Source organism: Silurus meridionalis, chromosome 24, assembly GCF_014805685.1.
Source record: "Silurus meridionalis isolate SWU-2019-XX chromosome 24, ASM1480568v1, whole genome shotgun sequence".
NCBI lineage: Eukaryota > Metazoa > Chordata > Actinopteri > Siluriformes > Siluridae > Silurus > Silurus meridionalis.
Genome location: NC_060907.1, coordinates 7,556,791 through 7,700,969, shown reverse-complemented (window position 1 = coordinate 7,700,969; position 144,179 = coordinate 7,556,791). Strand labels below are relative to the sequence as shown.

Sequence of the window (144,179 nt, the reverse complement as noted above, 5' to 3'; positions counted from 1 at the left end):
TCAGTTTAATATAACCTGCTAGCTCAGCAGTAGGAGTGTTTATACATCTCTGTCAATTAAATATGGATTTAGAGGGACGGTGTGAGGTACTTGCTGCTCTCTGTGGCACAGCATGTACTGCATTTCTTCATCCCTATACACTGTAATTGTTTGACATGGATGCAGGCTACCTACTGAGCCAAAGTTATTACCGGGCAATGAGAAAACGAATAGCCAAGGCTGCCATTCTAAACAAACCCCCTTCACCCACACACACACACCACTGACCTGTTAGCTGTCATGAAATCAGCTTTATATTTGCCCACTCAATGCCAGAGCATTTTACAAAAGAGCAGCATAGCCTTGTGCAGGAGGCCGAAGTCTAAAAGTGTTTCGCTGCCGAACAATCTCTCTTCTCTTTTGCCAAGTGTCTGCATCTCTCAGCATCTCTGCATCTGGCCCGCGGCGTCTCTGCCGAGCATCTGTTCAGCATTACATGACCTGTGGATAAATGAGGAATGGCCTGAGTGTAGCCCACTGAAGGTCGTGATGCCAGTCAGCAGGAAGTGGAAGAATGACGGTTTTCTTCAGTCTGAGAATTTTTTAATCAAGCTCCTTACAAGCTAGACTAGTGAGCCATTTTGTTCCTGGTTTTATGATGTATTTAAATACCATTTGCCTCCTTTGAATCATTTTTATAACTATACCACTAGACTGAATACTTCATTCTGATTAGTCTGTTTCAGTCAAGACTATATATGCTGATTAGGCATAACATTATGACCACCTGCCTAATATTGTGTTGGTCCCCTTTTGCTGCCAAAACAGTCCTGAACCTGTCGAGCATCAACAACATTAACTTCTTCAGCAATTTGAGCTACAGGAGCTCGTCTGTTGGATTGGACCACACGGACCAGCCTTTGCTTCCCATGTGTATCAAAGAGCCTTGGTCACCCAGGACCCTGTGACTGGTTCACCACTGTTCCTTCCTTGGACCACTTTTCAAAGATATTGACTACTGCCATTTTGAGAATTCTCTGACCCAGTCGTCTATCACAATTTGGCCCTTATACAATACTTACACTTGCCCATTTTTTTTTTGCCTCTAACATATTAACTGTTCACTTGCTGCATAATCTATCCCACCCACTAAAAGGTGCCATGATGAAGAAATAATCAGTGTTATTCACTTCACCTGTCATAATGTTATAATGTCATAATGTTATGCCTGATCGGTCTACCTTTAGCTGTAAATTAAATTACAGATTCACTGTAAATTGATGTGCTTATTCCAATATAATATCAATTTTATAATAACAATATACATGATATGCTCTTTTTAGGTAAACTATTTATAGCATGTACATAATTTAAAATCTTGCCTCAAGAGGTTTATTTACATTTATGGCATTTGAGCAGCTTTCCTTGGTTTAAGAGTAAAATTAAATATATTTAACTTTTAAAGGTGGTTTTGCATTTTCTTTTGAAACCTGACAAGAAAGGAAAATAACGAAGAGGCTGGCTGGTAAGAAAGCAATTATTTATTACTGTTATAATGTAAAGGACACAGTGGCAGGCCATGCATTTCCCACCCAGGCCTTCAGTAGTGTCTTACCTGAGTCAATACACCTTTTAATACCATTATTATGATGCCAAGGCTATAGACACCATCAATATTATAGAGAAATGCAATACAACAGAGCACTAAATCACAGACCAGTATCTCATGCAACAAGAATGAATATTATTTTTAAAGCAAGAAACCCAGTGAACACAATTCAACAACATTCCTTTCAATGTAGCCACAGCTGCAGCGCCCACATACATCATCTCTAAAAGGTGCAACGATATTAACCTCAGAGCTGCATTTTTGTACATTTCTTTTTACAGTTTTTCTGGGGATTTGAAAGTAATGGCAAATTGTGTTTTTTTTGTGCAAATTCTACAGGAAAGAAAAGTCAAAAAGTCAAAAATGCTTCATGAAAAAGCTGTTTTGGATTGTTTTGCCTGAAATTTCCGCATGATGTTCAAGTCATACATGAAAAGTATGTCTTGTAAATGTCCATGTATCTGCAATCGGATCAGTTTCTACTCCTCTGTCAGCCATTGTGGAATGAAAAAACAGCAATCAAATCCACCCATATATATTACAGCTCGTGCTATTTGCTACTAATGCAGATTGACTCTGATTAGTGCACACTCTGACCATCCAATCAAAGGGCATGAAAATGCTGCTATGTTTGGACGACTTGTAGAGTAACCAATTCACAATCTGATTGGCTTAAAGCAACAGGGATTGGATCAGTAGGATGCTAGCAGTGTTCACAGTGACAGCTAAAATCTGCATTCAGCATATTCGATAGACACTCTATGAAATAATGAGAATAGTCTATTGAGAAATTGAAAATATATTCATTGACAAAAAATTACTAAATAAATCAGTGATTCAGGTACAGTTTAGGGCAGCAGAGAAGGCCTTGCTGGCCCTGATGGCTCAGTGATAACAGGAACAATAAAATTTCATAGATATTTTACAATAGTAGATGTAGCTGTATCCTGAAACTAAATGATAATGTTTTTTTATTAAATAAAAAATTTTGTAATCATTGCTTTGGTATAAATGGAATAACACTGCTGCGATGTGCAGTGATTAGAAACAAACTTGAGGTGTTTATGGTCTCGCTCTCATCACTATGTCAGGTGTATTTTGTTCGTTCTTTTGTTAGTTTTTTGTTTTGTTTTTTACATTCCCTGGTATACAGTGTAATAACAAAATATTCATAGTCAAATGTTGTTCTTAGAAGTCAAACTTCTGTTAAGATGAAGCTTGTACAACCACCCTGAGTCTCATTTCTGAACAGGAATAATACACATAATCAATATTCTTTGCCTGAAGCAATAAATAAGATGATCTTATAAATAGAAGTACAAGGGGTGTACTTGGCAGATAATCTAAACACAAACTCTCACAAACGCTATGTCCTTAAATAAACAGGACATTGTCTTAATTTCTTGTCAGTTGGTTTTTCAAAACTGAGCTATTGCACATCTGTGCTTGTTTGTGTCTTAAAATGAGAACATTACTTTTTAATTAGCAGAGTTGTGGTCGCCAATCTGCTGCCACCAGAGTTTTGTTGTTTGTTAGAAGAGCACGATAAGGCAAAGCCCAGTGGTGTTTATTAAGGGCTTTGTCTGAGTATTGCTCTCACATCCAGTGAAGGAAACAGACCCTGTTGGATTATTAAGCCCCACTGCTGGAGGGCTGATGAAGCAGCCAATAGTCTTCTCCTGGTACGCTTGTTGCGAGCGAGGCGTTCTTTCAAAAATTAATAATCATCTCACAAGTACCAGTATTCAACCTAATAAGTGCTCTTTAAGGCAATGAGCCATGTCGGTAGAGTGGGCCTGCTCACACCATGCCATTTAACCTAACAATCATTTCAAATTAGTATGCTAGCTCTCACCCAGGAGCCTGGTTCAGCACCACGCAATTCCTCCTAACGCCGGAACTGACATGACAACTTGTTGAAGAGAAGCACCACACAGATGGCGAACCATGAAACTTATTTTTTACGTCAAACTTGCTCGAGCATTAGCACGTGTAGTTCAAAGCTAAAATAACTCACTTATCTTTGCAATATGCAAGCAAAGTGAATTATTCATTAGCACGCTGCTCAAAGTGTCACCAGGTTAGGGACGGCTATTAAACCCTGTCGTCCTCCATTGCCGTAGTCCTAATTATGGCTCTGAAGGCAGCACAGATGTCTCTATTACCCCTAGGCTAAAGGAAAAAAATCATGATGCTTCTTTGCCAGTGTCTTCCACTTCAGACCTGAGCCGAGAATGTAACTTATGATTCCAGCCATGCTGCACACATGACACCGCGGTCTCGCTTACAGCATGGGGTATTCAGGAATAGCTTCCAATTCTGAAATCAGGAAACTCTGATAGGTAGCTAATGCATGAGCAGAACTGGCAGAAGGACTATGTGACATTCTTTTTCAGCAATATTACACTGCCCGTCCAAAAAAAATTATCACACACTCTAATATTTTGTTGGACCACTTTTAGCTTTGATTACGGCATGCATTTGCCATGGCATCATTTCGATAAGCTTCTGCAATGTCAAAACATTTATTTCCATCCAGAGTAATTTTTCACCAGGATCTTTTCATCTATTGATTATTGGATAGTCAGACCGCTGCTCAAAGTCTTGTTCAGAACAGCCCAAAGATTCTCAATGGGGTCAAGGTCTGGCCAATCCATGTGTGAAAATGATGTCTCATGCTCCATGGACCACTCTTTTACAATTTAAGCCCGATAAATCATGGCATTGTCATCTTGGAATATGGGAAGAAAAAATACATTGATGGAATAACCTGGTCATTCAGTACATTCAGGTAGTCAGCTGACCTTTTTCTTTGGGCACATAACAATGCTTAACCGAGACCTGACCAACTGCAGCAACCCCAGATCATAGCACTGCCCCCACAGTCTTGTACGGTAGGCACTAGGCATGATGGGTGCATTAGTTTGTCCACCTCTCTTATTACTCTGATGTGCCTATCACTCTGGAACAGGGTAAATCTGGATTTATCAGACCACAATAATTTCCATTGCTCCAGAGTCCAATCTTTTTGGACAAATTGAAGTCTTTTTTCCCGATTAGCCTGATAAGTGGTTTACCGAAGGCTACACAGCTGTTTAGTCCCAAACCCTTGAATTCCCCTCGCATTTTGCATGTGTAAAAATGCTCTTGCTTTTAATATTAAACATAGGCATGAGTTCTACCGACCTTTTTTTTTTTTTACAATTTGATTTCACCAAAAGTTTAAGGGACCGCCGATCACCATCATTCAAGATTTTTTTCCAACCACATTTCTTTCTCGAAGATGATGGTTCCCCACTATCCTTCCAGTTTGTAATAATGCGCTTCACAGTTCTTAACCCAATTTTAGTAGTTTCATCAATCTCCTTAGATGTTTTCTTTGCTTGATGCATGCCAATATTTTGACCTTTCTGAAACAGAATACATCTTCTCCACGTCCACAGGATGTTTAAGAACTGACTTGGTAGCTACTCACTGCATCAATTAGGGTTAAATAACTTTTTGCCAGCTGAAACATAATCATCAATTAAGTAATTATCCAGTGGGAGGCTTTTACCTATTTGCTTAATTAAATCTAGGTGGTGATTTATTTTTTAGATGGGCAGTGTATTATAAACAGTACTATAAATTGCTGTTAGTATAGAAAGGCTAATGTATAAAAAGTTGGTAGCATAGTGCTTAAGGCACTGGACTTTGGATCTGAAGCTCGTGAGATCAAATCCCAGCCACACCAAGCTGCTGCTCCTGGGCCCTTGAGCAAAGCCCTTAATCCCATAGTTGCTCATTTGTATGAATGAGATATATTTAAGTCGCTTTGGATATGGGCATCTGCCAAATGTCGTGAATGTATTAGACAGTGGAGGGTCTTCAGGGCTTACGCTGTATTATATTTTTTATCCATGAATATGTATAAAATTATTTCCAATAGTTAATTATTTTCATTTCATAATGTTTCTCTCGGCTGCACCTAGTTTAGATTGGAGTTTCTGTCCATTCAGATTTCGGTCGTCACATCACGTTGCTTGGGTTGGCATTTTCATGTCCTTTAATGGATGCTCAGAAAGCACACTAGTCAGATGTCTCTAGTCACTTTCTGTAGCAAACATTAACACATTCATGTGGATTTAATAGCTTTTTATTTTTTCCATTTCATAATGAGTGTCAAAGGAGAAGAAATTTATTTAGTCGCCCTTACAAGGCCGTTTAGAAGAAGGACAACTGGACTACACTGTTGTTAAGTTTTTTCATGAATCGTTGACAAGTTTTTGACACAAAAACAAGGCATTTATGACATTCATTCTTGCTGTTTGAGAGCAATGTGTTATATTTCTATAGCCGTGGAGTCATAATAAAAACTTTCTTTTGGCTTCTCCCATCAGGGGTGGTCACAGGGAATCCTCCGCATGTTTGATTTGGCACGTTTTTACGCTGGATGCCCATCCTAACGCAACCCTCCCCATTTATCCGGGCTTGGGACCGGCACTAAGAGTGGCTGGGGTTGGTTCCCTGACCGGGGATCGAACCCGGGCCGCAGCGGTGAGAGCGCCGCATCCTAACCACTAGACCACCAGGGGAAAAATGATGGTATTAAAAGATCGATTGATTCAGGTAGAACACAAGTGAAGGCCTAGGTGTGAAATACACGGCCAGATTGCATTACTGACATACATTACAACCAGAAGTAGTGTCAGTAATATAATATAATATAATATAATATAATATAATATAATATAATATAATATAATATAATATAATATCACGTTTTGCCATATGCATTTAATTTTGGTCCTCTCTTCTCCTTCCATGCCACTGATCTCTTACCTATTGTGTTTACCTCTTGAATAGTACAGGCCCCTCAGTATTTTGTCTGCTTACACCTTGTTTTGTCTATTTCTGTTTGAGTCCTTTCAGTTGTATTGTGAATTTTTGAGCCTCTGGGCATCTTAGTTTTTCTGTCTCCTCCAGTTTTGACTTTTACTTGTGTTACTGTTCTATTTTTAAATAACTGTTGTCTCTGCATGTTGTCTCTCTGTCAGGCCATGATTTGACCCTTGCAGTAAACTCACACATGCCTGTATTTGCCTAATGTACGGTGTATTCAATTGTATATTTAATAACGTACACTTTACTATATTTCACATGATTTTATATTTGCTCTTTCCGAATTTATTTGAAGTCAAATGCTATAACATCCGGTTTAATATTGGTGCAATTGCCTCACTCACTGATTAGTTTTTTTTATGGTGGCGTTCGACATTTCCATTCACTTTAAATGTATTATTTAATATCTATATTTTAATGATCGTGCTTCTGTTTTGGAACCGCTACATGCTAATCTAGACATTCCATGGTTGAAACACTGAGGGGGGAAACAGGATAAAAAATAAGATTTAACCCAGAAAGATATTGAAAGGAATAATATTAGTAATAACTTGGTTTAGTTCTCTAATTCAATGTTGTGTGTTTGTATTACATTAGCATGTCTTATATGATGAAAATGCTAGAGAATGGTTGCTGTTAGCACTTTTGTAATTGGTTACGTTGGTTAATGTTCAAGAGCGCTGTTGGCTCAAAGCGTAAATCCGGCTTCAGGCAGTAATTTGAAAATGACAAGGCGGAACATGATCAACTGCAATCAAAAGGCAATTAAACTTTGCTGCTTTGCACTCTGTTTGGCTGAAGGGCATGGCAATAAAGTATAGCATTCGTTTTTGCTTGGATTTTTATTGAATGACTGAGGGAGGATATTTTACATAAGGATAAATGTGAAGATGGAATATGATGACAAGAAATCAAACCGGTCTTGCTATTTAAAATTGTAATTAAAATGTGAAAATAAAGTTAATTGTGCGTTAGCAGCTTTGCTTGGTGACTTCATTCTCCAGAACTTTTATCAGTGTGCTGTAGAATTTGCTAACAAATTAGTCACATATTGGTGCACAATTAAGTTCGAGCCAATAAAATTACCATTGTTTGCTCCAACCATTTAAATTAACTTAATTCCTGAGGTTGTGCATGCTCCTCATACTTCCTCATATTAGTAATTTAATCTCTGGGTCACCTGAGAAGTCTAACCACACTCACAGCCATAAACTCTCTATTATAAATTGTCCACCTCTACACCCCCTTTTTTTACCTTTTAATAAAGAGTACACTGTTGAATCAATTTTATGAAGTGCACTAGTAATTGCTTGCATCTAATTAGCCTTCAAGCTGTGTTTCTTCACTGGCGTACAGCTGTGGACTTGAAAATGGGCTCAACTATTATAGCTCAACTATGTAGCTCTCATACATATCTGCTTTTCAATCTATTCATTAGCATGTCATCAAAAGGACAATGAGAAAAGCAAATGAATTTAGAAAGTGGTAGTAACCTTGTTAAGCACTGGCTTTTTTTACAGTTAAAAAAAGAGTAGTCAGTGCAGACACTCACATCGCAAAGAGAGCTAATTATAGCACTTCAGTTAAAGAAAAGGCTGGCTTTTATATATAAATAAGCCACTTGGTCTTCTGATCACCATAACAACTCTTATCACTTTCATCATTTAGCCTGAAACGGGAACTTATATATGGCACATGAACAAATCAAACCAAATTACACTGTGAACCAGAGATGGGAAGTAATGAAGTGCAAATTCTTGTGCAAATGAAATAATGAAGTGCAAATATGGTGGTTGTTCAGCCTGGATACATTCATTAGGTAACAGCATTTCAAATTCGTTTGTTTTAATATGATGAGTTATAGTACCACTGTGACACTAAAACAGGTAGTAGTAATGGGATTTTTTTACTTAAATACATGTCAGAGCCCAAACTTCTTTACTTTGACTTGAGTAAAAAAGTGTAGTCACTACTTTAACTTTTACCAGAATATTTTACAACTTTTAAATCTTTCACTTTAGTGAAGGATGTGTGTACTTTTGCCACCTCTGCTGTGCACAAGTTGAACAAGCAAAGAGGGTGAATATTTTCTGCACAGGGGCTTGGTGGAAGAGAGCCCTAGATCAATGTTTTCAACAGGACAAAGTTTTATCTATATGGTTCCTGGTGTCAAAAAATGGGTTTCACACTTATTTAGCAAATTCTTGTAGTAAACGTTGGTCTAAAGTGTAAAAGAGTAGAGCAACAGCAGCTTTAAATGTAATTTCAGAGACCTGTGGCTATTTTGAGTTTAGGAAACCCTTTCTCTTTAGGGGGAAAACAGTTTGACAAATAAAGCATTGTATAAAAGGAGGCACTTTCTAATTTTAAGGGTGCTTAATAATCCTTATTTTTCTCTCTCTGTCACTCCTCTACTCTCCATCCCTCTCTCTCTATTAAGTTCTATTAAAGGCTTCTGATGTACCAGTGGGCAGAGATTCTGTCCCCTTCTTCACTTCAGATCTGCCTGATGCGGTTCTCTTCAATTGGAGACCACTCTAAGCAGCTGAGGATGGTTCCACATGAACAGCCTAAAGATCCATGAAGTTACTGAGCAACTCAAGAACTTTGAGGATAGATTTGGATTGTAATTAATATTGGCAGTCTGCTACAGTGACTAAGGACCACAGTTTGCATCGCTATAATGAATAAACTATAATGAATGGACATTTAGTGTCACCAAGATGAGCACTGGTTCCCTTTTGAGTCTGGTTCCTCTCAAGGTTTCTTCTGGCTCACTCATTAGTAATAAAATAATAAGAAACAAACTTATTGGCAGTAAACTTATACATTCAGCATCTGTAAAGCTGCTTTGGGACAGTGTCCATTGTTAAAAAATGCTCTACAAATATAACAAAATTGAAATGAATTGAACTTTCCAGCTAAAGTACGTTGCCTTTTTTTTGAGATTCAAAAACCTCAGACTGCCATCCAAAATTGTTTTACTTTGATTCTAGGCTTCGTTTAAAGTCTAAGAAAAACATGATATTACCCTGACAGGGTCCTGTAATTTATTAAGTAATAGCTTAAATGCCATTGTATTCAAAGACAGCTGATGACAATGTTGTGAAAGTGTCAACCAAGTATTGTAATGAACAGGGAAAAAAAATATCCTTGTTACTTTAAGCTCACACTGAGGTATGTTTCTATTTACAGTGTTGCACCAATATTAATCATGATACAGGATGGAATTACAGAACTCGCCATGTATTTGCTCACACTAATGCCTCCGGCAATCAAGGAATAATGCATAATCCAGCTTTTTTTTTTTTTATTTAATGCATGGAGCCAAATAAAGCAGTTCAACTGTGTATATATTATCCTCCTCAATCACCTTAGAGACATTTGAAAAACACTGTGCCTAGAAACCAGAAACTGTGAGGGAGAAAAGAGAAGTAGTAGAAGGGCAGCACTGTGTGAATTCTGGCTCTGACACTTGCTCAACCACAGCTACACAACTTGATGACACACCTAGCCATAGTTGGAGATGGTTCTGGGACTCCAACTAAAATCTAACTCGTATGCAACCTTGAATGAACTACAAGGAAAAACATGAAAATTAAGCACACTATCTGGGCCAATTTGATTTTTTTTATCCTGATGAGTTTGCGTCTATGCAGGTGGATGTCAAAGAGCCTGAGTGCAATAAAAACAAGCGGGGGAAGTAGGAACCCGGATGCTACCGTAGTTTCTGCCAACCAGCAGGTGGGTAACGAGTCCATAGGGGGTGGGAAAGAGAGGGGTGCTGGGAGTTTGCAGATGCAGCATTTGTGATAAAAGAAAAATGCTAGGATATATCACTAATATTGCCAACATACTGTACTGCTTAGAGTCTTAGGAAAGTTATGTCTCAGCACACAGATGTAGATTGTGTTAGTCTAACCTAAGCAAAATGGCACAGGTCTGCTACTGACCATCCTGCCCTGGCAGAAGCAATGATTACCGCCAATCAAAGGGTCTATATTCCTGGCATTCATTCAGATGTAATTAAATGGCACTGACATCGTGTCCCAATTTCCATGAGGCTGATAGCCAAGGCTTGTCCTTCCAATTGGCTCTGCAATTGACAGACAATCGTTCCCACCATGCAGCACTTGTCAACGAGTACAGGGAAGAACTTGTATTACTACTGAGTGGTTCCACGTCTGGGAGATAGAAAGAGGTTTAAATTGCAGTAAGAAGTAGTCATTATGAGATACAAGAATGCTTTGTTGCACTACAAAAAAAGGAGAGAGATAGAAAAAGCCTGCTTTACTGGCTACCGTTAAGCAATTTAGGAAGGCCTGATACTAAATTGATAGTAGAGTCTGGGGTAAGCTTTTGATTAAGATCCCTGCTTTTGTTTCTTTTCGCTATTTTTTTTCCACTTTCTTTCTTTCTTATCTTCCCTTTTCTTCCCTTACCTGATGAGTCATCTGGTCACTATATTGGTTGTGACATGAGCAAATGCAACATACAGATGGGCTGCAGGTGATGTATCGATCTAAACCTAAGAACTCATCAAGCCATTTCAAGAAAATGTTCCTTATACTCAGCAGCATGGGCATCACTCTGCAACAGACACACACACACACACACACACACACACACACACACACACATTACTTCAATTCATCCAACTGATGAATTTATTCCAGTTTATCATATGGAGGCCACAGACCTAATCGAACCTTGGTGAGAGACGCCATTACTGGTAATTTATTTTTACAAGAATTCTGGCTATTTAGAAAAAGTTGGAAAGATTGAGCGTGATAACTTTTGCTTCCAGGAAGTTTCAGCAGCAACATGGGATGTTTTGTTGTGATAGCTGAAGTTTTTATTTTGTTAAGTGATAAAAATAATTAAACTTTTATTTTTGAATAAATTCTTATATATATATATATATATATATATATATATATATATATATATATATATATTAGGTATAACATTTTAACATTATCACTGGTAAAGTAAATACACTGTTACTGGGTGGTATATATTAAGCAGCAAGTGAACATTTTGTCCTCAAAGTTGACCAAATTGTGATGTCTAGACAACTGGGTCAGAGCATCTCCAAAACTGCAGCTCTTGTGGGGTTTTCCGGTCTGCAGTGGTCAGTATCTATCAAAAGTGGTCCAGGAAGGAACAGTGGTGAACCGGCGACAGGGTCATGAGTGGCCGAGGCTCATTAATGCAGGTGTGGAGCGAAGGCTGGTCCGTGTGGTCTGATCCAACAGCTAAAGAAGTTAATGCTGGAGGGGTCAGAACTGTTTTGTCTGCAAAAGGGGAACAACACAATATTAGACAGGTGGTTAGAATGTTATGCCTCATCCAGGGAGGTAGGTAGGAATCATCCACATGTAGCACAGAAACAATGTTGAGACAGAGTGAGGACATAAAAGAAACATAGAAGCACCTGGTGAGACAAACATGTCACTTCTAGCACTACAGCACAGGCAGCGCTCAGTGTAAGGGGATAATCTCTGACACACGATACAAATTAATTCCTATAATCATTTTGGTCCCAACCAATTAACATTTTCTAAACAACAAAAAAGAAAAAAATCATGTAAAAATCTGCCTTGAATCTTATTTAATAAAATGTACACTTGAACTGTGCATTATTTGTACTTTATTCATATCCCAGTTGCCAATGTGCCTTAAATGAATATTTTCTCAGTGGATTCTGTTTCCTGCTTAAACAATTCAGTTTGTCAAAAAGATGAATCATTAATGAAGTCCAATGCCAATTTGGGTACATTATGTATGTAATTGTATAGCGGTGTCCTGATAAAGAGGAGAAGATGAAGTTAAAGCTACTGTATGAACACTTCTTTCAAGTTTATCATGACCCTCTGACAAATATTGCACATGGCATCATGCAGATATAATTGCAGTGTCTAAAAAAATTAGTATGTATAATAAGTATTTTATCGTATATTAAACAGACATAAGAAATAAGTAAAGTCCATATCTATGCCTATATTAACTGCATATTCGGCCATTGGTGATCTGTAGAAAATGTCTACTTTTCATTTGTAGTCACACACACACACACACACACACACACACACACACACACACACACACACACATTCAAGATAATTCTCTCGGTCTTCGAATCTCCTTATTCTTTCTTTCTTTATCTTGCTCTCACTCTCACACACAGAGACACATGGTCACACTGATTCTATTAAAACTAAATTAATTTTATATAATTCTTAGACCTCTAATGTAAAATTAAAAAAAAGTCTTCCCATGATGGTACAAATAAGTTATCTTGAGTGAAACTGGGAATTAATTCAGGACCTCATGCTTCTGTGCATCAAATAGCAGATAGTTATTTTATACCTGGCTAAAAATAGATTTCAAATATTTTCCCTGACCGGGAATCGAACCCGGCCCACAGCGGTGAGATGTTTAGACTAAATAAAGACAAGGTGTTTAACCATACTCCGGTTTCCAACTCTTGGTCTATCCGTGACATATTTAAAAAAGAATAGCAACAAAAAAAATAGATGAAGCTCACTGGTAAGTGGCACTATGGTGAGCTACTTTTAGAAAAGGCTCGCAGGCGACTCATGTGGTTCTTGCGGGTGACCCGTTGCCCGCGGGCATCATGTTGGTGACCCCCGCCCTATACCATAGAACATTGCAGGTCTCACCACAGTCCTATACACTTTCTCTTTTACTCTTGCAGATACCTTTCTATCACAAATCACTCCTGCTATCACTCTTCTCCACCCACTCCACCCTGCCTGCACACTTTTCCTTATTTCTCTAACACACTCTCCATTGCTTTGCACTGTTGACCCCAGGTACCTGAACTCTTTCACCTTCTCCACCTCTTCTCCCTGTAACCGCACCACTTCACTGCCCTCCCTCTCATTCATACACATGTACTCTGTCTTACTCCTACTGACTTTCATTCCCCTTTGCTCCACCACATACCTTCACCTCTCCAGGCTTTTCTCAACCTGCTCCCTTCTCTCAACACAAATCACAAAATCATTTGCAAACATCATAGTCCATGGAGAATCCTGTCTGAGCTCGTCTGTCAACCTGTCCATCACCACTGCAAACAGGAAAGGTCTCAGGGCCGATCCTTGAGGCAGTCCAATCTCCACCTTTAACCAGTCTGACGTTCCTACTGCACACTTCACTGCTGTCACACTGTCCTCATACATGTCCTGCACCACCCTTACATACTTCTCTGACACACCTGACTTCCTAATACAATACCACAACTCCTCTCTCGACACTCTGTCGTACGCTTTCTCTAAATCCACAAACATACAATGCAACTCCTTCTGATCTTCTCTATAGTTCTCCATCAACATTCTCAAAGCAAAACATTGCATCCATAGTAGGGTTGAAACAATTCCTTGAGTAATTCGAATACATAAAATCATCTAGGCCGTTTAGTCCATTTAACCATTATACTTTCGCACTAAACTCTGGAGCGCTCTGGACAGGTGAACACAGAAGATGCTGCATAATGAAAAAATAAAGGAACAAGAAGAAAACAGTCAGGGGTGAGGAGAACATTCACATTAAACCTTGTTAACCTTTTTATCGCAGTTCTGACATTTCTTTTACCAGTCGAGCAGCATAAATCTTTTGATGTAAGAACCTAGGCTCAACCCCAGAAGATTAACTTTTCAGCTTGTGGCCCTTCAGCAGCAATCTTAGGTTAATAAGCAACTAAAAACAAATTTGTATGTATGTATATATATATATATATATATATATATATATATATATATATATATATATATATATATATATATATATATATATACTGTACATACAAATTTGTATGGTCCTTTCAATCAAACAAAAACATAAACATAATGAATAGGACATGTTTTGCATAGTTAAGCAACATACATATGCAGTGCATTAGATATGCTTTTGATCACAAGAATACAGCCAAGGATGAATATGGACAAAAATATAAAAAAAAAAATGTGTTGAGTCATTTAATAAAAATTGCTGGCCAATGTGTTTATGGTTAGTTCATCTTTTCGTTTATACTTAATGAACTTTAACTATTATATTAGACTGATGTTCTTCTATTATGGAAGGAATAAAGGCAGTTTTTTTATTAATGAAGCACAAATAAACTCATATATGCTTATAGATTGTATATGCAGCAATATGGATAATGATTAAAAACTGACATTAATTCAAATGACAGACTTTAATTTAAGCTCTCAGAATGTTCTAGAGAACACAATTCAAGCTAATAGGATTTGAGCTCACAACATTCTGGTCACTAACCTGTTATAGAGTTATCCAATTGTTCAGTCTCAGCTTATACAATTTCATTCCATATTTATTTATATTCTCATTGATCTGGCTGCTTCTGTGAAATTACAGTTCATGGTCGAGTCTGAAAGCACTAATGAAAACATTTTAATTTTACATTCTTTTCTAATTAATTACAGTTTTTAGTACAAATTATATTAATGATGAACATGAAGGGAAAAAAAATTGCTAAAATATTTAAAATCATTTTATAGTTGACAGTCAGAAATGGCAAAAGTACACACATCCTTCATTTAAGTAGAAGTACAGATACTCATGTTTTAAAATACTCTGGTAAAAGTTGAAGTACTGACTATAAGTTTTTACTCAAGTCAAAAATACAATAGTAGCACCATACCTGATGATGCAAATCACCCCAGGGAAAATGACCAAGTGAGTCAGGTGGACAGTACAGCAAGAAGAGAAACTTGTTGAGTTATGGAGCAAAAGGAGTGTCTGTGTTAAGTATTTCTTATCAAGGCATGTCATGATAAATTAACGTTACAGATTGTTCATGTTTGCTGCTAGCTACCATTAGCGAGAGAACGCTAGTCTGAACATGTCACGGACTGATGACTTCGGACGAGACTTTTTGTTGTGTGTCAGTTGACATGATGATAACTGAGGTCTTACAATGTTAATTGATTGATAAGCAACATTAAAGGACAATTAAAAACCGCACAGTGTGTGCCTGGGTTTAGTCCAACCTTTTCCCAAGTTTTGTAACAGTTTTTTGTCAGTGATTATGAATTATCCCGGTTTACAGTAGTCTCTCAAGCTTTTGACCCATGCTATTTATGGATGTTGACTGTGGATTTACACATCCCCCTTTCACTTTAATAGTAGTCCGTACTCAGGTTTGTGCAAAACCTTATGATTCATTGTCGATCTTTTCTATAAAGTTTTAGCATTGGAATTGTTATCTGAACACTACAATGAAAACCTTGAGGTCTCGAAATAGTGCACAGTATTTGTTTAACTTTTGCTTACTTTTCTTTAATATTTCAAATTTATAAAACCTTTGGTTTATTTCCAATTACAAAAAAAAAAATTAATATTATACAAGATTTTTAAAGTGATCACTGAGTTTTTGAATAAACCTTTTTATATCGGTATTAAATCAATACAGAAGTCTAAAAGGGTTGTCCTTAATTTGCTTTTAGACAGTTACATATGACACTAAATACCTTATTGATGTCCTCATCCATCTTTCTTAATGCTGCTCTTTGCCTGCTCTTAGCAGGAAAAGCTATTTCATGAAGGCCTGCAAACACCCGGACTGTATCTGCTGCAAGAACAAGGCTTTCATACAGCTTCTCTATCACACTCTGCTTTAGACAGACCTGTAATTTGTGGATAAAATTTAAAAGTGTTCCCAAAAAAATGCCTTCCCCTTTAATGCCAGGTTAGAAACTGACCTGTTCTGCTTAATTAAAGCTGAGATTGCTTCTCGGAAGTTCAGCTCAATCTGCTGTGTACTGGAAAATATTAGGAGATAATGTTGTGTATTTACGGCATACTAAAGTATTTCTTTTTCATTTCCTAATGTGAAAGGAATCAAAGTAATGAAATACATCACAGTGTTAATTTTGATGTATTTCTGGGTTTTTGTCATTCAACACATAAAAATTCTAAATTAATGTTTAAATCAATAGTGTCAATCTAGTGCTGGCTATGTATTATAAATGCACTTTGTATACAAGCAGAGATGAGAGTTTCCTCATCAGGTTTGTACTACAGGTTACCTGTATCTCCAAACATGGTAACTTTCTTTCGGCTTCTCCCATTAGGGGTTTCCACAGCGGATCCTCTGGGCTTGGGACTGGCACTGAAAGTGGCTGGGGTGATCAGGGATCGAACCAGGGCCACACCGGTGAGAGCGCCGCATCCTAACCACTAGACCAACATCTCCAAACATGGTAACAATTCAGGGAAAAGCTTTGCTTCAGGTAAACCTCAATGACAATGTAGCCAAATATAATGCATTTCATTATTGAAAAACCTCATTGTTTTAATTTAGCATTTCGCTTACATCATTTTGATTTAGATTTACTTTGCATGCTTTAGTTTAACTTGCAATGCTAAAGCTCTGTCCCCTCTTTGTCCTGTTTTTAGTATGTCACCTGACTGTGTTCAACTTGTCTCAGTCTGACTTAGTTTGCTCTTAATATTGCTGTTTGTTTCTTTGTGTTTTTGTGATGTCTTACCATGCATTTTTTTGCAAGTCCAAACAATTTTCCAGCTTTGTGTAACTTTGTTTTCCCCACTTGTAATCTGTCAGTGCTACACGCATGCTGCATATGGTGTATTTGGGTTCATACACCCACAGTTGCATGCAATATGTAACTAGCATTAATGAACTCCAATATCTGAACATGTCTGATACAAAAGGTAAAAAATACATTGCTTTTGCATGATAATAGCTATGAACTTTGTGAGTTAAAAAAAAAATTCTAGTAATGGCTCAGAAAGCTTTTATAATGTTTTATAATTAAAATATTATTCGCTTTACTTGAAGCCATCAGTGATGACATTTTAAATGTATGCAAAGTTTTTTTTTTTCACTATTTTCTCCCCCATTTTGCATTCTTTTGCCAATTTCCATCCATTAGCCAGCTACCAACTGAGTACCATTTACTGCGCTTATATCCCAACTTCAAAACAAGCCAGGATATGCAAAGAAAATTATTTTACTATACTATCATTTACAGCATACATGACAAAATAAGGATTTCTCCATCCACTCCAAGTGTTAACTCGAGCTTTTGGGAAGTTTGGGAACCGCTGTTATAAGTTTTATATGAAATTATTTGTAGCTTATAATTAGTTCATTATTATAAACATGCTCCCAAGGAATGATTACCAGCTTACAAATAATTATAAGCCCACTTATGATTTCTTAATGAGTTCTCAGTAAAATTGTTTATTGAAGTGTAATAAAAAGGCAAAAAATCTGACTATAAAATGCAAGTAAAAAAAAGCGTAAATAAAAAAATAAAATAAAATACCCTGCTTTGGTAAAACGCAAAGCAGAGAGACTTGTGAGAGTTTTCACTTCATTTTATTTTTATTTTCACATCAAACTCCCCTGAGGAGTAGAAAAGTATTAGTAGAAATAAAAGAATGCTAATTGATTTTTGATTTTTGCAACCCACCCACATTTTAGCTATTTGTTGCTCTCAGGGGGAATGCACGTTTGCTTTTTTTGGAGCTGAGCGTATCCCGGTGACTTGTCGTTTCATTATTACATGTTTAACATGAAAAACAAAGGTGCAAAAATTTTGGAAAGGTTTCTTTCCAATCTTGGTTGTAACTCGTTACTGTCACAAATAAGGATTTGGGTAAAGCATTTCTTTAGTTTACCCCCTACTTACAATTTTTATTAGTCAGGATTTCCTCATCTTAGCATTTCTTTTATATGATTCTGACTTTTATAAACTCTGGTTTATGCCACATGCTTAGTTTACATAAAGTAGTCAGGTCTTCTCTCTGGCCTGTAATTGCTGTGCAATCTGATTGTGTTCAACAGTGCTGTATTTCAATACAAATTAGTTTGGTCTATTGAATTACTTGCTGTATCTTTGTCTTTTTTGTTTTGTGTTGTTTTAAAATCAACATTTTGCATATCATTTCTTTTTTAATCCTCATTAGTTTTTTCTTTCCTTTGAATACAGATCAATTTGTTTTATGTTTTGGGCCGTGCCATGGAAAACAACTTTTTTTCTCCCCTTTTCAAACCATTAATTTGTAAATTTCCATTCTGGTTGTGTTGCTGTATACAATCCAGGCATGCGCAGAAAGCGCAAAACAATTTGAACACAAAAGGATTGGAGAATTCATTTCTACTTTAGAAATTTGGAGAAAGCAAATTTGAGTAAAGACGATGTATAACTGTTATTAATTTGGGCAAAACAAAGTTGTTACAACTCTATTCAAGCGAAAAAAGAAAAAAACATGGAAAAAAATCTGAAGACTAAATAAATTTTAATACATTTGTATAGTCTTATGTGCTGGCTTCATGTGTGCCTCATGTCAAAATCTATAAACTAATATTTTAGAATATTTTATACAAAATAAAATAGAATAAATTTAATTAAATTAATGCAATACAAGTCTTATTATATTGATTAAATTAAGTAAGACACAAATTAATTACATTGAAATAAAATAAATAGAAAAACTAAATGAATAATGATAAATAGTTTACATTTGTTAGACCCCATTTGTGTGTGTGTGTGTGGGTGTGTGTGTGTGTGTGTGTGTGTGTGTGTGCGTGTGCGTGTGCGTTTGTGTGTTTTACAGTTAATATTTAATTTGATAAAAGATATGTTCTACTTAACTGTTCTATTTATTTAGTTCACCATAAACACATCATCCTGAGAACAATTTGACTATATACAGTACAGACCAAAAGTTTGGACACACCTTCTCATTCAAAGAGTTTTCTTTATTTTCATGACTATGAAAATTGTAGAGTCACACTGAAGGCATCAAAACTATGAATTACCACGAGGTACTGTACTGTATATAAAACCCTAGTCAAATTGTTCTCAGGATGATGTGTTCATGGTGGAATGGACATAATCCTCCAGCCAATCCCATCACCACTGTCATCTTTTTTGGCTTCCAGGTAAAAAAAAAAAATTGTCTAATATCTCTTATCCATGTCTCCTAGAAGCAGTTGCGCTGAGATATTGTCATGATGTAATACATTTAATGCAGTAGTTCCTGTGAAACATTGTTTGGTCGGGATGAATCCACCGCTGGGTCGTTCATATAAAAGCAGCAGAAACACTGTAGCGCTATAATACATCAGTGTTAGTTTCTACTTCTTAAAAAGGGTGGAAATTTATGGCAGATATCCCGTGCATGGCACATGGCACTTCGGCTTGATTTTTTGTTTAGGACAGAAGTGTTCCTCTGTGGATGTGCTACTTCTGCATGTCCTGTATGATCTGACTTTGGTTAAAAAAATGTTTATGGTAAAGTTTTTTTTTTCTCACATGCCACTGCAACTTTTTCTTCACATATCCCAGTGATGTTAGAAAGCTGGGGTCTGCCATGAATCATCACCACTGGAGTGTTAAGTGCATTGCTTAAGTACCCAAGAATTGCAGCTTGGCTATACCGGGGCTTGAACCCGCAACCTTCCAATCCGTAAACCAGAGCCTTAACCACTGAGCACGAGTTATTACTATTTATGCAGTTTTTTATTCACTGCATGAATGTCAACTGTGCTATGTATTGTCATATAACATAAATATTACATAATATTTCAACCCAGCCCTTTATAGACTCTCAATATGACAGAAGACATTATTGCTGCTGAGGCTGAGCATATGAGCTGTTTTACTACATAATGTGCCATGAATATCGAGGTAATATCTGTGTTTAATGTGTGTCGTTTGCTGGAGCAGATGTGCATTTGTGCATGAGACTGCCCGGGTGTGTAGATGTTTGCATGTCCACAAGTGCATGACACCATAATCATCATTTAGATGGCTGCATTTAACCTTGCAATGTTAAGATATGTTTGTTCTTTTGCTTTTGTGCGTGCTATGTGAGGGTAGCTGTGTGAGATTTTTGTTTTGCACCTTACAGGCACCTCAGCTCTTTGCAGTACATGTGAATAAAGCTGAGGGATGTTTACACTGACAGGAGCGATCCAGCACCATGGACCTGCTTCTCACCCACATGACCTTTAAAAAACGTTAAAGCCTTTCCAATGTCTGCCATCAACTTTAGCACGACAAGACTTCATTCTTCAACATGTTACATCGAGCTTCAGGTCAGGCTCATAGATAGAGTATGGCAGTTAATTCATTATCGTTCTCCGTCATCTTTTTTTAATGAACACACTCCTCGCGTTGTTTTTTCTTTCGCCGTTCCAGGACAAGTCGATACGTGACCCGTTTGGGGCATCAGATTTTGAATGCAGACTGCATTCGAATCCGACTGAGTCATTACTCCATCTGCCACGGAGAAATGATCTGACTTCAAACACCTTGTTTTTGGAGTAAAGTGGACTGCTGGGTTGAAATATTTGTGCTGGATGATAAGCGGCACAGGTGTCCGATAAGCAGAAAATGAGCTTATCAATAAAACCAATGGTTTCCGTGCAAAGAATGAATGGCGTTGTGTTGCATTTTTTATATGCAGCACAGGAAAGCTAATAATGAATGCAGTTCTCCATGAAATATTGCTGGTATTAAACATGATATGCATGTGCACAGTGAATAATGATAGTTATTCCGGACCCTGCGGTTCAAACAAGAAACCCAGACATTACACATGAATATTAAACATCTTTACACAAATACAAGAGGATTAATACTTCAGGATTATCATTACCAAATCTGAACGTATGGTCCTGTCCCAAATGGCTCTGTGATCCAGTTTCAAGTGTGCACTTTTGTTATATAGCTATATATACAATATAACTATAACACAGTAGATAATGAATCTTCAAGTCAAGTTTACGGCCATTTTGTCAGTTTCACATTCCTTATTCCTTTTTTTACCCTTCTATACTAATCATCAGTCAATTAATAATTCACTAAATAATTCAATAGTAAGCCAAATAATAATCTAAAGCATATATTTTATTTATCTGGAATGTCCTAATAAGAAGCTAGTTCCTCAATTTATGACTTATACAGTATAATAGCATCCACAAACAGCTAGAAACTCTCTTTTTTACTGTTAAAACTGCGAGAAACTAAAAATCTCTTCCGAGTGAAGACTTTCCTGGGGTGGAAAAAACTTTGCAAAGTTACAAAATGTCACAGGCAAATTGAATATTTGCCTGTGACATCATTGTCTTGGTGTTCTTAGAATCTTCCTGTGATTTGTCCTTGCTAAGGATTTAGAGTTGACGGGTTTTCAGATGTGTCGCACGGTAGAGGCGGTAGCTTTCCCTGGCCCTTCTTAGCTCATCTCCATCCACCTGCCAAGATCAGCCACTTATGCTTTAGCTGCATTGAAAAACCAGTGGGACAGCTCCTCTCTGTCTGTCTTCCAGAGAGTGGCAGGTGTCACAGATGATTTAGATCTTAACCAAGAGCCTCTTTAACAAGCTGAACTCAGGAACCACATATGTAGCACCGAATAGAGTCTGAGACATGGGGTGACTGTTTAGGTGAAGAGGGTCAGGCGAATGCTCTGATGGTCCAAAATGAAACCGAGCATCTCACTAAGAATGGCCCGCACTCTGGAATATGATGTCTGAATGCCTTCAGTCATGGCTGCTTCAGTTCAATTTTTATTCTCATACATCACAAAGAATGTGACCTTGGAATACAATCGATGATGTGCGATTTCTTGAGCAGAGCCTTAAATCATAAGGTACTCAAGCTACTGAGAGCCTTGTCAGTCTCAACATTAATCTTATGACATTAATATTTAATTGTATCTTGTCTTGCACACTGTACTCTGTCTTACTTCCTCATCCAAGAAGGAGTCATAATTCTTCTGTGACTATTAAAAAGGAAATACTATCGAGGTCCTTAAAGAAGATGAGCTGAGTGGGTATAATGCAGGTGTCCTCACCTGGCAAAGTATTTCCGTGAATCAAACCTAATGCTTTCTGTAGCAGAGCCATTCGTCGTTCATTATGGCTTCTACAGCAGTTTAGCTGTTATGGTTTATATAGTCGCATGCATTTATGCAAATAATTTAGCTGAAGGCAGCCCATCAGTTTAGAGTCTAGCTTTAGGGCTTGAAATATTAGCTCAGAAAGAAGAGCATTTTCACAAATTACATGGTTTTATACATTGTAAATTCCCTCTCTCTGAAAACATGGCTTGTTTAAGAAAATGCAATGAAAACTGTATGTTTTAAAAGAGTAGGAAATGTCACGTTGTGTGGCAATTCAAATAGTTTTAAGTTATCACGAATCTAAAAAACGAAAACCCAATCAGAATTGGTCTTAACTCGCCTAACTGACCTCCAATTGGACACGTTTTGGTCATTTTTGCTTTGAATACCACAGTCATTATAATCTCCACTTTCCAAATGCTAGTCTTTATTTGTCCCTGGAAACATTGGAAAAGAATAGTGAAAACACCAACAGTGTCAGATAGTTTGTGAATTTTGCTTTTAACAGTTCCTCAGCCTCAGCTACATCACTCACTGATCTTAAGTAAGGATGTGAATATATATGAATAATATTTTCTACATCCATTTTAAAAGGTTATTTCAGATGTCTGTCATTTTTCATTCATCTTTAGTTACTGCCTACTCAAATTGTAAGTACGGCTTTTTTATATTTTTGCGGAAATAGATCCAACTTTTAATTTGTTTAGAAAAGAATATATAAAGACAGGGACAAACAAAATAACTACTCAAATGGGATTTAGAGAATACTGTACACATATACACATCCTTAGTTTATATCAGTGAGTGATGTAGCTGAGGCTGAGGAACTGTCCGAACAAGAATTCACAAATTATGCTGACAATGCTGGTCTTCGTTTTTTTTTTTTATGAAAATCAATACTAAATAAATAAATAAATGAATAAATAAATAAATAAATAAATAAATAAATAAATAAATAAATAAATAAATAAAACTATTTTTAAAAGCTATTTCTAGCACTAAACAGATATAGACACAGATGTTGCCATTGTGTTACCCCTCTGTTAAGCCTTATGAACAGGTAATAAAGGTTTTGTAAACATTGTAAAATGTTTTATATCCAATTTTGCATTTTGACTCTACTCTTTTCATATTAACATTTCTTTTTTGTTTCCTGTTAACTTCTATTCTGTCCCTTGTTTGAGACTTTTTAAAGTGCTTGACCGATACTTTCCAAGCAACTGCCTCCTCTACAAATGTTAGATGAATCTAGACCAAAAGACTCAACTGATAAACAGACTTTAAAGATGTGGTTTAAAAGCACACCATTCATTTGTACTAAGACAATAGAAATACTGTGACATTTACATTTAGGTAGATGCTTTAAAACAAAAATAAAAATCCTCTGAGGATTGGAAACCTGGTTCGAGGACAGAAAACGTTTTAGCTGTCAGATGTCACCATCTAATAATATGACTGCTCACATCAGAGATGAGTTTACAACAGATATGAGATTAGTGTGAGGAAAATAATGGATCGTCGGATGAAAAGATGAAAAACATTCATACAGGGCCGTAAGGTTTCGACATTTTTGACATTCTGTCCTGTAAAGATGACATTCGTCCTGCATTCAAAAGCATTATTTTTCATTCCATTTTCTTTAAGTTGTGCTCATATTTCTTGCCTTTGTCTCTTACAAAAGAATAAAACATTCATTTTAAGCAGAGAAGTAAGTAGTTGAATTGGAAAGGACATTTATGCATGACTTTGACATTCATCCAATATAGATTCTGTTCTCCCTCTTATTGGATTTGAAAATGAGATTTACAAAGCACAGAGGATGATTAGAAGATGGGGAGAGAGGGGGCATTTTTCTACCAATAGCATGTAATTAAAACCATAAAGTTATGTTTGGCGGGATTAATATTCGGAAGAATTTGGTCATAATTTATTAGGGCACTGGAAAAGTTAATAAGAGATTATTTATTCATGCCCACATAAATATTTAATCTATGTATTAATATTCATTGGCACCAAGCTTCCAAATTTATCATGAAAAGTAGATTTATTGTGAGGTTTGGGGTAATTTTGGTCATTTCAGCATTCCCTCATTCAGAGTGTCTAAGACAAATCTGAGTACAATTGCTATATAACATTAAATGTGAAAGGATGTAAAATCTAAAATACTCTTAATGGCAGTGGGAAACTTTCCAATAACCCCTTCAGGTAATATGAATCCAGTAACACAGAAAGAAGAAATGTAGGTGTCGCTTTGAGAACCTTTTGAACAGAATCAATAGATTTACAAGAATTATGGATTTGCATGGACTCTGTTTTAGAGTCAAGGATCTCTGGAAAAATTTGTTAAGGGTTCCCTTGTGGTATGAAAGGTAAAACCCCAATTCCAAAAAAGTTGGGACACTGTTTAAAATTTTAATAAAAACAAAATGCAATAATTTGCAAATCTCATAAATCCATATTCTATTCATAAAACAAACAAACAAACAAAAAAAACTAAAAAAAAAGTTTAAACTGAGGAAATGTACAATTTAAAAAAAAGAAATAATTATTAAAACAGTCATTATTCTGTCATGAAAATCACAACATGGACTCATTAACACCTCCAGAAATCATTGTCTGTGAACACAGTTTGCCAAATCATCCACAAATGCTGGTTAAATTTCTATTACACAAAGAAGAAGGCATGCGTGAACATGAACCAGAAATGCTGCCATCCTCTCTGGGCCTCACTTTTTTGGAATTGGTTGAATCGGAGTTATAGATTTGAATTTTAACCAATCTAAATTAAATGAATGTCAAAATTGAAACACTGATGTACACTCTGTTGAATGAGAAAACTCTCTGTTTTCAACACAGACTCATTATACTTTCCCAGGAGGGACATAAAAATAGACTCGTCATGAAATTTAGAGTGCATATGTATTAAACTTCTGTCTCTTCAGCATACATATTAGCACCAACTTTTTGAAACAACCCCAGAACAGTATTTAAAATCCTTGCGTTTTGTTCATTTTGTATTATCCAAGAACCTAAAAGATGTACATTATATGATCAGTATGAGCAAATTGTCCTTAAAGCACCAAATTTTAACTGTTCTAATACAAGATACACAAATGTGTGTGGTCCTGTCAAGCAGACAAATACATCAACGTGATGAATAGGACATGTGGCTTTGCATGATTAAACGACGTACAGCTGTTATCACTTAGGTGTACTCACTTTTGTTGTCAGCTCTTTAGATTTTTGTAGAGCACAGTAAATCAGTACTTTACAAGCTGTACATTGGCTACACTAAAATATATCCAAGTTAAAGTTTTATAGTATTGTCCCTACTAAAATTGTTGCTGAAATGTGAGGGGTGTACTCACTTTTGTGAGATAATGTATGTTTCTTGGATGACAAATTGCAGGAATGTTTAACACTGTTTAAGAGGTTGCTGTAGGCTGGTAGTAGCTTAGTGGTTAAAGTATTGACCTAAGGCATGTGACTTTAGCTCCGAAGGTCAGGAGTTCAAATCCCAGCCACACCAATTTGTCACTATTGGGCTTCTGAGCAAGGCTCAATTGTATGAATGAGATAAATGTAAATTGCTCTGCATAAAAGTGTCTGCCAAATGCAATAAATGTTAATATAAGTGATGTGAAATCCTTGAGATTGAGATTCCCCTATATGCTTTTAGACCCTAGGGGTTAGACTCCTGAATGGTGCAACAGACTGTTCACCCCCTATGGCAATGGCATTATCAGGTATGGAACTTGCAATGTCCTGACAATGCTGAATAATCCATAGCTGGGAGCCAAGGTTGGAGATTTGGCTGTGAACTCTGGATGGAATGAATAATGTATTTATACCGTATACATCTCTCTGTATGTAGAACCGGGGCAGATATCACTTTTCTGCTACTACATTTCCTTTTGTGTCTGATTCCTCTCAAGGTTTCTTCTTTATGTTGTCCCACAAAGGTTTTTTTCTTTTTTTTTTTTACCTCCGGCTTGTTCACTGGGGATATGGTTTATAAATTTGGAATCTTGTGATCCTGTGATTCAGCATGAACAGCAGTTTAAAGAAATGCATTCAGCTGGCAATACAGTTTTAAGGAAACCTGGAAAGCTGGCTGTTTCATGATATTTGGTCATCCTTAAGCATGTTATTCAATATGAACTTGAAAGGTGTATTGTAATTGACTTTAAACTATTTTTTAACAATAGACACTATAACAGCTTTACAAATGTAGGTTTCGATCCCATATGAGCGAGCTGGAGTGACTGTGGTAAGAAAAAAATGACAGGAGGAATAAACCTTCAGGAGAACCGGAATCAAACTGGAACCCATCCTCTTGTAGGTAATGCCAGATAGTGGGATTATAAATCATTTCTCTTTTACAACTTCATACTATAAAGCCAGTCCTTTGTAAAAGGATGTGCAGTATGAGTGTACTGTGAATATGAGTCCTTGGAGGCACACACGTTTTTATTTATACAGCAGCAGATTTTAGGATCCATGGTATCCAGGGTAAAGCAAAAGGTGTGACATGGGCATAAGTTGTTTTGGAAAATCTTTGGTATCCAAAAGTAAGTATCTATTGCAGCAAAAAGTTTAATCTTTTCTGATTGAGAAAGCTGCTATTGGAAGGTTCTACATATAACTTGAAATAGTTACCCCAACTGAAACCCCCCAAAAAACCTTAAGTAGCTTCCTCTGTTAAGTGTTAAAGCCTTTATGCACTAGTGATGAACTGTCTATCTATCTTATTCCTGTCATCAAAAGCCAGTCACTTTGCCCGCCAGGCTTCATTGCCCCATCAGGGCCTTTTGAGAGTCTGTTCAGAATTTCAATCTTAAATTACCCTAGTAATGCATTTTATTTCACATTTAACAAAGAGAATTGATGAAAACATTACATGCTCTCTGGGGAAATTATGCTGTCCTTGATTTGTTTGTATGTGAATAGATTTCAGAAGGGTCAATATTTATCCAACCAGCTGATTTTTTTTGTCTCTGCTATCTCTGAAGATTTAGTTCTACTTAGATAATATTTCTCAGGTAATGCAGCATGCATTGGAAATTCACATTGAATTGTAATTGCGGTAAGGATATGTCTTACTCAGTGGCATGAAAGCTTTGCTTTTATCCAAGTCATTTAGACTTAGACAATACTCACAATACAGTCATGCAAAAATGTTCAACATCACAAATTCATTTCACCAACAGTCACAGCAAGGCAAGTTTCGTTACACTGCTCAGTATTTAAATAATAAGCACAAATCCCCTGTTAAACATTACTCCATCACAAAGGTATTCCTTTTACATTTCTATTTTAAAGGTACTCGCCTTTGAATGAACTTTTCAATGAAGCAGCAGCAACTATATTTTAATCATGTATGTTCCATTCTCCTGCACATTATAGCTTTTCAAGGAGACAGTCTTCTATACTGGTTTGCAAAATCATTGCAAAAGAAAAACAAAATGATTCATACATTATATAATGTTTGCTAGTTTTTTCTGCTTGTGTTGTCAGTGTTCATGGACCATCTGTGTCCTTAATAAAGTTGTATAATAACTAACCATCAGTAGTGTTACAGTTTCCCTTCACTGAAATTACGAGATCCAAACCTGTTCTAGCTTGGCAATGTCTCCAGGCACAAAGAGGGCTCCATTAAGACACAGTTTACCGTACGATTGCAGATATAATTGACCTTTACCCCACTGAACACATTTGTGGTGGATTGGAACACCGACTGAAGACTGACCTCCTCAACCAAAATCAATGCCTGATGTCAGAAATCCTAACAGCTGCACAAAATAAATCTGGTTAAAACCCTTCCCACAATAGTGTCACTTATTACACCAGGAAAAGAGGACTCAATCTATCATGAGATGTTCAAAAACCTATGAGGTGTTATCAAAAAGTTTCTAGACTTATAGTGCTAACTGGTGCTACTCCGACCCTGTGCGTTACCACGTCTGAGATTTCATCATGAACAACAAGTTAGAACAAAAAGCAAACATAAACTTCTTCATGAAACTGGGCAAATCTGCCACAAAGATGTTTGACATATGGTGATGTTGTAGGAAAACATCACCACATGTTACTGAAATACAACGCGAGATCAGAAAGACCTTCAACAAGCTCAACCTCTGAGAATGTCAAAACCATTCAGCAACTTGTGCATGATGATCGTCGGAGAACAATCCATATGATCTCATTTTCGCACCCACCCTACTCGCCAGATTTGACTCCTGTGGACTTTGCCCTCCTCCCAAAGATGAAGATCGGTTCAAAGTTTGTGCAGAGATCCAGCGTGAACAGCAGAAGGTGCTTGACACGCTTTGAAAAAAAGACTTCCAGGACACATTCCAGAAGTGGCAGGAACGCTGGGGGTGCTGAATTGGTGTGCAAGGAGACTATTTTGAAAGTGATAGTGTGTAAATGTAGATAGATAAAGTACTTTCTTGTAAATAGAACTTTTTGATACCACCTCGTATGTTGTAATGACAGTAAGGTTTCCACAAACTTTTGTCTGCATAGCATACAATCTTCAGTCTAAGAGAAGTGTGAAAACAAGGAAGCGATCCATAACGTCACTAGGTGCCAGATGAGACGATGTGACAGGCCAGGAACTGCAGGAAAAACTAAGATAAAAGGAGAGTAAGTAAAAGTGCAGGATCATTGACTTGCTGCAGGGTTTGATTTTAGATAATGCAATGATGCAGACATTACACTGTACAGTGTCTTTAACTTTTATATAACAATAAAGATTCTTAATAATCCCCCTCTCTCTGTTGAGATAAACATGCTCCTGAGGTACCAGTGACCAGTGTTCCTTTTCTCTATTTGTCTCAGTTACCCGAATCTGGATGGGGTTCTCTACGATTGGAGGCCACTTTGTGCAGCTGGTGATGGTTCCAAATCAACAGTCTGGAGATCCATGAGATTACTGAACAACACACAAGCTTTGAGGATGGATTTGGAATGTAGTTAATGTCAATGGTCTACTACAATGGCTCAGGACCACAGGTTGCCTTTAATCACTGATCATGCATACCTTAACGATGACTAATAAATGAACATTGGGTGCCACCCAGATGAGGATGGGCTCCCTTTTGCATCAGGTTTCTCTCAAGGTCCCTTCTTCCATCTCAGTGAATTTTTCCTTGACGTAATCACCACTGGCTTGCTCATTATGGACAAACTTACAATTGTACTTATGAATTGAGTTGAACTGAACTTCCTATAAGCAAAATTTCAACTAAATGCCCTAGAAATGATCAACAGAGTAGTAAAGAGTCCAGTAGAGAATATGCTGTAAATTAACATATGCTACTTAATGTGCTGGTATACAGAAAAATTAACATACAGTATAACATTATTTCATCCTCTATAAAGCAGTAAACGGCAAACTGTTTTGCACGATGGACCAGTTTCAAACATTTTTCCTCAGAACATTGGAGGGATTGTTACACATATAATTAAAAATAATAACGTGCATATAAAAAGTGTATTATTTATTAATTTAATTATATATATATATATATATATATATATATATATATATATATATATATATATATATATATATATATATATTAAAAATTTTACTCGACTCACCATGCAGAATAAGTGAGAGTTTAGTTTATAGATGCAGCAAATCTGCATGGCTGAAACAAGTGCAGGAAATATGGTCATCTTTCCAAAACAAACACCCTGCAGCCTGTGAAAGTCAATAAAGAATAGCAACAATAATTTTCTGTGGGTTGTTATCCAAAAAGCTCTAAATAAAAAGTGTTTTTTAAGCATTCTTCAGCTTGTGTTAATTGTATTATGTGGAACCATAATTCATGTTTTTCAAATCAGTCAAAGTTCCAGAAAGAAATATTTTATCTAAAGAGAAACCCTTCCGACATTCTACTTTTAAAAAGCCCTTTGGTTTGAAGACTGCGTTCTTTCATTTGTGCTTTTAAACTCATACAGATTTTATATAAAACAACATACAGTTCCATAGTGTTTTCCAGGCATTGGTTTTAATGAGGACCCCTTTTATGTTGGGGTTCCTTAATTATCAACAAGTCAAGCATAAGGATCTAGTATCTCAGTTCTTGAAAAATATAATCAATTACCCTAATTCTTTTGGATGTACCTCTAGGAAACCCTTGAAGGGTTCCAAGTAATCTGTTTTTCAAGTAATCTGTTTTCTGTCACTAAGAATCCCTAACTATTCAATAAACCTTTCAAGGACTGCTGAACGTGCTGACTGCACGTTTAACTAAAACTGTGTTTTCTGAATAGATCCTAAAGCAATTGAAAAATAATAGAAATTGGATGCAACACATGACCACTTTTTATGAAGCTTCACAAATCTATTGCCCAGGAGAAGTGCATGGAATTGAAATATTCCCTTATTTCTAATGTTTTTTTTTTTTTTTTGCTATTACTGCTGAATCATGAAATAGAAACATCATATTGAATTACAATTGATAAAAGTGTCCAACTGTTTTTTTTTTTTTTGTTTTTTTATAAAACCTTTTCTGAGTTTAAATTCATTATACTATGTAGTTTTTTTTTTTTTTTTCCACAGATGTGCCTACTTGTTGATCTCTTATTTGAACAGATGCTAAATTTACTCTTTCTCACACACAATTACTTACATCAAGAATGCTAAGAGATGAAATGACGCTTTTAGAATTACATGCTGAAAACAAGAAAAAGAGAATCGCATATACATTTTCAGAGGTGGGAAGTAATGGAGTGCCAATACTTTGTTACTGTTCTTAAGTAGATTTTTCTGGTATCAGTATTTTACTTCACTATTTATTTTTCAGTCAACTTTTTACTTTCACTCATTACATTTTTTTCACAAACATCTACTTTCTACTTCATTTTCAAACCAGACTCATTACTTTAGTTTTAATCTATTTGGTGAAATGTCAATATTTCTTCTCATTGCGCACCGTTTTCAGCCCATCAACATATTTCCTGTCATCATGCGGCTCTTTCAAACTACAACTGGTGTATCTTTTCCTGGCTCTCTCACACCGCAGATGTAGACTAGTTAACAAAGCGAACAACGAGCAAGGTAGAAGGCACCGTAAGCATGGGGTTAACATGGATGAGACTTCTTCCTCCTCTGATAAAAAATTACAAGTCTGATTTACTGAATGTTGTTGATTTTTTATTTTTTGCCAAATTCAGTTGTGTCTGATAATTTCAGTCCATTAAGGATACATGTCTGGGATTTTCTATGCAGATCACTTCCCGTTTTGAAAATGCTGTATTTATTTATAGAGTTTAGATATTAAACTCTTCGTGAGTCACAATATGAAAAATGGATGCATTAAAAAAGGCACTCAACCATACAAGGTGGTATACAAAAGTTTTGAGGCTAACTCTGTTTTCAAGAAATTACTTTATTTATCTACCTTTACACAATATCACATTCAAAATAATCCTCTTGCACAGCAATACAGCTCTCCCAGCGTTCCTGCCACTTCTGGAAAGTGTCCTGGAAGTCTTCTTTTTGAAGCGTGTCAAGCACCTTCCGTGATTTGTGCTGGATCTCCGCAATGGTGTCAAAATGGTGACATTTGAGCTGGATTTTTATCTTCAGGAAGAGGGTGAAATCCACAGAAGCCAAATTTGGCGAGTAGTGTGGGTGCAGAAGTGAGATCATGTGTTGCTGAATGGTTTCGACATTTTAAGGGTTTGAGCTCGTTAAAGGTCTCCCTGATCTTTCGTCGTTTTCCTGTGATGTTCTTCCGCTCTTGAAGCGAGCATGCCACTTAAAAAACCTTGAACGTCTTATTGTCAAATGTCTTTGAGGCGGATTTGCTCAGTTTCACACATAATTTCACGTTTGCTCTTTGTTCTTACTTGCTGTCCATGATGAAATCGCAGACGTCAAGTCAAGAAGAATTTATTGTCATTTCAACCATATATAGCTGACGCATTACACTGTTAAATGAAACAACGTTCCTCCTGAACCCTGGTGCTTTAGATGTGGTAACCAGTTTAGCACCAGTTAGCACGATTAGTCTCAAAACTTTTTGATATCACCTCGTATACTAGGTCTGGTTGGGAAAATCGTGACTACATTTTTACAGGGACCAAATAAATAAAACGAGTAAGAAAGGTGAGAGCTCTCACCTGCTATAATGGCAGCTAAGGATATAAAGCATAAGCACAATAGCATGTCTTTTATCAAAATGTTTATTTTTCTATAAATAATGACTAGTTCCTTTATAAAGAAAAGTACCTTTGTAATTTTACATGGCGATAAATGAATCCTGGATATAATTTTATCATTCATATTTAAACTACTAATTGTTTGCAGTTAAAAATGACCTGGATTTAAATCATTTACTGTTAGATATTTATGGAACTGACTACATGATGCAAAACTCAGGATTTATAGGAAATACAGCCAGCTAGAAACTTGCTCCTTTTGTGGTAATTTTGTTGCTGTCAAGAGTTTTAATGAGTATCTTGGAGATGCCACCTCAGATGTCCTCCTTATAAACTAATTCACTCTGAATATGGGTTTTTGACAGAAGTGTTAGGTCAATACAACTAAGTTTTCTTGTACTTGTGTTCATTTGTTTCTTAGTTTTTGTAGTTTCTCTTCACTTTAACTCCTGCTTGTGTACCGATTAGTGATATGGATGCTAAACTTAGTCTTATACGCTCTCCCCTACCCATTTACTATGCAATCAAATGATGATCTCTGTCAAATATAGCCGAGTTTATGCACTTTTGTCATGCCTCATCTCAGAATGTCATGCCTCATCGCACAAAGAATTTGGTTGCGGCTTTTGGTGACTCTCAAAAGTACAAACATGAATAACACTATACATTTAGCTTATAGACAAGACAATACAGAGTATACAAAACTATGATGTAAAAAGAATAAATAAGACTGCAGATTCAATCTAAATCTCACGTGTTGCAATACCAGAGGTCATGCGATTAATACCTGATCAGACGCAACTAGTGAAATGGAATTATCAATATAAGAAACATATGAACACCAAAGCACATGACACATGTGAAAATGAAGGAAATGAAACCTGCTGCACTACTGAAAATGCTTCTCTTATGCATTTTTCCAAATGTATTTCAACCCTTTTCATTTCAAACGATATCACTGGCAACAAATTGTGTGGAAAAATAGTCTCTTTGAAGTATATACATGAATTGCTGAGTTTCTGAGTATTTGCTATGTCCCTTTTTGCTCAAGCTGGCATGGCTTCACAGGTTTGTGTGCAACCTTATGATCCATTTGAGATCAAATCTGTCGGTGTGTCATCTGAACACATGCTTCAGTTGACGAAATGAGATATAAAGAAACTGTTGATCAACACGATCAACATGTGTGTACTTTAAAATTGAGAACTGGAAATAGTGCAAACTTCTGAATATAAAATATTAACAATACTACAGATATACAATAAACATTCAATAGTTTGGACACACATTCTCCTTTATTGGATGCATTTTATTTTTATTATTTAACACATAGTACACAGATATTGAAGACATCAAAACTATAAAAGAACACAGATTGAATTATATAATTACAAAAGTGTTAAATAAACCACAAATTTGTTTTATATTTTAGATGGTGACGTCACATCCAGAAAGCTAAAAAAGCACTTGTGGTGGAGACGATACTAGCTTCTGAAATGTAAGGAAGCGCTGCAGGGATGCAGGGAGTATGCCTTGGAGATGCAGTGTCTCATTCCCTCAGGGAACCAGGGTTACATACTTAACCTAGAGCTATTCTCTTTCAGGAACTGGAGCTGCGTCAACAACGCTTTGGGAACAAGAGTACAATACCGCAAGTCTGACCAGCCCCTGCCTATTGTGGATAGGCACAGCTAGGCCAAAGGACGGAGGAGTCAGGAGTGGCCCTAAGGTCAAAGCTATAGAACCTGATGAAAGTCTGTGGGGTGGATCAGCCCACAGCATTGCAAATGTGTTGGAGAGATGCTCCAGGGGACCAGGCTTTAGAGGCTGACACACGCTAAGTGGAGTAAGCTCTGACCCCTGAAAGAGACCCCTGAAAGAGAGGAGGATAGAATGCTTGCAGCACGAGAAGCAAGCAGAGCATGATAAGCTGCAATAGCTGAAACATGTAAACTTTCAGGGTGGAGTGAGACAACCCTGTGGCGAACCGTGCAGTTAACTGGGTCCAACTGGTGGTGCTCGCACCACACAGTCACCATTTTGCGACATACAACCTCCCCATGGAAGGAGCTCTGGATTGGAGAATGGTCTCCACTACTTCGGCAGAGAGACCAGAGGCCCCTCAGGGGCCACAGCCACAGGCTCTATAAATTCGGGCGGGGGTGAACAACCATGCCTCCTGCATGAGAGAGAAGATCCCTCCCAGATGGGATCATCTTTCTCCATGGTCTGCCTTCTCAAACCATCGTCTGCCTGGCCAGGAGGAGATGGACTCCATCTCGGTGAACCATGCCTGTACCATGGCATCCATCCCAAGAGGGGCTGGCTGAGTCTCTTGAGTCGCAAACAGGTCCACTTGTACGCTCTAAAACTTCCTCCATAACTTTTCCACCACATCTAAGTGAAGCAAAGATCACAGACCCCCCTGATGGTTGATGTAGGACACCACTGATGTGTTGTCTGTACGGATCACCACATGGCAGCCTTTCAGGTCTGAGAGAAAGTGCTTCAGAGCCAGAAGCACGGCTAGCATCTACAGGCAGTTGATGTGCCAGGTGAGATAGAGCCTGCTCCACAGACCCTGGGCAGAGCGGCCATTCATGACCGCCCCCATCCCGTGAGGGAGGCGTCCGTCGTTAGTGTTACAGGACAACAAGGAGCTCCCAATACAGGGACCTAGGTTTTCTCCAGTGTGGACTGGATTGCCCTTCCAGGAGAACCCTCTGCCCCTGAGCCACCACTTCAATGCCATGTAAGCCTTGCCCACCATGGCCAAGGAAATCTGAAGTCTCCAAGCCCTCTGCCAGATCCACTTGCGATCCCCACAAGGTGGAATGCCGCTTCACCTCAGCGAAAGCAGGGCCAGAACCGCGAGGAGTATCCCCCCCCCCCCCCCCCCAAATAATTAAGCAGGGGCAAGGAGAAACACACAGCCAGTACACATGTTTGCTCTCCATTTTTTTCTTTTTTTAAATATATTTATTTATTTATGTATTTATTTTTATATTTTACCACTTACCATTAACAAAGACAAATAGAGTGCTTCCTGAACAAAAAGAAGCTAGCATCGTCTTTACCGCATGTGCTTTAATAGCTTCCTGTTCGTGCCTTTCTGTTGGACAGATTACACACATGATTAAGATCATGAACACGCAAAAGCATTCCCAAATCGTTGTCGATGCAGCTCGAGTTCTTGAAAGGGAACTACATTTAGCTTTGATTACAGTTTGGCAATCTCATGGCATTTTCTCATCAGATTTATAAGGTAGTCACCTGAAATGGTTTTCAATTCACAGGTGTGCCTTGTCAAGAATTTATTTGTGACAATTGCCTTCTTACTGTGCTTTATACCATCAGTTGTCTTGTACAGCGGAAAGGGTGATTAGTGCGAATACTAGAACTACTGTAGAAATTCATATTATAGCAAGAAATCCCCAGTTATGTAAAGAGAAAAAACAGTCCATCATTACTTTAAGAAATGAAGGTCAGACAACTTTAAATGTATCCTCAAGTGCAGTCTCCAAAACCATCAAACGTTATGATGAAACATACACATTATTGGGGACCGTTCCAGGAAAAGAAAACCGAGAGCTACCTCTGCTGCAGATGATAATTTATTAAAATGACCAGCCTCAGACACCATGATTTGCATAAATGTTTTTCAGCATTCAAGTAACATGCATATTTTAACATAAACTCTTAAGAGGAGACTGCCTGAGTCATGTCTTAATGGTTCAATTGTGGCAATGAAACTTTAGAAGAACAAAATCGAACCACGGTTATAAATGTAACCAGGATTAAAAAACAGGGAGATCTGTTTAATTCTTTATAATTTCCTGACCAATGATTTGTTGTCACCTAGAGAGTGGGTTTCTTTTGCTTACTCTCAAAGTATCTTCGTCATACCATCTCAGGGTTTTTTCCTGACCACTGTCACCACTGGCATGCTCATTATGAATACCTTATAGGGACTAGTTTATTATGTTAAAATTTATATTTATAATCTATTCATTTCTGCTAGACATTGTAGACAATGCCCATTGTTGAAAGCTTGATAAATATAATTGGATAGATAGATAGATAGATAGATAGATAGATAGATAGATAGATAGATAGATAGATAGATAGATAGATAGATAGATAGATAGATAGATAGATAGATAAGACATTCTTTTGCACATAGGTGTTCAGGTAAATGCACTACACAAATTCACCCCAAAGTTCCACTCAGGAGCTATAATTGTGCTTTGGCACGTGACTGTTCTCAGAAACAGGTCACATCGAGATGGACTTAATCAAGCACGTGTTGCAGTGTTAAAGTGCAGAGCTGATGATTTTGTTTACGCACTACAGCTCTTATAATAAAGAAGGTGTGTGTGTGTGTGTGTGTGTGTGTGTGTGTGTGTGTGAGAGAGAGAGAGAAACAGCAGTGAAACATGGCATGATGGATACACACGTACATGGATACATTTCCTTTCTCTTTCATACACATTCTTTATCACACACAGGTGACCCTCAGCCCCATGCCGTATCCCCCGATCCATTTCCCCAAGCCGTCGGGGATGCTGCGCACGCTCTTTTGATCTTTATTCTACATTTCTTCTACTCTTCCGCGCTTTATGACGTCACTACTCGACCGCGTCGGCGCGAATACGTTACCCCCTGGAGCGCGTGCATAAAACGCGCGCTCATGGTGTATATCCCAGCGGCCGGTGATTAAACCTATAATAATAATAATAATAATAATAATAATAATAATAATAATAATCCTAAAAGCAGTGTGCAGTTCGGGGACATGATGCATGCAAAAGGGGTATTTTAATTAATTAATTGATTTAAATAAAGGATGACCCTTTAGGAGTCATGCATTTCCATCAAACTATATAAGACATTGGCACGCGCAACACGGGCGTCTCGGTGCCGCGCGCTCTGAGTGAAGTTTAAAAGGATTTCGCAGCTGGTTAACGCTGATGGAGTGAATGCGGCAATCTATTGGCTGTGGGCTTTGTAAATTTCACTCGGCGCAGTCCAATGGCAACTGAGAGAGAGATAGAGAGAGAGAAAGAGAGAGAGGGAGAGAGAGAGGGGTCCAGCTTTGGTGTCTCTCCCTTTAATCTCTCGGTCTTTCGTACAGGCAAAACCTGAATTTTAATGCTCGTGCGCATTGCTTTAAATCCATCCGGATCATCATCCAAGGTGTCGCTTCTTCTCCTCTTTTTCTATCGGACCCCCTGGATTGGATGTGTGTGTTCTAAACGGGGACTGGAGGATTTTGTTTGGTTTGGTGGCGAGGACTTTTGCGTTCTGGTCTCCTTCTTGTTTGTTGCATGTACATGTTTGGCCATATCCCATGAAGTCTGTGCGCAGATAGAGAGAGAGAAAGAGAGAGAGAGAAAGAGAGAGAGAGAGAGAGAGAGGGGTCCAGCTTTGGTGTCTCTCCCTTTAATCTCTCGGTCTTTCGTACAGGCAAAACCTGAATTTTAATGCTCGTGCGCATTGCTTTAAATCCATCCGGATCATCATCCAAGGTGTCGCTTCTTCTCCTCTTTTTCTATCGGACCCCCTGGATTGGATGTGTGTGTTCTAAACGGGGACTGGAGGATTTTGTTTGGTTTGGTGGCGAGGACTTTTGCGTTCTGGTCTCCTTCTTGTTTGTTGCATGTACATGTTTGGCCATATCCCATGAAGTCTGTGCGCAGATAGAGAGAGAGAAAGAGAGAGAGAGAAAGAGAGAGAGAGGGGTCCTGTCATGCTGATATTGCACAGGTAAGAAAAGACATGTTTGTGTTCGTCTATATTTGTGTAGACCCATGTTCAGTTTTGGTTTTGGCATGTCTTTTTTTTTTAGTGCTCGTGCACTCTCCTATAGAACTGCAAGGACGTTCTTTATTTTTTTTTTCTTGCAGGTTCCAATGCAATGCGTGGTGTAACGACACTCTTATGATGTGCATATGTTTTGCATATGATGATGTGCACTTGACTTTTTCATTTAATGATCGAGTGCATTGCAACTGTTTACCCTGCGCGCGCCGCCGACAATGTTGTGATGATGTTCACGTTTTTTTTTCTGGTGTAAGCAAAAGTGCTGGGGAAAATATATAATTAAAATAAATAATTAAATAGAAACTCCACAGGTTCAATTTATAAACGCGAATTACCTGTGTCAGGTTTGTATTATTATTATTATTATTATTATTATTATTATTATTATTACGAGTGTGACGTTTTAATCTGGAAAACTGGAGATGGGTAAATTATTGAATGGGATTGCATGCATGAAGGATGATGATGATGATGAGGGTAAATCGAGCAGGAGGTGATTGGGATCGCAGTGGAAAGTCAGAGGAAAACTCCGTCTGTTTATTTGTGGAAAATCCCGAAAACCCGCAGCATTCCGGCTCGAGACAGGATTGTGACGTGTGAATTGAGAAAAAACGCAATCAGAACGCATCTCTTCTCTCTTCTGAAGATTCAATCTGTCCGGTCTAACCCTCACCGAACACGAACACACACACACACACACGCACACACGCACACATACACGCACAGTCCCGCACTAAGCCGCAAGGTGGTACTGTGGACATCTGCATAAGCACCAAGTTGCGAACAGGGCACGCGTCCAGCCACGCGCATGCGCACTTAGCTCTCACGTCTTCCCAACGCTCCTTGCATACCATCTGACTCACGATTCTGAGTGACATTCCTTGCCATGTATCCTAGTGGTGTTGGGGTACCCACCGGAGGAGTGGGAAATGACCTCCGGCGTGACCTCCAACCTGACATTTTAGCAGTGTTCTGGCAAGTTTCCAGTTTACACCTAAGATAAAGTCTTATCTGCACATGGACCAGGGGCCACTCACATGTACGTGACACACACACTCATTACGTGCATGAGGAAATCTATTTGTACAAGCGGGCGATTGAGACGTATTGATTTCCAATCAGGTCGGCCTACAGCTGTGCGGTTTCTTTAAACAGCTGCACAAGGAACTGTCCTCTAGTTTGTGACTCTTAAATGTAGAGACAGCCACTTCTTTATCAACACAGCCTTCCTTCTATAAGGGTCGCTATTCCTTTTTGATACACAGCGCAGTTTTCTCTCTTTCTCGCTCGCTCTCTCTATCTGTCTCTATCGGCCTGGACCCCCAGCAACCCATCCCAACCCGGCCGTCACCTTTGAATAAGTCCTCCTCTCTATTCGCTCGCATCTCTCTGGGGTCCCTGTCCTCATTCTCTCAGTCACTTGAAAGATGTGTAGGAAGCTCTGCCCGGGAAGAAAAATATCGAGCCTCCCATGCTGAATAGGTGATAGGGGACGCGTTTGGGGCAGTAGAACTGTCACTTCTCTCCTTTAAAGTTCACTTAAAGGTCAACTGCGGCTTTTTTCTTCTTTGTTTTCTTCTTCCTCTTTGTCCTCACCGGACCAGCTGGAAAATGGCTTTGCCCGTAGCATGTGGCTGTCTCGCTCGGCACTCGGTTGGATCCCCTGCCCCTCGGTCTTCTACCAGATCTTTAAGAATAATTCAAATGCAAATAAAAATCTGGTACCTGCATTGAAATTTGTATGAATGATCACACACACACACACACAGTGAATGCTATCTGCTAGCTATTTTCACCCTCTCCCAGGCTTTTGGATGGGAGGTATAAATGAGGGTAAAGGGTGACACATCTGAGGCTTCTTTCCGATATCACAGACTCGTTTCATTCGAGGATAAATGAGGCACTAAAGCAAGCCTTCGAGGCTGCCAGTGACAGAGTCCAGACAGCCAGAGCCCAGAACACACACATACAATCTGAGCTCTTAGTAGATATCTACATATTTAAAATTGGCACATCACTAGGAACCTACGGTGAGGACAGTTACACAAATTTTTTTTTATTGTATTTGTGTATTTACCGCCAGAATTAATTTCAAATAAAGCAATCAAGATGAGATTCAATTTGGAGACCTTCAGCTTTAATTCAAGGTGTTAAACCAAAAAATACTACATTCATCATTGGGAAATACAATGAGGAAACTATTTTGGACAGATAAAACAAATTAGTGTGTAGCAGATTAAAGGGACAGGAGGAGTATAAAAAAAAAGGAAGAGCTCACGATCCAAAGCATGGCATGTGCTTCCAAGGATGAAAAATATGTTTTTATTAGTTTTGTAATTACTTTTGTGCCTTTGGATATTTAGTAACGATGTAAAAAATGGCTGTAAATTTCTAAAGAGTTCATGTAATTTTTTTATGGGACCTGTTGAAATAAAGCTGATTAAATTCTAAACTTTAATCATCTCGATTGATTAATTTTAAATCTATTATGGTGGTACATAGAGGCAAAATACCAAAACAGTGTCACTGTTCCCATATCTGAATATTTCATAATGTATATGGTCATTTTGCTAATTTCTTGAATGTATAAAGGAATAAACAAGTCAGATTTGTCAGTGCTGCATCTCCATATATCTGAACATCACTGGGCTGTAAATAATGGAATAGTAGCTTCGTTTGCATTTTCTTTCACTGACAATTCCTAAAATTTTTTTGAAAGAAAAGCCAGCATTTGGTGTCTATACTAGTTGATTGATGCATAATGCATAGAAATTCCTCATTGTTAACCATCTCAGTTTTTTTTTATCTTTTCTTCATCTTCTCTTCAGAGCAGTGGTTAAAATCTTCCTCCATTTATTTTTAATTCGTTGTGTCAGACAGGTGCACCTAAACCAGTTTTCTTTTACCCAGAATACACCTTCCAATGCTAGTTCAAAGCTTATTGATTCCTCTGTAGATGCCGATGCCCCTAGACCTGGTGGAAATATTTTTACACTGCTTTTTTTTCCCATTTATTTCTTTTCCTTATTACATTGGGAATGAAATCATGGGCTGAACGCTCTGGACAATCTGCCAGAATGGAGGCTGATCTAGAGAAAGATCCTTAAATTTTAACTAATGATAATATTCATGGTATTGATGAGGACAGAAAGACTACAAAGTTCCGAGAACGAATTGTAATATTGATATATAATAATGCAGAAATCACAATTTGTTTCTATTTTATTTAAACCAGTTTAAAAGTGGCTACGCTCCAGTGGTTCAGCTTCAATTGAAGATATAAAAGCAGCTGCTTCCTGTAGTTGCCTTGTTCCTACTCTGTTTTAATGCCAAACATCTGAGGTAGCAATGCTTATGCGTTCTCTAGTGACCACTGGTATGATGTACTATAGTAAAACATTGTGAAATGGTGTTTCCCATGACGGGTTTAATTTAATGTGAGGCTCTCAGTTAGTGTATAATAGGCGCCTTGCTTTGCTTGAGCGCTCAACTTCTCATGAGAACTGTTATCTTCCATCTGTTCAGATTGAGCTGCTAGATGCAGCACTGCCTTTTACTTCATTCCACACGTTCGATTTCTTGGAAAATCCGAATATGCTTTTGGACATGGTCAGAGGTGGTAAGTAACGAAGTCCAAATACTTCGTTACTGTATTTAAGTCGATATTTTTGGTATCAGAACTTCACTTTACTATTTATTTTTGGTCAACTTTCACTCACTTTCACTCGTTACATTAGTTTTAATCTAATTGGTGAAATGTCAGTATTGTTTTCTTCCCATTTTGCTGTTTTCAGCCTATCAACCTAGTTCTTTTTTCAATCTAACACTGGTGTATCATTTCCTGGCTTTCACCACTGATGTAGGCTAGTTTACGAATCTCACAATAAGCAAGGCAGAAGGCAACAAGAAGTATGGGGTTAACGTGGATGAGACAGAGGGAGTCAGTGACGTAAACGGAACAAAGACATTCCTGATTATCTGATCATCCTCGTCTTTTCTCTGCTTGTGTTCTATATGGTGGATGTTCAGCCTGGATACATTCATTTAAATCTGTAGTGTATATTTTATTGTAATATATCAATTAGAGCTGTCAAAATAATGCAAATGAATTTTAATAACACTAATTTTATTAATGCGTGCAAAGATTTCTGTTTTATTAAAGATATAAATAAATAAATATAAAAGAGGCGAAAGTAAAGCTTTCAATGCAACACACATTTATTCACAATGTCCTTTCTTTACTCAGATAAAAAAAAAGCTTCAAAAAACTCCACTAAATCATTAAACATGTGTTTTACTGATGCGCCAAGTCACAAATCAGCACCAAAATCCACAAGATATTTGGTGAAAAAGTTGCTTTCATGTTTTAGTTAAGAAAGATAATGTTTGCAAAAATGTGTAAAAATAATGTATGTACTTAAATTTATAAAAGGGGAATGTGTGCATGTAAACCCGGCCCAGAGAATTAGGGTTCACAATTATTGGATTGGATTGGTTTGGATTGGATTTAGAGGATGTATGGGCCTTTCTTCAGCAGCCTTAATGATTAAGTTCTACAATAAAAAAACAGACAGAAGCCATTTTCCTAATGAGAAAGATTGATTTATTATGAGTCAGGGGTGCCTTAAAAGCCAGGTTCCAATGCCTGAATGATGGCCCTGGTTAGCAAAGCACAAAGGTGAACACAGATTTAAACATTTAAAAAGATCTGTTGCACCACATCTTGAGGTGGAAAAAGTACACCCATCTTTCACATAAGTAAAAATACAAATACTCATGTTTTAAAAAATGTACTGTCTATACTGTCTAGTACTGACTATACTTTTTGTTCGCATGTCAAAGTAAAGAAGTTTGGGTTCTGATATGTACTTAAGTAAAAAAGTAGCCATTACTACTTCCCTCTTTAGTGTCACACTGGTAACTGGACCTCACCTTATAATAATATTAGAGCTGTATTCGATAAAATTTTTTAATCGCGATTAATCGCATGATTGTCATAAGATAACTCATGGACAAATATGAATGCTTTATTTAAATGTATGTTTATTATGAGTGAAACCAAACTCAACATAGAGCATGAGGACAAAATATTCTTGTAAATGTTTGAAAGTAATTATGGTGTTTTAAATTACGTAAATCATCAGGACACTAAACAAAACCTGTCTGTTGTATTTAATTTACAAAAGCACAGCCTTTTGTTATGAATGTATACTAATAAAAGGAGACCCTTTACCGATTCGACTGATGTATTGCTTTTATCTGTACGGAAGAAAAGGGTACTTTAAGTTCGTTTAGGCGTTATGGGGAATAAAATGGCACAAAACGCGCCAGCGCGTTTGTTGACCCCGGAGGGTTAATTGTGTTCATCGCGGCGGTTACTGGTAATATCAGAGAATTTAAAATAATGAATACCAACCTGTTACAATGAACAAAGTTAAAATTTCTCTATTACATGTTATATTATTTTATGTGCACCTCATGGCCAAAAGTCTATTGGAATTAATAAAGGCAAACCTATTCCATGAGAAATAACACTCCAGATGACTCTACGATTCAGTTAGAGAGTTTGGAAATATAGGAATGATTCTGATCATTGTCTTGTTGTGTGATGAAGTTGATTCCAATTAGCTGCAGTCCAAAGAGAATTGTATGGTGTTGGAGTAGGGAACGGTAGCCATGTCGGTTCAGGATTCCTTTCACCTTTGGAATAGGTCTCTAACTTTCCCGTTCCCTAAACTACCCCAAATCGTTAAGCTTTGACCTCCATGTTTGACTGTGGAAGTGAGGCAGTCTGCTCTCTCCTCTGTTCCATCTTAAGATGTTCTGTTAGAGCCAGAAATGTCAAATTTGGACTAATTTTTACTTGTCATTCACTGTCCAACAAACAAAAAAGCTATCTATCTATCTATCTATCTATCTATCTATCTATCTATCTATCTATCTATCTATCTATCTATCTATCTATCTATCTATCTATCTATCTATTTATCTATATATAAGTAAACTATTATTTATTTACAACTTAAAATCTCTTGATGATCTGTCAATCTAAAGCTCTAGTGTTCGAGCCGTGCCTAAGCAGTGTGGCAAACTAATTGCCTTTCATAATTAAACTAAGATAGAAGGATCCCTAGTTATAAATCTGTAATTAGCGATCTTCCAATTAAAGAGATGACTAATGAATATCAGTAGGAGGATGTTCACATTACTGCAGAATTAAAAAGAAAGAAAGAAAGAAAGAAAGAAAGAAAGAAAGAAAGAAAGAAAGAAAGAAAGAAAGAAAGAATACGAAATAAAAAAAATTTGAATTTCTCATCCAAATCTTCAACCATAGAAAATAAATTAGTTGTAGTTAGACTTATGAGGGTATATAAGTAACCTTTTTGATTACCCTGGTTGTAGCACCTATAAAACAGATCGATTGTGTTTTATGGTTACGTTGCATCTATTCTACATTTAACGTGGGTATTTGATCCTCAGTTTTCTAGACTGCTTACAAACTGTGGTTATATAAAATTTCAGAATGGTAAATCACAGTTTCAACTACGATCATGTGAGCTGACTTGAACCTGCTGTGTTGAGTGTGTATATATTTTACAGGCTTACTGTCTGGTTTAGACTTAATGGATTTGAACTATTCTGTCTTTGCCAGTGTCAGTAAGCATGAATATTAATGGATTGTACTGTTTGTCCTGCAGGCAGACCATCAAAGATGGAGTGAAGAGTGGAAAATAGTTACACTGGAAGACAGCCAAGAAGACGGAGCTACAGTAACTTTTTTGTTTCTATTAAAAGAGTAGCAGATTTAAAGCTACCACCCAAAGCAAGATCTGTTTCCTTGGGATGGGGGGTTCTAGCATTGGTGATGTGATTGGGGGGTGTCTTGCCTGTGAACTGCCCATCATAGCCTAAAACAGGAGTGTCACCTAATCTGTTCAGTTGGGATTTTTTTGGACCGTAGATACCCTCTTCTCTCCAACCTGATCTGGATCATGTCACCGCAAGGAGGAACCACATGGATACCTACAACTATGGTCCAGCCATTTGCCAATCTACAACGAATCTGTTGGATTGTAGCTGTGGTAGCATCTTGCATAACATTGGGACAGGGGCAACAGTATCCAGTTGTCACTACAAACTATGGCAAACTGAGAGGCTTAAAAACATCACTGCCCAATGAGATTTTGGGACCTGTTGAACAGTACTTAGGGATTCCCTACGCTCTGCCACCCACAGGCGAGAGAAGGTTTCAGCCTCCAGAGCCACCTATGTCTTGGCCAGGGATCCGAAATGCCACTCAGTTTGCCCCGGTGTGTCCCCAGTTTCTGGAAGATCGCTTTTTGCTCAATGATATGTTACCTGTATGGTTCACTGCTAACTTGGATACAGTGGTAACCTACGTGCAGGACCAAAGTGAAGACTGTCTATACCTGAACATCTACGTGCCCACTGAGGATGGTATGTCAATTTTGTTTTTTTCAACTGCCTTAAGAGAATTTTTGTTTGATTCAACTCTGTCAAAAATCACTCCTTTCAAACTACCATGGCAATGAATTCTGCAGGAGTTTCTGAATGCACTGAAATGTTGAAATAGATACCCGAATACTGAAGCGAAAAATAATAATTTAAACTCAGAACTCCCACAAAGCATTTGGCCCAATGGCAAGGGAGCTGATTGTGCAGACTGCTGATGCTCTCAGAAGAGATCTTAACAGTATTGATTTTTTTTTTTTTGGTTGAAAAGCTCATTCACAGTGAGATCTCATAAACACCCAATATAGTAACATTTTCTGAAAGGTAGATACTTGCTTGGTGCTACCTGCATTTGGCTTTTGTCCCATAAGATGTCTTTTTGTTGGTTCAAAGTAAAATAAACTGCAGTGTAAAGATTTTCTCATACACAATAAGGTGTTTTTAAATGCGTTATATTTAATCCTAAACCTTGACCTTTAACTGGGAAGCCACATCATAGATGTCAACTGAACTTGATAAATGATAATGGACAAAGGCCATGGGATACATATGGATAGCATACATTATTACAATGATTTAACTTCAATCAGATTCTTTAGCCATTTCCAACTTGATAATTTTGTATTGTTATGGTCACACAATGTAGGTGGACAACCTGATGTGCCATGGTGTGTCATGGAATCGATTCTCGAACCATGTAGAAGTTCTTCAGCAGGAATGCTTCAGCAGGCATGAAATAATCTTTGCATATCTTCCTGCTAGGGGGTCTGCTGCTTACTAACAAAGATGGTGCAGATAGCTAAGTGGTCAGGACTGCTGACTAGCAACTGGAGGGCTGCCACTTTGATTCTGGCCAGGCAAATAAGTATGCACCATATACCAATGCAGTGGGGCTGCAAGAAATAAAGCCATTGCCTTCACAGTGCAGGATATTATTATAGCCTATGCGGCCACTGAGGTTCAGCTTTAACTTTTGGAAATAATGGGCAAAGTTGAAATGAATGTGATCCATTAAAAAAAAGAAGGACGCAGTACTCAAGTACTGTAGAGTCTATTAGAACTAGAAAAATTCTATACACAATTAATTTACATTCAAGTACCTCAACAAACCCTGTAGCGTATTAAAAACTGACACTTGTATTATTAATGTAACTGAATACTACTATAATATTCAGAATAAACAGATAATTGGTTCTAAAGTGACACAAATACAGACGTAAATAGGAGGAGCACTTGATTTTAGGTTAGAATGTTTCACAGAAAGTCTTACCAGGTTGATACTAGAGCTGGAATTATTTTATTTTTATTTGTGCTACTGTAATTGTAAGGTATAAGCTACAGTACCATGTAATGTTCTTTAATGTTCACAACATCCTTAGTAACTGCCTAGTAAAGGTTGTGGTGGTTTAAGAAGCAAAACCAATTCAATATATCTAATTATCACAGCCAGGCATAGACAAAAATATGAAAAAATAAGTTAGCAAACTTTACTGAAGTAGCTGAGGTTTCGGTACTGTCAGAAATCAGTTTTTTTCCACCTGGCATTTTCAAAGGGTTGGCATATTAGTAGGGTTTAGTTGCACCCATGTTGAGTTTAAATGAATATTTGGAGCAAAAAAAAAAAAGCACAGATACAGATATTGCCATTCTGTTTCATCACTAATATATATTAAGTGTGTAAAATATGTTTATTAGTGAACTTTTGTCTTGTTAAAGTTGTAAATCTTTAAATCGTTAAACTCTGGTCCTCTTTCAGGAAACATGGCAGGCAGGTCTTTTAACGCTCAGAAGCAAAAAGCAGGCCGACACCTTGTCAGAATGCCGATCATGCTTCAGCTCTCGAAAGTGCCCTTTTGAAATTCCAAGCAATGTCAAAACATCTTGCTCCTTCTAGATGAAATTAACCTTAATGCAGATTCAGAATGGCCGGTTGTTGCATTAACCACTCTCGGAAAGAAGCCGGAGTACAGGGCTCGCATAGGAAATCGGTATCAGCCCCATTTCTCATGATTTACAACTTTGTATGTGCAGTGCGATCAATTGTCCCCATACTGTGTCTGATTAACAAAGAATATGTAGAAGAATTTGCATGAATTACAGCAAATACACACATGGAGGTGGCGAAAGCAATATGAAAATTAAGGTTTTCGCATGCAAGAAATGTTGCCATTAGTGATACGGTTCAAAATATATATACGATATTATTGAATTGTTATGAAAAAATAGTCAGCAAGTCACAGTCATAATTGTATACAAAAATTCTATGCAAAATACAAATTGCAGTGAAATGTAAAGCATGCATTGTTTTAATAAGGTGCCTAATAATAGCACCTGCCTTATATACACGCATACATAATCGGTCAGCAACATAGGAGCAATATTTTAATAAGCAACATTTTGTTTTTGATTTGAATCATTTGAGAGACTTTCCACCCAACAATTAAAGTTTTCTCATCTCAATACATCAATACATGCACGTCAGATTCATATTCTCAAATACAAATGCGTGAACATCATTATGGGGGTGAAAGAAAATCTATTTGTATTGATAAGGCCCTGGATTTTGCACCTTTATGTAGAAACACATCAAATTGCATCATGCAAATTAAGGCAAAGATGAAACACAGTCCTCCATAGGCCCTATTGGATTGGTACATCAGCTTGCATGCTACTAATTTCTTGTACACCTTTACTGAGTGATGGAGCTTTCTTGGCGAATTTGCAAATTGTTTGTTAAATTTGGTTGGTAAATCTTTCCTTATATACAGTACATTAATAATGGACCCAAAGAGAAGCGTAGTACTCGATTGTAATCCTTTCCTAGTGCAAACGTGGAAGCGGAAGGACATTTTATTTCATCGGGAATTAATCAGAATGAAAGCCAGAGCATGGGCGGGGCACGTTCTGGGTGAGAATACAATGCCGCAGCGGGCTTCTCTCCACTCTTTAATTGCGAGCATTCGCTGCGTCCGCTCTCCATCGGCCAGTCTTTCAAAACAAGCCATTCACGGAGGCAGAGAGGGAATTAGGAAAAGAGCAGTTCGGATAAATCACTGCTTGTTACCCCCAGCAAGCACTGCCACATTACCCCCCCACTCCCCCCAACCCATCCCACTCTCCAATAGCATAATAGCCGCTTTGTGTAAATGCTGAAACAGAGCTTGTATGAAGAATCTCCACAGGATGGAAATGCGAGATGTCACGGAACAGTATGTGGTTCCCATATGGAACAGACTCGCATAGTTATCTTGATTATGTGTAATTATTACAAACCCCCTTACAATCCTATCACTGCCATGATGCTGAAGTCACACTGATTTCTATTTATTTCTATTTTGTCTAGTATTGTGCTAGTGCTTGTAACCTAATTGTGATAGTAGTTCTAGCCATTTGATCAGTTGTTTCTTAGGCTTGAAAGGAAATGGAAACATTGCTTTCCATATTACATTCATTATGACTTTTATTGGACATGTCGTTAGCCTGCAGCAATGGCGATCCATACGAAGGCAGGGGTGCCAATACTTTAATTCTATCAATAGGCACAATCAATACTCCCTTTTAATGTGTTTTATACCTTGTTGAATTCTCAAGTTTGATTGGCCAGACAGCGTTATATTAACACACTTAGTATCATTTTTATAGAAGCAGCTTATACTGGGACTGCAGATGTATCTAACATTTTTGTGTGGTATAAAGGTTCTAAAGTATTACATAATGTGTTGTTAAAAGGATATTGCAAATTGTTTAATTACCCTGATACCTCTGCCATCGATTATTGAATTAAACTATTACATTTTAAATGTTTTCCAAAAAATATAATTAGCCCCCTATTTTTGGTGCTATTTCCTCTAAATTACTGGAGTTAATTGGGCAAATCATTGGAATAATTGGTCATTCTGCTATCACGCCTGTCTCTTACTCTACAGTATATGAAGCAAGGCTGAAGAATTTGTAGTATTCATCAGGGGGAAATTCGAATATTTTGCATATAAAAGTTTTTATTGTTTATAAAGTTATACATTTTATGGCCAGAAATATGTAGACACCTAACCATCACAACAATATTGCTTGTTTAATATCCCATTTCAAAACCAATATGGAGTTGGCTACCATTTAGCTGCAATAATTAAGATTTTTCAATCGATTTTGGAGAGTAGCTGACAGGATTTATGTCCATCCATATTAAAGTATTAATTTGGTCATTAAAAAAAGTCATCCTAAAGGTGTTCAGGTCAATGGGGTTTGAGGTAAGAGCTCTGATAAGCAAGGGTTTTCATTCCAATCGTACCACACTATGTGTTCATGGAGCACAGAGCTTTGAGGCATCGTCATACTGGAACAGGCATCCAAGTAAAAGGAAATTTAAATGCTACAGTTTACATTGTCATTCTAGGCAAATATGTGATTCCAGCTTTATTATGTGTCAACGGTTCAGAGATGACCCATATATGGGTGTGGTGGTGGTCCGATGTCCCTATACTTTTGTTCAAATAAGTTTTTTTTTTTTTTTTTGCACTACAAAGGCCTGTTTGTGAAAGCGCCATGCGTTAGAAGTCAGAAGGCACTTAAGTATCTTTATAATTTGCTGTCTGTGTGAACCAAAAAAATAAAAGGGAACTATCTGTACCATAATAATTCACATAGCATCATATTTTTTTCCATTGCATCGTATTGCATTGAATCATATTGTGTTGAATCGAATCGAAATCAAATCAGATGCTTCATATGCATCTTTAATGTATCGTTTGTATATGCATCGAAATGCAAATCGCATCGGCCTAATTTCTATGTAATGAAAGCAGAGAGACTTTGTTGTCTAGATGGATTAGAGACTGTTTGATTTTAATGAGTCCATCCAGTTAGTTGTTAAAGATGTCCAAGGGCTCTTGGATTGACTGGAAACACAGATGTATAGCCTGAAGCAGGGGAATGCGTTGGAACGATAAGATGATTGGGGCAGAAGTGAAAGAGGCCGTTGAATCTGGTCTCTAACAGAAAACTAGTGTCATGTGAGCTGTAGCAATGAAATGTCTATGGGCCAGACTAGGAAACAGGCGTAACCACGCAACCATGCGCAAACACACAAAGAGGCTCACACAATCTTTGTGTTTACCTAGCTGTTCCTCTAACTGCTGCATGTTTTGATGATTGCTGTTCATTCAGTGCGGGTACTGCTAGTAAATTTCTCTATTTGCAGTAATTCCTCTCTCCCGGACACCAGCGACGCATCATTATACACCATGACTGATGCTTCCCTGTAGCACGCCGTCATCCTACTTTAATTATCAGCATAAATAAGTAGTGACCTCCAATCGATTTGTCCTGAATCAATAGGTCCGTAGCACAAAGTAAGCTGCGCCGCTCTGACGCTTATCGACAGACCCGATAACGGTGGAGACGTGGTTACTGAGTCATCTTTCTCCCCATCTGATGATGTCATGGTCTGAAGCCACATTCTGGCATGCCATTCTAATTATGCTCATCTCACAGATGTCAATAGCACCAACTAGGTTTTAGCTCATACTCACAACCAGCCAAACTCCATCAGAAAAGTGTTTAAGAGCTTTCGGTAATTTTCTTCTCACTGACTCATATCCCTTAATACTCCTACCACATCCTAACAGGGAATGATGGGAAAGCAAAATGAAAATGGTGACCTCTTCCCATCTCATTCTGTTGCTCATACAGATTTTTGCTTAGTCACGACAAGAATGAATGATATTACAAAATTCAGTATTAATTTTGTGTTTTGATGCATGCTGTGCCAAATGAGTGGGGCCTAGTATAGGCAGCTTGGTGTGGCTGGGATTTGAACTTGTTACCTTAAGATCCAAAGTCCAATGCCTTAATCACTAAGCTACCAATTCCCCATGGCACCTAATCAGTAGGCATATGGGCCGACATACACCGATCAGGCATAACATTATGACCACCTGTTGTCCCACTTTTGCTGCCAAAACAGTTCTGACCCGTCGAGCATTAACAGCATTTAGTTCTTCAGCAATTTGAGCTACAGAAGCTCATCTGTTGGATTGAACCTGCATCAATGAGCCTTGGCTGCCCATGACCCTGTCATCAGTTCACCACTGTTCCTTCCTTGGACCACTTTTGATAGATACTGACCACTGCAGACCAGGAACAGCACACAAGAGCTGCAGTTTTGGAGATGCTCTGACCCAGTCGTCTAGACATCACAATTTGGCTCTTTGTCAAACTCAAATACTGACGGTTGCCCATTTTTTCCGCTTCTAACACATCAACTTTAAGGACAAAATGTTCACTTGCAGCCTAATATACCCCACCCACTAGCAGGTGCAATGATGAAGAGATAATGTGTTATTTACTCACCTGTCAAAATGTTATGTCTCATCAGTGTATGTAACATTTAATTACTGTCTATCTGTAGCTTGTTTTAATGATCATGTTTTGTAAAACTATGACTTCTAAATGTGAGGACAGGCATGTTGGACTTATAGCTTCTGAAGTTGTACACATTTAATGTTGATGCTTAAAGACTTGACTACTTGTTTATATTAATATCTATTTCAATTCAGTCGCATTTTCTTCTCAAGTCAAGTTCTTTCAATGCAGCTTTAGCAAAATCCAGATGTAGATTTGTATCCTTAATGTGCAATCCAGAGTGGCAAGGGAAAATTCCTGAGATTACATGCGGTAGGAACTTTGAGATTAAAAGAGAACTCATTCACTCCTGGGTGACATTAGAGAATCCGATTATGAATCATCACTTTTCTATAATTGTAAACTATAAAGGTTAACAAAAAATAAATGTTTTGAAATTGTGAAAAAGAGTCTGCAGCAGCAGGTCTTGGGTACAAATCGATGATATCCAGGTGAGATTATCCACTAAAGCTTAGGATATCCATGTTGGACAATCTACTTGCTCTCTTATCGGCTGCAACCAAATCGTTAAACAACTTTTAATTGCATTTTGGGCATTTTTTTTTTTTTGAAGCAAAACAAAAAAAAAGCCTGCTGTTCTTAAAAGTCTGTTCCCCATTTATCCCCTGTGTTATTTTTCTCCTGTCGTCGACAGTAGGAGCCAACACTTACAATCAACGTGCTGATTTCACCAATAATGAGGGTGGCGAAGACAAAGGTATTTTTTCTGTCTTTTTCCCCTTCTTTAATATAAAACAAACAAAAAAACTAAATACAAATTGACTCCATGAAGCCTGATACTCTTGCATGAGAACGAAATTTTTGTATTTTTTGATTTGGGTTTCCCTGATTTCCTTTACCAGAGATGCCTTTATGCATCTTTCGGCATTTCCTTGTTTATTTATTTATTTATTTATTTATTAATCCTCTTTTCTTTTTGCGCATACTTAGCACAGAGTCGGAGGACTGTGTAACAGTATGGAACGTCTAGATATATAAAACAGAAGGATCACCTGTCAGTACAAAAATCAGCAATGTAAATGTAATATACTTATATATAGCTCTAGCAGTCGAAAAAAAAAGACAGTCCCTTTCCCTGGTGCTGCAAAGTAACAAGTTGTTTGACTGAAAAGTCTGCATGCCTTTTCTCTTTACCTCCTCAGAGAAATTGTGTTGTATTGTCCCCCCCCCTTTCTTTCATTGCTCGGTGAAGCATGAACACTAACCCGTGTGTTTGAACGATGGGACTCTGTTCATTCGTAACTCCTGCAACATTGCGTGTCCTAAAAATGTGTGTTCTGGATGTAATATTAACAGCTCGCTCCTTTTGCATGGCTCAGTTCTTAGACAGATAGTATTCAGTAAGGTTATAAGTTCAAATCCAAGGATTACCACAGAAGAGACACCTTTGCGAAAGCTGGTTTGCAGGGATTAAAGCCTCTACCAAATGTAAACATTCAGTCTCATTTTTCTATTCCAACTAAATACAATGGAGGTTGTTTGCTAATTATAACAGGCCATGTGGTGAACAAAGATGTGACATACAGTCATTTTGTATAAATATTTACCTTTGCAAATGGAGGACATGCCTGCTAATGGAGGACATGAAGGTGTATATATTTTGTCTGACTTGTACCATAGGCATAAAAGTAGGTCATATGTGGTCATATACAACATTACACAAAACTTTTGTGTTAAAAATAATTATCTAAATTATACAAAACAACTTCTGAGTGTTTGGGGTAAGCTGTTTTGCATGAACAGCTGACTCTTGTAGAGACAAAAGAAGAGTGGTGATACATGAGTGTTTTACGTTGCATGTCAGTAAACAGGATGAAGCATTAACTGTTCTATATTTATAACAAATTGATGAAGTAAAGAAGGAATGAAAAATGACAGGGCATGCTGTAAAAGGAGCATATTCAACAACACATGCAGCTTGTCATATTACAGAGAAACCAAACAGCTCTTAGGTGAAGCTGAAATTACAGCTTTACCTCTAACTGTTAGAAAGTGCTGAGAATTGAGACTCTTCATGGTGCAGTGGTAGCTTAGTAATTAAGGTTCTGGGTTACTGATCAGAAGATCGGGGGGTTAAACACAAAAATAAACAAGAAGCTTCTTTTGGGGCCCCTGAGCCAGGCCCTTAACCCTTAGTTCTCCAGGGGTGCTGTATCACTGCTAAACCTGCGCTCCGATCCCAGCTTTTTAACATCGCTGTGACAGAAAAAGAAATAATTTCATTGTGCTGTAAAGTAAAGACAAGTATAAAGCACATTTTCTTTTCGATATCAGTGATTATTCAAATTGATTTATATATTGTAGAATGCCCATTTGTTTAGAGAGTCTCTGTAAAAATTGTATAACTATATAAGATGATGTTATTATAATCAGCATATTACTTTAGATGTGTGATCAGCCTCACAGCCTCACAACAATCAGAAATGCGGTTATTGAAAATTGATTAATTAGGCATTGGACTTTGAAACAGATGGTAGAGTTAAAATCCTAGCACCTTAAATCTACCACTGCTGGGCCCTTGAGCAAGAAACTTTACCCTTAATTGCTCAGTTGTAAGTTGGCTGTATAAGCGCATCTGACAAATGCTGGAAATGAAAAGAAAAATTTCCAATCACAGTTGGGGTTTTTTATTAAAACAAAATTATATAAAAAAAAATTATCCTGGCATATCCTGTTGATTAAAATGCCAGACAGGCATACACGATTTACTGAGCTGTAGAGTGGATTTGTTTCGTACCCAAAGCCACTGCAAGCCCCAACAAAAATCAGATTTTAAGATAACCCCTGTTTTTTGAAATACAAAACACCCCAGTGGTTTGCAGGAGGGCACAATTTGTGTGTCTACTCTGATTATTCGAGTTCCCTCAAGGTTCTAGCTTTGCCATATAGAGCTCTACTGCTGGAGGGCCTATTTCATTAATGCACTAGTTTCTATGTAGTTTTAGTTATAAAAAAGCAGCTAAAAGCTTTTTTGTCATTCTCATTGTTTCAGGTCATCTTTGTATTTCCTTTGAGAAAGTTATGCCGCAAAGAAAGACCTCGTTTGGAAATTAATGGACACGAGAGGGCTCGTTTGAGAATTAACGAACGAAAGGAGCCTGCCTGTAAGCAGTGGCTTAATTGGTTTACATGCAGATTGAACTGGAGGCCTGAAGTGTTCACTTAATGGCTTTATTACAGAGTGGCTCACATTCTAAAACAGAAACACAAAGGACGGGTTTGAGGATGTCGATAGTGATGCCAGCATTTGTCCATAGGCTATGCTTGACTTGTTTGATGAGGCAGCAAAATCCAACTGAAATCCAATCACTTATTTATGATGGCTGAAATTGTAGCAGCTAAAGACCTATGAAGAGAATTACAGTTTAGCAAATCTCATATTAGTGTTACAACTGGTGCAGTTCCTCAGTATTGCGGTTACTGTCAAACAGGTGGACCAGAAAGCTAGTTAATGCACAACTGGAACATCAGCAACCCCTGCATGGCCACTAACAGCCATTTCCCTCTGTCCTCTACTAACACTTTTTGAAATGCTAAAATGGATGGAAAATTCCGATGCCCCTACTCTGTCTCGCTCCCTCGCTCTGTCCCGCTCTGGCCATATAAAGATGAGTAATGTATGTGGCGCCATACAGCCCATGGGGGAATATATTATCCCCCTCAGGCTGTCCTGGCAATGATGAATGTCCACAGAGCAAGCACTGCAGAGTCAACCCCCCCTGTTCACTCCCTCATTATGACTCCTCTTTCTTGCCTTCTCTCTCACGTAATGCTCTCAGAGCGAAGGAAATGATGACACCGGGGCACAGCGGGATTCTTTGCCATGCTTTCACACCTTCAACCCTAAATGATGTCTGTTTGAATTTTGTGGAAATGACTGGTTAAAAAAAATAAATAAATAGCAGAGGAGACACCGTATCTGGCTAAATGTACAGTGTGTGGACACCTAACCATCACTCCAAAGTAGCTGTTGAATATACAATTTTAGATTTAAACCCCCATTGCTATCATCAAAAATTTTCCAATTTTCCACGTTTTTTTAAATGTTGATGTGGGTTTTTGACCAGTCAACCACAAGCGACCTCAGGTCCTGATTTAGTTTAAAGAGGTTTGGGGTGCAGTAAGTCTATCCAAAAAGTACTCAGAGTGTTTGAGGTCAAGGCCATGTGCAAAACAATTCAATTCGTTTTTATTTGTATAGCGTTTAAACAATGAACACTGTCTCAAGGTAGTGATAAAAATGAATAAGATGTTCTTTATAAGTGTAAGTTTGTCCCTGTTGAATGAGCCGGTGGCGACTGTGGCAAGGAAAAAATCTTGAGAGGAACCAGACTCAAGAGGGAACCTATCCTCATCTGGGTTGCACTGAATGTCCATTTATTACAGATAAACGATGTTGCGGGGTGCAGTGATGGTGATCAGAAGCAAACTGTAGTCCTGAGTCAGTTTAACAGACTGTTGACATTTACTACAGTCCAAATCCATCCTCAAAGCTCCTGTTCTTAATCCGTGAGTTAACAAAACACTTAATACTTTCACGCTAACCTGAGCAAAAAAGCACATGGGGATTTTTATAGTGAAATTCTTGGACTTGCTGCAGCATACAAAGACATTCTGTAGAATCTGTGGCAACAATTTGGTGAAGGCTCACATATGGGTGTTATGATCAAGCTTCCCTACACTTTTGGCCATATATTGTGTTCACTGCACCCTCACAAGCCATTGATGTTGTTGGCCAGCGTACTAATAAAAAGCCAAAACTGCATCCAGTGCAAGATCTGGGATGTTTATCCCAGACAACTTTATGGATGAACTCCATTCGGTTAATGAGTTTCAAAGGTTCAAAGCCTTGTGGCATGCTTAAATTCCCAGTAGATAATAAAGCTCTGACTGAATTATTACTTAAATACTAAAAGAGTCCAGACTTGTTGTAATCATTGTTGCTCCACATTTGCTCTTCTCATAACGAAGGTTAAGGGTTTGGGTAAAATGAACCGATACTCGATCAGCATAATAAAAAGCTTCCTTCTCCCTTCTCACGCCCTGAGGAACATCTTCACTATAGGAGACAGAACCATTATCTCAGGCTGAATAAGAGAGTGTGTTGCGACGCTGAAAGTTGTACACTAGCGCAGCGCTGCAAAATAGATGCACTCACATTAGCGTGTATGTCTGGCTCCTGTTCAGAACCTGACTAAGACTAATCACCTGTCAACATGGGTTGTTTTCGACTCCCTCTTTCTCTTTTACTCGTTATCTCAATTCATTTCTTCTTGCATTCATGACCTTTTTTTTCAAAACCTCTCTCACTCATACTTTCCGCCTGCTGTTTCACACCTCCGTTTTTGTGCCATCTTCTCATGTTTTGTGGATTGGATGAAGTTCTCCACTTGCCCAGAGGCATCAATGGACGATGCAATCTCTGCGCAGAATAAGGAAATAAAGTGTGTGTAGGTGTGTGTTAATCACACAGGCTTTGGAAATGTCATCTAGAACTGATTGCAGTGAATAAATTCTGATTATGCAGGGTTATAGATAAAGTGTTGGGCAAAACAAATCGTAAATGTATATTAGATGCAATAAATATATAAGATAATAGGTGTGGCAGGTGAAGAAAGTTTGCTTTAGAATTCTGGTCAGGAGAACAATTTTCTTCCATAAACCCATAAACATATAAAACTAAAATTAAATAAATGTTTTATTCACTTTTTAACAATACTTAGATTATTTCCCTGCAAAGACCATGTAGGATAAGGTGTCAAGGTAAAAATAAACCAATAAATTAAATTGTTTGTGATCTTTTCATGCCACAGTATGAATTTAAACCTTTAATTTAGTTGCCTTTAAAATGTAATGAACATAGCTTTTAACAATAACACCTCATATATCTCGCTATGTCCTACAAAAAACAACAGAATTTTTTGGTTGTCCGTTTGGCATTAAATCAATATCAAAATATTTTCCTGGCAGAGATACATGATATGGTAATGCCTTTAAACTAACAAAACAAACACTATTAGCTACACAGTTAGCTAATTAAATTGATAAACTAGGTTTAAGTTTTGTGTTGTTAGCAAGACATAAAAAGGCACCACTGCTGGAAGGCATGTTTGATTTATCTAATTAGCTCAATTGAGAATGTTTCACCTGGGTAATAATTTATGCTAGCATGTTTTACCTACATGGTTAGCTAGCTAGTGAGATGCTGGGGTAGTACAATAGTTGTAAGTGCATTCACCTACAATCTGTTGCCGTGTTTATGTTGCAGACTCGGAAAATACTATTTTTTTCTGGCTAATACAATAGCCTATAGGTAAAATGATAGCAGTATTGCAATAATATAGTAGCCAAAAAGTCACTTTTTTGTTATTTTCTATCAGACTGAATACATTTCACACAGATTTCATAAGGAATATGTACATATTTTAAACCACACTTTGAAATATATCATCAAATGATCCCCTTTGCATGGAGTAGTGTAAAATCACCTGCTAGACAACAGCTGCTGGTTACTTTATATACCGAAATAATGTTACAATCACAAAAAAGTGCATGCTGGGGGCAGGAGATATAACACACACACAGACACACACACACACACACACACACACACACACACACACACACACAAACACATACCCAAAAGCTACACTTCGCTATAAGCTAGCCATAGTCATAACCCTCTCCTGATGGCATTTGCTCTCATTCGATCTGACATTTAGCACAGGCCTAAGGAGGCCTTATACTTGGCACGTACATAAGCCTCCATAATCGGGAAAAGGCTCCACAGGCACATAGCCTGTTCATCATCTGACAAACACATTTCATCATCCAGTTTTATCCCGACATACACTTCTCATGGATTTCCTTTTCTTTTTGGAGTTTTTAGTTTCCCATAATGCTCAGCTGTAGGCATTTGCTTGGGAATTAAAGTTGGTAATAAACTGTGAAGCCTTCTGGTTATTTGTGGAACGATACCTGTGTCTAGTTCCTCACCAACCCATACATTAACAATCAGCTGCTTCTTTAAATTTGCTAATCAGCCACTATAATCGGGGTCAGAGAGAGTCGCAAATAGTCGACTCATCTGAACAAACGATGACCTTCGGCGAGCTTCAATGCACATCTTACCGCTTTTGCTGATTGGATTTAAGCACTAATGAGATGTTGCTATTCGAGGTAAAGTTCTCTTGTTTCATCAGTCCATACAGTAAGTTTCAAAGTAGAGAAAAATCTGTTTTTTTTATTAATCTACACTCTGTACACCATAGGGACAAAGTAAAAACAGAATTTTAGAAATGTTGCAAATGTAGGAAAAAATAAAAAAATATCACATTATATAGATATTACATTTACCGTAGAAGTACAAGTATTCAGACCCTTTGCAACAACACATGAGAATTACCTCAGTTGCCTCACATTTTTTTGTTCGTTGCTGAGCTGTTTCTATACCTTGATTGGAGGACACCTGTGGTAAATTAAATTGATTGGACATGATTTGGAAAGAAACCTCACCTGACAATGCATATTAAATAAAAAAATAAGCCATGAGGTCAAAAGAACTGCCTGCAGAGCTTAGTGACAGGATTGTTGCAAAGCACAGATCTGGGGAAGGCTACAAAACAATTTGCTGTACTGAAGAGCACAGTGGCATTCATAATTCTCAATTGGAAGAAGTTTGGCACAACCAGGACTCTTATAAGAGTAGTCAAACTGAGCAATCGGGGTAGAAGATCCTTAGTAAGAGAGGTGACCAAGAACCCAATGGTCACTCTGACTGAGCTCCAGAAATCCTGTGTAAAGATGGAACAAGCCATCATTGCAGCCCTACACTAATCTGGGCTTTAAGGTAAAGTGGCTGGACAGATAGTGCAAAACAAAACAAAAATATATATCTGGAGGATAACAGGCACTGCTCATGACATACCTACCAATACCATCCTGGCAGTGTAGCATTGTGGTGGCAGCATCATGCTGTAGGGTTGTTATGAGGGGTATAAAACCTGTTCCACAGCATTAAGGTCCTCAGACTGGGCCAAAGGTTCACCTTCCAACATTACAATGACTTTTTGCACACAGCCCCCAGAGTGACTTAGGGTCAACTCCTTAGTGAATGTTTTAAAAAGCCCCAGCCAGAGCCCTGACTTAAACCCTATTAAACATCTATGGAAAACCTAAAAGTGCCTTTTCACTGATACTTCCGATCCAACCTGACCTAGCTTGAGAGGATTTGCAATGAAAAATGGCACAAATCTTGCTGTGCAAAGGTTGTTGCATCATACCCAAAAAGACTTATGGCTGAAATTGCTGCTAAAGGTACAGTAAGTACTGCATAAAGGGTCTGAATATTTATGTACAGTTGATGCTTTAGTCTTCTTTTTAATACATTTACAGACATTTCAAGAATTCTGTTTTCACTTTGTCAATATGGGGTACTGAGTGTAAATTAATAAGAAAAAAAAATTGAATGGTTGTCGTATCAGAATGCAACATAACAAGACGGGAAAAAAGTTGAAGAGGGTCTGAATACCTTCGGAATGCCATCAATTTGTAAATGTAGTCCCCACATTTGTGTGCATTAGCCTACACTCTCCCGGGATGATGTTCCACTAGATTTTGGCATGTGTTTTTGGAGTTCATTCATCACATAGTATTTTTATTGCTGTAGGTCACGATAATATTTAACCTAAAAATGTACAAATCACATTGACCCCTATAAAACAATCAGTATTTCCAAGTTGATCCAAAGAAGAGAAAATTCCCTTGTTCCATTATTTATATGTAATGATATTCTAACATTAACTGACAAGATCACTTAGACAATAAAAAAATGGCTTAGATATGACATGGATTAGCATGGATTCTAGCTAACCACTTTTTTATATTTGCTAAATATAAACAGTGTAAACAAGTGAGATTGGGGCCAATCATAATTTTTTTTTTTTATTTAAATGGCTAAATGTATTTTTTTCTTAGATTCAGATGTAAAACAAATTTTGTTTATTTAAGACCTACATAGCCCTGCAATCAATTAATCATCCAATAATGTTCTCAGCCAAACAAGCATACACCCAGTGAATAGTAATGTGCTAAAGATGAATGAGAGAAATAGGCAGACAGTCATCCCTCCCTGTGATTAAGCCACAGTGTATTAAACAATTTAACCATTTCAGTGTTAAGTATTTTTAAGAAAGAACAATTAGATTCTATTGGCTTAATATGCTGTTAATTGATGTTTGGAAAGTTTAATACAATTTCATTTAAACATCTTTTAACTTTAATATTCTTTACTCAGAACATTGAACATTTTGAAGACCTTGAATTTTTCAGACTTTCGAGTGTTGTGACATTGCCAGATACAGCCATTTAGTTGATTGTAAAGATTGTTCTGCTTTTGTGATTTTCTTTTAAACAAACTACTAGAAATATATATATTTCTGTACTATATCAACACAGAAGGACAATAAGTGCTGGCTTACTGCAAGCCTCTGTTCTCTCTGAACTTCCAGGTTGTTCAACTGCTCTAAAGTGGGAGAAAGAAAGATCTAAGTTGGAGAAAACCGAGCTAATTGTCTTGAACTCAGTGCTAGCGCTGCTCTTCGCTGATTGGCTAACGCTCATGGATTATTAACCACCACTCATAACCACGACTGACCCCAACATGGCCCAGAAAGACTTCCCTTTAATATCCCATTCATGTTCATACTTAATTATTATTATCTTTTTACTTTTCTAGACATTCATGATGAGAACGGTCTGAGGCCCGTCATGGTATACATTCATGGCGGATCTTACATGGAAGGAACAGGGAACATGATCGATGGCAGCATCCTGGCCAGCTACGGAAACGTCATCGTAGTTACACTTAACTACAGATTGGGAGTGTTGGGTAAGTCCAGCTGTTTGATTTTTATTGCTTTCGGATTTAGGCTGGTTTAATGGGAGGTCAGTTTTGTAAGAACTGCTGTTGCTAGCATTTCCAGCAGAAAGTTAAGATACACCATACCCTTGGCAAACTAGCCTTATATTGAGGACAATGAACTGAGCACAACATGGCAAAAGCCATTTAGCAGCTGTGGAGGATTACTCACCACCACTTGGATGCCTGTCCACTTTTAAGAATGTATTTTTGGGGTTAATGTTGTACATGGTGACCAGTGGTAACACGGAGCCAATGGGTCATCACAAAAAGCAATTTAAATTGACAATTACAAGACTAGCATGTATGCTGGTCTCCATAACACTAAAGAACAGGTACAAAAATCACACCAGTTTTAATTTCAGATTCACTTGAAGTCTGTAGTGTCTTTAGTTTAGTGCACCGAATGTGACTTCTTTTACTCTAGCAAGTCTACTGCATTGTAAATAAACCGCTCATTAAAATCATGAGATCGTAATTATATAGTTTTAGATAAATTGCTGCTAAACTGTTAACATTGCAAAACTTTCATGGCTCACTTGTGTTCCATTTTGGCTAAAATTGGAAGAAAAAAAAAAGGGAAAATATGCATGTTCCATGAACAATTCTCACATTGACTAGATAGAGGGAAATATTAAAATAGCAGCACATTTTTTCCTTCCTTTCTGTCATGCTTCGAAGAAGTTGCTCTGCTTACCATTTGTTATCGGCTTGAGCTGTCGGCACAGCTCCCTATATTTAGTCGCGCTGGAGCCAAGGGGAAAGGTGTTCTGGAAAAAGTGTGCACAGCAGAGAAAAGGAGGAGGAAGAGAGAGCCGAAGCCCTCCTTAACAGCGTACATCCACTGATTTCCTGACAAGGCCGAGCGCCGAAGATGATCAAGGCCGTGTCTAAAAAATCCAGGCAGTCCAGAGTCTTTTCCAAGCCGTATCCAGGCTTTTAGAAAATGTTACCAACGTGACAATGTGTACAAGTTTAGTCATTTTAGTCAGGAGAAACTGCACATTTCTAAAAACAAACTGAATGATGTGTATTTTGAATTTCTTTCAGTATAATACTGTTCAGCTCACTGAAGAGTAATTACAGCACCACACAGGGAATTTTTATGCCTGTTTGTGCTGATACTTAAGATACATTTACTGTTTCGATTGTTTTGTTTCACCCTGTACATGAACAATGAAATCTGAAATTACAAAAGAAAATGCTAAGGGGCTCATACTTATAAATTCCTTTCTTTTATTGGTAAGAAATATTGTGATGGTGAAATATAACTGATTACAAACGATTTAATAATAAAAAATTACCATTTAAAAATAATTAATAACCAGTTAGATTTTTATATATATATATATATATATATATATATATATATATATATATATATATATATATATATATATATTATAATTTACTTAATCATTTGAAACTAGATTAAACCTTTTTGACATGTAGTTTTTTTCTGTTTGTAGCCAACACAATGCAAAGTAAATGTTACAACTCAGCTGATATTTCTCCTTTTTCTTAATACTTGTCAAATGTGCTTTATACCACAGTAAAATTGTTTTTTGCATATCCCAGCAATGTTGGGTGTCTGGAGTCAAAGCGTAGGATCAGCTATGATTCAGCACCCCTGGAGTACATAAGGTTAAGGGCCCAAAGGGTGGCAGCTTGGCAAAACCCGGGGTTGATCCCCTTACCTTCTGATCAGTAAGCCAGGCCCTTACCCACTGAGCTTCCACCATAAATTAAGTCAGTTTATGGTAATGGTGTTAGAGTTTTGATCCATGGATATTGGTTAATCTGTAAAAAAAAGAGCCATTTTTTCTTTCATTACTCCTGTTCTGGCATTGAAAACCCTTTTTACACTTTGCATGTGTATCATTGGCACTGCTATTTGCCATTTTGTAGACAGGATCAGTTGGATGAGACCCTGCAAACATAACAAAATGTCTCCTGTCTACCTTTGTCACCTGTTCCCAGTTGTTTGAAATTAAACATTTCGGTCTAGGATGTATATCAGGAAGTAGGCAATGATACATTTGCTTCCTGCTTCCAATGGGATTATTAAATTGTGTTATTTGAGGACATTGTGATGTCAATCAGATCAGTGCTAACTGGTGGCTTCAAAAGTAACAGGGCATTGTGTTTGCATTGTGTGTGTGTTTGCATGTATGTGCATGTGTAAGAGTGTGTTCCTATTACTTTATATAAGACAACACCATCTGCAACAGAGTGTTTAGGATGAGCTCAACTGAAATGTGTCAACAGCACATGTCTACCCGGTCTCTCTCTCTCTCTCTCTCTCTCTCTCTCTCTCTCTCTCTCTCGCTTTCTCTCCCTCTCAATCTCCCTCTCCCCCTCTTGTTCTACACAAATGTGAACACCCTATGGATGACGCTATCACAGAGGGGCATGTGTTTTGCTATCTGAACTTGTGATTGTAAGTTGTGTAAGATTGTAACTTGTGAAAATGGCCTTCAGTATAGTACAGTACAAGAAAGCTGCTATTTACAAATTGCTTTTTTAAAATAATGATAATTTATTATTATTATTATTATTATTATTATTATTTTTTTTTTTTACGCTAAGCACATGATTTACCTGTGATTCAGTAATTTGGCTTCTTAAATAATTTAATGAAAACTACTTACTTTGTTCCTGTCTTTGAACTTACAATTCTATATAGAAAATGATGTCTATGGCCCTGTTTAGGCAATATTTATCATAAAATAAAATTACTTTAAAAAACAAAAGATGTCAGAGTTGTAAAGTGTACCTGAAAATCAGACTTAAGTAAAAATACAGAAACTATACTGCATTACAAGCTAAGTCCCCAAATCCAATATGACTTGAGTAAAAGTCATTGAGTATTTGATTTGATATTGAACTTAGGTTCAAAGATGCACTCGTCCTTAACACCAAGACACGTTAGTGAAAAGCCAAAAACAGTAGATTTGTGAGGTATTTTTTTCAAATGCTTTGGGAACGCTTAAGTGTTGTCCATGCTCTAAATCACGTTTGTAATCGCTCGAATGGAAAGCGTGGCCTCACTGGCGGGGTGACGTCATGACCAGGAAGCCATGAAAGCACATGAAGTCCAATCAAACCAGACTGACTAATCCCTGCCTAGTGTGGCCAGAGGGAAAAGTGCAATGTCTCCTGAGTTGCAAACAGGTCTACCTGTGCTGTGTAAAATTTACAGCTCCCTAATTTAAGTGGCCTGGGATATATCTGCCCTCAAGGAGAGCAGCTTCCCTTGGGAAGTGCCAGCTTGTACAGAAGGTGAGATTGCAGACAACGCTGTTGGTTGATATAGGAAGTGTTGTTTGTACAGACCAGCACATAATGGCCCCTGAGGTCTGTTAGGAAATGCCTCAGAGCCCAAGCACGGCCAGCATCTCTAGGCAATTGATGTGCCACATACGATGGGGCCTATCCTGGATACCTTAAGCAGAGTGCCCACTTATAACCTCCCCTCACCCCGTGAGGGACGGATCTGTCATAAGCATTATGCGACGACCAGGAACTCCCAGCACAGGGCCCTTATTTATGATCCCGGGATTTCTCCACGCATATAAGGCACATAGGGCTCGCTGTGTGACTTTGATCATACAGAGTGGACTGCCCCTCTGAGAGAACCCTCTGGCCCTGAGCCAGCACTGAAGTGATTTCATGTGCAGGAGGCTAAGGAACCACATTGGACACTGCTGCCATTAGACCCAGCAGTCTTTGAAACTGCTTCAAAGTGAGTGACTGGCCTTTCATCACTCTCTTGTAGGCCGCAATGATGGATTTGACACAAGAAGGGGACAACTGTGCCCGCATAAGGGTCCAATCCCATACTACGCCTAAAAAGGGTGGTTCTCTGTAATGAAGAAAGCACACTCTTTTTGGCTTTAAGACTTAACTCCAGTTCCTACATGTGGGCAAGAACGACATCTCAATGCCTGACCGCCAGCTGCTCTGATTGAGCCAATATCAACCAATCTTCGATATAATTTAGAATGTGGATGAAGCCAGTGCACACACTTTGTGAAGGTGCAGCGTGAGAGGGCAAGACCAAACGGAAGGACCCATTATTGGTAAGCTTCGCCCCTGAAAGTAAACCACAGGAACTCTGAGTCTTAAGAATAAACAGTTTAGCTGATGCAGATCTAGTATAGGACGCAACCTTCAGACTTTTTTGGGAACTATGAAGTACTGGCTGTAGAACCCAGACTCTCTCTCTGATGGAGGGACCACCTCGATGGCCACCTTTCTCAAGAGAGTATCCACTTCCTTGTTTCATGACCAGAGCCTGCTTGAGACCTGAACTGAATCTTATAGCCTCTGTCTACAGTGCCCAGGACCCATCAAGACATGTCTGGCAGAGTCTGTCAGGCTGCTAGATAGTCTCTTAAGGGAATTGGTCTCTCGAGACTGACCTCTAGTAAGCCTAGAGTTAAAGCGAAACTCTGGTGTAGCTCTAGCGGCCTCCCTCAGGAGGGCTTGGTGGGCGCATCCCCAACCACAACCCAGCACCTGGGTGCAAAGGTAGAGGCCTCGGATCTGAGGACTGTCATCTTCAAATAAAATGACCTGACACAGGACCACCTGGGGACCCTGCTGGAAAGGGGCATTGTGCGCATCAGTATACAGTGCCACCCCCCGGCACCCACAGGGAGCCGGGGGGTGGCACTGTATACTGATGCGCACAACGCCGGGGGTGCTGGGTTGTGGTTGGGGATGCGCCCACCAAGCAGCCCCACAGGAGCGACATGGGAGATATCGCTGTAATGCCTCCGACTGCTTTTTGGCCTCCTGGAACCTGTTGATGACCGCATTAACAGTGGGTGAGCCAAATGTGTCTCTCCATGGAGATGAGGGCAGTCATGGACCGGCCAATTTCCTTAGCGGTCTCGTTAGTAGCCCTGAGGGCTAGGTCTGTAGCACAACTGAGCTCACTGAATTGCTGCCCGAGATGTCTCCCACATCTAGATATCGACGAGCCCGTCTCCAGACCCTCTGCCTGGTCCACTTGTGAGCCCCAGGTCTGGAAACGCCGCTTTATCTCAGCAAAAGTGGGGCCAGAACCACAAGGAGTGGAAGCACCCTCCACAAAGAGTGCTCTCTGGAAGCAAAGCGTTTGTTTTGACATGTGAGTGCAATCTGCGCAGTTGGCTCCGTTGAAAACCGAACGCTTTTACCTTGTCTTCAGACAAATACACACAGAGCGCCTCCTGAACAAACAGAAGCTAGCACCGGTTTCACTCCATGTGCTTTTCTGGCTTCCTGGTCGTGACATCACCCTGCCGGTGATGTGGCGCTTTCCATTGGACTGATTACACACGTGATTCAGAGTTTGGACAAAGCGTGAAACGTTTTAAAAAAAACTATTTTTATTATATACATCTTTTTAAAAATTGTATTTATTAACTACATTTTTCAAATAATCTGAAAGAATTGTTTTTGCCAAAACAAACCTTATTTCATTCTAATTAAGGTAAAAATGTTTTTGTGTCTTTAGCAATTAATGTGCATTAAATGAATTAATTGGATGTATCTATTGCTTGTACAGTGTGTTGCTAGTATGAAATGTAAGAGCCACTCTTTTTACTCCTTCCTCACTGCTCAGTTTAAAAGTGTGCCATTGGGTCTGTTGGGCTTCTGATTCCCCTGAGAGGCGAAGAGAAGGACAGAAAGAGCTCAGGGGATTTTTGTCTTGTCGGATGGAGATAGACAGAGAGAAACAGAGGTGAAAACGAGATGGGATTTTAGCATCATTCAGTGTGCGGCCAAGTGATTGGCACCTGGCACCTTTCTTCTCCTCTTGTCATCCTTTTTAACTTGGTGTCAAACCATGTGTGCAGGTGGTGTGGGTGTGATGAGCTGGAAGGCAGAGTGGTGGTTTCATGGTTGCTTTAATGACCCAGCTGTCTCTCAAAAATGAGAGTGAGGGCTGATGTGAGACGAACTGAGGAAACAGAGCACTAGAAGTAGTAGGACCAAAGTGGTGAGAGGGTGATGGAAAAAAAAAAGAAAAAAAGATGTGACAACCAGAAGGAGCAGAGAGATGAGAAAGTGGTAGATAAGAACAACTGAATGGGTTTTATATTGAAGGAAAAATGTTGAAAGCAAGTGATAAGTGTTGATATGTTTGGAGATGGTTGGGTGGAGGTCAGAAAGAGGAAAGAAACTGAAAGAAGATAAGGAATTGTAAAATATTTTGACCATGAGTCTTGTGCTTTATGGGTATAGATCATTATTTCTCAAAATAAAATAGCTCTGATTATAGCTCTGATAATTCTATTTTTTTCTTTTATCTGCAGATTCATTTTCCTAATGTCCACATTATATATTCTGAAAACCTTTTTTTTTATTTTTAAGAGTGTGTTATAACAAAAAAGATCTGTAATAATAGATGCGCTACTTTTATAGATTTTATAGGCCACTTTTTTCTGTGGGCAAGATTTCAGAGTTCACCTCTCTTTCTCTCCTGGGTGGTGGTAGGTTAGTGGTTAAGATTTTGGACCTCTGATCAGAAAGTTGTAAAATCAAATCCACCAAGCTTCTACTGCTCGGCCCTTGAACAAGGGCCCTTAACCCTCAACTACTCAGTGTAAATGAGATAATTGTAAGTCGCACTGTATAAGGGTGTCTGCCAAATGCCAAAAATGTAAACGTAAATAAGTTCCTTCAGTTTGTAGTACAACTGTTGTTCAATAATGCAGTAGTGTCCTAAAAGAAAACGCAAAATGCATTTCACCTCAGACTACAGAAAAATAGTGTCTTGATAGCTTGATAAATTTTGCTTGATTAACTTACTTCTGTTCCTTGAAAAAAAAGAAGAAAAAAAATGTGATGGAAAACTTTGTATGATTATGGGCTGTTAATATATTAAAATTACAATATTAATTTATTTTATTTAAGGATTTGCTTTTGTAGTAGAATAACCAACAATAGGGTGGTAAAATTAACCCATATATGAACTGGAGTTACTCTTTTTGTGTGAAAATTTTGATATATAAATGCTAGCTTTCAGACTGACCTGCTAGTTATTTGCTTATATATTTATATATAAAGCCACATGCTTAGCTAATAATTGTGATGAACACAAGCTTTTTTATTTATTATAATAATAATAATAATAATAATAATAATAATTATTATTATTATTATTATTATTATTGTGACAGAATTGACTACTTTCTGAGGTGATTAGCTGGCTAGGTAAAGTAGCTAATATTAGGCAGAAAGACAAATGCAGAAAGACAAATATTCATAGGCTTTGGCTTTTTAATAAGTGGAAAAATGTGAAAATATTGGGCCAGTTATTATATTTTGGTCAATAAAAATTTAAAATGACATTTAAGATGACATGTACAACTTATGTATGTTAAACCTAATTTGTAGTTTTAAAATGCTCTATTATTTACAGAACCAGCTAGAAGAATATTTTGTATAAAATATGTCTTACATTGTTTGCTGAACAACTACAGTCTTAAAGAGGTCAAACTATCTGTTTTCATGTCCAAATAATAAGTATTATATGACATTTTAAGTGAAAGCTGTAAGCAGATTATTTTGTCTGTATAAGCAGACATTGTGATAGTTGGTTGTATGGTTATAATGGCACATATATATATATATATATATATATATATATATAATTTTTTTTTTTTTTTCGACTTCCACACCTAATTTAGTGACACCCTCTAAGGAATGTTCATGGTTCTTGGTAAGCAGGTCAGCATATTTTGGATTTAAACCCCACATGGCAAACGGGCAATATGCACTTCCTCTAGCCTCCTACAGGCTCATCTGTGGTGCAGGAAAAACTGAAGTTACAATACAGCTCCAAAAAAATTGAATAAGGTGAAAAAAGCCTTCATTATAATGTCAAATTGGGCATCGTCTTCTCTTCCAGTGCTTTTGACAACACGTGCCTCTCTTGTGCTTTCAGTAATAAAGCAGATCAACAAAACTCCAGCCTCTAAAAACTGTGCCGCAGCACAGGGGGTCTGGCAACACTGCCAACCTGAATGATCATCAATCAAATTCTGATTCTGTAAATGCATTCCGGTTGTTGGCGTTTTGTTTATTTTGCAGTTAATGCTTAGTATTAGCCAGAGCTTGGTGTTTATAATATAATAAATGCTAAGTGTCATGCAGGCAAACGCTCGAGCGAATAGCACAGTTTGTCTTTCGCTCAGTTTGTTTACATGTTTGTGAAGACAGTCTATTGTGCTGTGAAGAATTAGACATGACATGAAAAAAAAAGATGGTGTAGACACAACAAAGATGAGGCACATGTTCTAATTAAAGATGATCAGAGATGCTAGCAAGAGACCGAGGGATCTGAATGTATTCATGATTAGGCTAATTTTAAATGTAAGCTCGTCTGCCGTACAGTTTGCTATCAGAATATTTATAAGAAAATATTTTTGGGACTCAGTAATATAGATAAAAAAGCTTTTAAAAAATAGTTGGCTTGGAAAAGGTCACACTTTGGGGTTTAAAAAAACTATTTATTGGAAGAACAAGAGATAGGTGATCACAGTAAGGAAACAAAACAACATACAGTGTATATAACTAAATAATGTCAAGATTGAAGAAATGTTTTTTTTAATTTATTCTTAAAGGGTATTTTTAGGAATTAAAGTTCTTATAGCTTTGATAATTCTATTTTTTTTTTTTTATCTGCAGATTCATTTTCCTAATGTCCACATTATATAATCTGAAAACACTTTTTTTTATTTTTAAGAGTGTGTTATAACAAAAAAGATCTGTAATAATAGATGCGCTACTTTTATAGATTTTATAGGCCACTTTTTTCTGTAAGAAAGATTTCAGAGTTTACCTCTCTTTCTCTCCTGGGTGGTGGTAGGTTAGTAGTTAATATTTTGGACCTCTGATCAGAAAGTTGTAAAATCAAATCCACCAAGCTTCTACTGCTCGGCCCTTGAACAAGGGCCCTTAACCCTCAACTACTCAGTGTAAATTAGATAATTGTAACTCGCACTGTATAAGGGTGTCTGCCAAATGCCATAAATGTAAACGTAAATAAGTTCCTTCAGTTTGTAGTACAACTGTTGTTCAATAATGCAGTAGTGTCCTAAAAGAAAACGCAAAATGCATTCCACCTCAGACTACAGAAAAATAGTGTCAGGTTTGCACACTTGGCTGTTGTAACAACCACTTTCCGACTCCCTGTTTTGGGTTAAAGAATTGTAAAAGACATGATTTTACACATAAAACCACGGTTTAAGACACTGTTTTTGTTAAAGCAAATTTAAAGCAAACACTAATTGCTACAACTTTAATTTAGCTACAACTTGACTGACATTATTAGAGAAAAGCCTAACATTGACATGGTATGCTACATTAAACAAATGTTCAGTACAGCAGTCGCATACACACATACACACTCTTTCTTGTGGATTGACTTTTTTTTCCCGAAGGAATAAGATATAGTTTCTATAACTCTGTGTCAATACTATTGGCATTTGGCTGTTGCTGTTGGTCGATGCAGCTCCAGAGCTTTATTTGCCACAAGCCTGGCAGCTTTGCACAGACAGAAATTGATCATTGAAATAACCTTCCAGTTGAAGCAGATGTACTGAAGAGATTTCCCCTTATTACTCCAGATGGTGTGATCCTGGCAAGAGGATGTTGAAACCTTAGTGTCTCCACACACACACAGATCCTGTGAAAAGTATCAGCAACACTTCTGCATGACAGCTTTCAGAGTTCCATGCGGTTTGCCTGAACACATTTCAGCCAGAGGTCGAGCTCAGCATCCTGTCTTGTTTCTGCTACATGTCCACTGCGTGATGTGTATGACGCTGCTGTTACAGTACTTTGTGCTTTAAACATTCAGGCCACGGTACAGAATGGTGGACGTAATTGCGCCACACATTGAAGAGCACTATTACAAGTTGGTTTATCGCTCTACATTGAAAGACAGTGGAATAAACAAGAAAAATGGGGCAGAACAGAACATGGCACTGTTAGCATGCTAGTAAGATTACTGGCTATTCAGCTATTCAGCGATGGGGCTAAAATAAGCGCTGACTGTGTTGCGGCCTTAATAACTGGACATAGCTGTGGGTTTTGTGAAGACTATTTAACTATTTCCGGTGATTTGTTTGTCGACATTTTGTAAAAAAAGAAAAAGGTTTGTTGGACTTTATTCTCCGGTGATTTGTTTTTTTCTAAATACGTCATTCATGTTATTTTGTACTTTGAATATTAGGTTTACCGCCTACATTTGGCAGCAGAAACATGCTTTCAGTTCATGTGTGTGTAATGCAAAGGGGTGTATAGAAAACCAATGCAAAATCAACCAAGTTTACAATATGACTGCCCCGATTTACAAGCTTAAATCCAGTTTAATCTAAATATATTTTTTTTGTCAAAAGTTTATGCACCAAACAATTCATGTGCACTGCCTGGTTCATGTGTGGATGCCTGTGGTTTGTAGTTATGCGTATTTTGTATGTAATCCAAGCATGAATCTTAATAGTCTAGGTCTGGATTCAGACTTACTTTATTCCATCAAACCTCAGTGCATTTCATTCATCTTGCATCATTACAAATCAGGAATTTGGTATGACTCGATATCTGTCATTATTGGCACATCGACCCATGCAGGTGTAAGGATTATAAACCATGGACTACATTTCTCTGCAGCCACTGCAAGTCCATATCTAGATCACATGACACTAATCATTCACACCTGTTTTTTTGTCATCTTGCGTAGCACTTATAAGCAGCTTTACCCTACACAGCATTTACTGTCCAATGTTTGTCCCCTTGTGTTTGTTACGTTCCACAATTCACAGCTTTTTAATCAGGGGTTCAAATATCTCTAACTACATCCGAAATCAAATAACACATCCCAAATCATCTTATAGTGGTTTTGTGTGAATTAGGTTATTTGAGATTATTGCATGTTAATGCATTGCAGAAAAAGGCTATATTTATTGATAGTTGACCATGATCTGCAAAAAGCCATTCGGCTCTGATACATCAGGAAAATAGTATATATTTTTTATCACCAGATCCATAGTCCATGATCCAAATTATATTCCAAATTCCTTTTTCTTTGAAAGAATGAACAGATGGGCTGAGAGTGATAAAACATAGTGAGAAACTGACAGAGGGTGTATCCTGAATGGTCTCTCTCTTTTTTTTTTTTTTTGCTAAACAGACCTTTCAGTTGACCTCTCTCTTTGTCACTTTTTCTATCCTAAGTTCCTTCAGTTTCGTTTACAACTGTAGTTCAATAATGCTGTAGTGTCATAAAAAAAACCTACACAGAAATAGTGACAGTTTTGACAGTTTTGCTCAATCTATTGTTTGTAACAACCACTTTTTGACTGCCTGTTGTGAAATAAATTACTGTAAAAGCCATAATGAGGTTTGGGCTTGAGTGACAGCCCTGAAAGTGGGATGTCTTATGTCATTTGGTATCAATGAAATGTTCATGTAATAGTATGTTCAATAATAAAAATTTGTCTTTTAACACATAAACACTATTGGAGCTATTTGTTATAGAATATTTGGCTATATATATATATATTCTTCTTCCGGCTGCTCCCATTAGGGGTTCCTGGTGGCTCCATCCTCAGCATTCTCCTACCAATATAACTCATGTCCCTCCTCTGCACATGTCCAAACCACCTCAATCTCGCCTCCCTCACCTTCTCACTAAAACGTCCTACATGGGCTGTCCCTCTAATAAACTCATTTCTAATCTTGTCCATCCTCGTCACTCCCAATGAAAATCTTAACATCTTCAGCTCTGCTACCTCCAGCTCCACCTCCTGTCTTTTACTCAATGCCACTGTCTCTAATACATACAACATCGCAGGTCTCACCACAGACCTATAAACTTTCCTTTTCATTCTTGCAGATACCCTACTATCACAAATCACTCCTGTCACTCTTCTCCACCCACTCCACCCTGCCTGCACTCTTTTCTTTACTTCCCTAACACACTCTCCATTACTTATATGTATAATAATAAATATATATATAAATGATCTTGCTGTGCTAAAGGACCCATCTATGCCACATTACGTGTTAAATTCTAAAAGCTCTCCATATTCTTGCTCCTTCTGCATCATGCTGCTCTTTAAAAAATGGAGAGGACATGGCTGCGGCAGACTTTCCGCATCACCAGCGCTTGTAAAGCCACCATCCAATCCTGTTTACATTAAACAAGCCTGAGCAGGTTAGAGATTACGAATCTGTTGCTATGACAGCAACTCCAGGATGAGCTTCAAAGGACCAAACGATCCTGGATCATGTCAATCAATCAACAATAAAATCCTGCTAATTGAGTCATTCACGTATAAAGAAAGGACCCCGTTTATACATTTCTTAGTTTTCGTTTTGATGTCTCTTGGAGGTACTTTGGTACCTTTTTAATGAATATTATTTGCACTTGCATCCACCTCTACACCTATTGAGAGACAGAAGGTCACACTGATTCCTGAACAACATGGGAATCAGTGCAACCAAACTCTGACTAACGCCTACAGTGAGTCACTGGTTCAGTAACAAATGCACTTCTACATGCAAAATGGCCATAAAGGACACCCCATGATAAAAGGTATAAATGTTCACTCTTCAATCCTGCAAAATGCAGCTTGTCATGAGACCAGAAAACCAGAAAACAAAAAGCCCTCTGTCCTGATGATGTGGAAACCTTGAACTGCCAAGTATCATGGGTTATAAAAATACAAAAAAGTATAAAAACTTAAAATCTAAATAAAATATTAAATAAAGATGAAGACAACTAAAAGATAACTGTACAGGATGTTTACGGGATGTAAAGTGAGGCAGTGCAATAATAATCTTTCCTGAATAAGTCTAAGGTTCAGGGTTAAAATTTAGTTAGTTGTGTTATTGTAGAACATATGAAATGAACAGTGTGGGGATTACGTTACACTAATGTTAGATTTAGATATTTAGATTAGAATAGATATTAGATGAAGGTGGTGTTATTAATGAGGTCGTTTGCAGATGGAAAAAAGCTGTTTTAAAAGCTGTTTCTGTGGCGTGAGGTTTTGATCCTGACTGACTGCAGTTTCCTCTCAGAGGTGACTGATTCCTTGTGTTAAAGACAAAAAAAAATATGCAACTTGGCAACTAACCAAAAGACACAAAGTCCTATGTCCTTGATGTGGAAAAAGTGAATTTGACTGAACTGGCTGTAACTGTTGAAAGGACCAAGTAGAATCAGATTGGTAGCAAATTGGCATTTAAAATATTGATGTATATCTAAAGTATAAATGCACATTTACATTCTAATATCATATGCTATGTATGAAAACATGTACCTAATCATGGAAGGTGAGTCACACCCCTATATTATAAATAAATAAGCCTGCACAGAGCAGACATGTGTAGCACCCAAATGCCAGACTGCCAACTGGTTGTGTAGCAAGCAGCAGGCTTTGTTATATGTAACACGTCTGACAATAGTGTCATACGCTATGCGCACCGTGTACACTACGCCACGATGGCAGCTACCGTTCTGCTTTATATTTCTTTTCAGTAACGTGTGTCAACAATGGAAAAAAAGGCCGTTGAGCAACAGAACACAAAGAGAGATGTCTGGGATCGTATTAAAAAGAAGTTGAAAATGTTACCGCCGTGACGTTGCCTTTTTTCGTCCCTTTTTTTTTCTCTCTCCTAAGGTGAAAGAAGAGCTTAAGCCGAAGAAAGAGACAAAGACTTAGACTTGACCTTATCATACGAGGTTGGCATTTTGTATTGTTCTCAACACCGTGGACTCTTTTCTGTTCTATTCATGCACTTAGTCACTGTCGACCTCCAGCAATGGAACAGCAAAGCCACTTTTTCTCAATAAGCACAAAAGATATTTTATCCACTTTCAAGATCTGCACAATTTAATCTATATTATGCTCATGATTAGTTTTCTTTTTTTTTTTAATGACTAGCATATTTGCATATGCCTTTTATTTTTGACTTTTTACATTTTTTTATTTGTTTATGTAGTTGCAGACTGAGATGCATAATTGGAATTATAATTATAATACAACTGATGTTAATTATAAAATGACTAAAACGACCAGACTTGTACTAGCATAGTAGTGTTAGTGTACAATATGAAATGAAAGGGTAGATGTGGTACAAATATAAAATGTGGAAATAAACGTGGAGAAAAATTTGTACTATTAAAGTAAATTGTGCCTTTGTATTATCAAGTACCACTCACTTGCCATTATCAAGTAAAATCTACTTACCCCTTAACTTAACGCATATGAAATTAAGTAAATATCAACAGGGCAAATACGCTATATTATGAAGTAAAATTTACTTAACATTTGTAGTGAAAATTATACAACATTTCAAGATGATACCAAATTTCAAACCTAGCCGTTATATTTCATTACAAAAGTTCTACAGTCTAGCTGTAAGCACTCATTCCAGTTGAAATGATTTGTAGGTCTGTCCTTCACTACACTTTCTTAAAAACTTTATAGACCAAAATGCTTTGAATTAATCTCAGGAACAAGTTTCAATATGGGAGTTATTTCCTGCATAAGGATGCAAAATGAATAATGAGTATTATCTAAAATTTGCGAGAGATCAAACAGTACAATTTTCCTCTTACCATGTTAACATTACGTCTACGCTCACCCAAGATCAGTATATTCTAAGCAGAATAAGTAATCATAAAATTTATTAGGCTTTACAATTTACACACGGTATTTTAAAATGTATCAAAAGCTTCAGGAAATACAGTCCAATAGGTTTAAGTTAATAGCGGAATATTGACATTCCTAAGTTTCATGCTTCGAATCCTTTGATTGGATTCCAGCTATGTTCTTAGTGTAACTCCTTGACTTTGACCTTGAAATTGCCACTTGTAGAGTGTCCTTTAATGACAGTGTAAAGTCTTTGTCATCTGTTCAACTAATTAGTCTCCCTTTTGCAGCCAAAACAGTCCTGAGCCTTCGAGCATTAACAGCATTAATGTCTTTAGCAATTTAATTTACAGGAGCTTGTCTGTTGGATCGGGACCACAAGAGCTGCAGTTTTGGAGATGATCTGACCCAGTCCTCTAGCCATCACAATTTGGCCCTCGTCAAACTCACTGAAATTCTTTCACTTGCTACTTCTAACAAATAACTTTGAGTAGAAAATGTTCACTTGTCCATTATATATTGTATAATGGATCCCACTCATCTTAAATGTTTATTTTGAAAGCATTGGTTATTTTAGCAGGTAAATTATGATTATGGTGGAATTATTTTACATCAGTAAGCAAAAAAAATATTATTTAGACAAAAGAAAGTTATAGCCCTGCATTGAAATGTGCAGATTTCCTCCAAACAGCCAATATCAGACTGTACAAAACAGCTGCTTTTTTTACTCATTAGGGAAAAAATCACCTGCACTACATGGTGTCATTATTTAACACTAACCTAGCAGTCTTAAGCAAAGATTCAGATTTAGCACATTAAGCTTAACCTTGAAATCCAAAAATTCGACACTACTCCATATCTGGTTTCATGACTTTTTTTCACAAATACCTCTCTTCATTTGCTTTTGAATGAACACCAGAGTATAGAAAGTAGCTAAGCTCTCAGCAGGATAGCTAGCAAAGCTTTGAATATAGTTCCCCGCATCAAAGGGATCGTCTTTATCCGGCCCACACTCTTTGGCTTTTGACAGCGGATATTAAACACTATCGTTGAGTTTTCACACTCAGGAAAAGGTGAGGGACACGGATTCACAGCGGTCCCACTTTCGTCATGTACTGAGTGTTGATGAGGGCAGAGTGACGTTTTCTTTTCAATAAATTGGTCTCCAGTTGTCCTTTTGTCCAGACCAGTTTGTCCCCTGTAAGTCCCACATTATTTATTAATCACACTCAGTTCAATCATTTATTATTCATGTCAATCCTACAATTATTAATAACTACAATAAAATGAATAGAAAATGGTATGTCGTTATAAGATTAAAAAGATGACTGGTCATGCCTTTTGGAAAAGATAGAATTATTAACCTCCCAAGGAACCTTTGAGACATTTTTTTTTTCTAAAGGTATGAAGATAAACTGGATTTATGTATAAGCCTGAATCCTGATCAATTTATTACATTACATTACAATACATTATCATTATTGTATTATAATAATAATAATAATAATAATAATAATAATAATAATTATTATTATTATTATTATTTGTTTGTATGATAAAGAATTATATTTAATTGAAATATAACTAATTTAAAGAATATCTGAAAGACACAGTTTCTCTTTCATAAAGATCTTGATACAAATAGAAGTAGCTATCACTAGATTTAGATACTAGAGATCTGAATCTGTGAATGAATGTATCTGATTATTGCATCTAAAAGGTGTGAAAATCATTTACAATTCAAACAACCTTGTCACACACATCTTTAATTAACTGACGAAACGTAGCTAGCAAATGTTCACAAGAAATTATTTACTGTCTTGAGTGTGTGCTGGTTTAATGGTGGTGTGTACGTGGTTAGCAGTTCGCAGTTAAATCACTTTGAAATACCTGTTGTGTTAGCGCTGACTTACTACACAATTAATCTGAACTAAACTGAAAGAACACAAAACTCAGTAGGTACAGGTGTGTGTGTGTGTGTGTGTGTGTGTATGTGTGTGAGTGTGTCCGCAAGTGAGTGCTAACATGACAGAGGTCCAAGTTCATTCAGGGTTTCTAGCAAAGTCAGAATACAATGTTCAGTTCATTTTAAGTCAGAATGCACTGCTAATTGTTATGCTAGTCACTCTCTATTTCATGAAATGGGCTCTTGTAGTTTTTCCTGGGAAAAGAAAAAAAAAACAATCATGGAAAAGAAAGAAACAATAAGCTGGCTTGTCATATTCAGACCCTTTAATTAAATGAGAAGGATAATAAGCATAAAATGTGAATGCTCTGCTAGCTTTAGCATGCAAATACTAGCTAGCTGGTTAACAGTGTTTGTTCTTCCATTTGCTGCAAATGTAGCTGATTTGAAGAAACACTAACTGTGACTGTGTGAGGGCAGAAGTGACAACACACACAGTGACAACAAAGGGGTTAAAATGTAAGCAATTTCAATAGGAAGGTGGGAAAAAAAAACGAGTGATGCCTTCTTCTCCAGACAAGATACCCCAATAAGAGAACAATTATATTTTGACCATGGGTGATGAACATTTTGCTCCTGCGACCTTCATTTCAAATGACGATGTTTTGATACGGTGCACTGATTCAAATTAATAAAAAAATTGGCTTTAAATATGCTGTTAACATACATATGAAAGGAAGTTAATGGCTTGACACTAATTACAGGATGATCCCTGCCGAGGACGGTTTTAATTATATGGGCTCGAATTGGATTAGAGCTGTCTCCACGACTTACGGTTTAGGAAGTTAAGATACACAATATATACAAGACAGGCATGATGGTTGAAAGCTACACTGACTTTGTGACACTTTTATCTAGAAAAATGTAGGTGGGGAAAAAAAGGGTTTGTGTACAAATAATTAATGCTGAAATGCTGACCTAGAAAACGTAAACATATCTGGAAGTTGGACATGTCCTTTCTTTAGATTTTGCTAGATATGGTTTCCATATGTCATTTTGTGTATCTGTGGATACGTGTTTTCCAGGCTATTGAACATTCCATTCTCTTCTGAAGAAGCAGTATACAGTGTTTTGTGGTTTATTTTTTTCACATAATGTAGTGTTCTAATCTGAATATAAAATTTTAATAATTTGGAGTATTATTACCGTAATTTCTGGACTATTAAGCGCACCCATATATAAGCTGAATATGACAAAGATTTTTATTTTGAACATAAATAAACCGCACCTGTCTATAAGCCGCAGGTGTCTACACTGAAACTAATGAACTTTACACAGGCTTTAATGAAAGACAGTGTCTGTTACACGGTGTAACGTGTGAAATATGTTGTGGCTCCTTTAAGAGCAGAGCGGTATTTTGGGAATAGCCTGCTGTCGCATTTTTCGGGTATTACTGCATGTGTGCAAGACCAAGGATTATGTCCTTATTATTTTCTGATGCTCATTTCTAAGTTTCTTTGACTAACCCGTAACGCTGTTGCAAAGAAAAATAAAAAAGCACGAGTTTTGGAAACCTGTCTGTGCTTATATGATTTCTGTTGCAACTGGAGTTAGTGAGTGAGCAGCAGGTCAAACGTCAGAGGACCCTCATCCATATTAAATGATTTAATATAAAGAGTTTCATTGGTTCACCTGAACCAGTTCCGCAATTTCATTCGTCTAATGTTATGGGTTTTAGTTTTTTGGCTTTGAAGTTTGTGAAACCAGGAAAAACCCAGGAAAAAATTAGCCGCTTCGTTGTTTAAAACGTGGGGTTCAAGGCGTGGGAAAAAAGTAGCGGCTTATAGTCCGGAAAATGCGGTAGATTAGATTTAAATGTATTGCCATTGTGCAAGGTAAATGTACAGAGCCAATATAATGCAGTTTTTTTAATTAGTTACAGAAGTTATCTGTAAAAATGGACAAAATAATTATCCTTAAAAAAAATTATTTACAAATCAAACATGTATATACAATTATTTACATATTATTTATTATTATTATTTATTGAGTTAAAAACTGCATAATGCACTAGGGGCCAAATCTGTAATGGGATGTTCAGCAAGCACATATGAGTGTGATGTCCACATACATTTGCATACTGTATATAGCTTATATTTTTAAATATATTTACATATAATTAATTCAAATGTAATTAAAATTAACGCCAGCCTGTGTTAATATGTACTTCCTTTGCTATAACAATCCCAAGAAGGCTTCCTCTGTTGTGACTAATTGCTCTCAAAAGTCACATAATTAGTCATTAAGCGTGACCGAGTTTTGCCAAGAAAAATGCACAAAAAAAAAGCCATGATATTTGAAGCTTCTGTATGGACTCAGTATATGGACTTTTCATGTGTAAATTTGGAAAAGTAAACCCATTAAGTTTGGCATTTCAGAATATGTGTAGATGGGTAAAGTTCGGAGTCTATTTTAATTCCAGGTTTTATCACCCATTAAAAAAAAGCGAATGGAGTGAATACGCAGTACTGTATACTGTGCATATATGATCAAGATCAGTTCCCCAATAGCATACGCTGCTCACTCTGGCATAGTAATCTCCAATCGCATTAAGCGGGTCGGATTTGTAGCGCATGAGCATTCGGAGGGTGCACATTTGGGATAAAAAAAAATAAAATAGGTCTCTGCCTGAGGACATGGAAGAGAAGTCAGTCATTGAAAAACTTGCAAATGGAAAGCAAACAGATGAACCGCCTTGTTGCTTATGCAAACAGAGGAATGGGAAGTTTAGAGGCAACTGAAAGTGAATAATAAAAAAAAGTTCTACAGTATATAATCAGGATTGTTCAATGTGGCTAGATTATGTGAAGGGTTGAGGATCTGAATGGGTTTAATGAAGCATAAAAGAAGGACTTCCTGTAATGCATATTGTTGGGGGAAGTTCCAACAGATCACCCAAAGCAAATCACTGTACACATTGCATTGTGTCTCGAAATCTTGGACATTTGGATTGTACATTGAATTAATATGTACTGTGGTTGTCAGTTTTTTCTTTTTATTTTGCGCAGGGGAAGCTTAGTGGTTAAGATTTTGGACTTTGATCAGAAGGTTGTGAGTTCCAATCCCACCACTAAACTGCCTCTAATGGGCCCTTGAGCAAAGCCCTTAACTCTCAACTGCTCAGTTACATTAATAAGATAACTGTAAGTTGCTCTGGAGTAAGGTGTCTGCCAAAGTGCTGTAACATATTTCATCTTACATGGCTTCATACAATTTTAGAACCCTTAGGTGTGTGGTGTTATCACATCTCAGATATCACATATCAAAGTTTTCTTCCATTCTTAAAATCAATATATCTATAATCAATATTCCTGCATTAAAAAACCTTGTGGTTACAGCTTTGTCTCTGGCTGATACAAAGGCCTGTCACTGGGGACTACTTCCAACAAATGCTTATTAGATTTCTCTTCATAAAAAGTAGACTGCACACAATACAGGTCTCTGTGTAATAAAATATTTGTTACTAGAGGTTGACCTATTTTATGGGTTTTGGTGATTAACCGGCATCAACAGTCAAATGCTAGAACTAACGGCTATCGTCAAAAAATCTATACTGATAGTTTTTCCGGGTTGCGCTATACAGAACGAGAGTGGCCTCTAGAAGTGAATCACTGACAGCATGTACTGTTTAAAGTGTCTTTTTTATTCATTTCGGGTGAACCTGTTTTTATTTATTTGAAGACTTACTTTTTTCAGTTTAAATGACTTATTTTCCTCAATATTTATTCATATAATTCATATATTAATTTATATCTAATTTTAGCACATTTTCAAGATTCTTTTTTTTTTGTTTTTTTGTTAAAGTTCAGTACTATTTTTGCTTGGTTATGTTTGTTAATTTTTATCCACTATCCATTTTAAAAACTATTGGTTGATTAATCAGTAATCAGCAAGAACGTTCCGATCTGTAACATTAACATTATGCGTTCAAATAAGTGCATTACTGGGATAGAATTATAGAGAAAAATGGATCAACATCTTCTGAAAAATCATAATCAAACACTGCTGTGGTATTAATGATAGGCTACTTATCATTAAGGATAGGATACTTCATGAGCTGAAGCAAAGGTAAATCAATTCTGCTTTCGTATTCCATTTCCGATGAAAAATCACAGTCAAGCCCACCCCCCGACCAGTTCTCATTAACCAGCATTTCTATTTCTGACCCAGGGTATTGATTCTGAACTGACTGGCTAATACCATACCTCAAATGCCAGACCTCAGGCCCAGCCTGTGATTTTGTTCAATAAACCCACATTTAAATCTTGTTCTGTGCGAAAATTACAATATAATTTGATTTAACCCTATTCTGCCTGTGCCTCTTTTCTCTGACCCAGATTCTAAGTTTTGTGGTAGATTTATCAAAGAATATCAAGCTCTGAATTCTGTATATATATATACACATACATACATACATACATACATTTTTCTTCTTTTATTTCTGAGACACTTGATAGGAATGGAGCAACAGACGAACAGGGAATAAGGTGTTTAATAATGCATTCTCAATTTCCTTTATAGAGTACTGGGAAACAAATAAAGTGTACAGAGTTAATAAAGAGCTGAATAAAGAGGAAATACATCAAATAGAATAGAAAATTGCACATCCCTGTTTTTCTCATTGTAGCTTCGTCATTATGACCTCTGCATTTTTCAATGATAAGGCAGCAGTTGATTTGCTTGAATCCTTCTAGTTGCTCTTTTCCCAGAGTGCAAAGCTGATTAAACAAGACACTACGACGATTCTGCATGAGGGCGGGTGAAACGGCAGCAAAAAGTTTTGAACATCAGGAGAGAGAGAGAGAGAGAGAGAGAGAGAGAGAGAGAGAGAGAGAGACCACATAGCGGCAGAAAAAAATGTAAATGAACGTGCACACGGTAGCATAGCCTTCAGAGCAGAGCTGTTCGTCAAAGTGAATAGCTTTGCTCTATGGTGCTGGATAGCTCTAGACTTCAGGGCTTGTAATAAAGGTTTAATGATGTGCATCTATTTGAGGAGCACTTCGCTCTTTATGAACCATCCATAGTGGTGATCTAAAAAAATGTAATCAAAAGAATTTCTTAATCGAAACACGAGAACTGAAATAACACCAAGGTCGGCACATTCTACAGATAAAACTATTGGGACACCACACTTTTTTAGCCATAAGAGGTTCTTCCCCAAACTGTTACCACAAAGTTGGAGGCACACAATTTTTTTAGACATCTTTGTACTCTGGAATTGGGTAGCATTAAGTTTCATCTTCACTTGAACCAAGAGACCCAAATCTGTTCCAACATATTGATGCCCTTGTACACAAAGCAAACTCCATGTAGATCTTAAGTGGCCAGCTATTGAGCTCAGATTACAACTCTGCAATGCTGACTGCACCCCAGGCCTCCTCACCTCACCTACAACAGTACCTGACTATACACCTTTGTGGCTAAATGAGCACAAATCTTTACAAGCACACTCTATGATCGGGTGGAACATCTTCCCACAAGAGTGGAGGTTACTATAAGAGCAAATTGGAACTAATTAAGATGTTAGAAAATAAAAATAAAAATATTAGAAATAGGATGTACAAAAACACACGAATCCCATGGTTTGGTGTCCACAAACTTTTGTATATATAGTGCACTTATTTATGTATTCATTTATTTATTTATAACCACAGCTTTGCCAGTGTTTGCAGAGATCGCATGAGATAAAAGCAAATAACGTGACAGCTTTTAAATAATGATAAAAGTGAAGAAGTGAAAAAGTTGTAACGTTAAAAAATCAACCCAATGAAATTGTCAATTCAGCCAATTCAGTGAATTATTCAGCGATTGTTCTAAGCCAAGAGTGACAATGAGGCTTCTGTTCATTAAACCTCAGGAGAAAAAGACAGCGGCACTCAATCCTGATGTACCTGATTACTCCTTTTCAATCTTGATTCGTCACATTTATCCTTTCTATTGCATTGGATTAAATGCGAATGACATCAAATGACATAGCAGTGTTATATAAAAACTTTGTAGGGTTCCTGTATATTTATTTATTTATTTTTTCCAGTTGCAATTATGTCTTCTGTAGGTGTCTGTGGCATTGATTGTTGCACAAAAACAGGACAATCAACCATGGCAGCGATGTCTGCTGTGTATAATTGTGGCGGTATTTAATTAGCACATTCTTGCACCGAGAGCCGTGTAATCTGCGATCGTATTTTCATAGGGTTAAAGCTACAAAACAAAGACATGAACAATATGGGTTTGATTAACTGGTCGCGGTTTTTATTTTTAGCCGCTACTCTGCCGTGATCTGTGACTCTTCAGAATCCATGCCGCAGATACTCTGGTTTGTTCGTATGGCGTGCCCACTAGCCTTGTTTGTTTCATTTGAGAAGTGCTGAAGGTCTAGGCATCTCTAAACAACTACACTTGCTGTTGACAAAGAGGATTAGCTTGTGTTTTGACATGGTTATTATTTGCTTAGTATTGATCCACCCTTAATGTGTTGCACTCCGCTCTCCTGCATGGACTGAATAAATAGCCTCAAAGGCATGGCAAGGAGCCACAGGAACCCCCAAACCCACCCCCCGCCCATCCAACCAGCATGTGCCACCATACCACCCTACCACCCTGAAAGCAGCAGGCAGTTTAATAAGTGAACTCAATCAAAGTCCAGCCTACGTTTAAACCGAGTCATTATTAACATTCGGCTTGCAAAATTGACAGATTCGAAAGTGTTGTCGAACACAAATGAATGCTCTATTTAAAATTCAGCCTCAGGAAGCATTACGCCCTGTTTACTTCTGTAAGGACAAAGCAGAATGCAGGATTTCATTATGTCCAACAAGTATAAATAATGATGCTTTTGTTAAAAGTTATACTCCTTGTTCTTCAATTGTAAATGCAATGCCAATTTACTGCAGCTGTAGTGCATAAATATATATATATATATAATCTTCCAACTAAAGCTGTATACATAAACTTTGATGTTTAGTTATTATTGTTATACAACCACAACATAATACTGAAAAAGAAGTCTTTACATTGACTGCACATGTAACCACAAACCTTTGTCCACAAAGTGTATCTTTGCAGAAAAATACTTTTCACATACAGGTTTATTGCTATAAGTCAACAAGTGCTCTGAGACATTTATCATTCAGTTTTAAGTAAACAGCGGTCAGGTATTTTCTCAGTACAGGTAAAAATGTCACCTCTGGGTCAAGCACATGTTACAAATGCTGGAATCTCAACGGAACAATATTATCTTCCATTAAAAAAGCCTAAAGGTCACATTTTTATTACTGTTGACTACCTGCTTCGCCATGCCACTGTAGGAATCATCACATTAATGCATTTAAAGATTTTTTTCTCCTGGCATTTAACCTTAACATCTCCAGTTCCCTATATGAATCATTGCCACTTAAATATCATGTAGACTTTCAATGCAGTCTGCATCCCAAAGGATTTTCTCCCACATCGGATGACTAATGTATTGTGTTTTTTAAAATAGGAGGTAGGCTGGATTGTCTATGCCCCCGAGCTTTCTCTGCAGCTTAAGGTGGAGATACGCAGGACTGAAATGAGGATATCAGATGCGGAATTCCATCAGTCACTTAGACAGGCGTCCTTTCCACATTGCGCTTCACCTTGGCTTACCGAGTGAGGGATGGCAGCCTCCGAGCACTTGTGATTGTGGTTTTTCTGAGGGTTACTTACCAGCAGATCTCTGACTGATGGGTATTCTCACTCCAGCAGACATATGATCACGCCATGACCTTAACCTAGAATGAGCTTTGAGCAGAACTGAAAGTTTGAATCTAATTTTTGTTTGTGGGTTTTTTTTTAGTTCAAACCGAAAATGCAAAGGTGGGTTTGGCCTTGAAATGAGCGAACAGGCAAAAAAAAATACTTTTCTTTTTCTTTTAACCAAAATTGCATTTTTGTCATAAAACGTGTAAACAGGTTTCTATATACTTGCCTAAGATTATCTTCCCACAAAGATTAAGTTCTGTAAGGCTCCTATTTAAAAAAGAAAAGTCAGTCTGCCTAAAGACTTTCACAAACAGTGAATGGCATAAATTTGAATCAGTTCATTTACAGCAATCCGATACCAGATTTCCGCACTTTTCCCTCACACTCAAGCAATCAGTGAAATCATTGAAAAACAATTTTCTCCTTTTTTTAAAGTTGAAAGTATATTATTTGTGCTTAAAATACAAATTTCCTTTCAGGGAAAAAAATAAAAAAATAAATATATATATATATATAAGTTTCTAAATTTCACTATGTGAAATATATATTTTTTTCCCCAGGCCAGCATTAATATTTGATCAATATTAAACCACTTATCAAGGTTTCATACTTTCACTTTGTCTAGAACTATCAGTAATTTAATATGCATATTTAGCATATTACCATAGAGATTCACTCTAATTTTATTTACACATATCAGCCAGTCATGACATTGATACCATTGTGAGGTGAAGTGAATAACCACTAATTATATATATACAAATGTGTTTGTACAAAATTTGTTGGGATTCATTGACGAAAGAAGAAGAACCCACATTTGTTCTCTAAAGCAACCTAAAACGGATAAAAATCATTGGTGGTTCATCATTGTTCTATATTTAATCAAAACCTGGTTTTATTTTAGTTTTTTTTTTTTATGCAATATAATAGGAATTAAATAACAAATAAAAACACCATGGATCCCTAACCTAATAGTTTATTGCACAACTTTAAGAGGGAATCACTGCAAACCCTTGTCTTCTGTAGCTATCAATAAGACTTCTGCACCTGTCCACAGGTAGTTTGGCTAACTGTTCATGATTACACTGCTCCAGCTGTCTAAGGTTTGAAAAATGCTTTCTCCAGACTGCATGTTTGGACTTGGTCCATTGATGTTCATAAGGATTGACACCAGGGCTCATGGAATGTCATTTCAGAATACATTCTGAAATGTTTTGTTCTTTGCCACCTTTGGGTGCCTTTAGCTGTATGTGTTTGGGTTATTATTGTTTTGTACGTATAAGCTTTTATCATGTTCAGATAACTTTTTATTATTTTCTTAGGAAGAATTAACATCTCATACATAAATTTGAATGAATGTTTGTTCTCAGCGAAGATGATCTATGCTAATACGAATTCAATAAACCATAGAAGAACCAACTGTTGCCACAATGGCTTCATTTATGCTAATTTTTAGCTGTTTGTTCATTAAAATCTTTTTATCTACAGATTGCCAGAACCTAAAACAAATATATTTGCCAGGCAGCACCTGTGTATTGCTAACTAACTAGCTACTGTTAGCTAATGCTCCCACTCTTTGAAACATTATCTAAAAAGTCCTGTTATATTTTTTTTACTTCGACATGCAAAACCTGACTACTTTTTTCCTTCTCTTAACAGCTACTTATATAAACACAGATATGATTCTATGAAGGCATGTGAATCCATGATATGTTCTGTATGCCTTCTTTCTTTTATTCAGTTCGACTCCCAGCCATATGAAGCTACAGAATGGAATTGAATTTATTTTTATTTGTAGAGTGCTTTTAACAATCGAGATTGTCTGAAAGCAGGTTTACAGAGATAAAGACGTTATAACAGTATAAGTTGGAGTATATATACCTATACCTTCATTCCTAATGAGCGAGGCAGTGGCAACTTTGGCAAGGTAAAAATCCCTGAGATGGTATAAGGAAGAAACCTTGAAAGGAACCAGACTCAAAAGGGAACCTGTGCTCAACTGGGTGACACAGAATGTCCATTTATTATAGTTCTATCATTGTTGAGGTGATTGGTGCTGAACTGTTCATGCAAACTGCAGTCCTGTGGCATTGTAGCAGACTGTTGGTATAAATTACAGTCCAAATCCATCCTTATAGTTTTGAGTTCTTGAGTATTGTTAGAATTTATAGATGATATTTCCCACTGGAACGGTGACTCTTGTATACTATTTATGAGTGGTTTTATTCTATAAGAAGCGATCGGTTGAATAGCACTTCTGAAATGGCAGCCCCTGCTAGCAAAATGGCCATCAGATACAACCGACAGTATAACACGGCCTGTGTCAGGCTCCTTTGTGCAGAAAGGGGTTGGGCCACAAAGGACAGTGATGCAACATGTCCGTCAGATGGTGCAGGCACGTGGCTTGGCTGCCCCGTGGATCTCGACCTGTGAGTCCCTGATGGATCTGATTGCTGTGCTTGGGGAGGACAGATGGTGTGTGTTGAGGTCCATGGGAATATGTGTGCATATGAATGCCAAACAAGGAAATTTTTTTGTGACCTGGCTGTGCTTAACCATGGCTTTATCTTTTTCATTTATTTTGTAGCCTACCTCGACTGATTATTTTATGGTAAATCAAGGATGCACTTGAATCGAACAGAATGAATTGAGATGTCAGTATATAATATACAGTATGAAATATTATGAAGACTACAAAATCTAAGTTTTTCTATAAGGGGAAAATATGTTCCCCTTTTTTCTCATTTTTAGGAGTTTTCAGGACATTGTTTAGTACCATGACAAGATGTATTTTTATTATTACATTCAAGATAAAGATAAAAGAACAGGCTGATAAAAGAAAAGCTCTTGTAGCATGAGTCATAACAGGAACTAACTTGTTTTACGGACGTTCCACAACATTAAGCGTAACAATAAATGGGAAAAAAAATCACAATGTTCTGTCCAATAATAAATTCATGAACTGTAATCCTTAACAAATTCATGTGCCAGCAGTCTACAGCCTTTTCTCGTGAATTATTTTCCTGTAAGACCATGCCTTGTCGTGTTTTATTCCTTACTTAGAAGACTGATCCTGGATCGCAGATAGGCGCAATGCTTGTAAAAACGTGTTTTTCAGTCAAGCAAAAACCATTACTGGGTCTGCCAGCGGCTCTCAGTCTCCATCACTGTCTCGCCTCCCTGTACCTGACCTGAACGAGCTGTCATGAAACACACACACAAACACACACACACACAGATATTCTTATCCCAGACCTAACACGAACACACTTCTATCACATACCTGAATGAACTGTCATTGCAGCCAGCCAGCCTGGGGCCCGTCGAGCGATCACAGCAGACTATCACCCACCCTCGCAATCGTGTCCTGTCTACCTGAACGACCTGCCAGCGCACTTACACACTTCAGCTGTACGTTATAGGCCTCCAGCGGAGCAGAGAAGTGGTGCTGGTGCATTTACACTCTGTCACCCAGAGGCCGTTCATCAGTCACATGCTCACTATTGATCCTCATCCTGAAGCTGATTAAAGAGGACACTTGTAAAAAGGAAGAGAGAGAAGTTAAAAGTAGTGATGGAGGGGTATATTTAAATTTAAATGCTTAGAAATGATCATGCATTTAATTATTGACATATGCAGTTTTTTTTATTGAAAAAATTCAAAACACCACATATTTATACCTACATAATAGTCTGAGGCTGTCAAAGGTATGTTAAGCAGACCAGGAATTCTTTTTATCAGATTTATATGTTATTTGTTACTGTTGTTGACATTTAGCGCTATTTTACATTTCTTACATTACTAAACATCTACTATGAATGAGCCCCTGAATGTCTGCCTGTCCACTATTTTTACTTAACACACACAGTAAGGTGTAACATAAAAGCATTATATCACCTAACGTATAGGAACGGATTCACTGATTCACATCAGTGCATCGGCATAAAAGTTATCGAAATAATGCATCGATTTAAAAAGTGTACATCGGATACAATTAGTCATTTCTATCATGATGGATCACTTTTTAAATTTTTGCATTGGCAAAAAACAATATATTGATATATAATAATTAGTAGATGTGCTATAGGTTCATAACTTAGAAAGTGACCAATAATATATGACTAATATTTTATATGTAGATTAATTTCTCCACGCTAAACTGTTTTTCAATCACGCTCCCTCAGCGTCACTGCTCCTACGTGAATGTGATGTATCACAACACTACGGAGACCGAGGCGTGTCCTGAAAGTCCTATAGAATAGAGATTAACATGGCAGAGGTAGAGCTGCATCTTCCTGGAGACAAAACATGAAAATAACTAGTTTTATTATTATAACAGAGGCCTGTTTGTGAAAGGGCCATGCGTTAGAAGTCAGGAGGCACTTAAGAAAAAGATTCATTTTCTAATCTCTTTGGTGTTAGCACCATGATAATAACTGATGGTACAGACTAGCCACATATTAAAAGCTAGCTGTCACCAACAGACATCTCAAATTTGTAACCTCGGAAATGTTAGATATCATATACTAACTAGTTTGAATAAACAATGTTATTAACTAACTGTCATCATGCTAACTAGCAACAGCTGTATTGATTGTCTCACATATGTAAACTAACATGATAATAGATGGATACCAGCTAGCTGAATGCTAATAGCTAGCTGCCATCATGCTTACAAACAGAATCTTTTCATTTCTAAAATGGTAGATAACATAACTTAAATAAGGCAAATATTAAAAATTGCAGTGCCTGTCAAAGGCTTGGAAACATTTAGTCTTTTTATGGTTTTTGAGACCCTCATGCATTTTACTTTCAGTAAAACTCAAAGGCAAAAACACAAGAATTGGACAGTGAATGTCTGGAAGAAAGTTCAGTGGACAGATGAGTCCAAATTAAAAAAACGTTTGTCTCTAACAGAAGACTTATGATGTAATCAGACTGCCTCACCCCACAGTCAAACATGGAGCTGGAAGCTTAATGGTTTGGGTTGTTTTGGAACAGAGAGGGAATCCTAAACCAACATAGCGACCATTCCATACTTCAACACCATGCATCCGTCTAAACTGTGGCTAATTGGAACCAACTTTACCATACAATAAGACAATGTGCTGAAGTGTACGCCCGAGCTCTGTAAGCGTTATTAAGTGATATCTGTCATGGAATGATCTGCCCAGTCACTGAAACTAAATTCTATTGAACTGCTCTGGGATGAACTGGATTGCTAGAAAGGAATCTCCATGTAGTGAAGAACACCTTTAGCAAGTTTTACAAGATGCCTGGCAGCTGAAAGTTTGGAGAAACAACCTGTCTGGATACCAGGAGTGTGTAAAGCAGTTATTTATGCTAAGGGAGGATTTATCTATGAAAATTAAGTTAAACTTTTGCCCATTTATATATTTGTTTGGTCAAAGTAAACGTTCATACTGTCAAATTACCATAAGAACATGCATGTGTCTCTTAAAACAGTAAAATTCTAGATGTTTCCAAAACTTTTGACAGTCACAGTAACACTCAATGCTAAATAACAGCAGCTATTTTTAGTGTCTCTCAAAGGTAAATTATCCTGATAAAAAATCTTATAGAAACTAGATGAATACTGAAAGCTAGCCGTCACCTTGCTACAACACAATATAGCTAACAACCTTGCTAACAACACATAGCTCATTTAACTACTAAATCCTGAAACATGGACCTTTCCATATTTTAACACTTTATTTTTTGTCTCTCAAAGTAAACTAGCATGAAAATAACCGAGTATACAAACTAGCTGAATAATGTCACCTAAAACAGATTTATTCCATGACTCTCATGTTAGCATTGCATATACTGCTTGTATTTATTTCTGATCTTTTAACTGTTAGTGAAAAGTCAAAAGTCTGAGGAGAATAAGCTGAATGAGAATACCTCGCTGTAACCATACAAACTGCAATAAACACTGGAACATTTACTGTCATCATTTTTTTGCCCTTGAATACATAAATATCATGAAACTTTTCTTGTGAAAGAACTAATGGAAATACATTAAGCCTAGTTCATTTGGTGACGGATGAAAACAAAAATACTAAATACAAAAATACTTGGAAAATGCATCATGAAGGCTTCAGAAATAAAAAAATAAAAAAATCGAGATAATGGTGGCATTGTGGCACGATGAATTGAGAGAGCATCAGATTGTGAGCTTGTGAGAGCGAGGTGCGGGAGAGGGAGAAGCCATAAGATTGTAAGATTGAAAAGCCATCTTTTTAGAAATCTCATTAAAAACACTTCATTTTTTAAGAAGGCTGCATTACTTGACTAATCCAAATGAAACTGCATAAACTGCATACATTCATCACCGAGGGAGTAAACCTGCTCTGTGTCGTAATTTAGCACCACTAGAATCTCATCAGTTCCTGGAGAGGATGGGTTTGTGTGCTTTGCGTTTTTTTCACATTTGCTGTTTGCAGTACTTTAATAAAGCACTTCAGAGTTTTCAGGCTGCAAATGGGGCTTCAGAAAGGGGTCTGTATTTGCACAGAGACACACGCTATGTGTGTGTAAACATGTAACAGGCAGCCGCTGTCGAGTCCATGCCTGGCACTTTTTTGTTGTTTTTTCCCCCCTCTTCAGTGCTGAGCTTTTCGGCACGTCGTGATCCCTCACTTCCCCAGAGAGACAGATAGAGAGAGAGACAGAGAGAGGGAGAGTGTGTCGCATGTGAGCATTAGCTTCAGAGTGAGTTAACGATGGGCCAGTGTCAGAGAAACATGCCTGCCTGAGGCCTCTCTCTCTCTCTCTCTCTCTTTCTCTCTCTCTCTCTCTCTCTCTCTCACACACACAGACAAAAAAGAGTTCTTACAAGCTGTTAGCTTGTTGCCTGTTTCTGCTGTCATGCACTATATATATATATATATATATATATATATAGAGAGAGAGAGAGAGAGAGAGAGAGAGAGAGAGAGAGAATATGATAGACTGTATAACACATTATATAAAGTACAATTGTGACCTCAAAATTCTTGTTTGTCATTTATTTTTTAGGTCACATGTCATCTTAATGAGTATATGATATTACATGTTCCATTCTGTACTCGAGTATTACAGAAGATGTCATGTTTGACCGTTGATTCAGCAAAAATAATGACAAGGAGGATGTGTATGTGATTGTAGGCAATTATAGCGTACTGTGTTCTGGTTGCCTTGCATGTCATATATCTGTGATATATAATATTGTATATTGTATTTATTAATTTGCATGCACTAATATAACAGGATATCTGCTGGAAATGTATGAATATAAACATAAAACAATACCATAAATGACCTAAATTCATTCAGAAGTCTTTTCTTGCTTATAATGTAAATAGGACTAAGGTTTAAATGCAAATGAAGTCTGATGGATGTCTGTAAATGGCAATCATGGGCACGTACTGTTTGGTATTGTTGCAGGTATTATCATCCAAAAAGTCCAGTTATACTATTGTTTAAATGGTAATCCCAGACAGTAGACCTTTGGTCAGGGCAGGTTCATTGATGTCCCATTGCTGCACCTATACTAAAACTGATTAAAGGTTATTCATCTGTTTGTTTGTTTTTTTATACAGATTACATAACTACCTCTATAATATTTAAACCATTTCGAGGAATGAGCTCATTCTGACATGTATTTTGTAGTGGAGTGGTCTAGGTTGAGGCAGTCTGGAATTTCTTACAGCCATAAAATTTATATTTTGGAAAAAAGAGTAAATGAGTAAAAGAGTAAAAGTGTGTGAAGGTTTTGTATAACAACCAAATATAAACAGAATTGTATAAAAAAAAATGATTTGGCAACATGGCAGAGGTAGAGCTGCATCTTCCTGGAGACAAAACATGAAAATAACTAGTTTTATTATTTTTTATTATTTATTTATAGTGTTATTTATTTATATAGGTTTATGTGGTACTCCCACCATACTAGAAAATGTAAGTATAATGCATTAGAACATTTATTTTTAGACCCAAAGGAAAGGCTTTCTCTCAATTCCTTAAAAAAAACGCTGACACTTTTTTCAATAATAATAAAAAAAATTCATTTGTAAACTGCCCCTATGCATGACTGAATACGATTTGCTAGCATAACAGTACAGTTACAGAACAAGCATGAAAAAAAGTCTAAATGAAAGGGGTGTCCCCGACTAAGGGTTTACATAGTTTGTGGGGTTGGTGGTTGTGACACCAGGTAGTCAACAAGTTATTTTCTTTCACACACAGCACATAAAGTGAACAAAATGTCCAATGTGAATACACATTCATAAAGCGATAACGCATACCATTCACGATGTTTAAAACATCGCACAACCATGTAGAAGAAAGTATAATTAACCCTTTTGAACCTGTGCCTGTGCGAGCTGAAAGTACAGCGCGACATCGATGCACCGAAAAACAATCAAAAATTAATTTACAGAATTAAATTAGAACAGAATATACCTTTACAGAATCTCACAGACACTGTTCAATATTTAAATCCCTGCTGCCAAGATGCTTCTGTGTCCTGTGATCATGAAAATGGAAACGTCAATCTGTCACGGGAAGGGGATTTATACATGCACATTAAATCTGTTTGTCAAAAGCTTCTTTCTTTTTACATTTTTCTCAGTAGTTTAATGTGAAATTAGACAATGAGCACCACCATGTTACCGAAAATGGCTTGATTCTCTTTTATAACACCTCTGCGAAGATTCACCTGTGAGATTGCTAGTCGAATCAGGCTCCTCCTATGAAAGCATTGAATATTCAGGATCACCTCAACTAAACTATTGTTTGAAGTGCTATTGCCAGAATTCCTGACCAATCAGATTGTAGAATCAAACAGAAATTTGCATTGAACGAAAATGATTCGCTTTGTGAACGTTTACTAAATGGATGCAACCACTACACATGCTCTGTATAATGCATGTTAACTGGGGCGTGACATGGTGAAAGTGGTGTTTCCAAAAAAAAAAAAAACCTAAAAAAAGAAAGGAGCCTCATCTGGTTTGAAAGAAACAGGTGCAACAGGAAGCGCGTCACACACTCACAGTACTACACGCACTGCCTCGGAGAAGGCTTGCCGCAAATAGATGTAGTGCAGAGAGAGAAAAAAAAAACAGGAGTGAGAGACTGAACGAGGGAGAGAGAATAAAAAGAGAGAGAGAGAGAGAGAGAGAGAAACAAAAACTATATCAAAACGCAGTGTGGTCCAGAAAAAGACATCATCGATCAAAATATGTCTCTGTGACAGAAGCTGGAAGTGGAACAGAGAAAAGGGGTCCATTTATTACAGGGACTGCATTTTGCTGATAGATGGGAATATTTTCGCCTTTTTACAGTATCATACTCCTGCAGCTCCCTCGTTTATGCACGGCTGGCTGGAGCGCGTCTCTTCTACCCGAGCAGATTTACTCATTTAGCGACCTTTAAACGCAGAACCTCGAAGTCATGTCTTTTTGCGAATTAATTCATAAATTCGTGAGAGTTATTACTTTTTTCTTTCTTCCCCCTTGTGGCTTACTTATTGTGACCGTGGCCAGAAAAGGAAATGTATGCACTGCCCTGCACTTGTTCATCACCTCGCATACTCAGAGTTATGTACTCGAGTCCTGCAGTGGAATGCGGTACGGTGCGGAGTACTTACTCAAATTTTATGTATTTTATTTTCTAAGCTCTCTAATACATGGCTAGGGAACCAGAGCTCGAGATTGTAGCACGAGATTTTTATTACCTCGGGCGGAATTTAGTGAACATACGTTATTAGATCATACGGGTCATATATCACATCTGAGCATGTGTAGCCAGTTGCACTTTTTGCGCCTCAGCTGTGAGCTGGTGAATTCCCCGAGCTGAGAAGACACAGATTCTATCGCTACCCTGTGTGTTTTTCCTCCGTTTACACTCGATGCGAGTGAGAGCTGATCGTGCATAGGGATCACAGTCATGCTGAAATGACAGAAAGCAAATACGAAGCGGCTTATTGGATAAAAAAGAAAAGAAAAGAACGATTTTAAAATGGTGCCTTGTGTAAGAAGGGACTCAGACAAATCAACCAGTCGCACTGTTAATCCTAATTTAAAGATTGATGTACAGTATAGTGTCTTTCAAATTCTTACATACAACAATCAGGCAGAACATTATGGCCACCTGCTTAATATTTTGTTGGTCCCCTTAATGCTGCCAAAACAGTTCTGACCTGTCGAGCACCAACAGGAGTAACTTCTTCAGCAGTTTGAGCTACAGGAGCTCGTCTGTTGGATCGGACCACACGGACCAGCCTTTGCTCCCCACGTGCATCAATGAGCCGAGGCCCCCATGAACCTGTCGCCGGTTCACCAGTGTTCCTTCTATGGACCACTTTTGATAGATACTAACCACTGCAGACCAGGAACATCCCACAAGAGCTGCAGTTTTGAGATGCTCTGACCCAGTCGTCTAGACGTCACAATTTGGCCCTCGTCAAATTTACTGAAATCCAACCTGCTTGTTGAGGAGGGCATGGGAGATTTCTCCTCTGAACAAATTCATCAATGCTTGGTTGTTTCTTTTTGTTAAAAAAACAAAATAAGAAATAGCATTTGAGTATGCGAGCTAAAGCAATTTGTGTAAATCAACATTTGTATTGTATTTTGCAGATGGCAAGTTGCCAACCATGCTTAAAAAAATCTATCTAAAATGTAATATTGTCTTTACAATTTCTGTTTAAAAAATACACAGACATTTTGTTTATTTATGGACCTAGATCTAGAATATATAATGAATTAAATTTTGTAAAACCAGGAAATAATATACGCATCAATTAAATAGACAAAATTTATAAACAAGCATTTAAACGTATCAGCGCTTACCGTGCTGATGTTTCACCTTGTGTGTTTTCTTTTCACATGCTCGTGTATCACTATGGTAATTCCATACCACACAAGCTCATCTTTGCTTAACTTAAACGTACAGTTTTCTTTGTTGTGTTTAATACAAATTGCTCCCATGCCTTGGATGACTTTGGACTTACACTTTTTTTTTCTGATGCTAGTTGACCCTGTATTGTCCGCCATTTTCGCATGCAGCTGTGTTATCTTGCCGTCGCGTTAAACCATAATTTGAGCAGCCCAACCAATCGAGAACGGCATTCGCTGACATATATTTTTATATGGTAACTCAGTGAATAAGATTCTGGGTCCCTAAATGGAAGGTCAAGGGTTCAAGCCCCAGTATCGCCAAGCTGCCACTCTTGAGCTCCAGGGGTGCTGTATCATGGCTGCCCCTGCCTTCTGACGCCAACTTCCTAACATTGCTGAGATATGCAAAGAAAGATTGGGTCATCAGGGTTTCTGCCTTATGCTAAAGCATGCTGGTAGTTGGCTGTGGTATGTTTACCTTAGATGTTGTTCTTATTATTAGCATTATTGCTGTTGTTAAACTAGTACAGTCGAGTTTATGTCCAATCTAGTTGAAGTTTATGTCTTGTAGTATTTGTTTAGGTGTATTTGTGACTCACTTAGCTCCTTAAAAATGTCTATGGATTATTTGTGGTCAATTGGTGAACGTCTGGCAGCACTTCTATCGCAGTCAGCTTCGTCAAAAGCTCCATCCTTGGATGTGTGCAGCTTTGAATAAAAGCATCTGCCAAATGAATAAATGCAAAGTAATTGGAAAATGCATTTTTTTTTCCCAATGACAGTTTTCACTGTGCAAACAGCAGATGGCAAACCACTAAATATACATTAAACAGAAACTTAAGTGACAGCTAAGAATGTGTACATTCACCAGAAGACGAAAAGATATCAGAGAACAGGACGTTGGCATTTGCTTGCTAGTCTTAAGCAACTCTGACTTGAAAATCTCTCATCACAAAGAGTAAATAGGGAACGCTATATTAGCTAAGAATTTGTAGGGAATGCAGTAAGTGTGTCCTTTTTTCACATTTCTAATAATGACACCTTCAAGACAGGTGACCAGTTTTAAATCCAAGGGCTTAATGGATTTTTTTTTTCCACCAGTGATTGCAGATGCACATTGACAGCTAGTCTTGCTTGGTGTCTCGTTTAGCTGCCAATCAGACGATATTATGTAATGTAACCTCAAGCCTTCTGACATGTATCAGCCATGAAAATGTGTGCTTGTCTTGTGGTTTGTAGGTTAATGGTTCTGCCCGTATGCCGGCAGACATTAAATAATTGAAACGTACCTGTCAGATTTCGAGTGAGCTGTAGATGTGAGGGGAAAAACGTAGCTTTTACTCTCTTGCAGTTCTTTAAGCATGTTTTAATGGTTAATGCGTGTAGCTTGATACCAGGAAGGGTTCTGATTGGATCAGTTTTTGAAAGGGACAATCTATACTTACTATATTAAGGGTTTTGGCAGGGTGGAAAAGAAAGAAAAAAACGAAAGAAAGAAAGAACGAATGAGTTCTCAATTAAAAGAAAATGGTTTTAATAGCTTTTTCCAGATGGTCTTTAATCTCTTCAGTCTCAGTCTTTCCAAAAAGTTATATGGTATGGGTAATCTGAAAACCCATTAACATGATGAAAATCTTGTTTTATTGTTTGTTTTTATTTATCTGATTAATCTTTTTGGAAATATCTGTGCATTATACAACAGAAGTGTCTAACAGGGAACTATATAATATAATTTATATATGTAGTCACCATATTTGTCCATAAGTGTTGTGTCATAGTGCATTGTAACAATGGAGGCAAAGCTTAAAGTTTACATTTTCAAATACAGAAAAACATTCAGGTTTATTATATAGCGGCCTGTTGGTGACTGTGATTATTTTCATAGTACAAAACAGCTTTAATTGTTTTATTTTCGATACATTTATATGTTTTAACATTGGTGGATTTTATTCACTCACAAGTTTGTGGGCATAAATGCATTAAATATATGCCATAATAATAATCATTTAACATCCATCTACATATCCTTTACACACACAATTGTATAGGATGCCTGTTTTCTCTTTACTTATACTAGGAAAACCAAACCCGTGCACAAAGCCAGCTCCATGAAGTTATGTGTTACATGGGTTGGAGTGGAAGATCTCCTGTTATAGAGCTCTGACCTCAACCCTATTGAAAACCTTTAGGATAAACTGGAACACTGACTGCACAAATATTAACTGATATTTATAAATCTGAATATCATGCATATGCACAATAGAGAACGCTATGGTATGGTCGTGAGCAAACATACAGACTCTTCACGTATCTGTTTTACCACAAGACCAAATCGCTCAGAGTTTTATCGCGAGAGTTGGTGTCGAGGTACTGTATATGTATGTAATGTACAGTGTACATGTGAAAATGCATCTTTTTTCATCTGAAGAAAATTGCTCAGAATAAACAAACTCGTGCCAAACTTTCTGTTCCAAATCATCCGGTCGTAATTACGGATGTAAAAAATAAACGCTATCGGCACGCACATCTTTTTGCCCGTCACGGCCCTTCGATGGTGAATTCACAGTGCAATAGTCTGCATGGAAATCCAAATATTGGCAGCACACAGCATGCGTCTAGCTAAGGTTGGTTTGTTTAGACTTGGCAAATGAAATAAATGAGCTTTGACTGCGTTGTTGTGCTAACCCTTCTTGGCTGTCGTCTCATCATCCACTTAGACTGAGGATTTTGCTGCAGCCTAAGTGTGGATTGTTACAGCTGTTTGATGGTGTACACGTTGAAAAAACGGGATCTGCAATGCGTCAGGCTTTGTCTTTTTTTCCCCCCTTTCTTAAAAAAAGACAAAGCGTGGATCCGATCAGTATTCAGCAGTGCTGTGCACTATGCCAGGTAAATATAAAATTTAGAATAGGCGATGCATCGGAGGAATAATAAACGTATGGTATACTGGAATGGTGAACAGAGAAGCTGAAGAAGTTTAAAGGTCACAACCCATAATCCTTAGCAGCTGGGCTGATTTGAGAAAAGGCTTCCTGTCTGTGCTACACTTTGTATGTGCATTTGTGTGTGTGTGTGTGTGTGTGTGTGTGTGTGTGTGTGTGTGTGTGTGACCTGACCCTGCTCAGCTAATCCGCAATGTTCCCCTCACATCACTCCCTTTGATAATTAACATTTCATCTGGGAAGCAAAAGGATTATCTTGCTGACAGCGAGCACAATTAGGAGCTATTAACATCACTCTGTCAGGACGCTGGCGTTCTTTTTTTCATATCTCCTCCCCATAAATCTTTTCACTTTTTTGGATATTTTAACAACAAAATTTTCAGCCACAGAATAAATAGAGTCTTTAATTCATTCGTTCATCTTAAGTAAGTGCTATGGCAGGGTTATGGCTGGAATACACCCTGGATTGGGATGCAAGTTCATTCACAAACATTCCTTTATACCAAATTACTATTTAGAGTTGCTATATTTTGAGGAGGTTAGTGAGTTAATGCTGTTCCGAGTCAACATTTGTTGAGTTGTATTTAAGTTATCATAAATATATATTCAAAATACTGTACTCATTTTCTTCATGTATTTACAATTTTCATATTTTATGTTTTAAGACTAACTTTCAACTTTTATACTACCATTTCTATTAGTAAATATATACAATAGAACACTAAAAGACTACTACTGGTAATAATAATATTTATCAGCAACATAGAAAAAACGAAAATTATACATATATATATATATATATATATATATATATATATATATATATATATATATATATATATATATATATAAAACTAATATTATAACATTATTATATAATATATGAATATATATATAATATATTATGAATACTAATAATATTAATAGAACAATATAATTAATACTGAAGACAATAATAATGATGATTATTATACTTATCATTGTTATTATTAATAATAGTAAAAGTCTGAGACACGTGTATATATACAGTATAATAATTTACAGTAATATATACAGACACGTCTATACAATATATACTGTATATATACACACGTGTGTCTCCTACACTACAACTACTACTACTATTAATAATTAGTAAAAATAATAATTACATTTCATGTTTTATTCATTGTTTGATCAAGGTTTTTAGTGCATGACATTAAATGAACAAATTCTAAATTAGAATATTGTCATTTTTAACATCAAATGTTTTAAAACAGCATTAGAATAGATAGTTTATCTATTTTATGTATTTACCTATGCACGTAGTGATTTATGTGCAAAAAACGAATGAAGTACATTTCGTTTTTTTTCTTGGACCCAAATTTATTCATTAACTAACAAACGGAAGCCATCAAATAAATGATATATCAGCCCATACACCTTTTAGCTAAATAAAAATATATAATAGCAATGAATATTAATTATGAATTTCAACATGAATCTCAGGGCGAGAAAAGAAAAAAGATGTGCCAGAGTGTTGAAATGTAATGTTGTGAGACGCTGTGATCCCGAGAAGAGAACACGCTGTGTACAAGGCAATAAACCAAAACCAAATAGACTACTGATCTGTCAGATGTACCTGAACAACTCTGATACAGGGGATCTAAAAAAGTTTACACATTACTGTTAGAATTACAGGGGTTACAAAGATTTTCAAAGTCATTTCTAAGATTTTTTTATAGGATTTATATCTGCTCAATGAAAAATGTAATTAGTTACAAAACAAAGGAAGCCAAATAAACAAGAAAGAAACCAAAAACATACTAAAAAAAATAAAAAATTGTCACCTGATCATGGTGTAACAACAAAGACCAAAATCAAACCTTAGGAACATAACAAACAGAAGACGAATGGTTCAGGTATTGGATGCAACTTAAGTGCTCAGGTGTAAAAACAAACATGTGACTTTGTGCAGTGGCAAAGTCTTTTTCTGAAGACATTCCTTTTATTGACATGGAATTTTGCTTGGATTCTTATTGTGCTGGGGCTGGAAATTTTCTTCTGCTGTCTACCAGGGACCCACAGGTTTCGTATCATTGCCTGATACTTCCACCACCATGCTTCACTATGAATGTCATGTACTTTGGGTGATTATATCTTTTTTTTTTTTTTTTTTTTATAAAATATGTTATAGAACTATGATTAATACATCTTATTTTGCACTTATCAGACCATAACACATTTTCAGATGGGTTTGGCATATTTGCATGTATGTTTTAAAAAAAATAGGCAGGCTTAGATGCTTTGTTTCCTTGTGATACAGTGGATCTTACCTCATTTTGCATGACGTGAACCGTAGTTTCCAGATATTTATTCTTGTAGTTTCTTCAATGTTGCTGTTGATATCTTTGCAGTCTTGATGGTAAAATGTTCTTCTTGTCTTTTCATAAATCTCGGGAAGGACGTCATGCTCTTGGTAATGTAACTGTAGCTCCCCAAGGTGAGCATTTTGGGTACAGTCATATAACCCATTGTATATGGCTGTGTACAACTTGTACAACCAGGGTTTTCTAACCATTAGATGTTTTGATGGATGATTATCACTTGCTAGATCTTATTGAAGTAAAAAAAAAACAACAATCCCATATGACCTTCAGTTCATTCATTCATTAAAAAAAGTAAACTCATTTTGACAGGGGTGTGTAGACTTTTTATACCCTTTACATTATCTTACTATTGCCTTCAGAAATATGCTATTGGGTCAAAATAAAAAAGATACAATTTTGAAATCTGGTGAAAAGGTAAAATCTGAGCATTAATTTAGTTGACATGGCATATTGTTTGAAATGAAATAACACAGAAATCTTAATGTCTAATGCCAATAAATGCGTAACTGTAAAGCAATGTTCAAGTGAAAGGAAGATCCATGGAGTATGTAATGCATCTCTCTCTCTCTCTCTCTCTCTCTCTCTCTCTCTCTCTCTCTTTTCTCTCTCGCTCCAGCTCACATCCAGCTGTGCTTAATGATCATTTTTGTGCATAAATAATGTTGCTGAACATGCTGCGTGATTAATATTGTTTTTAACCGGGAGCCGGCCAAAACTTTTAATACACAGCTTCCAACATTATTACTCATCTCAGCACATTTTTTTTAAAGATCGATACTTTTCTAGGCAGCGGTGATAATGGAGAGATGGAGAGAAAAAGATGCTTTAGGAAAATCTCCACCTCAAACACACACTTTCCTACACCTACATTTTTATGCCAAGGCCATTTATTGTGCATTGTTAATTTGCTCTTTCGTTTTTTTTTTTTTTGCACCAAATGTAAATCCTCCATCCAGCTCTTTTTTGCATAATTATACCGTTCACACATTGTTGATAATAGCAGTGTGCTCCTGCTTGCTACTCGATCCACTCTCAGACTGCAATCACATCAAGTATTAGAAGGGAAGAGTCTGAAGGACAGCTGTATGTCCAGTGTCACTCGAATTGTTGATCTGTCCCTGGTGTTTGGACAGAGCTGCTTATAATGCTGACGGAAGCTTCTGCCAGCTTCATTTTTTTAATACAGTCAGAGATTAACAAGGACCGGTGAGATAGGGGCAGAGAGCCGATGAAGGCCGAGCCTTAATCCCTACACCGGAGACCGCATTAATGCTCAGTAATATCTCTAACCTGGAAGTGTAGAATGTTCCGGAATACCTGAGTGAGCCATAAACAGCTTTGTGTGAAAAAAAAGGACTAGTCAACCCTCACAAGGAAATAAAAAGGTTCACGTGCCAAAATTAATTTTACAAATATTCAGCTGAAATGAGACCACCTAGGCACCAATAATTTTGTCACATGCTACATTTTTCAACACACACACACACACATATATATATATATATATATATATATATATATATATATATATATATATATATATATATATATATATATATATACACACACACACACTCACCGGCCACTTTATTAGGTACACCTGTCCAACTGCTCGCAAATTTCTACTCAGCCAATCACATGGCAGCAACTCAATGCATTTAGGCATGTAGACATGGTCAAGACGATCTGCTGCAGTTCAAACCGAGCATCACAATGAGGAAGAAAGGTGATTTAAGTGACTTTGAACGTAGCTGGTCTGAGTATTTCAGAAACTGCTGATCTACTGGGATTTTCACGCACAACCATCTCTAGGGTTTACAGAGAATGGTCCGAAAACGAGAAAATATCCAGTGAGTGGCAGTTCTGTGGGCACAAATGCCTTGTTGATGCCAGAGGTCAGAGGAGAATGGCCAGACTGGTTCGAGCTGATAGAAAGGCAACAGTAATCCAAATAACCACTCATTACAACCGAGGTAAGCAGAAGAGCATCTCTGAACGCACAACACATCGAACCTTGAGGGGGATGGGCTACAGCAGAAGACCACACCGGGTGCCACTCCTGACAGCTAAGAACAGGAAACTGAGGCTACAATTCGCACAGGCTCACAAAAATTTTACAATAGAAGATTGGAAAAACGTTGCCTGGTCTGATGGGTCTCGATTTCTGCTGTGACATTCTGATGGTAGGGTCAGAATTTGGCGTCAACAGCATGAAAACATAAATCCATCCTGCCTTGTATCAACGGTTCAGGCTGGTGGTAGTGGTGTAATGGTGTGGTGGATATTTTCTTGGAACACTTATTAGTACCATTCGAGCATCGTGTCAATGCCACAGCCTACCTAAATATTGTTGCTGACCATGTCCATCCCTTTATGACCACATATTATGAAGCGCAAATCATCTCAGACTGGTTTCTTAAATATGACAATGAGTTCACTGTACTCAAATGACCTCTACAGTCACCAGATCTCAATCCAATAGAGCACCTTTGGGATGTGGCGGAACGGGAGATTCGCATCATGGATGTGCAGCTGACAAATCTGCAGCAACTGCGTGATGCTATCATGTCAATATGGACCAAAATCTCTGAGGAATGTTTCCAGTACCTTGTTGAATCTATGCCACGAAGGATTATGGCAGTTCTGAAGGCAAAAGGGGGTCCAATCCGGTACTAGTAAGGTGTACCTAATAAAGTGGCCAGTGAGTGTGTGTGTGTGTGTGTGTGTGTGTGTATATATATATATATATATATATATATATATATATATATATATATATATATATATATATATATATATTAAAATTCCTCTCAAACAGTAGAAACACCAGACTGATCACACATAAATCAAAAAATGTCTTATTTGGAATGCTGGACCACAGGATGCATTCACACCTTCACAACTATGAACTGTAATGAATGGACATTCAGTGCCACCCAGATGAGAACTTTATAAATCTGCTTCCCCTCAAGGTTTCTTCCACATGCCAATTTAAGGAGTTTTCCTTACCACAGTCACCAATGGCTCACTTATTAGGGTCAAACTTATACATTCTTTTATTACCTCTTTATAAAAAAGACAATATGAGACAATGTGCATTGTTAAAAGCACTATACATATAAAACTGAATTGAATTAAATTAAATTGTGGTTTGGACCAAGAAACTACTGTAAGAATTCTACCAAACTATTAAATATTCCAAGAAGAGGCTCTGTGCTGTTAGGGTACTTGGCTCAGTCATTACCAGCCAATACCCCAGTGTTTCACACTAAATATTGTACTGCAGAAAATGTCCCTGTCTAACGTGAGTATACATTTTAATCAGTAAGAGTTATTATTGACTATTGTGGCACTGTCTATGTTTTGAAGTCTTCATTAGGAAGTAAACATGTCTTGGCAGTCGTATTTACACCAAGGCCCTGGGCTGTCTGTTCAAGGGGTTCTAGAGTTGCCAGTGTTGTAATCCCTCTAGAATCATGTCAGCATGACCAAGTAAATCTGTCCTCTGCCTGCACGTACTCCTTATCCTATTTGCCCTGAACTGTTCTGGTCTATAACAGCACCCTCCAGAGGGGAATGAGGCCAAGTCTAGCCGAGAGAATGGCGCAGACACCCTGGAGGCTGACGCGAAGGCATCGCTAATGGGTTTAAGCCACTTGGCTAATGTGTCAACACGTCATTGTTCTGTTTTTTGTGGGGTTGGTACTGTAAACAAGTTTAAAGCTGTTTGGTGCAATAGGGCATATTTGTTTTTTACAGGTTTAATGGAATGGTATTTTCCACAGCTATTTGGAGAAATTAGAGGTAGCCATGCAGAGTGAACTTTCCCCACTCACCCAAGAGCTTCCTTGGTGGAAAAATGTCCTTGTATTTCAATTCATTTAATAGATTTATTTCATCTAACCACACCCAGAACATGTAGGCTTGATCTGAGTACCACTTTTGATGTAAAACGTTGCCAAGATCATATTACAAGGCAATTCCTCAAGACGTCACTGGATACTAGGAGACTATTAAGTGGAATGGATGATTTAGTGCTCCATAGACACTGCAAAAGCAATGACATAGGTTCCTGATAGTGGACCAAAAAAGTATCTGCCATGCTGAGAGTGCATTATAATTATAATTATACTCATATAATTGAGCAATTTCATTTTTTTTCCACATCACAGCAAGGATCTCACAAAGGTCACTGCCAAGCTGTCACTTTCCCCCCATATCATTTGAATGACTTATTTTAAACACAGCAATAATTGGGAAACATTTCCAATCCCATTCCAAAAGAGCAGACAACGATCACGGTAATATAAAATAAAATAAAATAAAAGGAATGTAAGCTCAACCATTTCTAAATAGATGGCTAAATAACCCACTAAAAGTGCACCTTGGATGACTCTCTGTTCATCCAAGGTGCACATCTGCATGTCGTTTTGATCCCAACGTGAAAGATGATGGGAAAAAAATTGGGATTATTAGGGCAGCCATTAGTGCCCTCTACACAGAACAACTCTTCTTTAGGAGCATATTTTAGGGTTATGTTTCAAACATGCACTTCTTTGATGGGCAAAAAGGTGAGGAGGCTTTTGTAATAGATTTAGTACGGTGAAAAAAACACAAATGGTACCCAGAAATTCTCATCTCAGGCCATACATCATTATAAAAGCCGAGAGGAGCCATTTAGAAAATCCCTACTAAGAGCAGAAAGCTTCAGTGGAAATAATACATTAGAATGAATTTTCACGAGTTCATGAGCAAAAACATTTGAATAATTAAAGACACTCAAATGTATACATATGTCGTAATATAATTATTATAAAGGGTCCATGACTGCACATATAAATCCAGTGCCACAAATTGACAAAGGTAATAAATACGTGTGACAGAGAGAAGAGTGGTCGAATGCTGGCTGTGAATTGTAGGAATTACAAGAACGAGCGAGTAAATGGCTATTTATAGTCTGTGTGTTTTAGTGAGTGTCTTTTAACTCATAAAATGAAAAGCTGTTGCCATGAGAGCAACAGTTAAAAATCCTTAAAAATATGACTGCATTCTTGTCCTCCAACCATTCTGGCTTTTCATTTCCCAGTGATGCAGAAACCCTGTTTTAAGGAAGATACAGTACTGCGCTGTGGATGTCCATCTGATGCACAAATTCTACTTCCTATAATACGTTTATTGTATATACATATGCATATTTAAATATATTAGATTTACATACATTGCTCTTTGCACTTCTGGTTATATGCTAAACTGCATTTCATTGGCCCTGTGCCTGTACTCTGCACACTGACAATAAAGTTAAATCTAATCTGATCTAATCTATTTTAATGATCTTAAAGAAGATCTTAAAGAAGAAACTACACTGCCCAGGTTTAATCATTCACACCTTACACCTCCTCTTTCTCCCACAACAAAATAGATGCTAAATCCTTTGTGATATTTTACGTGTAGGATTCTTCTTCATTATAGTTATGCTGTTCTAATCTCTGTCAACAGGATTTCTAAGCACAGGAGATCAGGCCGCCAAAGGGAATTATGGACTGTTGGACCAGATTCAAGCCTTGCGGTGGATCAAAGACAACATCCAGGCCTTCAAAGGAGATCCAAAAAGGGTGACGATATTTGGATCAGGAGCTGGAGCATCATGTGTTAGTTTGCTGACCCTGTCCCATTATTCAGAGGGTATGTAGCACTAGATTACTACCTATTTTTACAAGCATGATTGTATTTATTGTAAATGTGTTGGATCAAATGTGTGTGTTTGTTAAATATGTATGTCAGTGGATTTCAAGTGAGATCCAGGGGTTCAAGCATGGCCAGGGGTCTTTAAGAATTTATTGCCTTTTAGCATTAAGTTCTTATAGTAAGCCTGTTTAACTTTTTAACTGAATTTAATTGGGGTATCCAAACCTTGAAAATGAATGTTCCCAAAAAAATAATGATGCTAATGGGTCTTGTCAGTGGCGTTCTAGTGCTGCAGTCAATAACCAGAAAATGACTGTGGAAATTAAAATCATAAGCCTAATACTTAAACACTTGAATTTAAATACTTCTGTTCTCTTTCAGTTCATATATTTAATTTGTCTTGATGCAAACTAATACTAATAATAATATTAATAATATTAATGAATACAAACTGCACATTTTAGGGTCTGAAAATCTGTCCTAATTCAAGTTTTCTGTAAAATCCCCCACCAGTGATTTTTTGATCTGGGATAAAAAAAAAAGTGGTCTATATATTTCTGCTTACATTTACAGCATCTAATAGACTCCTAAGACTAAGACTTACAGAAGTGCTTTGTAATCACCATCAGAAAAATGATCCTCATACAATTCATTAAGTCAGAGTGTGAGAATGTGATCAAGCTAAAACCTTATTAGGGAGGCTAGTACAGCCAGGAAAAGGAAAGCGCATGAGTTAAAGGATTTATCTATTACAGGACCCTAAATGCTGAGCTCCCAAAATATCTCCAAAGTATGAAATTAATGAGTGACCACTGCCCAAACCTTCAGCCTGCTACATGAACTATTACTAATCTAATATGCACACTTGTTTTAGCAATTATACCGGATGAATAATACAACACCACAATACTGAAGATTCTATCTGCAGAATAATAATGCTATTTTGGAGTGCCTTTGGAATACCCTTGGCTTGTTTTCAATGCTAAAAATGTCGTTCTAAAGCTGTTTAACCACTTAAGCACTTTTCAGACATTGAATACTATCCACTCTTGAAAGCACTCTGGAAATTTTTTTTTTATCCCATTAGAGTCTATTTGAATGCAGTAGCTAAAAACCAGCCCACTGATGCTCAACATCAGCCTACAAAGCTTACCTTCCGGTGGTAAAAAAAACAGCCCAGATCGAAGTGAAATCTCATAATGGATCAAATGACCTCTGGCAACAGCTTTTCTTTCCCCCAGAAACTGCAATTCAATCTGGACTGAGGATGTGACACACTTGATTAAAATAATGCCGGACGAAAAACCCACAGTACTCCGCTGCGTTTCTTGCCTAGAAAGGCTAGCTCTGATTTATGAACATGTTCTAAATTCTATAAAGCATACTGTGAATAGCACTTAATAGCATAGTATTTCCATTTCTAACCAACTAGGTTTTTCAGACACAACATGGTTATGCTGTTACCTGTCATTGAAAGATGTCAGTGAACAAAAACACATTTATTTGGATAATATCAAAAGATACAAATAAAAAAAAAAAATTGGCTACAAAGACTTTCCATTATTCATCCTTAGTAACTGCCTGATCAGTGTTGCAGTGGTTTAAATAAGGCTATACTATATGACAATACAAAGAAATAAAACGTGGCTATATTTTAGAGTCAATGTGCAACTTGTAGCAGTGCAGATTTACTGTCCTCTAAATATAACTCAGCATACAGCCATTATTGTCAGAATAACTGGCAACAAAAGTGAGTACACCATCAGTGATAACAGCTGTATGTCGTGTAGATATGCAAAGCCCTATACATCATTTTCATGTTATTAAGAACAGTTAGAATTTGGTGCTTTAAGTACAATTCTCTTATACTCACCACTGGATGTTCCACATGGCACCTCATGGCAAAGAACACTGAGGATTTGAGAACTGGAATTAGAAGCGCCATGTGTTTAACATCCAGCAGCTCTGTAATGTCATTATGGAGGCGTGGAAGTGGATCCAAGCAACAACTTGTGCAGCTCTTTTGAATTCCATGTCCAGGAGGATTAAGGCAGTGCTGGATAACAATGGTCCTCACACAAAATATTAACACTTTGGACACAGTTTTGATATGTTCACTTATGGTGTACTCACTTTTGTTGCTGTTATTTTGGCAATAATGGCTGTATGTTAAGTTATTATTAGAGGACAGTAAATCTGTACTGCTGTACAAGCTGCACATTGACTTCTCTAAAATATATCCAAGTTTTTTTTTCTATAGTATTGTCCCTTGAGAAGATACACCTAAACGGTTGCTAAAATGTAAGGGGTGTACTCACTTTTGTGAGATACTGTATATATACTAGTTTGTTTAGGTTTTAGATTAGAAAACAAACTAAATGTTTCAGAAATGATCTCCGGCGATGAACAATTACAGTTGCACATAGTTCTATGCCATGTAGACAGTTATAGTAGGTTTGTTTTAGTGTCTTTTAAAACTATTAATATGGTTAAAAATCTGTTAAAATTTAAGCCACACCCATACAGTAAAAATAAAGAAATTAAATGCACTGAAAAAATATAGATATGTGTACAGTGTTATACCTCTATTGAAAACACAGCTTTCATCTACATTTCTGAGAACATGGAGTGGATTGAGGGCTCGTTTTCCTTCTGTGTCACTGAATCATCAGCTCCAAGCCTCTAGTTATCTTTTTTCTGGGACAAAATCTGCAACATGAATCTACTTCTACGCATGGCTGATCTGACAGAGGTCCAATGCAAAGGTTCAGGTTTTTTTTTTTTTTTTTTTTTGGCCTTCGCATCAGACGCTCGCTACCCACAAGACTAAAAAAAGTGATTGAAAATGAAATCCGCTATGAAGATGATAACTCTGTGCTCAGTCGCTCCTCATATTGCCCTGATTGAATCACTAGACTAAGATGATATAAATAGAAAGTATGGGCAAAACATCATGCACACACACCCACAGAGAAACAGTTCCTGGTGTGCTGTGGCCTATTTACAAAGTGGCAATACACGAAAAGTCATTCTTACCCCCAAAAATATGCATGAGAGCAACATGAAACATTCTCATGCATTTCAGTTTGGTTCTACCGCATGCTTGTTTTCAGGACGCATAATGAAGTAAACCCTATGAGATTTTTTTTTTTTAAGTTACATATCTGGGGACAGAAGGAAATCATTCAACAAAAATAATAATATGAAGAGCTCACAGGAAATCCCAAAGAGGTCCAGATCAAGAGAAAATGAAGCCCAGGTTATTGGACAATGACAAATATTAATAAAATAGGGATGTTTGGCTCTGCGTTGCGACACACTGGATTTAAAATGAAACAGCGGTTGCAAAGTGCAAAAGTATTAAAATGGCGTGTATCAACTTTAATTAGAGATTTGGAGAGCCTTATGGGAATCATATCTCATCTGATCGGTGGATGTTGTGTTTAGCCAGGTACAAATAAATGTAGAAAAAGTTTGTACTGTTCTTTGTATCAAATCCAACTTGGCTTTAATACAAACATGAAATGACAAAAAAAAAAAAAGGTTGGCGGTTGGTATCCGCCAATGCCTTTTTGCCCTTTGTCCCGGTTTATTCTTCGCACATTACCATTGAGTTTCAGCATTGATCGGAAAGGTTACACTGGTGCTTCAGCTTTTAGCAAAGTGGTCTGAGTGCACTAATGGCTGCTTATTTCTTCCCGTTTGTAGATCTGTTTCAGAAAGCCATCATCCAAAGTGGCACGGCTCTATCCAGCTGGGCCGTCAATTACCAGCCGGCCAAGTACACACGTTTGCTTGCAGAAAAAGTAGGCTGCAACATGCTGGATACCATAGAACTGGTGGAGTGCTTGCAAAACAAAAACTACAAGGAGCTGATTGAGCAATATATCACCCAGGCCAAATACCACATTGCATTTGGGCCTGTTATTGATGGCGACGTGATCCCAGATGACCCCCAGATCCTCATGGAGCAGGGTGAGTTTCTGAACTATGACATAATGTTGGGCGTCAACCAGGGAGAAGGTTTCAAGTTTGTTGATGGGATTGTAGACAGCGAGGACGGAGTGTCGGCCAATGACTTTGACTTTGCGGTGTCGGATTTTGTCGACCACCTGTACGGTTATCCGGAGGGGAAGGATACGCTCCGAGAGACTATCAAGTTCATGTACACTGATTGGGCCGATAAGGAGAATCCTGAGACCAGGCGCAAGACTTTGGTGGCATTATTTACCGATCACCAGTGGGTGGCACCTGCTGTAGCTACGGCCGATCTTCACGCACAGTACGGATCGCCAACGTACTTCTACGCTTTCTACCATCATTGCCAGAGCGAGATGAAGCCAAGCTGGGCGGACTCTGCACACGGAGACGAGGTGCCTTACGTGTTTGGGATCCCTATGATTGGCCCGACTGATTTATTCAACTGCAACTTTTCAAAGAACGACGTCATGCTCAGCGCAGTGGTTATGACCTACTGGACGAATTTTGCTAAGACTGGGTAAGTGAAGTATCTTTTTAAGTTGATGCTGCTTTTTCCGCATCTTCTATCAATATCAGATTATAACATAAAAGAAAGTGGAAATCCTGCACTTACAGTTACATTTCATCAGGCGAATGTCATTGATACACTCGGGAAGTTATAGTGTAGGACAATGATGCAAGAGTGCTCAAAGTTTGAGACACAGTAACTGTATTTCAGCAATGAGGGTTTGATTCAATAGAAAGACAGACGGAAGGATACTTAAGTGTCTTATAGTAACACCATTTGCTGCTTGAATCACAAGGATAATTCAATCCAGTTCATCTAAAAAGTGTAAATCAAGTTGTCAGAAAGTTATATTTAGAATTCATTTTGTAGAGTATCACTAGATCCTTTCCAAGAAGTTACATACGCGCATGCTAGAGTAGCATATTGCTACAGCAGTGGAACATCACCTGGTCCTCAGAATTTTACTTACAGTACAGCAGATAGATTTCTTTGTTGTTGCTATTATTGTTGTTCCTCATTTCATTTCAGAACACACTACTATGTCACATGGGCCATCCGTTAAAAGATAAATGTCTTGTCTTTCACACTATTTCCCACTTCTGTGTTTCGATCTGGCAAACTTTCTTTTTTCTAGTGAAAAACTTTGGGGAACTGATCTTAGCTATCCGGAAGCATGCGAGCCTCATGTTTCAGAGCACGCTTTTGAGAAAAGAAGGATCCATTTTTCACTATAAAAGGTTTTTCGACTTGTTAATCTATCTTGTTCAAAACGATTTAGAGTGCTAATCTTAAACGTCATAGAATCTTTCACTTTCTCACATAGTTTAGTCACACTTACTCATATTTCACTTATTTAGCTGACACCACTGATGGCTTGTTTAAATGTAAATCATTTTAGTGTACATATTCGAAAATATCTATATTTGCATGGAAAGGTCCTAATCGTTGAAGCCTTACTGTTAGATACAAAGCCAGCTATTTTATTAAGGTACTGATATTTAGCTACTTCTAGCTGCTTGGTGTTAGGTTTAGAAATGAAGTTGTGTAAAAAAATTCCTTTTTTTATTTTTTTTATTTAACTGTTGTTTAAATTGTTCTTTCTTGTAAACATTCCCCTGAAAAGCCACAGCAGAGATTTTTACCGCATGTTAAATGTTGTGCCTTGAGGCTTTTCAGTGCTATATTTTGCTAATTAACATCTAGCCATATCACCCAAATAGCTGTGTGAATACTTTTGAAGCCTTGATGCTGAAATTCGACTATTATGTTCAAGCAAAAATAGTCCCTCACCAGGTCTAATTGCTCAGAGACTGTTCTTATATAGACAAAGAAAAAAATACTCAGAGTAAATTACGCGTGGATTATATTTTGATGTAACAATAAAAACAGCTACAAAATGTTTCCCTGTGAAACGAGCACAGATGAAATTTTTACACTGAAAAACCAAATTCAAGATCTTTTCAACGTTTGAGCTGTTATTAATGATAATACTGTTGAAATATATTCTACAAGACTACAGCTTTCTCTACTCCTGTTGAGTGTTATTGTTCCACATTATAGAACCCATAACTGTATAATTTTAAAGCGCTAAGAACAGGTGCGCAGACAAAGTACATATACATATATATATATACAAAGACTGAATACAATCCTTTTTACGTGCCGAGCATATTTACAATCTGAGTTCCCTCAGGAATGTATTAACTGGCAACTTTGTTTAGTCTCACACTTTGAGTGGATTTTTTTTTTATTTATCAAACTTGTAAACATACACAACAATGCCAGGAGTATAAAAATAAACTAGAGTTAGTGCAGTATCACTGTGCCAGAAATAAGATTTGTTTTGCGCATGCATGAAAACGCTGAAGAATCCATAACGCTTGCGATATGGATCATTTAGCATTTTATGTTCATCATTAAGAATTTTTCTTAAAAGGAGAAAATCCTAAAAATTCAATATATCGAGCAAGTGAATAAATAAAGGATGGAGGAATTAAGTTAAAGTATGCTTAAAGAAGTAGAGCATATCTTTGGATTATTAAATATTAAATGTAAAACACACACACACACACACACACACACACACTTTTACTATACACACAAATCTATATTACCCAAATGGGGTCTAACAAATGTAAACTATTTAAAATGTATTCCATGTATTGAATTTTATCTCAACAAATTTAATTTGTACCAATATGGTTTTAATTGATTAATATATTGAGTAAAGTGTATTGCATAAAATTAAAATGTATTCTATTCATTTTTTATAAAATATTATAGACTTTTTAAAATGTGTATATTATATTAAGATTGTTTTAAAAATGTAAACTGTTCAAATGTTGATTATCACAAATGTCATCATAATAAACCATAAACATAATAAAATGACAAGCAGTTTTGCATTTGTTCCCCTTAACCGTACCGAAATTTAACCAAGCCGTGACTTAAACCAATACAAAACAATGTGAATTTTATGTACCGTTACACCTACATAAGTATGATATCTATCTATCTATCTATCTATATATATATATATATATATATATATATATATATATATATATATATATATATTTATCATACTTATTCTCTATATACACCATTTGAATTAAAAATTAAATTGAACTTTTCCAGCTATGCGTGGTTCTACTTGTACCACAAAGCTGGATGTACACAATTGTACAGATTGAATGTACAAATTGTCTATAAATGTGCTAGCATTGAATTATCCCCTCACTTCAAATAAAGGACCCAAACCTGGCCTGGCATGAAAATGCTTGTGTGCACTAGAGAAGGTCCATGAAGACAGAGTGGCTGGAGTAGAACATCTTGAGTGGCCTGATATAGAGCTCTGACCTCAACCCTGAACACATTTGGGATAAATTGGAAAGCTGACTGCACCCCAGGCCTCCTCACCTCACCTACATCAGTACCTTTGTGACTGAATAAGCATAGATCTTCACAACCAAAATCCAAAATCTAGTCGAATATCTTCTTAAAAGTAAGGAGGTTATTGCAACAGCAAATGTTAAATGTAGAGTGGGATGTTCAATAAGCATAAACAAATCTTATGGTCAGGTGTTCACAAACATTATTATAATTCACGTTTCGGTACATACCTCGGTTTTTAAGCCACGGTTTAGTTACATTTTGGTACAGATTGGGGGAAGAAATGCGAAACTATTGTTTGTCACCTTTTGTTAACACAGTTTATTATTAACATTTGGGATCATCAACATTTGAACAGTTTACATTTTTAAAACAATTTCAAATAAAATGTCTGCTTGGTTTGATAATATATAATATCTTTTTATATTTAATACAAATAAAATAGTATAAATCAAATAAATGCAATACACTTTTTATTATATTGATTACATTAAGTTATAAATTAAATTAGCTTAGGGTTGAAGCTGGATATAAAATGCTAAAGAATCCATAGCGCTAGTGTTAGCCACTAGCCACTGCCTGTTAGCAGCAAATGCTAGCGCTATTGATTCTTAACCTTTTCATGCATGTGCAAAACAAATTTAATTTCACTGCACTAACTCTATTTTCTTTTTATACCCCTGGCACTGGTCTTTATGCTTTTTAATTTAATAATAATAAATAAATGTGCTCAAAGTGGGAGACTAAACAAAATTGCGGTCCGCCACTTAATATGTTCTTGAGGGAACTCAGATTTCAATTTTGTTCCGCATGAAAAAAGCCCCGTAACGAAACATATCAGTAAGAAAAAATTTACACACCAATTATATTAATAATACCGTCACCAACATTGGTCCACATAGTATATAATAGAAAATATACCAATACTGTGCATATAAAACTATGAAGTGTTAAACCATATGTTTGCTATTACTTATGATTTGACACTGTTATTGTGTAAAACTATATACTGTACGTGATATTAGTTTAAAGGAATTATTAAAAGAGGATAAAGGCCCTTAGAGGGTTTAGTGCCTCATTCACATTTACTCGACCCACCCTAAGCTGTATTAACCTACATTATATAAAGCTGGTACTAAAGCATATTACTGAAACCAAAGTATATTTCAGTGGAGTGAAAATGAAATGTTATATTCTTGAAAGATGTTTACACAAAGCTGTAAATAATGAAAGGAAAAAAAGCCTTTCACAGTAATTCATGTATGCTAAATTGTAACATCAGGATTTCTGTCATTAAGGATATACAATTCTTTTTATTTTTTTCATGTAGAATGAACCGTGACTGTTCTGGATGTTGCCTTAAGGCATCTTAAATGCAAAAGAAGTTGTTTTTTTTGTCTTCATATATAAAAGCGAGTCATCGCCCTGAATGCTGAATGGTCTAGGCCTCGGGCGAAAAGAGAGAGAAAGAAGACAGGGCCAAGTCGCTTTTTATATCGAGGTTATTTATAACCGTGAGCTTTCTATTTTTGTTTCGAGCGTGCTTAGGCAGTTGAAGATGTTTGGACATAAAAGCAACTCCTATTCCAATGGTGTACAGTATGTGACTTAAATATTTTATATATTAGTCACCAGGGGTGTAGCGGTACACAAAATTCACGTTTCTGTACGTACCTCGGTTTTTAAGCCACGGTTTAGTTACATTTTGGTACAGATTGGGGGAAAAGAAATGCAAAACTATTGTTTGTCGCCTTTTGTTAACACAGTTTATTATTAACATTTGGGATCATCAACATTTGAACAGTTTACATTTTTAAAACAATTTCAATCGCATATTAAGTCGCATATTAAGACTAAATTTGCATTTGTTTATTTGGATCAATTCAAAAGGTAGAATGAAAATATATATTTTATACACACACTGTATATACAAATGTATTCCAAAGCATTGGTTCAGAAACAACATAAGCAAAAGACTCATGACATACAGAACTAATACAGCTTGTAAGCATGGACCTTTTTAAAGAAACAAAAGACAAATAGAAAAAGTGCTGTACAAAATACAGGGATTTTCTGTTTACTTAAATATACTGTTTTTGTGTAGTCACTATTAGCAGTGCCATCTCAATTTTACACAATGTTCAAGTTCATCAACTATAAAGAATCCATTGCCTGATTTAATCCTATTAAGAAAAAAAAAAGAAATGTTTCCCTCCATTATTATTATCATTTCCACTATATATTGAATAAAACATGACAGAGCATGCTGTTGCAGAACAATAATCACTGTCAGAATGGTGCCATGTGGCCCAACATCAAGCAGCGTTAATGTTATCACCCTGAAATTGTATTATTTCACAAATACATCCTGAAGTGTTTTATTTCCTCTTTTACCAATGAGTCGGATTTATGATTCAATGACAAATAGTTCGTCTGGTTTTGTATTCCATTTGTGTTTGTGTTTTACATTGACTGTTGTAGATATTAATTATATATAGGTTGAGGTTGATTAAATGGCAGGGTTGGAAAAGCTACAGATTTATCTTTCTGACACTGGAGACGCCTTTTATATGTTGTGCCAAATACTTTTCACCATATCAGCAAATACATGGGATCAAAAAAATCTGTAGAACATAGAGCCTCCACTCTTCAAGTCTTCATGAAGTAGGAATATACAGGCACATGATACATATTACAGGAACAGCAGAGACTGACATTCTTACCGATCAAAATCAAACATTTGCTGTTCGATAGCACTTTAATAGTCCTGCATTTTGTCTAAGTCAATTAGGATAAATCCAAACCATGCAGCTTATATTGTATTATAACACTGTTCATATTGTAATATGCAGTAAAAACACATATTTCTTTAACAGCAACACATTCCATGATGGTTCTCTACTGCTTCTACAGCAGAAAGATTTCTCAGCCCTTTTTTCTCTAAGAAAATCTCAGATTGGAGTTGAATCAGTGCTCACTGCTCATTATGTGTGAGCGATTTAGAACCGCCCTGACCCACGATGCCCTGACATTTATCAAGCATGTTAGAAATGATCCGAACAAAATGATGTATTGTGTGTGACGTGCAAGTACAGGGATGGGGTTGGTGGTTAGCAAAAGCCATCAAATGAAGCAGAAAAGTTTTATTATCTATCTATCTATCTATCTATCTATCTATCTATCTGTCTGTCTGTCTGTCTGTCTGTCTGTCTGTCTGTCTGTCTGTCTGTCTGTCTGTCTGTCTGTCTGTCCACACTGTATAGACAGAAAATATTATTATTTTATTTTCACATTGTGGCAAAAACCTTCCTCCAGTCAGTAGTACACGTGCCTGTGTTTGACATGATACGGACAAATAATGGATATTTGAAGATATACTATGGACAAACGCTTGTGTGCATCTGACCATAAGGTTCATAGCTGCTTTTATACTGTACCACCCTATTTCACATTTACTGCAATCAGCAGACACCCATCCAGAGCAACTTACAATTATCTTATGGTATCAAATGAGCAGTTTAGGGTTAAGAGGTTTGATCAAAGGCCCAGCAGTGGCAGCTTGGTGAAGCTGAGATTCAAACGCATAACCTTCTGATCAGAAGTCCTGCAGCTCAATCAATAAGCTACCACTCATAGTGTATATGGGGACATCTATTCCTCATATGCTGTTATAATAACCTCCTTGTGCTTGTGAAGATTTGTGCTCATTCACCTACAAGGGTGTTAGTAAAGTCAGGTATTGATGTAGTTGAAGAGGCCTGGGTTGCAGTCAACGTTCCAATTTATCCTAGAGGTGTTCAATAAGGTTGTGCTCAGAGCTCTATAGCAGACCACTCAAGATCTGCCACAAGATTTGTAAACTATATCTTAATGGAGTTGACCTCGTGCACAAGGGTATGGGTTTAGGTTTGGGTTTCCCAGTTCGAGTGAATACAAAACAATTGTGTGCCTCTAACTTTGTAGTAACAGTTTGGAAAGAACCATATACAGCTAGGAAAGTCAGGTGTTCTAATATACAGCAGATGGATGGATAAAAGGATGGAGGGATGGATGGATGGATGGATGGATTGATGGATGGATGGATGGATGGATGGATGGATGGAAGGATGGATATATAAATAAATACTCACATGGGATGTCTGAACCAAAAAAAAAGAAAAAGAAATAATTTTAATAAACTATTATAAAGATTTTTTCAGTGTTAACTGTCCACACATACAAAGTTCGATAAATTATGTATAGAAAGAATAATGATAAAAAAAGCTTTTAATAAGAGTTTTTTTTTTTTTTTTTTACATAACAGGATCACTGCTGTTAATATTACCTGTATGAAAAAATACATTAGCAGTGGCATGAAAAAAGGAAGAAGGTCTAGAAAGGAACTACATTATGTCAACAAGGAATCATTTGTAACAGGTTGTTGACAGTAATAACACCCCAAAGATAATAAATCCCAGAGAAGCAAACTTTCCTGTCCAAAAAGTATCCACAGCAGTGATTTAAACCATATTCCTTAGATCATAGCATAGAATACTAAACACAAAAATCATGCTCAGATTGCTGAACTTTTCCCGAACCCAACAGACAGCTGGGTTTGAGGATTAGACACCTCTTTGTCTGTTTCTTTTCTTGTCCAGATTAAAGAGCTTGTAATTTTTTTGGCTAGTCGCTCACTTTTTATTTTTAATATGCATACCTGTGAAATAACAAGAGAGAACCATTGTCATTCTCCATTTTCTGTTTTTTTTTTTGTTTTGATTTTGTAGCTTCTACCTCAGAGATACTGGAGAAGGATTAGGGATCGGGAACAAATGTGTTTAATGAATGAGATGTTTCTTGCTCACTTTAGAGTGAATAACCGATCAGCGATTGCACAGTAACTGAGCAATAAATAAAACATTATTGCATGTGTATATCACTTGCTTTTCGTTTTTTCTTTTTTGAATACTTTTTTGATCCGACAGGAAAATTGCTATTTCAAGTCAAGTCAAGTCAAGTCAAGTATTTCTTCATATATCCCAGTGATGTTAGGAAATTGGGGTCAGAGTGCAGGATCAGCCATGATATCGCACCCCTGAAGCACAGAGAGGTATGGGCCTTGCTCAAGGGCCCAAGAGGCAGCTTGGCGAAATTGGGGTGTGAACTCCGGCCTTCCAGTCGGTAACCTAGAGCCTTTTTGACCATTCTCTTTTGGTATTTGATAACACATTCAGGGCTACCAATCTGACAATGTGTTTGTTGAACATCCCATTCCAGATGTATTCCCCCTTCACTATTATAGTAGCTCCCATTCTTCTAAAAAGGCTTTTCACCAAATTTTTGAGTATGGTTGTTGTGATGTAAGCATTGGCCAGGTACTGATTTTGGATGAGGAGGTTTTTGGTGTTTAGGGTTTTTCAGTTTATCCCAAAGGTTAAGCTTTTAGCCCATTTCAATAAAATGTAAACCCTACAGACAAATAAGAGCTGATATATATATATATATATATATATATATATACAAAACAAAAACACAGGTTGAGTGTTTTATCTTTCTGTTTGGATATCAGTCACACACACAGGTATTGAATCCTTGATGTTCAGATTAGGGGTTGAAGCTTGAGCATGACCGAGCATTACTTTTATAGTTAGCATGAAGCAAGTCTACAGCGTTATCCCAGCTATAACAAAGCCCGAATATCTACAGACATCACGATTCAATTCGATTTGGATTCAGTGTCATGATAACCTGGATAATTGTTACATTCCTGCCTTAAAAAAAACACATTACACCATATTGTGGCTGAATCTTTGGTCCCAAACAATAGCACAGACCTGTAAGGCAAAACGCAGGTATATATTAATGTGCTTTTACTAATACATTATTGTTCTTCAAATTTGGAGTTCCTTCTAATGTGACCTCTACAGTGAACTTTGTATATAAAAAAAGTGTGTAATTGTGCAAACTCGATTTTTTCAATAAGATGCTTATTGAACTTTTTTGGAAAGGAGTCTCCGAAGCTAGAACTTTGTAACTGTCAGATATAAAGCTGTAATCTTGATGTTTTTAGCCTCTGAGGTGGGGATGAAGGGAATCCTAAGGATAAAGGGCTTTTTTAGAGGAGCTGGTAAAAGAACAAATGCTACAAAATAAGTGAATAGACCTCTTCTTCTTCTTCTTCTTGAATAGACCTATTCATCCTAAAAAAAGAGGTATTTCGTTTTGGGGCTGCCAGAATTCACTGCACTGAATATTATTTCAATTCAATTGATTTCAAGTGTATTTCTATAGTGATTTTCATAATAGCAGCTTTCCAGGATGTACAAAATATGGAGCAAAATTCATTTATTTAAATGTAGGTATTTATCCTTAATAAACTGTGACAAGAAAAAAAAATCCCTTAAATGGTATGAGAAAGAAACTCAAAAGGGAAACCCATCCTTATCTGGGTGACACCAAGAATGTGATCATAAACCATTAGTACAATACAAACACCGGAGAGTGGGAAATATCATGAGCATCGCAGTGTGTGGTTTTGAGTAATGTCCTTTCTACAGTCTTCTACAGTCTGTTGTAAGTGCAGCACCAGAAGCTTCTGAGCAACGAATAAATTTGCTCAACATCTGAAATATAGTATATAGTATATTCAACACAATCTCTTCCATGCCAGAGCCTTTAAATGTTCAATGATGGAGAAACAACATAAATAGAATGTTATTTTGTGCATTGAGGTTGTCCTCAAATCCTTAAATTCCAATTTCTTTGAAGTGGGATCCAACTGGAGCTGGTACATCTCTAGATAGCTCAGGATCCTCGAGGGGTCAGCATTTTCTCTTCGAAGGTTTGAAATCTGAATGAGGTGGCACACAACTGGAGCTGACCCAAGCTAGATGTCTTGGGATGATTTTGTAGGTTATTAAATTCACATTAGAATTATTATTATTTATTTTTTTATTGTTCTGGAATGGCAGGTTCAATTGCAAGTTTAGTTTTCATGAATACTTATATTTGTGTTATATCAGTTTTAAAATAGAGGCACTCTTTCTGTGGAAGCTCAAATAATGGACAAAGTAATCGGATAATAATAATTGGATATAGACTTAGAAAACAAGCAATGAAAAAAAGAGAATCCACAATTTTCTTTAAAAAACTCAAAACAATTGGTATCCTCCATTGTTTATTCCATATTAAATAAAAGTCAGACTTTTTTTTTTTTTGATTTAACAGAATAATGCAAAAAAAAAAAAAAAACCGATGGGACCAAAAACGTAATATTTAATTGCACAATTTATAGACAGTAATGCAAACAAGTGCTTTTTGTAGCTATAAATAAGACATCTGCGCCAGTCTACAGGTAATATGGCCAACTTTTTCCTGAGCACATGCATTCTCCAGCCAACTCTTTCCATAGATGTTAAATAGGATACAGATCATGGCTCATAGAAAGTCTTTTCAAAATAATCCAGTGTTTTGTTCTTCTTGGGTGCTGTATTTTAGCTGTATGTTTTAGGTCATTATCCTGTTGGAGAACCCATGAGCTGTGTTTTGAGATGGAGCTTTTACGACTTTTCGCTCCAAGATGGCTTGGTGATCTTTATATGTCATTGTGCTCTGCACAGATTCAAGGCTTCCATTGCCAGATGCAGCAAATCAACCCTAAAACATAACTGAGCCTCCTACATGTTTCACAGTAGCTATTATGATCTTTTTTTAACATACAGTTAATGTGCCTTGCCAAAAAGCTCCAGTTTTACATTCTAAAGAAGTATTGCAGCTTGTCAATATGCATTTTAGGCATTTTTTACATTCCACATTTGGCTGTACAGTATGTCCCTGACTTACAAACATTCGAGTTGTGAACTTTAACAATGCAAAAGTATAAATCGGGCAGGTAGCGCAGTAGTAGTTGTACAGTAGTACAGCACTCAGTCAAAGCCCAGGCTGTCCCAAACCAAGCAGAAAAAAAGGGCAAAGCAATAACAATGAAAACATAAGTGCTAATAATAAAGACATTGGACCGATGCGGAATATGTAGGTGACGCCGCTCGTTCTTTTAACGTTCAACCATCGGCACAATTCTAAAGAACAAGGACAATATCATTGGACATGTGAAGTCTGCTGTCCCAATGAGGTCAACAATAATATTGAGAGTAAAAATATTTTATTTACAGTATTTTTCTTACTTTCTTTATGCATTACATTATATATTTGTGTTAAATGTGTATAAACCTCACTTTGTTGGAACAAAACAGACTTAGTAACATGCTCCGAAACAGAACTCGTTTGTAAGTCAGGGACTTACTGTACTGTATACTGTTGTATGTGCCTAATGTGGTAAGAAATTATGATAAATAATTAAAAAGTGGAACTTACCTTTAGGGGCTTAACCCTGAAATTAATGATTTTTTTATATTTAAAAAAATAGCAGAAATTTTCATTTTTATTTATATTATTTTAGCAATTTTAATATATGAAGTGTTCCAAAACTATGTGAATATGGCTTTGGTTGGAACCTGATAGCCTTGAACCAAAAATGGAAAAAAATGAAATAAAAATAAAAATTGTTTATTACATTATTGCCTTTGTAGCTAAATAGAAATGAGTGTTGCGAATCAGAATTTTCTGGTTGTTGTAGGATAAGGTCTAAAAATGTATTTTTACTCTATCAAATGTAAACTTACAAACTCTAGTAATTAAAAAAACACATTTAGCCAATTATTTATTACACCATTGTGTACTTCATCCTAGTATTCATTTGTACACCTGTTAATTTAATATTAGTACGCTGCTCTCTCATGTGGTTAATTATACATTTGTTCATTTGGTTTCACGTTTGTTTACTTGCCACAATTTCGTATATTTTTCTATCTTACTGCCGTCTTCTTGTGTGTGTGTTCAAGCATCAATTCTGCATGCAGCTCCATGTATCTCCTCTCCATCTCCAGTGTCTATTTAAAGGTCTCATTCCCGCTTTGTTGTCTCATCTTTATTTCTTCTCTTCCCAAATATAACAAAATCACAACCCGCAGTATCACTGCAGAGACACTAGCGAATCCACACATATACACACATACACATAAACATGTGCGCCTTAGAACGTCGGGGGAAATTACCAGCTCTCAACTTGTTCATCATGCTGCTGGTGACGGTGGATTGCAAATGAGTGTGTCAGGACGGTGTTGTAGGACGGTGGATCCTGGATTATCTGCATTCTAGCGAAGATGTACTGCCGCTTTTGTACCATGTTAAAATTCTCGTCGCGTCCCAGTGAGTTACTCTCAATATATGTATGAAGAAAGAGAAACAGCTGGTGACTCATGAGCTATACCATCATATTGCTAATGAATATGCAAAAAAACAGCAGATTTTAAGCTAAAAAAATAGAAAGGAAGGAAGGAATGAAAGGAAAGGAGGAGGGATAAAAGCTATGAAGGAAAGAAAGGGAGGAAGAAAGGTCAGAAGGGAATGAGAGAGAAAGTAAAGGACGCTCAGAGGGACACTTGTAATGAAAGTAAAGGACAGAAAAGGAATAAAAGGAAGGAATGAAGGAGGCTTGGTCTGAATATTGGAAGCTAGAGGGGAAAGGAGACAAATGAAAGAAGGAAGAAGCTTTTGTCATTTTGGTTGATACACCCTACAAGTTTTAGGTGTATACTGTATGCTTACATTTTTTTTTTTTTTTTTTTTCTGAAGACCCTTTTTAACACAAAAAAATATTTTGACAGGAAGTGCTTTTTTTTTTTTTTTTTACCGTTTTTATAAATTTTTTTAAAACCCTCCAGCTTCATCCATCGTGTGCCAAAATCACTGAACATCCCTTTAACAGTTGCAAAAGAAATCGATTCTGCTCATTTACAAAATGCGTTGGCAGCCATACAAACCTAAAAGTAGAGCAAAAAAGTGATCGCTAAGCAATAAAGCAGGAGAACAAAGTCTGCAAATCTCCTGAGATTTTATTTTAATTTAATTTTTTATTTCAAACACAACAGTACCCTGAGGGTGACTTGGTGCTCTCAGTGTTGAGGTTAATCATAGAATTGCATTTTCTAATGCAGAACATTTAATAGAAGACTGGGAAATTAGCCTTTTGTTACGACCGCTCTGAAATTCTCTCTCGTTCAATTATGTTTGGATTTTTTATTTTTTTTTTCCTCGAATGTAATTGTAATTCCATCTAAGTGTGTTTCCTGGTTTGTAGTGTAGGTAGAAGTGTAGCTGCTAGTAAAACTTTCTTACAGTTGGTGGTATACGTGCTTGTATTTGACATAATATGGACGAATAAGAAACAGAAATATTATAAGGTTATTTAAAATTCTACTAAATAGACAAACTTTTGTGAACACCAGACCTTAGGCTTCATACATGCTTTTTGATCATCCCATTCCACATTAAATCCCAGTGGTGAATATCAGACAAGTAATTAAATAACAGTAACTTGTTGCTGTACTTAAGTTGCTTTTTCGCATATCTGTACTCATGATAATTTTTTTCTTTTTTTTCCTTTTGACCTGCACTCTTTTGGGAAGAGGTTCCTTTAGATTTTGGAGTGTGCTTGTGGAGATTTGTGCTTCATACACAAAGGTGTTAGTAAAGTCATGTACTGATGTAGGTGAGGAGGCCTGGGGTGTGGTCACCGTTCCAATTCATCCCAAAGGTGTTTAGTAGGGTTGAGGTCAGCCATTTTTCTACTCATGTAAATATTTTCGTAGGGTTATGGAGGAGCCTGTAAAAACTGCATAAATGTGTGTTGATTGACATGGCCATCCTAATGGTCAAATAAAAAATAAAAAAACTTTTATAATGCTAATGCACTGACAAAAAAGGAAAAGTATTCAGAAACCTTTTACACCTGTATGGCATATTTGCCTAATATCTGAATGAAATGTAAAATTGCTAAAGTGGCTGTCTATTAAAAGAAAAGTTTCTGGACCCTCCCGCATTATGTCATTAGGCAGTGAGAGTTGTTCAGTAGTCGTTGCTAAAACCATGGGGGTAGTTACAAAAGTTTTCCCACAAATAATCAGGTAGTCAAGAAAGTGTAATCTCCTGATGGTACTTGTTAAACTATTTCTTTTTTTCTCTTTTGAACAGTGATCCAAATCAACCGGTACCACAGGACACGAAGTTCATACACACAAAGCCCAATCGGTTTGAAGAAGTGGCCTGGTCCAAGTACAACCCTAAAGATCAGCTGTACCTTCACATCGGCCTGAAGCCTAGAGTACGAGACCATTACCGTGCCACAAAGGTAGCCTTCTGGCTTGAACTTGTGCCTCACCTTCACAACATCAATGGACTGTTTGAGTATGTCTCGACTACCACTAAGATCCCGCCACAGGACACTACACCCTTCCCTTACACCAAGCGACTTGGGAAAACCTGGCCGTCAACAACACGGCACCCAGGAATCCCTCCTTCAAATACCAAGCAAACTACAGACCAACGCAAAGGCAACGATCTCGTCGAGGACTCCGCTGTGATGATTGAGACTAAGCGGGACTACTCAACAGAACTAAGTGTTACCATCGCAGTTGGTGCCTCATTGCTCTTCTTAAACATCCTGGCCTTTGCCGCACTCTACTACAAGAAAGACAAGCGACGCCATGAGTCTGGCCGTCGTGGTACCAGCCCACAACGCAATGCCAACTCCAATGCTAATGATGTCTCCCGAATGCAGAGTGACGAACTCGCATCCTTGCAAATGAAGCAGCAGCAACAACAGCTGGAGCAGCAGCTTGAAAATGAGCACCGGCACGAATGCGAGGCGCTGCGGCTGGCATGTCCACCCGATTACACGCTTACGCTGCGCCGATCTCCTGATGATGTGCCGCTCATGCAGCCCAGCACTATCACCATGATTCCCAGCTCGATTGGTTCCATGCAGCCCTTGCACAATTTCAATGCCTTTGTTGGGACTCAGAACAGCACCAACCTCCCCCACGCTCACTCCACCACCAGGGTATAGCTGCAAGCTCTTGGAATACCTTTAGACTACCACCTCCTCTCGGTACTATTACTAGGAAGTCAGGGTTGGTTTACTCCTGGCATACATCTTAAGACGTGAAGTCATGGATAAAAAAAAAGCTCCACCTGGAGATTGATTCTCAGTGGACTAGATTATTTTGTTACACCTTCTTAAAGAATATACAAGTCCAATATTGATCTATTTGTTTTGTGGGAAGGGGAAAGTGAACGGTACTCAACTTCACACTGTACTTGGAAATCAAGTGGAGTGGGAATATTTTACCAAACGAAATTCCTGACTCTTTTGAGGTAGAGATTGCTGGCACAGGGAGCACCTCGAACCTAAAAATAGAAGACATCGAGGATCCTTTTAAGCTCGGGACTGTTGATCCTGTATCAACCAGTGCAAAAAAAACACTGTCTTTTGAGCGAATCGACTTTTCCGACACACACTGGACAAGAGAATAGAATTCTAAACAATCTCCCAGCCTGAAATGTATTTATGACAAAATTTGTAAAGATGACAATTCTGTAAATAGCTGTGAGTTATGAATCCAATACTAAAGACGATTACCAATGCTTTTATTGTTGTTTTCGGTTCCAAATATTACTATTAACAAGCTTGTGCTTTTTTGTTGAAGTGAATGTATATATACCAATCATCACTGTTTTACTTTTTCAAAAGCTTCATGTTCACATTGCAATCACTACAAAAAAGAGTTATACTTATTACATCACACAAGTCTTCTCTTTAGTGGTCCTTCAACTTTCTGTCCAGCACTTGCCGTTTGTTCAAAAGCAGATTCAAACTTTAACCTTAAAAGTAGAAAACAATTGTCTACAAACATGTTGAGTTTGTAGATTGTCTTTCACCTGGTAGGGACCATGAATGATCAGAAATCCCAGCACTGCCCAATGGGATTAGTTTAAAGTTAATGAATCACATAATGGAGAGACATCAAAAAATGTCGGCGCTGTCGCTCAAGCGCGATATCTGATGCTTAGTTTCTCACGACCGGTTAGGTTTCTATATTGTTTTAAATCGTAGAAATAAGGCTTCGATTCCAGGTGCCATTGCCAAACAGCTGAAAACTGCATCTTGCACCGTCCCCCTGACAACTGAAGGTCATCCACACCATCTGCTTCATTCTGAATTTTTATTTCCATAACTTTTCTGTTACATGCACCGCTGCCTGAACCCAAGACATGGCCAGCAACGTACTGTTCAGAATAAAACAACAGACGAAAAAGATAAAGCCCAGGCAGTGGCATATTTTTGCTATATTAGTTGGATATGTTTGTAAAAGAAGTATATGTTAGATATTTCTACTTGTCATATGCTAGCAATATGTATTGTGCCAGGCTTGTGATATTTTTGGGTTACAACGCAAGTGAATGAATGTAAATAATAATTAAAAAATATATATACATTTATATATATATATATATATATATATATATATATATATATATATATATATATATATATATATATATATAAAATCATTAACCCTAATATTTTAGTTCTGCATCCTATAAGAGAGCTTGGAAGCGCAAAGTAAAAAAAAAAAGCAAATAAAAATTTATAAAGTTACCTTTGTATATTAAATCTAAAATATTCATTATAGGCCCTTCAACTGTCAATAAATCAAGGGTGAATTGTAGGATTCCACATACTAGTTTGTCTTATATTGTTTGCGGTTTTTGCCTTAAGTGATAGATAAGATTTCTGGCTGGACACCTATATAATTTTTTTCTGCAACATTTCTAATAAAAAAAATCGATATTTTCTAACATGGGGTCTGCTTGTCAACTTTTGAATGTTAAAAAATATATCACATTTGCTTTCATATGTAATATCTGATATAATTGCTGAAATTGTTTAGTCTTGTTGGAATGCCTATACACGAGCTTTGGTAAAGTGATTATGGAGTGCTCACAATCCTAAGTGGGAACTGCTAAATATGTTTAGCTTAGTAATGTTTAAAGCTTTGTCAGCATCTGAGAGACTTATTACTGGAGTAAATTACTGGTGCAGACCAATTTGGAGAAATGGGTGCAGAGCTGCCAACAGTGCTAACAAGAGAAGCCAAACAGACAGAGAGAAAGAGAGGGAAAGAGAAAAATAATTTTGTGGCAAGTACCCTAGCATATATATAGATAAGCAGCACATTCTATCCTGCAGTTTTACTCATTTGACATTATAGACCCACTCTTTTATATTCTATTGGCTCTGAAAATTCACAAAGCAAAAGTTGCCTCTATCAGAAGCGAATATCTGCACCCATTCTCTTCACGGGATCAGCTTTTCCATTTGAAAAATTTGAATTTCTTTTATTTCTCAGAATAAACACTGCAAATGCTACAGTTAAGCTTTAACTGTTGGCACCTTTTTCAAGTGCCTGGGGCCAGTGATGTTCTCCTGCCAGTGAAACCAGATGTTTCGAGTTAAAGGAACATATGAATAAATGCAGGAGCCTAAATATTCAAATATCTCACCGGTGACAGCTGCGTCCTTTACAGCATATTCTCAACACTCCCCTGAGTAGTGACACCTGTTTCTTGTTCATTTGCTCATTAATGAATGCATAAATGCTTCACGGCTTGCAAGGTGAGTTTGGTAAAGTCTTCGCTGTACTCTACGGAGTAACTTGGCAGATTCAGATTTGTGTTTTTGCTGGACATCCTTACATTGGAGAAGGTTTTCACAATGGCAAGATCTATCCTACCTCCATCTAGTCTACAGTCATCCTGCTCCTGGACATGACCCTGAGTCCAATGAACAGATACAGAGGCAATATCTGGAGACCTGTTGGTATCTTCCAAGTTAGCAAATACTGTATACTTGGGTGCATCAGTTCATTTTAACCCTGAGCTTAATGAAGAGGGACTACTGCAATCTTCTTCTTCTTCTTTCGACTTCTCCCATTAGGGGTCACCACAGCAGACCATCTGTCTCCATACCCCCCTGGCCTCTTTCAATACTGCAATATTTACCTAAAGAAGTTCTGTTTTGGACTACTTTTGGCTAATATTGCTTAAACTAAACAAGGCATCAGGGATCCTTTCAGGCCTATACATCCTATATCAAAACTCCTGCACAGTAAGTACGTCTCATTTCGGTCTGAACCCCTAGTACAGTGGTACCCCGCTTATCGACCGGCTCGGACATCGATCTTTTTGCTTAGCCAACAGTTTTCGACCGAAATTTGCGCCCGCTGAACGACCAAATGCCTGCTTATCGACCTTTTTCTACCCTGACCCACGTGGAGGGAGGGAAAGGATCTTCCCAGTCTCGCCTCAGCCTTCGTGGAGAGAGCATCTATCGTAAATTATACTTCGGTTTGTGAACAATAAAGTGTTACTTAGCGGTCAATATAACAATTTAGTGCATGTTTATTGTATATTGCGTGTACATTCGCTCTTCGACCTTTTCGCATTTTGATCGGTTTTAAGGAACGGATTAAGGTCGATAAGTTTGGTACCACTGTACATGCTTTTGTTTATTTTAAAAGCAAAGATTAATGATTACATTATTATGAGGTATTGAGTAATTTCTTTTGGAACCAGTCCAACTTTTAAGCTCTGTTCAAGTAAAAGAATAAAATGATTTATCAAAGAAATGGTGATAATCTCAACTGGTAAATACAAGGTAATATCGAAAAAATTTCTAAACTAATGTTACTAACTGGTGCTATTCTGAGCATGTGCATTACCATGTCTGCGATTTCATTATGAACAGCAAGTTAGAGCAAATCGCAGAAGGTGCTTAACAAGCTTCGAAAAGAGGACTTCCAGGACACTTTCCAGTATTGCTGTGCAAGAGGACTATTTTCAATGTGATAGTGATAAATAATTTCTTGTAAGCAGAGCTGGTCTCAAAACTTTTTGATACCACCCCGTAGCTTGTCCACCCAAACTAAACAGCAGACAAACTCAAAAGTTAGACAAAAGCTTTGTTTGCCTTCATTATGCCAATTGACTGAAATGTGAATGAATGAATGAATGAATGAATGAATTACTTTCGACATTAAATAAACACTGTTTAAGTGTTGGCCAGTAATACAGCATGTAACACCAGATTTACATTGTATAGTAAAAAGTGTGTGTATCCCCAGCTCAGAAGCAGTGTTCCCAGGATAGACTTTGGATCCACCATGACCCTGCCCAGGATAAAACTGTTCCTGAAGATGAATGGAAGTAAAAACAAGCCTTGCAACAGAATAACTGCAAATTCTCTCAAAGGCATACATTTTTACAAGCCTGAAAGGTCAAGTGAAATAGTGGGCTCATACTTGTGGTGACTCCTTGCAGACAAAATCCATTTTTCAAACTTCATTAATGTCTTTGATATAGGCTTTGGTCCAGTGGGACTTGTGGTGCATCAGAAAATGTGTCTCTCTGCATATAGCTTTTTAGAAAGGAGTGTGCATACATGTGTAGAAGCAAGAATCGTGCCAAGTTTCCAATTCCCTAGGCATCTCCTCTGATAATTGGACATCCCAGTGATTGGCTCATGCCTCAAATTATCACTGGGGCAACAACCTTAAAGGTGTCAAATAAGATGTTTAGTTTGAATAAAACCCCATGCAGGCAATTGCCAACAGATACTTGAAGTTAAATGTATCTGGTGTTGTTTCCCATAATAGCTCTAGGCTGTGCTGTGTAGGAGTAACATCTGCAAAAGTCTTATATGCTTTTAGTATATCCTTCTGGAAGAAAGACTTTCATAACTGTAGGATTGTTCAAGGCAACTTTATGCAAATGAAGATTTGATTCAAAAAAGGATGCTTCAGTTCTGTTTTGGAGGTTAAAATAAGGGGCATAAACATTATATCATCATCAGTATTTAAATATCTCTTAATAAACAAGTGCATATCTGAGCATATAAATGCTTGGCTTGTCTGATTCTATAGATTTCTAAAGATTTCATGTTGCCATCTATTGTGTTATGTTTGTCCCTGAATCGCAAAAATCCCCTTTTTTGTTTCAGAATGCCATGAGCTGACCACAAGAGGTTTTTTTATCTTCTTGTTCAGGAAAGCATTAGAACATTTGCTGAATATGAGTAGTAAAGGCAACCTTTTTTTCCCTAAATTGGACCAGATCTTACAGCAAGCTATTATCAAGACTTGTGAGCAGGACACTCGGGCTTGAAAGAAAGATCACTCTAATCCACTTAGGCTTGAGGACAAAATTGGCAGGTACAGTACTCACATTTCTTTTTCACCAGTTGGTATAATAAGAATTGAATTGAAATAGAATTCCATTGAATATTCAAAACTTTTTTCATTATAGGTTTGTGAGTAACATACTGTAGATTGTTCAGAGCTGATGCCTGGCAAAGTATAGAAGCTACAATACAACCCAGCTATTGGCCTTTTCCCGACCCATTTCTTTGGCTATATTGATACAAAGTCTGCGTCTTCCAAAGACGTAGCCAGTTTGTTGTCGTCCACCGTCTGGTTGAACACTATGCACCACTTGCTACAGGCTTTCGGAGTCCCCCTGCTGTGACACTGTCTCTCACCAATGAATAAAGCTGTTACATGAATTAAGGCTGAAGCCTGTCTACTGATCTCTAACACATTGGTTTTAAATGTGCTTATACATGGTACCTGCTTCTTGAAGTACATAATGCATAACTTACCCATTAGAACCCTGCCCAAATTCAGCTACTACAAAAGGGAGGATTCATTTTGCTGTCTGGCTTCAGGTATTTGAATGATCTCTGCCGGTTACAGAAGAACAAAGTGTCTCTAAACAGCTTGGAAAGCAGTCTAAAACTGTTTTACCTTGTTCTTCAGTGGACATAAAATGAACAATATCACGGTCTGATGATAAGGTGGTTATATTGGGTCTCCAATCCAATGCTAATCCAATTCACAGTTAGCAATAATTACATGCTTCGCTTGCGGTTAATTTGCTGTTTTAAGTAACGCGCACAGTAATGTTTGGTGTGTAGACTCAAATCAATTGGGAAACAGCAAGGGGCCCAACTTTCACTCAGCTTGATGTCCAATAATGGGGTCATATTCTTTCTTCTCTAATCCATCAGGAGGTGCTGTTTGCTGTTTCATTTAAAAGCTGGGCGGACACCCATTTAAGCCTCTTAAAATTCTCTAACAATGATAGTTTACTGGATGTGCATAGAACAATATTGAGCAAATCTCCACTGTACACCATACACACACACACACACACACACACACACACACACACACACACACACACACACACACACACACACACACACATATATTTATGTATATATACAAGATTTGATTTACAGATTTGCATCGCTGCATCGGCAGAAAGGTTAACGTTGTGATGCGTCAATTTAAAAAAGTGTGCATAGGATAAAAGTTGGCTTTTGTATCAAGATTTATTTGTATGTAATTATTAGTAGATGTACTATACTTTTATTATTTAGAAAGTGACCAATAATTTGTGACCAACATTCTATATGTAGACTGATTTCTCATCGCTAAACTGTTTCTCAAGCGCATTGTCTCAGCACCATTACTGCTAGGTGAAGGCGTGTCCTGAGCGTCACATAGACTATAAATGAACATGGCAGAGGTGCATCCTCCTGGATATAGAACAGAAAAAACTAAAAAAGTTTGGTTTTATTTAACATGATTTGCTGTCTGTCTGAACCAAAGCAATAACTTCAACTACCTGGACCATATTGAATTGCATATATATATATATATATATATATATATATATATATATATATATATATATATATATATATATATATATAATTTATTGTTGGTTTTCTGGCTTGATATTCGAAAAAAAAAAAAACAACAAAACGTATTAATTGCACTTTTTGCAAACATTTAAATGAATTCTGTTTATTAGGTTAATCAGCTTTCTTGCTTTCGCAATATCTAAATTTGCATCGGTTACACACAAGTAGACTGGATTAAGGCAAAGAAATTGTGAATTCTTTAGGCTGTACTTCTTTGTGTTTGTGGGATTGTTGTATGTGGGTGTGGGTGTGTGTGGAAATACTAAAGCTTAATGATTCACACGTGTTTCCTGCTAGACTAATATCTTTACTTATCTGATGTGCATTGGGTTTATAATAATAAAAAAAAAAACTAGATGAGAACTACACAAGTAGCAACTGCAGGATAAAACAATTCATTCATTGATAGTTTGAAGTATGTGCTCTGTTTGGTCACAGTTTATACCAGTCCTTGATTTTACTGTTTGATCACCAGGTTTCGATTCCTGCTTTTGATTCACGTTCCACACATTTGATTTTGCCTACCTCAGGTAGTTCACTGAACTCCTTTGTATGTTCATGACCTCTACTTTGATACACGTTTTGTATTTTTCAATCTTGGATGAACTCCATATACTATATTGTATATAGTATTGGACAAAAGTATTGAGACTCTTGACTTTTCCAGCTACACAGTATGTGTTTTATTCCCAAACCTTTACCACAATTGTATATTGTGTCTTTGCATACAGTAGGATTATATATTGACCAAAAACTGAACTGAATTCATTCTCCAATGACCACATATTAGCCATGTTGGGAAAAATGTAGAATGGAATTAAACTGGCTGCATTACATGCTATACTATGATTTAAAAACAAAAACAAAAAACAACCTCCCACCATATAAAACATCTATTTCTGGTCTGAGAACACAATTCACTGGGTACATTTTTGAGCAGCTGTAAAAAATTGTCCTCTTTTAGCCATACTTTGATGCAGTGCTTGACTCCAAATACCAAAGTGCGTCATCCAGTGTAACAGTGCACAAAAAAAGGTTGCGTATTGAAAAAAGAGCTTAGAGATATGCACTGTATGTTCTTAGAAAAGGTAAGTGTGCATGATTTCTCTGGTGCCTCTGTAGAGAAGCTGTGCATAAAATGTTGTAGGGAAAAAATCAGTCGAGCTACTTCGGTATCGTTATATTACGTAAAGGGATAATTGGATGCACCGCAATTTCTTTCAGGAAACTGGACAAAGACCTGTTGCTTGCACTCATGTTCTGCTAAACTCCAATTACTTAAATATGTGCTGAAAATCACCGAATTGCTGACTGAAACGGCTGGTTTAACAGGTGCTGAGGTAAACACTCTTTCAGACGTGAGCCATACTGAAAATGACAAGACGGAGAAACAAATGCTTGAAAAAAAATCTCATTTACTTAGGCAGGGCTAGCCTGTTTATTTTATGATGCACTGATGCGTGGATTGATTGCAAGCACGGTCAGAGAGACGGGGTTAAGTGAATGGGAGGGTCTGTCACCTGTTCACCTGATTGGCTTCTCAAGTAAAAGTTGATCAACTTTGGCAACCCGGCGACTGGACCTCTAAGAGCAGTAAATTACTTTTTCTGAAATTGTTTTAGCCAAAGACACTCGGTAGAGCATGCACGTGCTTGCTTAATAATTGGTGCAATAAAATGTCACGACCAGGTTTCACCTTAGTCAGGTTTATTGATTTGACTTTAAATGAGGCCAGCAAATTAGCTTGTGAATTAAATCCCATATGGCAGGAGTTAAAGCGAAAAACAAAAACCTTTAACAACTCAAAGTGGTTTACTGTGTGTACCCTTACAGAAAATGCGCAATAACCTCAAACATCCATGATCACATAATTCATGCCATTGCATGTTTTTCACAAATGTACATTGTCCTTGACTATTATATGACCAAAAGCATATCGATTAAACTCTCTCTCTCTCTCTCTCTCTCTCTCTCTCTCTCTCTCTCTCTCCTTCTTTTTCGAGCTACACATTTGTGGAGATCAACAATTCAAATTCTCAAATCCTCAGAGAGTCTTTACCATGAGGTGTCATGTGAACATCCAGTGGTCAGTATGGAATTGTATACATTATACACTAGTTTTTAACTGCTCTAATACAAGATTCACAAATTTGTATGGTCCTGTCAAGCAGGCAAAAACCTGAACATGACAAATAGGACGTGTTAAGTTGCACAGTTGCATGATGTACAGCTGTTATCACATTTGTTGCCAGTTATTTAGACAGTGATGGCTGTATGTTGAGTTATTTTTAGAGGACAGTAAATCTGAACTGCTACACAAGCTGCAGATTGACTACTGTCAAATATATCCAAGTTTCATTTCAATAGTATTGTTTCTTAAAGAATATATACTAAAATGGTTGCTAAAATATGAGGTGTGTACTCACTTTTGTAAGATACATCTACATTTTATAAGCATGAGCAGTTTTAGGGGAAAAATTATTTTTAATTAGCAATCTTTTTTTGTAAAACAGGCAACGATCGAATCAGGTCTGATGTTTTCTGAATACCCAAAAGAGCACACAGTTAAAAAAAAAATTTAATTCAACCATCTCGGTGTGTTGATCCTTTTCATATTCAGGCCCTAGGCTTGATCCCTCCTAATTGGCATGGCATTGTGAAAAGAAGACAGGAGGAAGAGGAAGGAAGTGTGCGTAATGAAGTGCTGTGAGCAGCCATGAATACTCATGACTTGACTGGAAGTTAATTAACCCGGCTTTAGTATTCCATCACTCTTCCGGCTGCCTGGACTGTCAGTCATGCATGGGCTTCTCTAAACAGCCATTACCCAGTCGTATTGATCCTTCCATGACAAGCTGGCCTAAAAAGCATGTTATTCTGTAACATGACAACTCAGTTTTTCTTTATAGTTTTTGTGTGTCTGGTATTAATGTCAAAGGAGGGAAAAAGAAAGAAAATGAGAGTAGTGAGGAAAAAGCTGTTTACAACTGCTATAATACACAATTGTAATAACTGGAAGTAACTGTTTTTTTTTTTTAAATACAACTGTAAATGGATCAAATGTGGCACAATATGTTACCTGTCTTTCATTCCAACCCATGTAAAGCATATCTTCATGGAGCTTGGTTTATACACAGGGGCATTGTCATGCTGGGACAGGTTTGTGTCTGATAGTTTAAGTGAAGTGAAAATTAAATTCCCAGAATTTAATTCCAGAAATATTATATACAATTGTGTGGTTCTATGTGAAAGAGCCATATAACAGTAAACATAAAGCATAAAATGGAACCCAACATGGGTAACAACTTTCTTTCGGCTTCTCCCATTAGGGGTCGCCACAGCGAATCATCCGTATTCGTGATCCGCATATTCAATTTGGCACGTTTTTACACTGGATGCCCTTCCTAACGCAACCCTTCCCTTTATCCAGGCTTGAACCGGCACTAAGAGTGCACTGGCTAGTGCAACCCTAATGGCTGGGGTTGGTTCCCTGACCGGGGATCGAACCCGAGCCGCGGCGATGAGAGCGCCGAATCCTAACCACTAGACCACCAGGGACAACATGGGTAACAAATTGGACATATTATTTCAGTTGCTTTAATAGGTAAAAGCAAGATAATACTTTGACATACTCTTAATGGAAAATGATACATTATAATGGTGTTAATATTCTCGCCGCTTTGTGCCGTGCATTACTGTACACCCTTTTGTAACTGATTATTTTTCTCCAAACAGTCTGTCTTGTCTGTTTCGTTCTTTACATAATAGAATGACATTTAAGTTTGTTTGCAAGTCTCTCTCCCTGACTCGCTTTCCCTTCAATCTCCCACCCACACTAAACCTGAATTAAGATTCAGGTAAATACCTCCACATCCATGCCAGTTGATTGCCTTCGTTCCCTCTGTGGCAGAACCCTAATAGGTGAATATGAAATCTTCTGAGCCAATATATATGCTGAACAGTTAAGTGAAGAGGAACGTTCATCGGAGTCACCGTACCTCGGTAATAAAGAAAGCCTGAAGAGACCTTCCTTTCTTCTTTGCCTCTAACCCACTTCTCCCTCTTACTGATAGAAAAGTTGGAGAATCTTGCCATGGAAATAAATGCAGTAAATCTCTTTAGAGTGCTGGTGAAGAAAAAAAAAGAGGACAGAGATGAGGGCAGTCTTGGCTCTTTAATCTGTACACCTTCAATAAGCAGAAGAGGAACACCAATTACCAATAAACTTTTATCCAAAAGTGAGTGACATTAATTAAGTTCTGATTGGACAAAAGTTATTGATTCATTTTCGGGGGCAGCACCTCTGAGATTTGTCATGGCTGTAATTCCAATGAAAGAAACAGGGTCCTGGATTACCGTTCCTTAAAACATGTTCTTACATCATTAAATACCAGTAAGACCGTGCCAAAGTTCTTCTTTAATCATAAAATTAAAAAAATACAAAAATATATGCAGGGAATCCTTTTAATCTCCATTTTTAACCTGTTATGCCTTGTCTTGTGTTACCTTAATCATTTAAACAGAAGGTTTATTCCTAAAATTTTCCTACCTGAGCATGTCTAATATATCCCAATAAGCATATATTCCAAAAATTAGGAGTGGCTAACAGAGAAACAGAACAGAAATCAGTAATGTCAGAATAACAATTAAAAAAAAATATACACAGAAACCAAAAATAAATATAGAAATGTCATGTCATTGCATGCCAAACTGAAATACACAAATAACACCTTTACTTTACTGGTTCCAAACAATAGATACATTTGTATAATACATATACAAGAAATCAACATATTAAATTGGCTTTTACACAAATCAAAGTTTGATATTAAAACACTTATTCTGTTTTGTTATCTATCCAGTAATGAAGGTTTACTGTAAGGAGTCTCCAGTGTTAGCTTTTTCTACCATTGGAGTGTTTTGACGTCACAATTTGGCCCTTGTCAAACTCGCTCAAATCCTTACGCTTGCCGATTTTTCCTGCTTTAAACACATTAACTTTAAGGACAAAATGTTCACTTGCTGCATAATATATCCCACACACTAACAGGTGCAATGATGAAGAGACACCTATCATAATGTGATGTTATGTCTTCACCTATCATAATGTTATGTCTTAATGTTAATGTTATATATATATATATATATATATATATATATATATATATATATATATATATATATATATATATAACATATAACATTAACATTAATTGTTCCTACATTCTACAGTGACCACTGTAAGATGCACGGAGCCAAAGCTGGTGTGTGTCTTATTTTAACGAGCACAATGGGTCTCTGGCCTGGAGAATTCCTGCCAATTTTCTATTCCATAGAAAAACTTGTGGGTTTATTTGGAGCCGCGAGACTGAAATAGTAACCAATGAACTTACACCCAGTCAGTAAAAGAGTAGGCTAGCTCTGACAGGAACTCGAGACACCGGTGCCATCCTTTACCTGACAGGATTGGCACTGTAATTAAGGCAAGGCTGATGTAACCAGGTATTTGGGAATCCCACAAATGCTATGCTATTCTATAGTAATAGCAGATGCCATGTTCACTCGGTTCAATCAGACTTAAGAAAACGGAAAAATCACCTGAGGAACCTGAGAAAAAACCTCAGTTTTGCACAGCAGGGGAGTGGCAGCTTAAGGTCAGTGTGGGGAAACGACACAATTTCCCAGAATCTATCCTAGATGAGATATGGACCTAGTGTCAGAAACAGTACTGTACATGTGGCTTTGGTGGAAGTAACAATTCCCTGAGAAAAGCAGATGGAGAAGGCACAGGAGAGGGAACTGCAGAATCAAAGGCTGTGATGAGAGAGCTTAAAGATGGCTCAAGATCAAGAGCAGGTACCACATGCTCCTTGGTTACTAGCAGGTGGTAGCACTCAAACAGTGATTTGGGAGCAGGTTGCAATGGACCTCACACTAATAATCTGTGAATTGACCTGCATTATTATTTACATTGTCCAAACCTGCATTAATTACTTTTTGGGTCTTTGGCACAGAAACTGAGAAAATGTATTTGGAAATAATGACTGGGAAAACATTAACTTAACCATGCTAAACACAGATGTTCATTTTAAGTGTTTAAGTCTTCTGATAGATGATTGGACCTTGTTGATTCTGTGAAGCAGTGATCTCCTTGACATTCCTGCTGTCCATCACACTGCATGTGCAATCTAAGGCTACATTTGGTGAAGGGTGTAATGGCTACGTATATAATGAAATTCTTCCGTTTCATACACACGTGCACTGGATGCAATCCTTTTTACATGCGGAACATACTTAAAATCTGAGTTCCCTCAGGAACGTATTAAGTGGCGGAGCACAAGTTTGTTTAGTCTCCACCTTGAACTTTTTTTTCTGTCCTGTAAATATACCTCTGATGTGATCCTAATTGTGGCTCACTGTTATGAAATGTTCACACACTGCAGTTATTTCAGTTGCATTTTACATTAGCTCCAGTGTTGCCTTGCATGCAAATTGCCTCTCATAATACACCTGCCTGACTGGACTATTATCCTAATGGACTAGGTAGAACTGGTTCAATGATCCTTTGCTAGATTGGCCATAAAAACAGAGGGCAGCTGCAAACACCACCAGAGAGGACAAATCAGGACTGTGTATTTCAAAGAAATTCAGCTGTGGAAAATTTTCAGAGCGGCCATCAATGGCCTATGGTAGTTGTTGATGGGGAATTTTATCAAATGCACACAAATGTTTGCAGTCTAGACTTAAAAATACACGTCTGGGATGTGGACTGAGAAATATTTTTTGTGTAAAGCAATGTGAAGCGATTCGTACAATGGCAGCAATACTGGACTGTACTTTACATAATGCAGAGTTACCGTTTTTGTTTTCTGATCCCTCGCAAAGACAATAATGAGAAACCTATATTACAGTATATGTTTCTGTTTCAGATAAAGCAGCAGTCAGACCAAAAGTGACAGTTGGCAATGTCGGCAACTCATAATAACGCTCTATCGCTATTCTCAGAACAGTTTTATTGACATTTCCATGTATTCTGTGATGAAAAGTGCATTTTCATTCCGATAACTCAAAGTAGAGTCGAATTTGACACATTATACTGTATTTAATCAGTCGTAAGATCAATTTCTTCCAACCTTATTATCACCAATGCTGCACTTGATTTTCTTCTCCTGTAGCTTCGATATTAGAATTTGCACATGGGCCTTGATAAACACAAGAATCGCAAAGTATTGTATTGTTTATGTACAGTATTTGAACCTTTTCTTTCCAGAATGTTATTTGTATAGAAATAAAGATTCAAAATGATCACAAACCAGCTTTACAAGAATTATTATAGAAATGATACATTTGATTGAAGCAGCCAGAGGAGATATGAAATGAGCACAAGATCTTTAAAATTACAGCAGCAGTTCTGCAGTGTCCAGGTGCGAATACTTTTACATTTGTAGCATTTGGCTGATGCCTTTATCCAGAGCGACTTACATTTATTCCATTTATATAACTGAGACGCTTTGGGAGGTAAGGGCCTTACTCAATATTTACAATATAGATGCTTAATAGCCACAAATAGCTACTTAATATTAAATAGTTTTAGTTGTAGTGGTAATGGGACTCTCTAAATATTCTCCTTCAGTTTTGTTTAGCATGTTAGCATGATTTTAGCTTTTAGCATTATTTTTCACTAGGTAAGATGCACATAGTCTACTATTTAAAGGCTTCCATGCTAGTTAAAACAAACACAGCAGTCTCCACAGTTCAATTTGCTGTCTTGAATCATTTTAAAGGGTACTTTTCACTCACATTTTTAGGACAATAAATTACATCCTGCGAACATATATATAATTTTTCTGAGTATGTATAATTTTATCTTCGTAAATGCACACACAAAAATCCTTTCTGTACCTAGGGATCCTATAATGAACTGATATCGCAGGTGTGTGTGCACAGGTGAAAGCTGGTGTATGCAAATACCAGAAGTTATTGATTGTGTGGCCGAGATAAAATCACCTTTGTTCCATATTTACTTGGAGCACTATGCGTTTTGCTTGTCAAATATTGGTTCTCCTGTTCTAATATATTAAGCAAAATAATAATAAAGAGTTTTGGTGTTCATTTTGAGTAAAGGAGTACATCACGTTCTTTGTTGAAGGAGGAAAAAACATTTTAATATTGTTCTAAACTAATTTTGAGAGTTATATTCCTGAACAAAGAAAAAAATGAATATTAAACTCTAAGAAGTCAAATTTTGATCATGAAGCGGTGATTTGTTGCTAATTCAATCAGGTCTTTCCTGCTTTTTTCCAATAAAACTGCAAAAGCATATAAGCTGATCTGAGAGTCTCTTTAAAAAGCTATTGGTGCTGGCCATAATAATGAAACCTCTGATTGTTGTGGTTATTAATGATTTACAAACAGCTGCTGATGTTGCCTTTCCCAATTTGCTGAGCCTCTTAGATCTTAGCATAGCCTTTGATAAAAAATGCGCATTCTATTAGAGTGCCAGCAAAGTAACACTGAAGTTTAAGACCTAAAGGTTTTGCTCTTTGAATCGAAATAGAGGCATATGTATGTTTTCTAGCATAATATTAGCAACACTTGAGAGCCGCCAAAGGTGACATTATATAAAGCATTTATAAAAAAAACACAGTGGGAGTTACCAGTTCATTGCTCTGGTATTAAAAATGTTATTAGTAAAAATGTGCCCATTTTTCATATTTATCTTTTTTATTATGCAGAAATTTGAATTTTCCCATTCCTTTTGTGCAAAAACATTTTTCTCCCATTAGAATTCAGACAATCATCATCCAAGATAAGCAGCAGAACCAGGAACTGATAATTGAGTCTCATCATTGTATTGATTAAGGCACTTTAATTATAACAGTGACTAGATAATAATAATAATAATTATTATTATTAATAATAATAATAATAATAATAATAATAATAATAATAATACAAGTGCAACTTGTTAAACTTAAAAACTAACTGTTATAAAGATTTGACAAGTAATATGGATCTTCCACCCAGCAGGTTCCTCTAATTGACAAAACAAATTAATTATAGATTAAAGCTGTTATTTGCCTTACAGGTGGCCTTACAATCTCCTTTCGAAGAAAATCAATTTCCTTTTAAAGAATTACAATTACAATCCTTATAATCAACACCTACTGACCAACCAGCATAAAAGATTTTACAGTTGCCAGTGCCAATAGTATCACAGTTTTCAAAGTGCTGTTGGTATTATATTATAAGACTAGTATTATGGTAAAAGTTTGACACTCTACAAAGAGCAGCACAGTGCGCAGTATTGGATTGTGCTCTCTGTATCTGGATCTCTGGATCTTCCAGATGCTAGCACATTGGTTCTCAGATGGAGGATTTTTGATACTGTATTTCTTCAAGATTTTTACCCCAAGCTAATTTTGTTGGATGAATGTTTTCGAATGATGAGCTTTTGGATCAGAACTGTTGCATTGATAGACCATGCTAAACAAAATGACACATTTCTCAAAATCTGGTGCGGGTTTTTCAGCAATGGCTTGAAATACAATAGCATACTAATAAATTTAGTACATCTGAACCCAAGGTCTTTTAATATTAATTTGTCACAAAGAAAAATGGACAGAAATTGCTTGGCCGTATAATATAA

At 37.2% G+C, this 144,179-nt stretch overlaps 1 protein-coding gene across 2 annotated transcripts; it reads left to right on the top strand.

The window, feature by feature from the left end:
- Nucleotides 1–37,991: 37,991 nt before the first annotated feature.
- Nucleotides 37,992–129,564, top strand: nlgn4xa (neuroligin 4 X-linked a). Of its 2 annotated transcripts, XM_046837835.1 has the most exons (7): nucleotides 37,992–38,341; nucleotides 45,097–45,856; nucleotides 52,926–52,988; nucleotides 62,028–62,180; nucleotides 108,258–108,443; nucleotides 112,155–112,944; nucleotides 126,898–129,564. In XM_046837835.1, exons 2-7 carry the CDS (start codon nucleotides 45,391–45,393, stop codon nucleotides 127,769–127,771), a joined length of 2,532 nt encoding a protein of 843 aa, XP_046693791.1. In that variant the 5' UTR covers nucleotides 37,992–38,341; nucleotides 45,097–45,390; the 3' UTR covers nucleotides 127,772–129,564. The 2 variants fall into 2 exon arrangements, with proteins under 2 accessions (XP_046693791.1, XP_046693792.1); XM_046837836.1 differs by lacking the exon at nucleotides 52,926–52,988.
- Nucleotides 129,565–144,179: the final 14,615 nt, after the last annotated feature.

What these genes read in the sequence shown, in the direction of transcription:
- nlgn4xa (XM_046837835.1), top strand. Translation starts at nt 45,391, where the DNA reads ATGTCACCGCAAGGAGGAACCACATGGATACCTACAACTATGGTCCAG. An exon ending in TGAGGGTGGCGAAGACAAAG is followed by an intron (nt 52,989 to 62,027) that starts GTATTTTTTCTG and finishes TTACTTTTCTAG; the next exon opens with ACATTCATGATGAGAACGGT. An exon ending in CCTGTCCCATTATTCAGAGG is followed by an intron (nt 108,444 to 112,154) that starts GTATGTAGCACT and finishes TCCCGTTTGTAG; the next exon opens with ATCTGTTTCAGAAAGCCATC.